This window comes from Mytilus galloprovincialis, chromosome 6 (genome assembly GCF_965363235.1).
Source record: "Mytilus galloprovincialis chromosome 6, xbMytGall1.hap1.1, whole genome shotgun sequence".
Classification (NCBI taxonomy): Eukaryota; Metazoa; Mollusca; class Bivalvia; order Mytilida; family Mytilidae; genus Mytilus; species Mytilus galloprovincialis.
In genome coordinates, this window is record NC_134843.1 from 21,257,639 (window position 1) to 21,401,817 (window position 144,179).

Consider the following 144,179-nt stretch of genomic DNA (forward strand, 5'->3'; position numbering starts at 1 on the left):
ATGACCAATGATAATCTGTTTATTGCTATTTTACCTATGACGACGTTATTAATTTAAATATAATTTTCATATCATTCGACTCCGCTGAAAAAGAAAATTATCAGTCAGCAAGATCAAAGGAAAATTTTGTAAATAGCGACAATTTTATATTTAACACAAGCATGATGCAAAGTGATTAAACTGGGCCTAGGTTTAAATGATAAAAAAGAAATGAATGAAATCAGTAAAAGGTATCCATAAATTATCTGAAAATCTACCATCTTTTAAGTCATCCAATTCAAAAATACATTTTAAAATTGAATACCGTCTTCTCTTTGTTATTTGTCTACAAGTAATTATATAAGTACCATTGAATTGAACTATCAATTCGTCAACCAAGAGAAAATTTCTCATATTACTCTTATAAATATTAATATTTTCGACTCTCAAATGCTAAAATTAAGAATGCAGGCAAAACAAAAATCGTAAGATGCACAGAAATAATCATTTTCGGTGGTCATACAAAAACTGCCTGCGACTCAAAATGTTGATTATTTTACAATTGTTCCGAAAAACATAATATGCATTCGGATTAAAAAAATGTATAGTATAAATAAATACGATGAGAAAGCTATATGTGTGTACAAAACTATATAAGATTTTCTTTAAGGGTAAAATAGCGAACACTAATAAAAATGAAAAGTAGTACTATGGAACATTTATGAAAATTTCCATGTACATTTTTTTAATTTCGTTCCATATTTACATAGACTAAAAACTTTCCATGAAGTAGCAGTTATCACAGAATGCTCCATACATAATCATTCATTATCTGAATGAGGCAACCTAATACTAGATATACCGTTTTAAATGTTAACTAAGTTTATATACAGGCGAAACTCGTATTCGAGATTTAACTGTAATTCACAAACATTCTATTTTTTCAAATAAAGACTTTTGTCAATTTTATCCATCTCCATTTACGATTGTAGGATTTAGACAGTTTTGCACGACACAGTTTGTGTTCTTTTGATCTTTTATATCCCTGCACAGTTGGCACATCATGTCTGTTAAATGAGCAAAAATTACAGGCCAACGGTCTGCAGCTGTTGATTGCTTGGACAAGTATGTCTCTATTTTTCCCTCGCCACCAGGATCTTCATCCTCTTCTTCATGATCGATTTCTTCTTCATTATCTATACTTAATTTTGTGATTGATCTTTTACAAATTTTCTTTTGACATATTTCCTTTTTATTATTTGGGTTTGAACAATCATTACACAGTATATGTTTTATCTCATCAAACACATCAGGTATGTCATTGGGCTGAATGTTGAGTTCCTCTCGGAGTTCATGTTTGTGTAGTGCTGAATTTGCTTCTACAAAACATAATAACATAATATTGCATTATACCTATACAAATTACAAATCGAATTCTAAGTAAAAAGTAAAATAAGAAAAATTCCGAGCTCGAAAGAAAATTTAAATGGAAAAGTCCTTATTCAAATTGCATTAACAAAATCTCAAACCGATCAAAGGAATTGAAAACAACTGTCATATTCTGACCTGCTACAGGCATTTCTTTTTATAGAAAATGGTGGATTAAACGTTGTTTTATAGCTAGGTAAACCTCACACTTGTATCACAAACGCATGCAATTCGATTATATGGAAAACAATGTTTGAACAAAACATACAGACATTATGAATAAAATGTCGAAAAAGGGTACATCAGTCAACATTGTTTATAATCTTAATCACTATAAAAGCAAACAAACACGAACAAATTAAAGACCTGGATACAAGAAATGACCACAGCACAAGAAAACATTGGCGAGATTCCAATAATTCGACAGTTTCTTTTGACAGATGACTACATGGTATGAATATTTTATTTCGGAGAACGTTATTGGTAATGTAACCCAAAAAAAGACAATATTCAAATTTCTGACTAGAGTGGTAAATTGAGAACTTTTTAAAAAAATTTAAAAGTTTTTTTCTAGTAGAATGTCTAGAATACTGTAAACCAACTAGTTTTCACGCATTCTATTTTTTGAGTGCTTACTTCTTCACTTCTCGGCGATCTATTTTCCCGATCTTCTCAGTGTCTTGATTTATCTATATGACGAAAGATCGCAAAGTTTCACATATTCGTGACGATTTAAATTTGCGTTACTTTTCACTTTCAAATGCAGCGAATAAGTTAGTTGAAAATTTTAATTCAATAATCGCTTAAAAACATTGCAGTCATCAGTGTCATGATTAAGTTGTAAAAAATAACTTTCTTATATTACAACATGCGTTGATACTCTAAAGTGATTACAACTTTATGCTGATCAAACTCTTGAAACATTGCCTCATTTGGACGCTATGGACGGACGAACCCGTAGCTTGCCTCTTGCAAAGGAACATGTATGCTCCTATATTACACAAGTTTGATTCATTGACAATTCAAATTTCCCGCCATTCATCCATGTCAAAAGGTTTTGTAAAATAATTATGACATCTGAACCATCCTGAAGCCAATAATTGCATTGGGAAAGCATTGACTGGTATTTGAATATAACTGAAAATATGGCAAACTGAGGTTTTTTTGTGTCAATGCCAGAAATGTGAATCCATAAAGCAAATACAAAGGACACAATTCAACAATTTGAATGCAGACTGCAGATATCTGTAAGATAATGTTTATGAATATATATTAAGGGTGTTACTTTTAAATACTTATAATATCTTTTGATTTTCCACCAAAAAAGTGGCCTTGTCATACTTTAACATTTGTTCTCGAAATAAGATGTGCACGGAATAAATGACACAATTAAGTGACAATTTCTTTAAAATTGAATCTAGTGTTACAGTGATATGTGTTGTATATATAATGAATATTTGTCTCGTTGGCACCAATACCATATCTTTTTATTTCTTTGGAATGAACGGTGAATGATTTATCTACTTGCTTATTTATCTATACCGATATCAAGATAGAAACTTGCCGCCTGGATTGGCAATATCCATGTCAACTGGGTGCACTCTCAGTGAAACCTTAAAAGGCCACTATACGCAAAATCAACCTTGGGCTGATTTAGGAAATGATTACTTGTGTAATCACTACGCATATCTTGAATGATCTTCAATAGAGTAGGAAAGAGAACAAAATACTGAATAGCACAACATTAAAAATTTGAAGAGCTGAAAAGCAAACAGAGCCTATTGAAAACAATCAACACCGTGTAATTTTTGTTTAATATTACAAAAAAACATGTAATTAAAATTTTTATTTTTTAAATCATTAGATAGTACACCTGTGAATACTGGAACTTAAAAATTATTTGATACATACCATTTTCAGTTACAACTAAAGGCAGGACAAACTGGAAATATGAAACTGACAATAAAATCAAAAACATCTTTTCAACGATTTATTCCCTGTGTCTATCTTCACACTATATAATCTTATGTAATATATTGTATGCAAAGTACTTCATTTACATAGTTTAATGTCATCTTTGATGCATCGCTTATCCATCTTGTATGATTTCGTTATACAAAGTATTATCTAGTAATATGTAAAAAGAATCAATCCAATAATATTGAAACGTAAAAGATTAATTTTTCCAAAGGAAGATAGAACCAAGAAAAGTATAATTAACTTTTCTTCCAAACTGAGGATTCATTGAGAAGTTATCTTATTTAGTTGTTGTCCTAAAAAAGACGGATAGGGACAGTCTGCTATTTTGAAGTTTGAACTAAAAAATGTAAAAATTAATATTGACAAGTAACAACATGAAACTTGAAATGTCAACTTGCAGGAATACGTTGAATACATTTGAGAACATCAATACCAACCTTGTGATACACCCGATATTTGCTAAGGAATGTTTGTAAAAACCTATTGTCTTTTTTTTTATTTATACAACCTGTTATTAACATCCAATAGTTTATTGCAAGTCAGCATATAAGATAATGCAATAACAAGAAAAAAAACCAAATTAAACAAATAGTACCTTATAATTCATTTTTTTCAATTGTGATCGTAGTTTCCAGTTTTCATTTAACAAACGATAAAGTTTTAATACCAAAGTTCTTGAAAATTTTTGAACAAGTGATAAAATATTAGGCCAAGAACAACAATGTTTAGGCAAAAATGTTAGACGCAAATTTTTATGGGCTGGAAAAATCATTACAAAATGATATTCATTTTCAATGGTGTTCATATTGCACCATTAACATAGTTAAACTTTCTCTCTATCTATTTTTCTCACTCTCAATTGTTTAGAAAAGGACATTCTTTTTTTTCTTATTTGTACTTGCCACTTGATTTTTGTTTTTGGTTTAAGTCTTACATTTCGCACTTCCAACACTAGAAAATTTCCAATTTAAAACTTGTATTTGTTCAGTTCAAAGTTGATAGTTCTTTGGTGGTTCAATTTATATAAATAAGTGATCAATTTCAAAATTTCGCGCTACTTAAAACGTTTACTTGATAGTTTTTAAACCTGAATTAATATTTTGCGTTCTTTGATATAACACTTGATCTTTTGTAAGGATGTCTGGAAGAAACGTGAAGTTTTGGTTTTGTTTTAATCCTTTTATGTGCCTGAACAAGAGAAAGTGATCTTTTTAAACAAAATTTCGTGATGCACTTCTTCTTTTTCACTGGGTCCTTTATCTTGCTACACAACGAACATAACATATTTGTTAATTCAGCAATAACGCCCTGTGTTTTGTCCACGGGAAGTCCTTTATTACCGAAAATGTCAATGTGAATTTTTCTTTTGATGATGGAGACGTCAATTGAATGTCGCATAGCATGGGTTCCGCTTGACAGACAAAATTTCTTACTGCACTTTTCACGGTCTTTTTTGTCGGAAATTTTGCTGCATGCCTCACATGCGATATCTGTCAGAATTGGAATAATAGTGGCAATATTATTACGTTGCCATTCCACAAGATCTTTCTCGAGTTTTACAGGATTTAGTTGTCTGTTTATTCCTATAAAAGAAAGAAAAATGTTATATGTTGAATGTACATAAGGTTTATTTTAAAAGTTGTTTTTCAAATGAGGTCTTTTGTGAATTTTAGCAAAGGAAAGATCTGATTGAGTATTCATATTTTGTTTTTTTCTTTATTTTTAGGCTAGCTAAAGCCCGCCTCCGGATGCTGAATTTTATCGCTGTGTTGAAGACCCATTTGTGACCTTAGACTGTTGTCTGCCTTTTTGGCACGAACTATTATAACTATGTTTCATATCAAGTGATGTTTTCTTCAAGCACGTGTTAGTGTGTTAACTAGGGTGTTGCATTGTAGTCCTGTCATGTAATGTTGTCATTTTAATGTTATAATTAACATTACCATTAAAGCGGGAGGTTTTGCATGCCACAAAACCAGGTTCAACCCACTATTCTTAAAATGCCCTGTACCAAGTCAGGGACATGGCCATTGTTATATTATAGTTCGTTTCTGTGTGTGTTACATTTTAATGTTGTGTTTCTATTGTGTCGTTGTTCTCTTATATTTGAGGCGTTTTCCTCAGTTTAAGTTTGTAACTCGGATTTGTTTTTTTTTCTGTATCGATTTATGAATTTCGAACAGCGGTATACTACTGTTGCCTTTATTTGAAGTATATTCATTGCATTTAACATTTGAACTACATAGTGAAACAGGAAATTAATACTCTTTTTGATAACCATTGGATCACGCATCTGTTTCGCTGGACTTCGTTCTAATATTAATCTAAACGTTTTTGTTTGGAGATTGATTTAGCTTGTTTCCATTCAAAAACTTAATGTGGTTTCCACTGGCCATACATAGTATCATTTAAAACGTTTTTGGGAATTGTGGGCCCTGATGCTCAATTTTATCTTATATTTTCCATCTGATTGCACTCTATTACTGATTTGTCTTATGTAAACGAAAGGCTGGTCTTGCGTACAAACATTTTACACTGGTATCTTTGATGCGTTTGTTTTATACAAATAATAAGTAATAGTTCTTACCTGTGATTTTGTGTTTATAGCAACAAACTGATGACCAGGATGCTAATATCAGCATACAAGACACTATTTTCATTATGGTTATTCAGGATAAATCCAGCTTTATTATGAAAAAGAGATTTTTGTGTAGAGAATTGCGTAGGTAAATGAGCTTAAAGCAATTTAAATTTCAGTGTCAGAAACAGGTGTGTAAATAAGTTAGAAAATATAAACCTAAATATTTCCGTGTTTCATTTATCATCCTAGCAAACGTTGTCAGGACATGATGTAAACAACGTAAACATACAATAACACACAGGATAATCGCGTAATGTTACCGGTATTCGAGAAGGGTTTAACATTGTGTCATTTGGAAGTACACGTTACCCCTATTTTTTGGTGTGCCTTGATAACATATTTAAAATGCAGTGAATATTTAGATAAATAAATTATTTGTTGAAAGACTTAGCTAAATATGTAAATTTCATGAGTATTGAAGAAGAGAAAAATTATACATTTTATTAATAAATTTTCAGGTTAGGTTTGACAAAAGTAGTTAAATTATAAAAATTCAAAAAAAAAAAAATTATATGAAAAAAACACGGAAATATTAATTTGTAACAACCCACATGAAGCCCTCTGAATAGTTATTGCGTATCCAAATTTTTAGATGAAAAGTATATGACTGAAATACAATAAAATTAGAAGCGATGATGTTTTAGATAACTAATCTCTGATAGTAATAGTTTCTGAACTGTAAGAATGTTCTCAAGCAATTACAATAAACAACATATGTTTTGTTTTAAGCTATATTGTTTTTATATTATATAAAATAACGAGTAACGATTTTGTCCTTACCATTCTTGTAACAAGAGCATTGCCTATGTCTTTATCGTTAATGTTTACATAATTAAATCGCATTAAACTGTGTTATTGACTATATGCCATTAAGACTGAGGCATATTTATCTATGTGCAGAGAAAGATTTTTTCCCCGTATAAAAGTTATTCTTAATGTAAGGCAAAGTATTGAGATATGAAATCATGCGTTTTTCTCTTTTAAAAATATTAAAATTGAAAGACATAGATATATAAAAGCAAGTAATAAATATATAATATAATATAATAACCGATGACTATGATAGTCAAAAATGCACATCGGGTTGCACTCTCTTACCCTAATATTCAAATTTGATGTTATTTTTTTTTCAGAACACGCCAATCTGTAGGAGAAACAACGATTGATCCGCTTGGATTTGAAAAAAAGATGTGTATGGCTCAAGTGAAGGGTGGACAATCTTTCTGTTGAACGTAGCTTTAAACTAATCTAAGGTATACCTTGTCCCACAGAAATATCACATCTTTTAAAATTATCCAATGACTAAAAAATCCAGTATAAAACCTTAATGGTGTGACCACAACATCGGGGAAACTTTTCGATAATCAAACATGCTCTGAATATTGTATATATGCATTCACGTTGTGTCTGAACATTGTTTGAGAAGAAGAGTGAGATGATACCAATGCTTGAAGTCATAAAACTTTGCTCAGTGCTCGGAGCACAAAAAAGCATGCTCGAAATATGAAATCCAACATTTTGATTGGCTGATTTTGTAGTACGAGTACAAAAAACTGACTCGAAAGTTTTGTGACTTCAAGGCCATGTTGAAAACATTATGTAATATAACAAAGGGAAAAGGATGAAAAAACAAACTACGTATACGCAGTAAACTTAAAATTGAACAATACGAACCATATTTATTTTAATTATGAATGTCTATAAGAATTGCTGGGAGGCATTTGTAAGAGTCACAGTTGGATTAAGGATGTACACCTCTGAGGAGTCAAAAATTTCTAGAATTAAACTTTTTTTCTTAACCTGATTTTTGAGTTTATAGGACTGTAACAAAATAATTAGTGAAGAAAAAATCATATGGTGGTGCACTTCTTTTTTTGCTGAGGCCCTTTGAAAATGCACAATTTTGATGATTTTCCCATTTTTCATCGAGTTTTACCTATTTTTGGGCTATTATCGTGAAAAAAATCACAGTTCCACAATTAAACTTTTTTCCATATTTTCTATAAAGATGAAATGGACCAATCTGAATAAATTTTACGTAAAAAAACTATAGGAAGTGTTAATATAAGAAAGTTTTATCATATTTTGAAGCTTTTTTGTGTAAAATTTACCATGCTGTCAATTTTGTATTTTTGTGATTTTTCTCAGGTTTAAGAACAAAATGCATACTATTTCAACTTTTTTGATATAAATGATTAAAAAAAATACATATCTAAGAAATTTGAAAAGACCAAAATGATATGAGATGTACATGATTCTTGTAAAATCATTTTTTGTATCCCTTACCCATTTTCTCAAAATTTTGGCTGAAAATACTGATTTGATTGGTCGTAAAATTTGAAAACTGGATTACTCAAAAACCGTTCATTGTAAATACACAATTTTTCACTGAGTTATGTTTAATTATAATATTTCAAAAATTCATTGATATTTTCTACTTCTATCACATGTTTTGGAAATAATTCAAGAACGAGATTTCAACGAGACTGAACGAGACTGAAAAGTCAGAAGAATACATCCTTAAATCAAAGGCTTTAAATTTGGTAAATGCGGCTTCTCTGTGCAATTCACACGGAACGGACAAATTAGATCATAAGGTTGACATTAGAAAACTGTGTCCTTTTATACATGTAGTTACATATTATTGGACTGCGATACCCTTTCAGCTAATATATACAAAATCTCGGTGTGTTCTGTACAAGCATGATTTAATCATATGACCCAAATTACCTCTAGCCTAAAACATGCTGCGGTTTCAAAGTCTTTTCCTTTTTCTATTTTTCTGTTGACTGCATAATCGATAAATTTCCACGCTTCGTTTATATAATATGTAATGTTTGACGTTCAGGATCAATCAATCATTTAAATTGTACATTTAAAAAAAAAAAAAAAAAAACAAATTACGCAAATTTACTAATTTGTGTTTTAATTTAGAATAATTATTGAAATGGAAATGAATAATGTATGAATTGTTATAACTTCTATATACAAGTTAAAGAAAGTTATCATTGTTCATGTATAAAAATATTAACAAAAATGCCAAACTCCAAGACAATTCGAAAGAGGGAATCTGGCAGATCAAATGCTCGCCTATATCGAATGTTCTATTCCTTACTAGATGCAAAGGTTTACCGAGGATAATTGTTGGTCAACCTGATTTAAAGTTAGCTAAATATCTCACTTGCTTGACAGCTGTTTATTGTCAAATTTAGTGAGCAACTAAAACAGATGTAATTGGTTAACGTGTCTATATACTATAACCCTAAACTTATGATACAATGCAGTGGAGTGACATTTTTACATATTATGTCTGTTTGTTGTGTTTACACATCGCTGTCAATATAATGGACTTTTATGTGAATGACATACAAGCGAGAGGTTTGGCTAGTCATATAACCAGTTTTTATCAACTATTTTAACAATGAAAATGTCTGTACCAAGTCAGGAAAATTAAAGTTGATATTCATTCGTTTGATTAGTTTGAGCTTTTTATTTTGCCATTTGATTAAGGACTTTCCGTTTTGAATTTTGCTCGGAGTTCGGTTTTTTCATTATTTGACTTTAAAGCATAAAGACATGCTAAGTTTCCCTATTATTTAAAAAAAAACGTTCAACACATTCCGACACCAACGTTACAATTCTGTATATTTTTCAAATCAACAGAATTGACATAAAATACACGTACATGTATTGTACTTCTTAAGATATTTGTTTTCTCTCTCTCTCTCATATCTCCTCAAACTATTCAGTCAACTATTGTTAAACAATAAATCAAATATCTTGTCATATATTGATCAATTTGCGCTCGTTATGTCTATGTTTGTGGAAATATGAACTGTCTGACTTGCATTTGTATGACTACATAATATGTTATAGAATAATTATCAGACTTATGTAACAGATAGTCACCAGTTAATTTACATAATTATAAAAGATTAAGGAAACGAATTCGAACTGTAATTAACAATTTCCAACGTGTTTTTTTTTTTGCTGATTACAAAAGAGGACTTGTGTCCAACGTTATAAGCTTTATATGTCTTATATCAAGGGCTTTCTGATTGCTTAAACTCTGTAAAAGTTTTCCACGGAGAGAATCCTAAACTAACAATCAAGCATAAACTGAATAAATTGTAATAGATGTGCCTTGATATGCTTAGGTTAATTCCCCTTAATTTGGACAGATTAATTATTTAGTATTCAAATGTTTATTTTAGGTTTAATTTGATTTAAATATAGTAGGATAAAAGTAAAGAATGTTAATTTAACTGTTTTAGTATTTAACTTTGATATTTCTATAATGTTTTAAGAATATTCATTTATTCAAGTTTTCCTTTATACCTTTTCAGCTAAAGTTACCCTGTTTAATGACCAGATTAGGATTTAATTAGTTATTCAGTCGGAGTCGGCCTTGCACAGGCCTCCAAATACTCGCCGGAACTAAAATTAGTACCACTCGAGTCTAGAGTTAGCCACCACTTCGGTGCAGTTCGCCAGAGTTAGTCACCCCTTTTTGGTGCAATTATACAACTTTAAAACACAACGCGAAGCAAATTTACTTTATTTTACTTATAAGACTAACTCTTGGAACACTTTATTTTTCATTTTACATTTGAAATAACTCTATTTTTGAACTCCTTTTAAGAAAGTTTTCTGACTACTGTTTTCTTTCCGACTTTGATTAATGCAATTATTGTACATTTGTGAATAAAATATAGTTTCATTTTATTAATTGTTTGTTGTTCAGCCATAATCTGATATCAGGTATCCCAATGGTCGAATAGGGGCGAAGTACTGGCCACTACACGTCCCGGGAGGTGTCGTCACCGACCCCCTCCGTTACAAAATCTTATACCTGATGAATCATTCCGTTGTTCTAATGATTTATTTTCCAGTGCACAATTATCATCTGTACATTAATCAAATAAATTCTTACTATTTTATGGAAAGATAGTTGTGAGACATTTTTTATTTTACTTTATAAATCATATTTGCCATAATATGTTCCAATAGTTAGTCCTCATCATTATTCTTTACAGTCATAAACTATTTATAAATGGAATATTGCAATTTTTACATTTGTTATAACAAGTTGTGTGTCATCGTTCTTATTTATTCTTGGCCCATATCCTGCTTCAAATATTTTGTATCTTTATACTGTTTTTGGTGTTCCAATGAAATTGTTGTTGTAAGTTAGGACGAAGTTGAAGGCATTACAAGTACAAGAAACTATAATTAGTGCAAATATAAGTGTTGACAGTGCTTAAATACTTCAAGAACTTGTTTGACAAGCATTCTTCTGAAAATCTGTGTAACGAGCAGGGCTAAGGGAATATGGAATGCATATTAGCTCTTACCACAATGATTTTGTGTATTCACTGCGCTTACCTGTAACGAATCTCACTAAAATCGACAAAGAGGTTTAGCTGTCGTGTAAATGTTCAATGCACACGGAATGCCACAATTTAGCACCGTCTGTCCGTCTGTTACGTTACTAGAGTATTAATATTTAAGGCTTCAATATCATGTATTAACTTTTTAGACAATAAAATAAAAAAAAATCATATCTTAAGACCTGCATGTACGAAATCAAACTTCTATTGCAGGCGATGTTGTAAATTAAAACATCAGCTTACAAATTGAAGCCTGTCAGGTTTGCAGAGATAATTCTTGACTACAAAATTTAACATTCCAAGCAGAAATATATATTTTTAAAATGAATTTGTATTTGTACTATCTATAAACACAGTGCATGAAGTAAGTATGCTCATAAATAAATTCATTGTACGATTTCAATCGATCAGTGTGTAAATTGTAACGTACATTGCTACCTGTTCTAGATAATCAATAAGTATTCATTCATACTATTTAAAAAAAAAGTAAAATTTATTTTTACTTCTCCGACGTCTCATAAAATGTAAGTAAAAGTAAACAAAGATATATCAGGTTTCAAGCAAATTTGTTACATGTAATAGGATCTATTTTTTAAATATTTGAATGACATGCAAAACGAAACAAAAATAGAGATATTATTTTCTGTTTTCATCTAGTTGTTTGATAATATATGTATAAATTTTATCAATCTAATCAAAATATAGTTCACCGATTTCGTTATACATTTTATGTTCAAATAGGATAAATCCACGAAATTCATTAATACACAAACATACGAGGTCAATATCAATGCCCTCTCCCGTTCTTTTGGTTATTTTGTGTCTATGAATTGTTGTCTCATTAACGAATGTCCCCCATTTTACTCCTTTATTGGTTTATCTCGTAATACATTGACAGTTAACCTATAACATATGAGTCCCCGGAGAATGACGGACAGTGTAGATAACAATATCTGCCTTAAGGAATTCGTATTTAATTTATTATGATATTTTATATACTTCACTCTAAGGTAAGGCAGATATTGTTATCTACACTGTCCGTCATTCTCCGGGGACTCATATGTTATAGGTTAACTGTCAATGTATTACGAGATAAACCAATAAAGGAGTAAAATGGGGGACATTCGTTAATGAGACAACAATTCATAGACACAAAATAACCAAAAGAACGGGAGAGGGCATTGATATTGACCTCGTATGTTTGTGTATTAATGAATTTCGTGGATTTATCCTATTTGAACATAAAATGTATAACGAAATCGGTGAACTATATTTTGATTAGATTGATAAAATTTATACATATATTATCAAACAACTAGATGACTGAAAAAAGGTGAAATGAGCGATATATGTAAATCAATTCGTGAATCCATTATAGCTCATAAGCATACTATGTAGATTACTACGACGTGCTTGTCATCACGACGATTGATCGATCTGAATGTCGTCCCTCCTTGTTATCTGTGGAATTCAGAAATAAAATTCCTTTATAAACTTTTCTTTTAAATGGATTAGTTACGAGTTTATCTTAAGGTACTATCTTGTTCCATGTGAAATGAAAAAGTTTTAATTGATTATTATTTTTTCAAATCATTGTTTTATCAGGGAGATAACTCGTCTAGAAAATTTATTTCATAAAGGTTTTTACAATAAAACCTATTGTGTGATGAACCAAAAAGACGAATGCATAACTTTCTATTTTCGGAAAGTACTAAAACCTACTCTATCATATATTTTATTTAGAATTGTATCGGTCAGTATTCTTTCATATCACATATTGTGTTCTGTCCATTTACAATATCGACTCATTCTGATATTTTTTTTTCACAAACTTAAAATAAGTAAAACAAAATATCTGCCACCTATATTTTGTATTAGCAATTTGGGACAGTTAAGCAATTTGACAAAGTATTGTGACCTTTAGAAATTGTCTCTTTTTATCTAAGCCGAATCTCCCTTAACCAATGTTTATTTTTTTAGCAGTCGACCGTGATAGTAAATCATAATAAATTAACCTTTTGTTGTGACAATATCAATATTCCTTTTGACAAAGTAGTCAATAGTTTCAGATCAGGTATGACTCTAATGAATTTTTATACCATGAATATTTTTTATAGAGTGTCCTATAACATTTCATGTGCTTTATAATTACGACCCTGCATACAGAGGTATCCACTTCAAGGACTCTTCCGTCCTACAGAATTACTAGGCCTTGGTTCACTTTCGTTTGTAATTTGTTAATATTTTTGTTTCAACGAATTTAACATATATTATTAATTCGTATATTTTAACAAATTTGATTCGTTTAGGGATAGTCACATCTATAATATTAAAACTAGAACACACCCGCGAAATCGCGGGGAAATAGAGCGTTTGTAAACTGTAAAAAAAATATAACCGGAGAATTTCAGGTGAGGTATCAAAAGCCAAATGTACTTGGGGACTGGGCACTTTTTGTTTGCCCTCCCCTTTTTACCAAATATCGATTTTTATTCCTTCTGTTTCTGTATACTATGAACTTACATGTACACGGCCGACACTCGGCTAACCGAGAGATTGGTCGGTTAATCTATATTGAGTATGCGGCTATATGGGCGATTGGTCTGTTAATTGGGTTGGTTATACGTCTGTTAAGAGTAAAACGCTTAATATAATGTTAAATTCTATTAAATATACAGATTTTTTGAATGTTATAAGCACCAAATCAAAAAAAGAAAAGTGTCTGACAAAATGATATCTATCATAGAACATTTTGCACTTGTAAAAACATTTCTTAGTTTGCGCAGTTTTCAGTAAAACTAAAAGGCGTCGCGCAAGTATGTAGTATTTATGCTTATACGCATAGCAATTTTTTTAATAAAAGGCGAAACAAACACATTTAGATATCATTTATAGGACAAAAAATAGTAAAGTGGTTCTAAAAAATAAATCGACATTAGTATATATATCATAATTGTAAAATAACGTGAATAATACCATGTTTTCGTGAAAATTATGGGGAAAAAGTCTGTTAATGGGTTGGACAATTCAAATTGTGTCAGTTAAGAGTTATTTAGCCACGACAATAATTTTGCTACCTTTATATTTTACCCTTGAAAAATTTAAGAATGAAATGTTCCTGAGTAAACAAAAATGACAATACGGTGCAACAGTATCCTAGAAAGAGCATTTATTTTGACTTTCTTTGCATTTTATTGAAGGGTGTGTCACTTCAATATAGCGTGATATGGATTGGCCTCTGGATTATGCATGAAATTTTTTATTGACGTTTTCAATCAGCCTTAATTTTTGTGTCTGTTCGAAGTAGTACGTTCTCAATTCCGACTGAAAATTACTTTCTAATACAACACAGGGTACATATAACGTGTTCTCGTTCACATATGAACATGATATTTGTCACTGGACGTTAAACCCTAATTCGTCAGCATCATCCAATTGGTTCTTTTCTTCTATTACTTAATCATATGTTGTTTACAAATCACTCTAAAGAAGTAAAAGGAAAGAAGCGAATGCAGCTACATTTCGTTATTTTAAGTTTCAAATCATTTTATTCCGTTTAGTTTCTTTCTACATAAATGCAGAGGAGAACTACAGTTGTCTATGGTGGCCGGTGAAGTCCATTTCGCGTTTTATAGGGCGAAAACACGAAATCGCGAAGTCGAAAACGAGAAATCGGTTTCGCGTTTTCGCCATATAGAATATGTAAGGCGCAAACGCTAAAGCGCTAAAACGCAATATGGCATTAACCTGCCACCATAGTTGTCCGCATGTAAACTTCTAGAATTTGTCACCAATACAAGTACATCGCAATCCGTTACTGTTTCAACATCCATCGGTGTTTCATGTGTGTATTCTTAAACAAGTATTATTTTTCTCTCGTTTTTAGCAATGTATTACTCTCTACTGTCCTTATAGATTATTCTATATTCTGCGTTTCCATCCAGATTCTCGTGTATACCATGAGGGTCCGGATTGGGGGTATTGTTTATTTCTGTATTCTTTAAATTGTTATGTCATTTTTTCTACATTTCATTTATCTTACTCATTATTCTTTCTTTTTTTTTCCATATTTTGTCATCCCAATATATATTACTTACTGATTTTTAGTTACATTACGACGTTTATCTCTTATTTATATACTGGTTACAAATGTAGATGACAAATTTGTGTCATTCATGACAATTAAACAGAATCAACATGATATATGCGATCATTCTTGGATGAAATTAATATTACTTTAATATTACACTTTTTGAAACCATTTTTATCAATTTTCAATTTCATGTGTTGTTTCCGTATATGTTATGTTTCATTGCTCATGTGTTGTTTTCGTATATTTTAGCCGCTCGTCTTGAGCCTACTCATTTCATCCGATAACACCCCATATAGCAATAAAATTAAAATTGTATTGCCATTCATAACTCTTAACAGACCAATTAACAGACCGGGTTTTATACATCCGACCCATTAACAGACCAGGTTTTAAATAAAGATTGATTTATGTCACCAAAATACAGATTTTCGTGTAGATTTTTCACACAATGATATCAATATGGTTAACACACATAATGCCTTTCTTTTTTCGATGTTCAAAATATTGAATGCAAGTAAATTTAACCAATGTGTCATTTTGTGTACATTTTATGTGTGTAAAATGTGTATAAATTTATTGATGAGTAACCCGCCTTTTCATGTTATAGATCGTACATCGAAGCTAGAAAAATAATAATTACACCACTGAATTCAGTACATTGAATTGTTTTGTTAGACATGGATACTTTTTATGATGAAAATATATTTAGAAAGTTATACAATGAAACATGCTGAACTTTCAATGATTTTCTCGATAACACCTGATTAACAGACTTTAGCCAACCCGATTAACAGACCAACCGCCGATATAGCCGCATACTCAATATAGATTAACAGACCAATCTCTCGGTTAGCCGAGTGTCGGCCGTGATGTATACTATAATTACTATATTAAAACGGTCACTGATATATTGTAAGAAGTGACCGCCGTGAATAGTAAAGAGCCCCCCCCCCCCTCTCCAAGTAAACCATTGGGATTTATGGTAAATTATAGAAAATTCAATTTGTTCATAGTATATATGTATGCAGTATACAGAAATAAAGCAGTGATCGCCAAATTATGTTTATATTTTAAAACAGGCCTAAATTTTTAAGCAAGGATGATAAATGCTAGAACACGCCCGCGAAATCGCGGGCATTCAAAGCCGTGGTTGAAAGTATGTAAAGTGTTGTAGATGAATTTTTGTAAAATATTTAATGACTGGAGAATTCCAGGAAAGGTATCAAAATTCTTAGGTACTTGGGGACAGGACAATTGTTTTCAACACCTCCTTTTTTTCCCACAATTCCCAATTTTTTGTTTACTATTTATTTCAATATACGTTTAGTATATTATGATCATTCATTACTATAAATAAAGTGTGTTTGCTTTTTACAATCAATTCCCAATTTACTAATCAATCCACGGTGGTCATTGATATTTTATATAGACCCTCGATCTCTATTTAATATACTTAGTGACCCGATGAATTTTTGTAAAAGATTTTATGACTGGAGATTTCTAGGAAAAGTATCAAAAGTCAAAGGTACTTTGGGACAATTGTTTTTTCTAGCCCGGCTCCTCATTGTTTTCCACCAAAACTCCCACTTTTTTGTTTTCTATTAATTTCAATAATGTTAGCGTTTATCTTTTAGTATATTATGAACATTCATTACTATAAATAAAGTGTATATTTGCTTTTTACTATCAATTCCAAGTTTACTAATCGATCCACGGCGGCCATTGACATATTACATAGACCCTCTCTATATAATATAATATGTGACCGCCGTGGATTGTAAACTTGAAAATGATAGCAGATAGAATTAAAATACTCTTTATTCGTAGTATATGTATGTTCAAAGTATACAGAAAAACGCAAACCGGAAGTATAATCTGACTTAAAATTTCGTCCAATGACGGGACAATATCCGGATGCCTTTTTTCTAGTTTTTCTCCCAAAATAACGCAATCTGAATAATCATATGAATGGATGACAAATGCGACTTTGCACTGCACCTATAGGACACAGAGGCGTGTTGATTAATTTATTGTGGAAAGAAGAGAAGTGACACACAAAATGAGGTCTTCTCGTTTAATAGTATAGATTACGAGGTCCAATTTGTCAGCCGTCATCACGTAAAAACAACGAATCAAAGAATTCAACTTTATATATAACTAATTTAGTACAAAAGTGTAGATTAAAAATTACACCACTCAAGGCCCTTTTGTTTTCCACGTAATTAATATTCCCAATGATTAAGAAGTTCCGGGTCGAGTCCGATACCGATACTTATCGTCCTTCCCTACGCCTATATCACCCTGCTCTGTCGCTCAGTAATTATCGTATCAAGACTTCAAAACGAGACCAGGCATTATCCACGACGTCACAATGTGAGAGGAGAAGTTATCAGCGACGTCACAATGCGAGAGGAGACGTTATCAAGCTTGCTTTCGTCAAGCGCAAAACTGTCTTAGGGAGAGGAAAAAATACCATTAATAGAACGATAAACAGATAATCGGGTTTTCTACGTATAGATATCGTAAAATATCAGCCGCTCGACACAATGTGAAACTTTTTAGCTCGTTCGCTACGCTCACTCGCCAAAAAGGTTCACATTGTGGCTCGCGGCTGATATTTTACGATATCAATGTGCAGAAAACCCGATAATCTATACCAATAGTATATTCACCTGTTTAAAATACTTATTACCTTATCTGTATGTTCCGCATCTGACAGGCGCACCAACAAACGGTGTATTCATGATTAATATGCTATATACACGGGTCTTAATCACAGGTCAAATTGTTACCAGTCCTATTGTAGTATTTTAATCAGTAAGACTTTCTAAGATAACAATATAGGACAATGCTGTTGATTGAAAAAATACTCCACTCCAGGTTTTCCAAATAATTAATATTACCAATACTTGATAAGTTCCAGTTCGACGGGTTCAAACAGAAAGATTTGAAAGCAGACGGAAAACTGTGCATCTTATAATCGGCATGACTTTATCAGATGACAATACTAATACTAAAATAAGGCTTGCGCATAGTTATATACTTTAAATCAGTCACGGACCCGCGATATCACGGTTGTGTTCTAGTGTTAAACTATATTTTCGAAGGTAGAGAGAAAACGGCGGATAGCAGAAAGCATATTGACCGGCAAAAAGCATATTGCACGGTTATTTTAAGAATATCTAAAAACCGATATACTTTGTGACAATCTAATTAAAAACCGATCTCTCATCGCTCCTGTTTCTGATATGTCGCGTGGGAGATCTAACGAAACCGGCTTTGAGGTCACATGTGAGTGAACTAAAAGTCATGAATTTTTAAAGATATGCAAATGAGTTGACGACCTATTAATAAGCCAATCAAAAAAGTTTGTGAATTATTATGACTGACGATTTCGTCGTAAATAAAATGAGTTACATCCCTTTGCCTTACGTTAAACTTCCAAGATCGTGGAAGACTCAATTTCATTGGTCGAAAAAGACACACCTACGAGGTCACTCACATGTGACCTCAAAGCGGGTTTCGTTAGATCTCCCATGCGACATATCAGAAACAGGAGCGATGAGAGATCGGTTTTTAATTAGATTGACTTTGTGACGTCATGTAATGAATTTCAGGATATTGTTTTACGTTTTGAAACAAATGATATCTGTGATCGAATATTTGACGAAAAAAAATCTTCAAATACATAAGATGTCCAAAAAAAAAAAGTAAATGAAATAAAAACTAATATGTTGTTATTGTCAAAGAGACAATGTAATATCTATAAAGTTCCAACAAATCTAAATGACGATTTTGATACAAACATGGGCGGAAATTAATAATATAACAAATATACTAGCCTTTGTATGAGGTCAATACAGGATATATCGACCCAAAGAAGTATATCGACCTCGGACTTCGTCCTCAGTCAATATACTTCTTTCAGGTCAATATATCCTTGTATCGACCTCATACAAAGGCTATATTTGTATAATAACTGGATATTGGTTAACAATATCATTTATGATTAACATACAGGCTATTTTCGGTTGAGTGGTTTTGATTTTTGATTCAAAAAGTATTAAAAAGCATTTTCTTCATTTTTTGAGAAGATGAAAAGTTTTGATTTTCACGTACTATTCGCACACATGGAACATTTTAACTGAGCATATTGTGTTTTATTAACTGTTAAAAAGAGTAAAACATGATGAAAATATAAACTGATGGACTTTAAAACACATCACATCTAAAACAAATCACCAAAGATACCAGGTTTCATAAACTTAGCTGTTAGTAACTGTGAGTACTCTCAAATCTGTTACGTCTTATTTGTTGTAGAGATGTATAAATACCCTGTCCGGTCTATAATGTATTGTTATTTTTTTATTTTTTTTTTGCTTTGTGTCGATCTGATGGGTTAATCCCTTCTCAACTGATCTTTATTATTTGTTAATATATTGTACTGTTACACCACTGTCCTAGTTGGACGTCCGCTAACATGCTTAACCCTGCCAAATTGTGTGTGTCTATGCCTGTCAGGATCCTGTCATTCAGTTTGCTGTCTTTTGTAAATGTAATGTAATTTGATGCGACTGTCATACACGTGGGATGTTTAGAGCTACAAAACCAGGAACAATCCACCATTTTCTACATTTGAAAATGTCTGTACCAAGTAAAGAATAAGACAATTGTTGTCCATTTTTTGATTTGTTTTATCATTTGATTTTGCCATTATTATGCCATATTTTGATTGGCTAATACGAGGGTGTTAATTTACTCTATCACATGGCTGAGCGGGTGACATTTGTTTGGAATGTCACCCTCTCGTCCAGACCAAACCAATAAAAAAAAGTAATTTAAAGGAGGATGAATTGAATTTACATCAAGTTATTAAAGACAATGTTTAAGTTCTACGTTTCGGTTCAGATTTTATTATAATACTGTTAAAATAAAAAATAAATAAAACATCTTGCTTCACTTCTCTTGATGTTTCTAATACCCGTAACGTTGTTACATACGTGACGTCATAATTTTTAACAATACTGATAGGGCACACAGTATAATAAATTAAACAACATATAGCTTAGAGGGTGATGGAGCAGATTGGTACCCCTAGAAAAAGCATCGTAAACCTTGGCTTCGCCCCGGGTGACAATGTTTTCTCATGGAAGCAATCTGCTTTATCACCTTCTCAGCTATGTGTTATTTATAGATCTATATATTTAAAGTTTTTTTCTTCAGATTTGAGACATAAAAGACACAGAGCAATCCAAGCTATGCTAGTTGATGTTATCAATCTACATTAAAACATACAATTGAGTTAAATGAATGAAACATAAAAGTGATAAAAGAACATAAAATGGATTTTTTCCATGTTTGTTTATTTACTTTTTTCACTTGGAATTCAATATATGGTGAGTTTTTCAATAATTTAAGCAGTCTGGTTAAAGAAGAGGGGCGAAAGATACCAGAGGGACAGTTAAACTCATAGATCGAAAATAGACTGACAACGCCGTGGCTAACAAATAAAACGACAAACAGACAAATAGTAGTACACAACACACACTATAGAAAACTAAAGACTAAACAACATGAACCTTACAAGAAATTGAAGGTGATCTCAGGTGTTCCGGAAAGGTTAACAGATCCTGCTCCACATGTGGCACCCGTCGTGTTGCTGATGTTATTTCATAGCCGGTAAATAGTCTAATTCGGTAGGTCACATTCGTGAAACATTCATAGGTCATACTCGTAAAACCAGCCACCATTATCCACTTGCGCATGTGGATAGTGGGGGCTGGTTTTAATTTACCTGTGATTTTATGAAACACTTTATTTGCTTAATAAATTAACTTTTAGTTGATTGCCTTTCGAGTGGCATATTTTTTAGCATTTCCAGACCAAGAACAAATTACCAGTACCTCCGATACGTAGGTTCTGCAAACTAGGGCATTCGAAAGTAAGGCTTAAAAATTTGATTGCCACTGGAAAAGAAGCTACTAAAGAACCCAAAATAGTTGTTGAATAGATTCGTTAAGGGGGTCAGTGAAAAAACTATGTGAATTAAGTTTTGTTATCCTTCATTGAACTTTTGATGTCGTCCCTAACAAAGAGACGGTTCGATCCCAGACCAAGTCAAAACAAGGACTCGAAACCTACCAATTTATAAAGTAGCTATGCATAATAAATCATTTACTGCATCTCCACTAGGACAATCGAATTTAGAAGTAAGACCAAATACTCGTTGTTTTTTGAATCCAAATGATATTACATCAAAGACTTGCACGTAAAGAATCCGACTCAGTGTGCTGGTCGATTACAAACAAGGGTTGCTATTATACACCAATTGCATGTGTTTGTCCTGACGTGCATGTTTAAACTTGCAAACTTAATAATTAGCATCAGTTCATAATTCATCATCATATGCAACAACATACTTATTTTCGTCACTGCACATCAATGTTTTCGAAAGATTGAAATATGCATCAAATACCTATTAAAATTAAGAATGGTCACGTGGAATGTGTCAAAGATACAACAACCCGGCCAAAGAGCAGCAAATAGCCAAAGGACAACAATGTCAGGTTGTTATCTAATCGACGATTCAACCATATCGTTTTTTCATGCTATACTTTCAAAGCATTCACGAACTAGAAGAAAATCCCCTCCCTGTTGTTACTACTAAGGTTTACTGTGGATACTGGTTATTTAGTACATGTATGATTATAAAGTAATGATGATGACATCAATTCTGTCTTGTCTGAGCGTTTACCTCAAGTCCTTAATGATTGTAACATATCTATCAGTCTCCGGATGGGGAATTTCTCGATGTGTTGAAGACCTGTTTCCTTTTTTTGATGAACAATATTACACAATGCCGTCACAAAAAAGCAGGCAGATATTGAAAACATGCTGAAAGTATTTAAGCTATTGTCTATGAGTGCACCAAATTTATTTAAGCTTTTGTCTATAATGCACAAAACAATAAACGAAAAACAAATATGATACACAACAACATACGACAACCACTGAAATACAGTCTCCTGACTTGGGACAGGCACATGTGCACAAAATTTGGTGGTATCAAACACCTTCAATAAAATTAATTTGACTCGTTTAATGTTTATAAAATTTTAACAAAATATAAACTTTGACCTTTTGACAAAAACATAAACATTTCGAAAACCTTTTTACTTAATTAGAAAGTTTCATAGAGCAGTTTTACAAACACTTATTTGTTCTTCTCCGAATAGGTCAAATGTTTTATGAAGTTGACGCGTCAATGACTTAACTTTACAATTCTTGAAATACCCGCCCACCCAGGCCAATTTAAAAAATATAATAGTATTCAAACTTTTGTCTCCCATGTGTTTAAGCGGTTTTTTTTTAAATATTTTTTTGTAAGTTACATATACTTGTATTGTGACTGTCATCAGTTTTTTGTGTTGTGTGTGTAGTTTATATTGACGTGTAGACCTGTAAGTTTTGTAGATGCTGATCCAAGCCTAATAAAAGTTTTTACATACTTTTCTTTTGTTTGAAATTTGTCAGAGAGAGTCAAAAGATTAAAGAGTAATTAAAACGTTCAGTTGATTTTTGAATAGACAATAATAGTGCATTGACTTGACATATCAACGATATAAGGATGAGTCTTAGAAACGGGGAAATGCGAGGCTCTGCCGAGCTTTTTCCCCGTTTTGGGCCGAATGCTTATATCGTTGATATGTAAAGTCAATGTACTATTATTGTCTTTATACTGCAATCTAAAAAAAAAAAAAACATTTTCAATTGTTGTTTCATGATTGTGTTAATGTTATTATTTGCTTAAATATTGGAAACTTCTCCCTTTTATAAAAAGGCCTCATATCATGCAGGCGGTGAAATATACAACACGATGAAATGTACATGGTTACCGAATTTGTTTGAGAATGAACTAAAATATCAGCAATAACCATAAAACATAATAATTTATAGTTTGCAAACCAAAAATATTAACAAGTGAAATATGTTATTTTTCTAAAAATTGCAAAAGAAATAAGTTTGAGTCGTTGTATACATTGGAAACAAGAACAGGTTGAATAGGTCGTATGAATAATTAATTATAATTTCGGAAATTTCTAATTAAATATTCATGAGGAAAAGTGATATCAGGTCAGTGACTGTATATGACATAGAAATATACGGTCAACGCATTTTGACTGATCAAATAGAACGAGTGCAGTATAAAGAGTGATATTATCCCTGTAGTGTTATGTACCTCCTTAATTAGGATTGCACGCCGTTATCCACTCTAATATCGGCTGCTGCAACACTTCTTAAACATTTCATATTACAATGTTCTAAATGGTATCAACAAAACACGATTAAGACTTTTAATACGGAAACATGACATTTGCAAGTACATTACAGTGTTCTGTTTCTTGTTTAACTTTTATACTAGTCAACATTAGGGTAAGAAAAAGTTTAGACCGATTAAACTGGATTAGCAAAAAAAATGATTTATGCGTTTATGGGGATACACATAATTATGATGTATTTTTGTTTGGGATCCAACGCCAACATTGTCGTAACATGTTTAAATATTTGTTTTAGGTTCTATCTCAATTGTGGGATATGGATCGCTACAATTAAATTCGCCTTTCGTATTGGCATGTTATATACCCTCCTTTAATAACAGCGGTGCAACATGGAGTAATACTAACTTGTCGTCATTGACTTGTACCAGTACTGGTTTTTGTCAAAAACCCACTATAGGCAACTCCAATTTTTCAGCAAATGAGTCTGGTATTTTTGTGGAAATAGACCCACTACTAGAGAAAGATGATCACATAAAATGGACGTGCTTTTATGATTCTAAAAACATTTCGTACACAATTGAAATCGGTGAGTTTTAATTAAACGTATGTATTATTAATTACATGTTTTGTTTCGTCCGTCCGACCGTTTTTTAGTTAGCCCATCAATCTATCCTATCTATTTTGTAAGCATTTTACAGCCTACATATCTTATCCAATTAAAATAAACTTTGTTGTCAAAGATTGTTAAGTGAAACCAATATATTGCACATGTTCGAAAATTACTTCGAATCGCTCCATTGGACATTTATAAAATGTACGTCAAAGCTGAAGTTTATCAAATGTTTCAGCAGCATATCAGACGAATATCTCAGAGGAGGTCTGTAGTTCGAAAAAACTCTTCCGATTTTATTTTCAACGGGAGCCATGTCTTCTCGAAATGTCAACATTATTGACATTTCTAATATTGACGGGAAAAGGGGATGGAATATTCTGATGTCATTTTGCTTAATATAATAAAAACTTTATAGTGAAACGCCAGGAAAAAGATCAAAATTCATATTCTCTTTCGCAACACTTAGTAACGTATCTTGGTTTGGTTAAAATAATTTAAAAGATAACACTCAGTCAGACACGCGTTTCATCTTCAAAAGACCCATCAGTGACGCTAGATTTGAAAAAAAGTTAAAAGGGTCAAATAAAGAACGAAGTTGAAAAGCATTGATGACCAAAATTTCTAAAAGTTTTGCAAAATACAGCTTAAATAAAAAAGAAGATGTGGTATGAATGCCAATGAGACAACTGTCTACAAGAGACCAAAATGACAGACATTAACAACTATAGGTCACCGTACGGCCTTCAACAATGAGCAAAGCCCATACCGCATAGTCAGCTATAAAAGGCCCCGATAAGACAATGTAAAACAATTCAAACGAGAAAACTAACGGCCTTATTTCTATTAAAAAAAAATGAACGAAAAACAAATATGTAACACATAAACAAACGACAACCACAGAATTACAGGCTCCGGACTTAGGACAGGCATATACATAAATAATGTGGCGGGGTTTAACATTTTAGCGGGATCCCAACCCTCCCCCTAACCTGGGGCAGTGGTATAACAATACAAAATAAGGTTATCTAAGGTTTTCTATTCCTATTAAATGGAGAAAAACCTTAGTAATTAAAAAATTCAAAATTTGTGAACAGTTCATTTATGAATATAACCATATCAATAATAATTCATGTCAGCACAGAAGTGCTGACTTGTGCACTGGTGATACCCTCGGGGAATTAAAACTCCACCAGCATTGGCATCTACTCAGTTGTTGTAACATATGGTCATTCAATCCAGCAACAAAGCTGTATGGTCAATGAAAAGTGGCAAGTTTTGAATCAAACCGTATGAAAAAAAAACCAAGGTGTATGTTATTTGCACCCTGTTGTAGCATCATATACAGAAAACCTTCAGCGACATGTTTGGATGCCATCTCTTGAATAAATCTAGTGTAAAATAACCTTCTTCTTGCAAATTTTGTAATTTACACCTCATTCTATTATTAATTACAACCGTTTCCCAATGCAGACAACAATCCTATTATTATGGTCATATTTTTAAACAAAAGGGCAAACTGCTCAATGGCTTTGGTTAATCCGACTGGTTTTTTTTAGCTTCTGTAAATAAAATGCAATAACAAAAACACATGTTATAAACAAACAATGAAATGTATGCCCTTGCAAGCTTCTATAATGCAGATATTGTACTCTATAACGGCATTTCAAAATATTCATGTTGGGTGTATACTTATTTCCATAAAGTCAGGTTGTCTATAATTTATTAATATTGCAGTTACAAACATATTCTAAGAGGGTTTAGATAATCTAGGATTTTAGATTTATGACATATCTTTCACAAAATGATAAGAACTACCACTTCAATTTTGTCTAAAAAAAGACAAAATATTAAAGAAATTCAACAACTATTTTTTTATCTATTAAACATGTGAAAATAACTTTATGTACTTTCCCTCATACAATCAGAGATATGTTCCTTCCAGGAACTGCTCCTTTGTCTGCTATGTATGGTTTGAAATTTACAAATAAAAGGTAAGAGGTTCTGATTGATGTTACAAAAAACGTGAGGATGATTAAAACCATTAATGAGCATTTGGTATCCACGTAATATCCATTTACCTTACCTCCTATATATTTCTAGGAATGTGATTGGTTAAAAGCGCCCTCGTGGAGGCCTTGTATATTTCATTTTAGGTTAGTAGAGAGGCGGGCTTATCTCATACACGGTTAGTAGTGGTGTTACGTCCCTTTATATTCCTTATAAGGTAGTAGGGAGGCGGGGCTTATTTCATACACGGTTACTGTAAACCAACTTATTTTAGCGAGCGATTTATTTTCGAGACTTTCGCGGGTAGAAAAAAAAAACGCGAATTTAAATCGTCGCGAATATGTAAAACTTCCATTATTCCTTATTAAACTTCATCAAGTTAATCAGAAAGTCGCGAAATCAAATACCCGCGAAGTGGTCTAGAAAGGGTAAAACGCGAAATAAAGTATCCGCGAAAATAAGTTGGTTTACAGTAGTAGTGGTGTTATGTCCCTTTATAAATCAAAACGGTACTGAGAAAAAATCGTGAAGGTTTCAACAGACGAAGAATTCAAGTGAGATGATTAATATTGAAATAAATTCATAAAACACATTTAAACCTAACAAGTTGTTACTGTTGGCATTTGTTTTTGTAGGATCAAAGGAAGGAGTTCCTTAATGCTAACAGTATCGAAGACTTTCTTATTTTGATAGGTCACTAGTCTAAATTTCACACGTTAAGATAGTCGGTAAGATAAATTCGTTACATAGTGTGCTAGTGACCTAATACGGTATATATTGGGTCAGAGAGCGCACTAGCACACTATGTAACTAATAATACTAGGGTAGAAAATAACAACTTGCATTTCGATCTTTTGTTTGAAGATTGAGCATTACAACACTTCAATTCCCCATTGTGGTTAATGTTAAAATTTCTATATCATCTGCTTCAGGTTCATCAAATCCAAGTGGTCAGAAAAAGTCAGGTAAGAATAACAAAAAAGTGAACGAAAGTTCCATACTCAATACTACGGGGCGCCGAATGGGACTCTTGTGGTTTTGTACAAAATTCAATTCTGTCATAACAAAATCATTTTTGTCTTACAAAACTATGAGCTACAGACTTGTTTTGTGAGAACTTCAATTTTGTGATGACAAAATTCATTTTTGTCATGACAAAATTCATTTTTGTAGACAAAATTCATATTTGTCATGACAAAAGTCAATTTTGTCTAAAAGGTATGCAAATATAAACATATTTGCATACAAAATTGACTTTTGTTACCTGATGTGGAAATTAAATCACAAAAGTCAATTGTGTGAGGTAAGATTCAATTTTGTGAGACAAAATTGACTTTAGTGAGACAAAATTCAATTTTGTGAGACAAAATTCAATTTTGTCAATTTTATTGAGACAAAAGTCAATTTTGTTAATTTTGTTGAGACAAAAGTCAATTCTGTCAATTTTGTTGAGACAAAAATCAATTTTGTTGAGACAAAAGTCAATTTTGTTAATTTTGTTGAGACAAAAGTCAATTTTGTTAATTTTGTTGAGACAAAAGTCAATTTTGTCAATTTTGTTGAGACAAAAGTTAATTTTGTGACGACAAAATTCATTTTTGTGACGACAAAAGTCAATTTTGTCAATTTTGTTGAGACAAAATTCATTTTTGTCAATTTTGTTGAGACAAAATTCATTTTTGTCAATTTTGTGTAACAAAAGTCGATTTTGTATGCAAATTAGTTCACAGAAACCAAACTAAACTAATTTGAATACAAAATTGACTTTTGTCGCCCAATTTTCAAATTAGGTAACAAAATTCAATTCTGTGTAACAAAAATGAATTTTGTCATGACAAAAGTGACTTTTGTCCGCTGATAGATAATTTTGTATGACAAAATTTTAAATTTGTAGTATGATACAAATTTTGTTAAACTGAACTTATTTTTGTTGAACAAAAGTCACTTTTGTCCGTACAAAATTGAATTTTGAGTACAAAACCACAAGAGTCCCATTCGGCGCCCCGTAAATACTAGTATGTGTGTTTGTCGAACAAATATTTTCAAGTTAAAATAAAATTTGATAAATGTTGTGCATCGAAAAAAAATTCTTGATTGACAAAAAAGGTATTCAATCTCATTAATCTAACTTAAAGTCAAATTGACAACGACACAAAAAAGACCCAAATCTTAGACATATCATAGAAAATTGGGAACTAAGCAACACGAACAAACAAAACTTTTGTGCTGATTCCAGGTGCTCCGGAAGTGAAAACAAATCTCGCTCCACATTTAAAACTCGTACTACAGCTTGGATAATGTTCAAACCTATCTTAAAATCTGTTTTAACAATCGTAAATTTTAAGATTTGTTCTAGAACACCCTGTACATGAGTTCTCTGGACAGTTTTCGAATAGTTTCTAACCGAAGAAGTTTTACCCTGAACAGATTCGGACAATTTGTTACCATAACAGATTCGGACAGTTCTACCCTGGAACGGTTTTAGACATTTCTACAATAGAAAAGGTTTGGACAATTCTATATTAGGACTGACTATGGCAGTCTTATCTTAAATCATATCCTAACAGTTCTATTTTTATAGCAAACGTGGAAAGTAATAACGTTCTGACAATTCTATCATACTCAACGGTTCCTGAATGTAAGTTTTACCATCGTATGGAAGAACTGTCATACGATATTTTTAAAGAGGCTGAACCTGATTTAAACTTTCAAAACCGGTACCACACTAATAATTATACACCAATATTCACATGTAGCTAGTGATTTGTGTCCAAAGAGAACATTTCTTTAATATACTCTTTATCTATTATAATTACAGAAACCTCAAATGGTGGACTAATAGCTGGCATAGTAGTTGTCTGCGTTTTAATTTATTGGTAGTAATAATTAAAGCTGCAGCAATACTATATTATGCGCGAAAAACTAAGACAATTTGTTTTCCATATTAAGTGTTCTGCTTCATTACCTTATACAATTCGAAATACTGTAATTTCATATAAGCAAATATATATTTGTGACAAAGAATTTAAAATGTGTATAACATCGAAATAACACCTAGGAATAAACAATAAATGAACATGGTGGTCGTCTTTTCTTTGTACATTAATAAGGCCGTCAATTATATATATTTTATTTCGTTTGAAATAGGATTTTCCCGTTCGCTATTTGTAGTAATTATTTATAGATGGGAACTAGTATATCTATTTCGGATACTGGTTTTGTAACAGTATGTACTATTATAATTTATAAATTTGATGTTAGGTGCATAAGGCACGAGGAAAGTTTTGGCGGTTTTTACGGGTTGGGTTTATAGTGCGGTGACTGAAGGCAGATTTTTTTTAATTTAATCTCCCCACCGAACACACACCTATATAATATATCATTGGACAGAGGAAATCAGGACTTCATATGGTCACATTTTTTTTAAATTGAGGTCAAAGGTCATATGTAAAAATCTGTGAAAATTTGGGAGGGTTTCAATTTTGACATTTTTTTCTATTTCTAAACTCTACCTAAATACAAATGATACTTTTTGGCTTTAGTAATGTTTGTTATTATACATAAACCTAAAAAAAACTCCTAAAACGACGTTTTATAAACAAAACTTCAAAAATTAAGTTTTAAACCTATAAAATGTTTAGAGCACCTTAACCTTATGAAAAATTTCAATTTCAGGTAAAAATCAAGCAGGACAATACTTTAGAATTATTTTAAACTATCATAATGGGTGAGGTATCAAACCAAAGCAATAGAACTTTACAGTCAAATATGACCTCAAATTGAATTTGCGGATACTTCAGTTTTTTTATCGACTACTCGTTGCTTTTGTTTTTTTTTTCACAATTATTACTGCTTCCATAGTATTATCTGTTGTTTTGTATTTTTCTCTGGTTAATATCTATTACATTATAGGTTTTGTACCTATATCCCCCCTTTTTTCTTTGCAACGTACCACAAACTTCATAAGTATTCCATATAAAAAAAGAAGATGTGATATTATTGCAAATGAGACAACTTTCCAAATGAAACATACATTAACAATTATAGGTCCCGTACGGGCTTCAACAATGAGTAAAATTCATACTGCATAGTCTTCAAATCCCAAAATTAATAATGTATTTAACAAACGAAAAATCTAACGGCCTGATTAATGTACAAAATAAATAAGAAACAAAGAAAGATAGTATTTAGAAACAAACGACAAACACTGCATTACCGTCTCGTGACTTGAAACAGACACATACAGAATGTGGCGGGGTTTAACTTTTTTAAGGGCGCGCCAACACTCCCCTAACCTAGGGGCTGGGACCGTGTGTATCAGTGCAACACGCTTTATACCAAATCAACCGTTATCTCCATCATCTTCATTTTCATCAACCGTCACAAGACATGTTTTAATAATTCTACACATTTCACTAATGGCCACAGGTCTGCACATGAAAGGTTCTGCTCAAAGCAAACACGTTATTTGAGTTTTTCTTTACAAGTACAGACAAGGTATTGTAAGAAGTCCGAAGACGATTGTTCCTAAAAAAAAATACCAGCTTCAAACCATCCCTATCAATTTATCCAAGATTTAACAGGGATTAAATCGTTGTCAATAGCCAAGATAAAATTAGTAAAAGCAGTTTCGTGATCTGAGATAACTGCTTCCACGGGTTTGGATTTTTTTTCGTTTTTAGCAAATAATTTGCAATGCAACCAAAATGACAGAGTGCTTGAAGTTTAAAAGATGGACGGGAAACTATTTCATCCTTAACTTTATATGATATGGATAAAACATTCTTAATACGCTCAACTGATTCCATCTTGAGTAGTTTTAGATCTTTCTAAAATGTATAAAATATACAAGCGCTCGTCTGCATAATATTTAACGACTTTTGTCTTTTCTTTGGACTTAATGGAGCAAGTTGCAACGGACTTGACATATCACGGAATATTAACTGAAACTATCCGTCAATTATTTTGATTTTACAATAAGACTTTCGGACAAAGTATATTTGATGTTTTAACATAGGATATAAACATATGCAAACAAAGTTTGTGGCATTTATACCAGTGCACTTTAATTGAAAATATGTGTATATAATAGCGAAAAAGGTAGTAATTTCAGATATCATTTGAGGGAAAACGGTAGTATTTAATTTTCCCAGCATTAGGTTGGCCTTTTGTGTACCAGGTGAAGGAAGTCAAATTAGGAGCGCTGTGCACGTGATTGGATGTAAGGGTACAATATATTTTTTTTTATTTATCTATGAATAACTGCAGTGTGTATATTTACAATATAAATTTTAAAAACCTATTGAAATATTTTCTAGAGAATTATTCGAAAAGACTTGCAAAATTTCATAAATTTGGTGCAAAATGACGGTGGGCATGGATAACATGAACAAGCTCCGTTGGAAGTTTGTCGTGATACTATTTGGCTTTAATTTTTAAAACAGAGTAATAAAGTACTAACATAACATATAACTGTTTTATCCAGGTTTTTATCTTAAAAAGTGGTAAATTTAGAAAATGTTAACATTGTCGCCAATGGCAGAATAAATAGTACCGTTTTCCCTTGAGGGAAAACGGTAGTATTAAATTTTCCCAGCATTAGGTTGGCCTTTTGTGTACCCAAGGCAGGTGAAGGAAGTCAAATTATGAGCGCTGTGATTGGATGTAAGGGTACAATATATTTTTTATTTATCTATGAATAACTGCAGTGTGTATATTTACTTAACATATAACTGTTTTATCCAGGTTTTTATCTTAAAAAGTGGTAAATTTAGAAAATGTTAATATTGTCGCCTATGGCAGAATAAATAGTACCATTTTCCCTATACTGAAGATAGCAAGGGAAATCAAAGTCACTCAAACTTCAATTCTTTTATACTATTTTGAAGCTTTTGATTAGTACATTTGATTTTTATCACAAAGAATAGAAAGTTTTCACTGAGAACAATACTGTGTTGAGAAAAGTGCTGAGTCATCATGATAGGTCAAATTGATTGGTAATGATATAAAACTTTATTCTAGGATGTCAATATTAACTATATTGTGTAAAATGCACCATATTATAGTTCTTTTGTATTTGATTTCACCTTTCGCAATGATTTTTTCAATTGGAAACACCAGAATTCAAGTCGCGACAAATATTTTTTACTGAAATGTTTGCCTTTTTTGCTGCGTAATTCCCTAAATGTATCACTTGGGTATTTCTGTAAACATAATCTATTAAAATGGGAAATTGTCTGGTTTAGTTTGTACTGTTTATGGAATTGGGCAATATTTGGTCACATTGGAAGCATTTTAGTGTTAAAATTGTTTATCTAAGGAAAAAAGAGGCCCACTTGAGGCTAAATTTACATAGAATTTATACTCTCCTGTGTAAAGAATTGTTCACATTCTTGATAATTCATGCAACAAATATTTCAAAAGTGCTTCATTTTGTAGTTTCTTTCTTTTATGATATCAGACATAAATAATTTTTCATTTCCTACTGTTTGAAAGGACTTTTGTTGGAAATTAATACTCCCAAGGGACATAATTCAGCTTTTTCATTGATTAACACAGGCAACAAAGGCAAGTTTACAGCTGAGTATTTTGCATATTTAATGTTTAAAGTGTCTAATATCTTTGTTTTTATCATCTCAAGACAGAATAACAGATTTTATAACAAGCTCTAAAAATTTTAACCAAATTATCAAGTGGGTGAAATAAAAGGAAGTCAGTAGGTATAATTTGTATTGCCTGATATAAATATTTTTTCAATATATTACAAAATACAACATATCATAAATAATTAAATACACAAATGAAAATACATAAACATAGATATATAACCAAATTTTTTGGCAAACATCCGCCACTATGAATTTATAAAAGGAAAAAAATAAAAAATTAACAAGGGAGGGAGGGTGGGTAATTTCAACGTAATATCAAATTCAAAAATGTAAAGAAAACACTTTGCAATAGTATAAATAAACAATTAACAACAAAGGAAAAGTTTATATCCAATAAAAAGAGCGAAATAATATAGTGAGTAAATTTAATGCAAGAGTTTATACTAATGAAAATCTAGTTTGAACCAGTGTGATTACTGAGGTGTAAAATATAAATTTCACTGTTTTGCTAATTAAATAATTTAAATCTTAAATTAAACCAATTATCAAGTGGGTGAAATAAAAGGAAGTCAATAGGTATAATTTGTATTGCCTGATATAAATATTTTTTCAATATATTACAAAATACAACATATCATAAATAATTAAATACACAAATGAAAATACATAAACATAGATATATAACCAAATTTTTTGGCAAACATCCGCCAAGCCTGCAAGGCCGCCAAAAAAAAATTAAAGATAAAATAATAACTATCAAAACAGTTATAATGATGATAAAAACCAGACATACTATCATCACTCTTTTTTCTCACTTCAAATAAGCTCCATCCTTTCAAAATGTGTATAGATAATGAAAGGACAAAACAGCAAACCAACTCAAAATATATGTAGATCTTGAGTAGTTAGAGGAAAACCAGCATCATATTCAGGATGCAAGTTCTCTGAAAAGAGAAAAAAGAATAATTACAGTAAACAATATACATGTATGAAGTAAATAAAAAACACAATTGTAACACATTACAACTTATATACTCTGATGCTTAATAATATTGATTATCTTTTTTCTGAAAAGTTCTGTACCAGCAAAATTTAAATGAAGCCAATCTCTCGGAGCAAATAAGGAAGCATCTGGAATATTGTCGAGTAAGAAACTCCTATACAAATTACAATATAATAAATTATTTCTTTTACACAATCTTTTTAACTCAGTATTAACTTTATTAACTTTAGCTCCAGTTTTCATGTGATCAACTGGTCTAGGAAGAATAGAAGTAAAGATCAACTTAGCAAATGTCATCTTTTTTAACTTGTGAATTAAATCTCCGAAATATGATATAATAGTATCTACGGATTGAGACGAAGAAATATTATTAGTACCAACATGAACTATAACGAAATCTAATGAAATTAAATCTACTTTCCCAGATGAAATTAACTCAGTAAGACGACCAATAGTGGCACCAGGAAAGGCCTGAGTTGTACACCCATCTATTCCACTAACATATTTAGGTATAGACGCTGACACAATGGTCGCCCTTTTTTCAAAGAAATTCCCTGTAAAAATTTATAATAAAACATCTGAAATATGTGCCGTCATCTTTTCTGCTACTGAAATCTTATCATCTAATGAAAATTTTAAATATCTTTTATAAGCATCGCTTTTCCAATCTCCGTACAATTGAATTAATTCAGTAGGTACTTCCGCTGCAAAAGCCCAGCTAGCCCCCCTCGCCTAAAACTATGTGTAGAATATGAACAAGCATCTAAACCAATCTCAGTAATTAACTGTCTCAATATTGTCTGAAATTGTCTATACGTGACAGGTACAAATGATTTATGTTTTATAAAACAATAAGCTGGACTCTTATCAGAAGTACAAACTAAAGACTTCATATTCAAAAAAGCTTGAACGGGACACAATGGAGAATCTGGTATCGAGACTAAAGGTATCAATAATTCTCTCTCACCAAAACTTATCAATAATAGCTTACGCTTACAATCGAAAATAATACTATCCCTACAAAGCTGCTTATTATGATCAAAAGTAGAAATGGAGTCTGGCACCAAATTAGATTTTCTAAACATTAGAAAAAAGGCATGTAAAAATAAACACCATATAGTAGAATCATATGCACTATTCATATCCAGCTTCTTATAAATTTGAAGTAAAATGTGAGGAGTAATTGGCAAGGCCTGTTTTTGACAATGTGCCTTAATTCTACATAAACCTCTTAATACTAATCTCAAATGAAAAGCTTCAAACTGTGGATATTCTAAATCTAACAATAAATGCAGATATCTTACTGAACTAAGATAATTCTTTATAGAGTCAACAGATTTAAAACTTCTACTTAGAAACTGTGCATATAGTGTCAAAACATGAACTGTAGCAGGAACAGGCATAAGTTCAAAATATATACAAAACATAAAATATGATTCTAACTGAGTTTTTTATTTTTATAAGTACTCTCCGCAAAAGCATGTTTAACAGAATCTTTACATTGAAACCGCAGAACCTCTAACTCTGTAAAATAAATTACCAATTATTTCAATCTAATTAAAAACCGATCTCTCATCGCTCCTGTTTCTGATATGTCGCGTGGGAGATCCCACGCGACATATCTGAAACAGGAGCGATGAGAGATCGGTTTTTAAGGAGATCCCACGCGACATATCAGAAACAGGAGCGATGAGAGATCGGTTTTTAATTAGATTGCAATTATTTAAAAATGAAAAATCTGACATTAGAACTGGTACCTCTTCATATCTATCTACTGAAATAGCTGACTTAAATAACTCTCTGTATTTATGACTACAATGCCATCGAGACAAACAGTCAGCAAGTCTATTTTCTACACCTAAAATGAGTCTGGCTCGAACTTCAAACTGAAAACTTGCTTGAATAAAACAAAGCTCTCTCAAACAAGTTTACTTTTCTACATTGGTTAGAGGTATAGGGGGAGGGTTGAGATCTCACAAACATGTTTAACCCCGCCGCATTTTTGCGCCTGTCCCAAGTCAGGAGCCTCTGTCCTTTGTTAGTCTTGTATTATTTTAATTTTAGTTTCTTGTGTACAATTTGGAAATTAGTATGGCGTTCATTATCACTGAACTAGTATATATTTGTTTAGGGGCCAGCTGAAGGACGCCTCCGGGTGCGGGAATTTCTCGCTACATTGAAGACCTGTTGGTGACCTTCTGCTGTTGTTGTTTATTTGGTCGGGTTGTTGTCTCTTTGACACATTCCCCATTTCCATTCTCAATTTTATTGCATAAAAGCATCCTTAGATGAACCTGAATTGATGACCTGAACAGACGCATCATTATCACAAAAGATCAGAATTTTTTTCCCGCAAAATGTTTTCCCCCAAATTTTAACCGCAACTACAATAGCAAGTAACTCCAAACAATTGATATGTAATTGATCTTTTGTGATATCAGAAGGAAAAACAGCATGAAAATACTGATTTGAAGTAATAGCTCCAAACCCTTCTAAACAAGCATCGCTTGAAAAAATCTCATCTGGAGACGACCAATCTTCAAGAGACATCATCGAGATACCATTATAGCTCGACAGAAACCTATGCCACCACAATAAGTCTTTCTGTACCTCTACCGGAATCTTTCTATATATCTTATGTCCACTGCCCACGACATTTGAAGGGAAAGCACTACGAAGCCAGTTCAACAAACGACTGACAAATAATCTACCGGGTCGTACACAGGTGGACACAAAATGAAGTTTCCCAAGTATTGACTGTAACTCTCTTAAAGAAGCTTTTTTCTTTCTTATAAAGCCTGAACTAACAACGAAATCTCTAGAACACGATCTGAAGTAACTTCCAAAGTCAACTTCACAGTGTCAACTGTGATTCCTAAAAATTCCATCCTCGTAGTAGGAGCTACTCCTTTTTGCTTTGACTCCTCTAGCCCACAACTATCTAGTAATGCACCTAAAGCAATATAAGCTTCATCAGCTTTATCCACCGTATCCGCACCACCAAAATCATCTAGATAATTGATAACCATGTATCCCATCTTATAAAACATAAAACTAACAGCTGTAGTGATTCTTTGACAAATCAAAGCACTAGACCGTAAACCCATAGGAAGAACACGATCCGCAAAGAGCTTATTATCCCACTGAAAACCAACTAAATGCAAATCACCTGGGTCAATTGGAATTTGCCTGTAGGCCCTTTTCAAATCCTTCTTAAAAACCAGACACTTACCACCTTTATCCTTAATTATTCCGACTAAATCATCAACTTTCGGATACGATAATTGAACCCTTTCACCTAAATAAACATCCTTTGAGATAAAATCATTTACGGATCTTCCAGGTGGGAAACTTAAGTCTAAAATGACCGAGTCTTTTTTATACACCGAATTTAACGGTGAAATTTTGAAATGACAAGAAAAAGGATTTTTGTCAAACGGTCCAATTATTGCTCCATATGTAGCTTCCTTTAATAAGTAAGCTAAAATTTCATCATGAAAATCTGTAGCCCCTTTATGATTCTTAACTTTAGATGAACCTTCACTTAACATTTCTCCCTGATATCCAATCGGAGCACCAAACTGTAAAAACTCGCAAATGATTTCATCGTCATAGTCTATCAAATTTTCCCTAAAAAAATCTACATTAATTCCAGATTTAACTGGAATTCTACAACCCAAATAATTTGGGTAACCTGATTGAACAATTTGATTATGTATTTCAATAGTATTTTTAAACTCAGTATCGTTCAGTTTATCCTGAGCAACTAAACCAACCTTATTAATCTTAATATTCAATGTGTCTACATTTACATCACACAATAAATCTTTCTTGTATTTTTTACAAAAATGTGTACACTTATTAATAAATGCATTTCCCTTGTCAATATTATCAACCTTATCATTTTTAAGTTTGTCGTCACTTTCCAACGATTTCATATAACTTGGTAAAAAAACTTCTGCTAGTGGGTTTAACATTGTACATTTACCAAACACATTTTTTACTGCCAGTCATTTAGTTTGATGCGGACAAATTTCTGACGATTCCGGATGATAAGCCTTTCTGTTATCTTCTCTCCAGCAAGTCGCACAAATATGTTGAAGGTACTTATCGACACCTCGAATTTTGCCATAATGTGAATCCTTATGCACACATTTTTTCCTTTGAAAATGCGAACAATAAAACACAGTCTCTTCTTTCTTTACTGGTTTTTTGTTTTCCCCATACTGAATAGATTTTTTAGACTTGACATCTGATTTTACATATTTAATTAAAATGGGAGTTTCAATCTCACTGAAATCTTTGGACCAATCAGCCAAACCATTTTCAATCTGCCTTATTATATGAGCATACATTTTTTTCAGACCCTTCCACTCATACAATTCTGTATAATACGCAATTTTTTTCAACAGCTTTGTTCTACCAATTCTTTCGACATCGCCTATCTTTGAAGAGGACAAAATTTCCAATTCTCCAGCCACAAATAAGTTAAACTCAAGATCATCAAAATTGATTTTAGACCCCGCATATTCAAACTGCAATTTTGATTGCGGCCACAATTGCTTTTTAACTACTTCATCTGACGGATGATCAAATATACCAGACTTTTTCTTGCTTTTATTTTTGTGTCTTTTGGATTTTTTTATAGAATCACTTAATTCATCGGACTCACAGCTAGAAGTGGTATCCCCACTTTCATCAGACGAATCATCTGAATCAATTTCTAAAATTTTCTTAACAGCCGATTCTGCCTTTTTCTTAATTGAAGGACATTTTCTTAAAGAATTAATGTTAAGAGAATCATCTACTTTAGCAGTACCTTTTTGTTTCTCCGTTTTCTTCTTTAACTCTTTTTTCTCCTTCTCTATTTCCTTCCTGATCTTTTCTTTCTTCTCCTGCGACTTTTGTTCCTTCTTTTTCCGCTTTACTTTCGCCAACTCCTTCTTTAACCTCTGCAACTCCTCATCTTCCTCGCTGCTTTCACCACTGTCATTGCTGTCGACCTCCGACTCAATTTCCTCCACTTTCTGTAGTCTTCTTGACTTCACTGGAGTCATCTCCTTCTCCAAACTGAACACATCCTCCGTAACATTAGGGCTAGACATTCCCACACAATGCAATTGTTTATAGTTAACGTTCTTACTTTCCCTTAATTCCCGAGACATACTTTAACGGCGGAAAAGTTCATTACTATCAACTTCAAAAGTCACTTTAACTCAAAAAAGGCAATCAAAAAATTCCAAGTAGCTTTTACGTAATATCTAATTTCAACGTAATATCAAATTCAAAAAAAATCAAAGGAAAAGTTTATATCCAATAAAAAGAGCGAAATAATATAGTGAGTAAATTTAATGCAAGAGTTTATACTAATGAAAATCTAGTTTGAACCAGTGTGATTACTGAGGTGTAAAATATAAATTTCACTGTTTTGCTAATTAAATAATTTAAATCTTAAATTAAACCCAATATGGCATATACTAAAGCATGGAATGGAGATTAGTATGAAAAATCTTGAATTTGTGCATTTGTTGTAAATTTTGCATAAAATGAATACAAATTGAATGGAACTGTCCATTTTATCTGTTTAAATGGAACTATTTGTCATTCTTTTTAAATAAGATAAGATATGATTGGATACAGGTTGTTTATTAAGGCTTTTCTGAAAGAAGTAGAGAATGAGGTAAACCAGCATATCACTAATGGAAAGCTGAATACTAAAATTTATGATAAAAGGGATGATTTTTCATTTCCTATCGTTAATTATCCGTTTTTAGATGGTGACGTTCCCTTGTCACCATCTTACGGTGTTTATATATCTCAACTTGTACGATTCGCTCGTGTATGTAACAATGTTTTAGATTTTAACGAGAGAAATTTATGTATTACTGAAAAATTATTACACCAGGGTTTTCGATATCACAAACTAGTCAAAACATTTACTAAATTTTATCATCGGTATAAAGACATTATTCGTAAATATAGCTCAACATGCAGACTTTTAATACGTTCAGGTATTTCACATCCAATTTTTTATGGTAATATTCTTTATAAAGCACAAAGGTGTCAGTATTCACCTCAGAAACTTACAAAACCTTTGAATAGACTTATTAAGAAGGGATATAATTACGATACTGTTGTCAAGTCATTAAAGATGGCATATTTTGGCGTTAATATTGAGTCATTGATAAGGTCTTTGCATCGGAACTAAACACATTTATTCTAAAAACAGTTGTTGGCATGACACGGGTTATGTTCTTCTCATATATGTTATGATGGTATGATACTAAACCCCTAACGGGAAGGATTGTGCCTGATGTTCATATGATGAAATCATAATCTTTCAGTCAGTTTAGTTGAAGTCTGGAGCTGGCATGTCAGTTAACTGCTAGTAGTCTGTTGTTATTTATGTATTATTGTCATTTTGTTTATTTTCTTTGGTTACATCTTCTGACATCAGACTCGGATTTCTCTTGAACTGAATTTTAATGTGCGTATTGTTATGCGTTTACTTTACTACATTGGTTAGAGGTATAGGGGGAGGGTTGAGATCTCACAAACATGTTTAACCCCGCCGCATTTTTGCGCCTGTCCCAAGTCAGGAGCCTCTGGCCTTTGTTAGTCTTGTATTATTTTAATTTTAGTTTCTTGTGTACAATTTGGAAATTAGTATGGCGTTCATTATCACTGGACTAGTATATATTTGTTTAGGGGCCAGCTGAAGGACGCCTCCGGGTGCGGGAATTTCTCGCTACATTGAAGACCTGTTGGTGACCCTCTGCTGTTGTTTTTTATTTGGGCGGGTTGTTGTCTCTTTGACACATTCCCCATTTCCATTCTCAATTTTATGTAGGGGTGGGGACATAAAATGATTTATGTTTCTTTAAGTAATGGGGGCATACAAGTATTTATTATAGCCAAGGTTTTCACAATAGACCAGTATTGCATTAATAATGTCATAAGAATTCTTTATATCTTTATGTCACAGTATAGGGAAAACGGTAGTATTAAATTTTCCCAGCATTAGGTTGGCCTTTTGTATACCCAAGGCAGGTAAAGGAAGTCAAATTATGAGCGCTGTGATTGGATGTAAGGGTACAATATATTTTTTATTTATCTATGAATAACTGCAGTGTGTATATTTACAATATAAATTTTGAAACCTATTGAAATATTTTCTAAAGAATTATTCGAAAAGACTTGCAAAATTTCATAAATTTGGTGCAAAATGACGGTGGGCATGGATAACATAAATAAGCTCCATTGGAAGTTGGTCATGATACTATTTGGCTTTAATCTTTAAAACAGAATAATAAAGTACTAACACAACATATAACTGTTTTATCCAGGTTTTTATCTTAAAAAGTGGTAAATTTAGAAAATGTTAATATTGTCGCCAATGGCAGAATAAATAGTACCGTTTTCCCTTGAGAGCAAATTATTGACTAATACACAAAATGTGGCGGAAGGAAAGTGATTAAGTTCCGTGTTGAAATTGAATTTTTTTACTCCATTCTTTTTCCATTGATTTCTTAAGGTTTTTTTCGAATTTGTTTCCGAAATTTTTATCACTTATTCGTTTTATGAAATACTATATGCTTAAAATATTATGGGATACTTTTTATTATTACTACGAAGAAAAAAACTAAAGTTTGTGTCTGAATTTGCAATTAAAATTACCTCAAATTTAAACAGTCCAAACTTCGCAAATTTTATAGATAAGAAGAAAATAAAATACTGAATAGAATATTTTGACATATTAAAATAGCTTTAAGAAAAACTATTTCAATTAAATGTAAGCAAACATACCCAATGTTTCATTTTGAAAAAGGGGGGTTGATACTCTCCAATATACTACTAGTCATTAAAACGACTTTTTAGGAAAATGTGACCGTACGAAATTCTGACGACAGGGCAAAATCTAAATATTATAAGACATATTTGTATTTAAGTTAAGACTATTTTAGCCGTGTGTTATTTGAGGAGATTTAACTCGCGATCTAGACGACTTTTTACACTTCTGTCACCGCACTATTAATGGTACTATATAAAGTTTGGCATTTAAATGTATTAAGTATCGAAGGTGCTCGCAGTTACGTCGAATTGAAGTTGGTCACATATATAGGTATATATGCAGTTGCTGCTATGTTTATTGTACGTACAGGCGTTGGAGGTATTAGCCGAGGAAAAAGAAACGATGCGGAAGAGGAACAATGTTATATGTCATGTATTTATATATTGTTTCAATCGAAGAAATATGTACAATAAAGTAAAATAAAATATTGTATCGCAAAAGAAAATAAGATGTTACTGCGAGCAACTAATCCTATATCTGTGTTTGTCTTGTTTGTAGCCTATTCAATTAAGAGATTAAATACTTTAAATTCGGACGAGCAGGGCGAGGGAGAATTTAACTCGTTTGAATTATTTTACATTTGTCATTTCGGGGCCTTTTATAGCTGACTATGCGGTATGCGCTTCGCTCATTGTTGAAGGCTGCATGGTAACAAATAGCTTTTAATTTCTGTGTCTGACAGTCGTATTAAATTCCATTATATTGACAATGATGAGTAAACAAAACAAACATAAAATGAAGAGTTGTCTCATTGGCAATCATACAACATCTTTTTTTTTTTATACATATATGAAAAACTACAATTTTTTCGTCTGAGTACTTATGAGTACATTGAAAAGGAGCCAATAATGTTCACATGTTCTATAATAGATAAAAAAAAGTTCCTGAGTTTCTTTAATATTTTGTCTTTATTGAGACACAATAAAATTATCATTCAATTTAGATTAAACATATAATTTTCCAATTGATTGTCTTTCAAATCTTTGTTGATTTTACATTCATGAAGATAAGTGTAGAAGTGGTTTTCAGATAGCATGTGGTGGAGCCGTAACTATATCTTATAATGACCTCATTCCTCTGAAGTAGCGTCAAATATACCAAGGAATCGGAATTATGCGTAACTGAAGACACTGTAATAAGTTTATCTTCTGGGATGCTTGACGACAAATCAGATGACCGTACGTTGTATTGAATGATTTTACTGCGCATGCGTTACAGAATGATTTTTGATGAAAAGTAATTAATCAGTATAATGATTTGATCAATCAAATCTTCAAAAATTCCACCAACGAAGAGAAATGTCCCGGAAAATGTTGTCTAATCGTAATTTATGGTACACAGGTTTGTGTTATCATGTTCGAATACGGAACGGATCGAAATAAATTACGACGGTGTTAGTTTTTTGTTGTTGCAAAAGTTAACGGACGACGGACGACAAGTGATAAGAAAAGCTCACCTGTTCTTAAAGACCAGTGCTTTTGTCCTATAATTCGTCATGTTCTTCTCTGTTATTATATATCTCTATTAGTGTGTATATATCTGACCATAGTTCAGAAGTCTCCATTTTGTAGAAACTTTGAAGAACTGTTGGGATATCAAAGTTTAAGTACATCCGTCCGCTCAAATCGAAAGGTATCCAGAACATCGATTCAGGTCCACCTATTGGTCTACTGTAATACAAAAGAAACACATAAAACAAAACAGAAAATATTTATAAATTGATTAATTGTTGTATGGTTAACGTGTAATGTAAATATTTCGTAAATATTTAGGAGGATTTAAAATTATCTACAAATCAAACAAGTAGGTTTACAAGTTGGCCGACATGTATTATGGGCAGGTATACTGCTACATGTACTATAAAAAAAATTAGATAAACAAATGACCTTGCAACAGGTCACCCCCGGAATCTGCAAAGAGTAATTGCTAGCTTTCTTTTACTTGCAGAGAGCGCGACATTCTTCCTAAATTAGAGTTAGGATTTAACCGTGACGTTCTCATTCCAACAGTACATGGCTGCATATTAATAATTAAGTGCGGCGCTACAACGATGCCCTTCTATGACATGGGTTTTAATTGTCGGTGGGCGAAGTCCTGGAGAGCCTATATGTCTTTAGACTATAGTCTACATTGAGGGTGTACATAGAAAAGAATTGGCTTAGCATAAACATTTACAAAGTATTCAAGGGTAACTATTGTCCTGTTATACATACACAAACTGACTTTATTAGTCATCAAAATGTCCTATAGAAGACAAAAACAATAAAACAAAAAATGATCTTCATGTATCACTTACCCTGATTTTGCGAAAGAAGTCCAATATTGTATTAAGTTTTTAGAAAACTGTTTCTCATCATCAGAAATTTCATGGTCTCCAACTTTAAACAGCCATATTAGATCGTCTCCATGCCCACAGCCTTCAAACCATTCAGGGGGAGTTCCTCCAAAGGGATCTGGACTAGTCTTAGAAAATAAATACTGGTAAGTTTTTCCATTTTTCAAAGCTGCGTGGAATTCCAACATTTTTATGGAGGGATATGTGAACATGACATCTGCCAGGAGTTCTGTTGCTCTTAGACTCTGTTCTCTGGTAGATGCATCCGCTTTGTAAAAATTGCACATTTGTTCTTTAATACTGCCGTCGCCTCTAAGATACTTCTCAACATAAGGTGCAATTATTGCCTCACACGCTACTTTGTGTGGAACTCCTTCCGTTACGTTAAATCTATAAAATTCTTGCAGTTCAGGAAATGAGATTAAATATAATAATGATCCTTCATTAGAAGTTGTTCCAGAAATAAAGTCAAGAGATCCGAAAAACTGAGAAACAGCAGACGTTTTGTCCTCTAAACTAACGATAGGGTTTTCGGTAAACAACTCGCCATCAACGATAGGATAACTATGCGATTTAAAAAAGATATGCCTTTTTAATTTGTCTTCTGATACCGTCGGATAAAAGTCAGCAATTTCTAAAAGTTCTTGAACTTGTTTTTGTCTTAAGCAATCTACGAATTTGTACTCATTTCCCAGTGGACACATCGATTTTTTTGACAGTTGATTTGCATATTCTTGAACTTCATCCTGTTTGCGCATTAAGATTTTACTATGGACTCCACTTTGAGCAATAGCACGATGGAATAAACCATTATTTGAAGATATAAGAGATTGAAGTGATACACTGTAGCCGCCTGCAGATTCTCCGAAAATAGTCACGGAATTCGGATTCCCGCCAAACATTTCAATATTATCATGAACCCACTGTAAAGCTAATTTCTGATCCCATAATGCATAGTTACCCCGTGCAGCTGGGTGGCCTATGGCTAAAAATCCAAAAATACCGAGTCTATAGTTAAAACTGACCATTATAACGTCCCCTTCTATAGCCATTCGCAAAAGATCTTCCTCATTTCCAAACCCAACTTCAAATCCCCCGCCATGAATCCAGACCATCACTGAAAAGTTATTCAATTTGTCTAATGAATTTGGTACGTACACATTTAAGAACAAACAGTCTTCGGATGTTGAAGGTCTAGATAATTCAGGCATGAAATCCGGGATGTTTTGTGGACATGCCGAGCGAAAGGCAGTACCATCTAATGTTTCGTTCCATAACCCGAACGGCACTGGTTTCTTAAATCTCAGAGATCCAACAGGAGGTTTTCCGAATGGTATTCCACGGAATTCGTACAAAGTGTCCCCTGTCTCTGCAAATACTCCCTTTATGCCTTTAATCGATCCCAATGAAGTTTTTAGTAACGCAGTTTCTATCGTGTTTTCTGTAATTACTGTATTCAGGATCGATAGGTACAACGAACAAAATAAGAATCTCATTTCCAAAATATATAACTGCAAAAGAAACAAAAAGTCAAACTTAATTGAAGTTGATGCTGATATCTGAAATCTTTGGTGAATCATACTTCTTCTAAGGTTGGTGCTAAATTGCATTGAAACCAAAAGCATATCTATATATAAATATATTGATATTTATTTAATTTCAATTACTGAGAAGTTTATTTTCGCAGTTTAACATTGATCATAAATTACATACTTAAAATTGTGTTTTCTAGTGTTTGTCTGAGAAACTAACCCCACTAATGTACCTTCACAACTTTGAAGCCAAATAACCGAATCTTTTGTTGACATGTGTTTTCATAGGAAGGTAGTGAAATATCACGGTTCACGAAAATTGGTTTCCACAATAATACATAGACGTAAATCATCAAGCTAAAAACAGACTGTGAAAGGCGTGTAGAGTCAGTCCGACATGGCCATCCAATATATATTTAAAGCAGCTCTCGTACAAATATGGACTCAAATTCCTATGTATAAATATCACCTTAAAGTTTCTTATTGTAAACTTTTAATTTTACATGTAGCTACATTTGTTAAGGACTTAAAAATCGTATTGAATATTATGATTTTAAAAAGTAAGTTTAATCGTGTATTGTTACACCACTATTGTTAAAATCAATGACTGCACAACTTTTCTACAGTCAGGTTTTATTAAGATTTATAAGATTTAATAAATCCAAATTATAACCAAATACTCTTGAATCATATGTACTCTTACTGAGCGTTGATCTAAACTGTAACAGTTCTTTACTTAGCAAATATGTGTATAATAAGTTAAAAAAAATTTACAACCTTCGGTTCGCATGGTCACTGCTCACTTGCAAGTGCTGTATTCCATTTTTTAATCTATGTGTTATAGAACAACTTTTGTATGAAAAATAAAATATAATAAATATAATTCCATCTGAAAAATATCTGTAATTGGACACTAGTCCTATGCAAGTCGCATGCGTTGCACAGTAATTATCAACTAAGATTAAGATATAATAGTTCTCTATGTGGTCAATTTATTAGTACCGGTTGAATAAAACATCTTATTGACAGAAGTAGAAAGTAAGCAGTCAACTGTACAGCTTTATCTAATGTTTAGATTCTTTTGGGTAAAATTCACAAAAAACATGTTATATGTACTCAACAAAACTAAGGTTAAAACTCCTGAGTGCAAATTATCACTGCATGGGAAAGTCATATGAAATGTATCATGATTCTTTTTTTTTTTTTTTTTTGCATTTCGTAGCTTCCAGTGCTATTACTTAATAGCCTAGTATTTCCAAACCAACCAATGAGCATGCTGTATGGGCTTTGCTTATTGTTGACGGCCTCACGGTGACATATAGTTCTAATTTTTGAGTCATTTGATATCTTGTGAAGAATTGTCTCATTGACAACCACACCACATATTTTTTTTTATAAGTAATTACTCATAGAAAAAAGGTGTACATGAAAAATTCGGTTAACAAACTGTTCTTGGTGCTAAAAACTGAAGATTGATCAACACGAATCCAAACAAAATTCCCTGCCGGAACCATTTTATCAATGATTTAGATTTCCTGTATTTACTAATTTGCGGTATGTTATTTAATGCATCAAATGTACGAATAACGACACGAACCAAATGTTGAGTCGGTCCTTTTAACACAGGGTCAAAGTTAAAGACCACTAGCAATATTCATGATGATCAATAATGTTGTTTCGATGTGTCTTTTATTCATTTTAATTTGTTTTCAAGTTGATGTAAAATATTTCTCAAGAGATATGTTATATTCCCAATTGGTAATAGAATAATAGAACAAGTGCATCATTTAGATTTATCCAAACTGCGTATTTTCCCTCCTTTTTACCATCAAAATACCTGTAAAACTTAACTTACCTTTGTCCTCTGCTGGCTATTTACCTACATGTAGTCATTATTTATAAATCAGCAATATTTAAGGTCTTTCCTTTCTTAAATGGAAAGACCTTACTGTATTTCGTTTGTTTATTATTCTTTTTCTTCCGCCGTTTTTCAAAGTTAATCGGTGATAAAAGTACGCAAGATATCAAAATGATCTTTGGTATCAAGTATCGGGTTAATAAAAGCTATCTTGTATTAAGGGCACCGTAGTGTACTATTTACCTTATAGGAGTTATCTCCCCAATTACAAAAAACACTGTTATCGCTATAACTCATGAACTATAAAACTTAGCGGCAAATGGTTTTTTTTTCAATGTTCCTTGCCAAATGATACAAGTTCAAATAATTTTAACCGAAGCGATCCAGTGACTTATTATAGGAGTTATTTCCCCTTGAATATTTTAATTTTCGATATGCATATAAATCTCATGAACCGTAAGTCGTAAAGACTGCGGGTCTTCAGATTTGAGTTCATTGGACCAAAACTTAAAAATATAGGTCAAGGTCAAAGGTCAAGGTCATATTTTAGATTTTCAAAAGTTTTTCATTTCCCTATAACTATTGAACGGTTATAGATAAAGAAAATTTAAGCAGTGAAAAATGATTGATACTTCCAGGGGCAACTCTTTTACATTATGACTATATTGATTTTACCATCATGTAAGGGACATAACTCCCACTGATGGTTTTTAAAAAGCCATTTTTAGGAAAAACTCTTAAACAAAAGGTCCTTGACCCATAGGGTCTTTTGCAATGACCTTGTGGAGCAATGACCTTGACGAAGGTCACAAGGTCAAAGGTCAAGGTCATCAAATTATGTGGTTTTGGCACTATTTAAACAGTTTTATGTGTGTTTGAATCCAAACCAACCAACCAACCAACCAAGCAACCAACCAACCAACCAATCAATCAATCAATCAATCAATCAATCAATCAATCAATCAATCAATCAATCAATGTTTCCGTTTAATGTGTCATAAGGGATCCAAGGTGGTTTTTTTTGCTTGTTTTAATTGAGCCTATTAAACGTGTTTAACCAACCAACGTGTTTAACCAGCATATTTAACCAACGTGTTTAACCAGCATATTTAACCAACGTGTTTAACCAACCAACCAACCAACCAATCAATCAATCAATCAATCAATCAATCATTCAATACATGTTTCCGTTTCATGTGTTTAATACGGAATCCAAGGTCTCTTTTTTCGCTTGTTTCAAGAGACCCTATATCAAGTGTTTAACTAATAAACCAACCAACCAACCAACCAACCAACCAACTAATCCATAAATTTATCAATCAACATATATATGATATATTTATTTATGACAGTATAATTAAAAGAAAATGGAAGGAAAGACCTATCAATTATTCAAGAAGAATTGAACTTTAATTAAATATATATTTCTATATAAAGTCAACTTGTAAGGGTACTAAATTAAAGGTATAAGATATGGAACTTTAATTCAGACTTAAATTTGAAATAAATTAATGTTTATTAGGTAGACTTATTATGTTAGCTTTTTAATGTCGTTCAAGTGTTAACTTAACTTAGAAATGATTAAACTGATCTTTTCCAAATAGAACGGACGAAAAATAAATCTATAAAATATCAAGTGACAATAATGAATAAAAAAAAATTACCAATGATATTAAGACCAAACAGGTACATGTACAACTCATAAGTGTGATTCAAAATCGTAGAAGAATATAAAAACATGCACTACTGTACAGTAATTAACAGACGAATGTATCTTATAAAAATATCTATCGACGATTTAAAAAAGAATACTCCTGAAGTCTTTCATCGGAATGATATATATTATATACATTACACTTACCTAGTTATATCCTGACATAACACATGTAACTTATACTTTAGTGTGATATCGCGGGATCATATTGAGAATGTGGAACAAGTGTGTGTTCTTTCTCGTGATACAAAGGTTTGAATATATGGAGCCCATATGGTCTAAATCAAAGGAAATTGATTGCTACTAATATACGAAGTACTAGTGAAAAAAAGTCATATCGGTATTTGGGTGCTACATTTCGTTTTTTGTTGTTGTAACATGCCACTGAGACAACACTCCATCCAAGATAATCAAGCTTGAAGTAGCAATCAGTAAAAGTAAACCATTATAGGTCAAAGTACGGCCTTCAACACGGAGCCTTGGCTCACATCGAACAGCCAGCTACAAAGGGCCCCCAAAATTATTAGTGTAAAACCACTCAAACGGGAAAACCAACGGTCTAATCTATATAAAAACGAGAAACAAGAAACAGTTAATATGAACCTTGGTTAAAAGGTAGGTTAATTAATTGACATTTGTATTTTGACGAGTTTCAATTGTTTTGCCTTATTCATTTGATTGATTAAATGATTTATTGCTTTACAGTTTAATAATTATTATTCAAATAAGCTAGTTAAGTTATTAATTGGTGTTTAACACCACTTTAAAAAGTGCCATTGTGCCGTTTCAGTCGTGACGGGAAATCTTTTGATGGAGAAAGCAGTAGAAAAACTACCGACCTTGGTCAGTAGGAATACTGACAATGCTACTCAATTAATATTGGAGTCGAGTGCACCTACTGAGCAAGATTTAAAGTCACAATCTGATAAGACAAATGAATTATGTTGGGTTAATACATTGAATTGGGTATAACCGTGACATCCAGTGACAAAAATTTGACTCAATTTTTATTCATATAGAATGTTAATATATATGCTTGTGGTGTTTTTTCAAGGAGATTGGAAACACTTCACATATTTTCTGGTAAGTGCAACATCTGATACGTATAGATGTCAGTGCTATTCAAAAACAAGCACAGATTTAACATCTGTGTTCGTTGACGATTCCAAAAGAAGGTTTTTATAAATTGCAATACAAACATGCCTTGAGTAGATGTTACATACCATCGAAAAACAATATGCATGCATTTTCCTTTAAGAAATTCCTTTTATCTGGAGAACGTCGAAAATTTTTTTTCATTCGTGGTATATGTGTGTATTTAGAATTCATTTTATGAAACTGAAATTTCGTCGTATGTTTTACCCGTTACGTTAGACCTGTCCCGAGAGAGCGACACCCGCCCAGTCTCTTTTAGAAGTGGAGGAGGAGTAGTCTTTAGCCTATTTTTCAGCGTAAATACATAATGCTCTTTAAATATTTGTCACTGGTCATTTAAAAAAATAATCAATCAATGACTTATTCAGCATGTAATATGCGCTTTTCTTTATGCAAACTGAAAACAAGCAATTATAATGCACCAATGAACTTATCAATTATCAATACACTTCTAGGGAGCTACCATGTGATTTTAATGGGGAAAAGGAGGTGTGTGTGCCAGTATGAAATTTGAAAACAGGGAGGACAGGAGTTTTTAGTAAAAAATAGGCAGAACGAGCAACATTGCAAGCAGGGTGACAACTTAAAAAGATAGATCAAACTGTGCTAAACCATTTATGTTATATTTATTGGTAATAATAATATAAAAGCTATAGATATCTGAGTAAATCGATTTTACACCTACATTTAGAAACGATCCCTTATTTACAAGCCTCAACTCTCAACTTTCGACTTTTAATGGTCTACTAATAAACATGTCTAATAAAAAAGAGATATGCTTAAAATTCATATCTATCTTTTTGAAAGGTCAACGTATTGATGATTTAAGTGGATATTTATCCTAAATTGGATTGAAAAAAATGGATACAGATGTATTTGTGTGCAAGACAGAACTAGCGTATTACATTGTAAGCCTGGTATGTAGTTTAAGCTCATATACCATCATTTGTGAAGAATAAATCGCTTCTAAACATATTTGCGACTCTTGATACCGTTTGACATTATGTTCGTTGCTTAGTGTATTGATTTGTAGAAAACAATATGTCAAAAAATGTTAACAGTTGCCAGCCAGCTGTTTTGTTTTTAGTTTACCTTTATTTGAACACATCAAATATCCATACGACGTTTCCGTCATTACTATTCATTAGACAAAATCCTATTATCACAAACTTACCAATACAAACACATACAAATATATTATATCCCAATCATCGACAAAAATAAACAGGGGTTTCTTCAAAAAATCTCTTTGAATAGAAAAAGATCCAGCAGAAAAAAACTGCCCTGTTGTTGAGTCTGAACAATAATATCAAAGTCAATCTCAAGAGAAAAAAAACACAGATCAGTTAGTAAAAAGTATTTAAAAGTAACAAAAAAGGTTTTACAATATTTGAAATATAATTCACGTTGATACACAATTCTGTTATTTATATAATGACAATATGTTAATACTGTTTTTATGTTGTACTACTATATTAAGCATTGATAGAAACTAATGTTCAGTAATGAAAAGTATAAATGTAACCACGATTAAAAGTTTTGTAAAAATCGTACGCCACTACTTTTAAATGCTGATAAAAATGTCCCCAACCTTGTATAATGATGCTAAACTTGTCTCCATAGTTACCGTCACATAATTAGATAACCGTGTCTGCTAAGTTAAAAAATCATAACTATGTTGTGCAGGGTATATCATGCCGATTTAAGCGTCCACTATGTTAGGCAACTTTTTTTTATGATGGTCGTTCAAATAACAGCTAAAATATATTAAATGTTCAAATCTATATAAACAGGAGGATTTTCGTCCTGACAATCAGCAGCTGAAATATAAAATATTATAATTTATATGAGGCAAAGAACTATGATGTTCATATCTTTTGAGTATGTATTTATTTTAAAGCTTACAATTAATCAGGAATTATTGGAAAAACAAAAGGGTTGAATGTCAGGTATGAGGGGACGAGGAGAGATGTTTTGTTATGAAACAAAAGATACTTTGCAATAAGATATGTTCTATATTCTGCAACATCTTAATAATTCATAATTCACATAATTTTTCTAGTTTTCGAAAGAATCAGAAAGAAAGGTGATATGCGTTGATGTAATTAGCATTGGTAAACAAATTTTAAGTTAATACTTTTAGATTGATATACTGAACCTTTTATAGCAGACTATACAGTATGTGCTTTTCATTAGTGAAAGACGCACGGAGATCTGTAATTGCTTACTTCCACACCATTTGAATCCTGCTGGATAGTTGTCTCATTTGCGACCATACCACCAATACTTTTTTATAACTACATAGACGGATCCGGGGGTGGTGGTGTGGTGGGTGGAGGTCTCAGGCCTACCCCCTATTGTTTGTAAAAATTTGGTTGTTTTTATAGGGAATCACTGACGCATGACTGGAGCAGCCCCTCCTTTTAGGTCAGTCATTGCCCCCCTTTATTTAAAGTTTTGAATCCGCCACTGAACTATAAGCTACTACACACTATAAGTCAAGCACTGACAGGCACAATGCTAGAGGTTTGATTACCTAAGTTTTTGCCTTTTTATTTCAACCCTACGGTTATTATTTCGTTCGACTGGTTAATCAAAGACCCATGCATTCAAAGATACATATGTACTTACTTTTAACTTCTTATGTCGTTTAATATACCTACCTTCGTTATGTCTGTTGATATTTTGATAATGTTCTGTATCTATGTTTGTCATTGTACCACATTCATTATAATAGGTGCTGAAAATTCATGATGCAGAAAATGTAATTGTGAGGTAAAGTATTTTAATTATATACAATACTTATATGCAACTACAAAATACTATTCCAGTTATTTTAACATAATGTAAACTAGTCGTAATTTTTTTTATGTTTAACTTATGAAAATACCCTCAAACAGAGATACGTAACGTTACGTCCAATGCATTGTAAACAACGACGACATATCGAAAGCAGCCTTACGGAAATAGATTTTAAACACAAACCTAAATATACAAGCAAGACAGGGAAAACTAAATAGCATAAAATGCTATTCTCCAACAAATGTAGCAAATAGAAGAGAAAACAGATTTCTATCTTGCTATACAATCTGAGATAGAACAAGTACTAAACCATGATGTTACAATGGTAATGGGTGATTTGAACGCCAAAGTTGGAAATGATAAAACAGGGAATGAGCGAGTGATGGGAAAATACAAGTGCGTCAAAATCAACGAAAATGGAGGATGTTTATTAGATTTATCTAGTGCCAATAACTTAGTAATAGGGGATACTCTCTTCCCTCATAAAGATATATAAACTGACAGAAATTTCGCCAATTGGTATCGAAAAAATACCCAAAAGACCATATTTCAATAGAAAGTGGAAAAGTTCATTACAAGATGTATGTGTTATTAGGGCGCTAGGTGTTGCTAGTGACAACCATCTAGTTATTGCAAACATTAAACAAATATTTAAAAAGTTGTCTTATTTCGTAAACGTAAAAAGAAAAAAAAATGATGTTGGTAAATTGCAAGACCGTAAATTCCAGCAAGATTTTACACGGGAAATAAAGAAAGGTTTCAGCTATTAGACAACCTCACAAAATATAAAATCACAAAAATACTGAACGACGAGGAAAATCCAAAACGGAAAGTCAATAATCTAATGGCAAAATCAAATGATTAAACACATCAAACGAATGGACAACAGCTATCAGATTCCTGACTTGGTACAGGCATTTTCAAATGTAGAAAATAGTGGATTGAACCTGGTTTTATAGCGCTAAACCTCTCATTTGTATGACAGTCGCATCATATTCCATCCTATTTACAAGGATGCGTGAACAAAAGACACAGTTGACGATACAAAAACAATATCAGTCGATGACAAAAAAACATTAACCGATTGATTGAAAACAAATCCCGATTACAAACTAAAAATGAGGGAAACACATCAACTATAAGAGGAAAACAACGGAACAACAAACACACTAAAGTGCAAAAAACAAACAAATGGCAACATACATAGAAACGGACTTTTTGATAACAACTGCCATATTACATTGCTTATGTATTACTGATCTAACTTTTTCCATCACTTTTACTTTCAATGAGTTTCTCCAAGTATCACTCGCCAAATGAAATCTAAATCTTTCAATTAGAATAAAGTTACTTCCCTAATTCTTATAAAAAAAAAGGTTCAAAGCTAAAAACTTTATCAGTTTATTTTTTTGTGACTATCATTCACTGAACACTGTTAACAAACAAACAAATAAGAACAGAGTTTATTTCAGCAAAGTACTACTGTTGAACTGATATAAGTGTTTGAAGACATTTGTTCAAGTTCTTACTGCAAACATTTGTTTACTCTGATACAGAAATAAACATAGCTGGACAAAGTAAGCATACACGGGAATTGTAAATGTTTTCTTCTATTATCATTGCTGCATGTGTTGTAAATGCATCATACCAGAATTTTATTAATTGATTTGAAACTTTGGTTTTACTTTATATCGCAAACAATTATTGTAAAATAGTATTCTTACTGTGTCTCATCTGATATATGGTCCATCACAGATGAATCTGTTAAAACAATAGAGATTATCGTATAATTTATCCATTAATAATGTTTTTTTCTTTCACAATTTTACTTCTGCAAACAACTTTGCATATTTCCAACTTAAACAATATTATTGAACACCTACGGGTCCAAACTGAACTAAAGTACCTTCGCCATATATGTAGACTAGATATTTAAAAATTATTCGTATAATCCTGTGAAAGTAAGGTGCACATTGTTCCCTACTTTCAAAATCTACAAGCTTAACCTTAAAAGAATATAATGTTTGAATCCGTCCAGCTTTTCTTACTGCAACCGGAATCTACATGTGACATATAATATTTTTTGTGTAAATGATTGAATTTATCTGGTGGAAATCCCTGCATAACGACTAATTTCATGTATGATTATGACCCTTGTATATAGCAAATCTCAAATACACCGTTTCATGGTGTGGCTGACAGAGGCGGAACGTACAGATAATATAACAGGTAACTGTTGGTAACGGTATCGGATTTGACCTTGAACTTGTGGAAAACAAAAGATTGGAATGGTGTAATATTTAAGCAACAGCATTGTCCTGTATTAGTTGTGAATAAAGTTGACTTCTTCAATTCGTCGTTTTTACGTCATCCCGGCTATCAAATTGGATCTAGTTATTTTAAAAGAAAGGATTATCAAATTATTATGAAGCTTTGGACAAGCACTTAGTCTATCTGGCGTGTTCCTTTTTTTATAATATATGTAAAATTACATTTTTTGTTTTGTATCTCATGTTTCGAGTGTATGTATTATGAGTTCAAGAGTAGACATATTATAGACAAATAAAATCGTGTAAGAACGCTTTCAGTTATTGCTTTCGTGATGAAGTAATTTTATTTTTCAGAAATGAGTTTTAGACAGCAACGGTATACATTTGAGCTCCTTTTATCACGAACATTGTCCCTTTTTGATTCGACCTCAAGTCTGAACTTGATAAAATGTTTTCTAGGTTTGCCAACATGTTTGTGCTTAGTTTTGCATCGCAAGTAACAATTCAAATGAATCAAATTTATGAGAAAAGGTGCGATTATATTGTCACACCAAAGAGGTTATATGATACGTAATATTGCAGTTCATAACAAACATTTGATTTTGATCAATACCTGCATGCCATGCATCGTGAGACCATAATACAATGCTATCGTACTAACCATTTCCTACATGTTGCAACTCATTGTATATATGTTTTTCAGCGTTCACCACATCTTCACTGAGAAATATAAAAATACAAAAAGAAAAAATCACACAGGACACCAATATGAGAAACTTCACAATTAAAGCACTTAACTCTTAACAAATAATAGAAAATGGTTCAGGTTCTGAAATAGAATTTTCAGTCATCTGAAATCATTTGATCAGAATCATCTTCATGATGTTACGACGCTTTCTTTGGGATAAACGAATAAAATAAGCTAGACATTTTTTATGTAATGCTTGCATTTAAACATGATTTTTTAGGCATAAGTGGCATAACCATAATACTGTCTTCTTTTGTTTGAACCGAACATTAAACTATTACATATCCACTTTTCCTCGTAGGCAGTTTTCATATCTCAATTGCATGTGCATGTTAACACTTTACGAAATTCATTTAGCAGGATTATGCTTCTTACAGAATCACTTGTACAACATATGTATGAGAAAGAACAACTGAATTCGACACTACTTAAGTTTACATTCGCTATCAAAAACTTGTTTATGCCCACGTCACACTGTCCAAATTTTTACGCCGATAGATAGATAGATAGTTTACTTTCATAAAACCATGGAAGTACAAAGGTTAAAATGGCAACACGATTATGGAAATTTTCAAAAACGAGACTGATCGTATCCAGATCAGGCTATTCGTAGTGTCATCTTTAACCATCGTAGAAACATCGGCCACTTGTTCTAGCATTCGGGGGCAACTTCGGGAAGGGTTCTAAATTTTTTAACATGTTAAAAAATCCCCGAAGGTGCGTCCGATGTTGAGGGTTCGTATTGAGTTCGTACCACCATCCTCACCATCGTAATGTCACCGGGAATGCATCTTTGAACATCGTATTGCATTCGTGTTTCCATCGTTTCCATCGGGCAGTTTTGACATTACGATGTCTACACGAATGAATCACGAAGCTACCCGAAGGTCTTACGATGGCAACACGACTTCGTGAAGACCTCGTAATCCTGTCGTGTTGCCATCGAATAAAAGTATGAAGGCGACAAGATGGAACTACGACGGCAATAAATCCAGCTAAATGTAAGTTAATTTTCGCGCTAAAATACATTTAAAGTGCCATGCGCGATATGCACTGGTCAGTCTAATACGACAGTTAAGAAAGACGTTCACAAAACATAGAGCTCATATCAAATAATTCTATGAGAACAAGAAAGGCGACAGCGTTGTTCCTATTAATTCAAATGGAACAAGAAGAGCAGCTATTACAGGCTCAGGATTTACTTTTACAAGTAAAATATTATTTTTTGTCAATTTTTCATATCAAGTAACATAATGAAAATCATAAACGCGCCTCGTACACCAACACTGCAGGTACACGTATATAGGGAAACCAACGTTTTCTTCATTATTCTGATTTTTTATGTATCGTCTGAGTTGTTGTCACACGAATGTTTACTCCATAACCATTTTGTTTTCTATATGTCATATTTTGCCGCATTTGTTTTTTCCCCACATCCTTGCTTTTGTCTATATTATTATAATATTCTCCTGGAAAGAGCTCTTTTTGAATAAAAGGGATCAACGAACCCATTACCTTACCTTTAAGATAGATCAGTAAACATGGGCATAATTATGGGTGATTATTCAGATTAGTGCACACATTTTACAGTTCACTTCTATATCTATTTTTCTTTTGGTCTTGTACTTTCCTGCTAGACTCATATCCCTCCCTTTTCCTCTTCCTCTCCCTCTCCCTGATTTTGGTGGCATTATATGCAGAGACTCAGAGTCAAGTTTTACCCTTCAAGCCCACGGTCTTCCGTCTTATGATTAAACCAGAAATGAAATGACAATATAATATATATTCAATATAGATCAAACAATTTAAAACGCGTGATGACTTCGGCATATAATTTAAATGCATCGTAAGCTGTACAAGACGTCTTTAAGACATCGTATGGCCATCGCGCCATCATCGTAATCCATCGTGTAGCCTTCGTAATCCATCGTGTAGCCTTCGTGATCCATCGTGTAGGCTTCGACTGAGATATGAAGCTTAAATACCCGTCTTCGGTTAACCTTCGTATGTCCATCTTTTGCTATCGTACATAATTTCGGCACCATCGTATAGACTTCGTTATTCATCGTACTTGCTTCGGTCACTTTTTGGTATTTAAACGAGATCGGGACCAACTTCGTACGAACTTACAATTTTCGCATTCGGGTGTCCATCGTATATAAAAATCGGGACGGTGTGACGCGGGCACTGCCGATGCGATATTAGCTGTCCAGCTACATATTTTCAATCTTGAATCATAAGATACCAGTATAGTCTTATGATCTTCAATTTTACCTTTTGTGTTCCAATCTCATTTGTAACATTTTCAACGATCGCGGATTCGCATGTAAAAAACATAAAACATTGAAGTTTGAATTTGTTATTTCTATTTTTCATTTCAATCGATTGATGCGATTTAAAGGTTGTTGCACGAATTGGATTAGCTGCTTAACCTGGTTAAGTTTGAATTTGTTATTTCTTTTTCTCATTTTAGTCGATTGATGAGATTTAAAAAGTGGTAATGAGTTTTTATATAATATAGCTTACCATCGGATATGTAAAGGTCATGTCAGAGCAAATGAACGCATACATTTGAAAAAAAAAAAACTACGAGGAAAATTCAAAACGGAAAGTCCTTAATCAAATGGCTAAATGATAAAACATAAAACGAATGAACAACTGGTTTATTTCTGACTTGGTACAGGCATTTTCAAACGTAGAAAATGTTGGATTGGATCTGCTTTAATAGACCTAAACCTCCCACTTGTATGATAGCTGCATCAAGTTCCATTATATTTACAACTGTCATGCCAGATAAAAAAAAACCGCATACATTTGAAGATACTGTAAGGCATTTACATATCTTAGGAAATATATTAGGACCTGTTGAAAGCCTTTAAAGAATAAAACGTCATGCTTACCTTGAATTTTCAGTTGCTTGGTACATTGAATTTGGTTCTGAATAAAGAAAATGCCATACACATTTTCAATTTGTATTTAAAATGTTATAAATTTGCCTTATTGACTAAAAAATCTACAAAAACTAATACAGAAGAAGGTTTTATCAGCAAATTTCAAGATTTCATTTTCGAGTGAAAGATACTTTGATACTACGTCAATCAATCTTTAAAGACCCAAATGTTGCAAATCACCTATCCTACCTCCATGACAAATATGTTGTTGTCCCCGCAGATAAAGCCCCAAACAACATCGTTTTTGTGTGTAAAACTCATTACATTAACTGCTTGATAAACGAATTAGGTATTGACAATTCACTTGGAAACTCAACATATACCCTCACGACACTTACCAAAGAGGAAATCCTGGATAATCATAGGTCTATCTGTTCTATGTTCCTTTGGAATTCTAACTAAAGATGAAGAACTGGATCTTCCATCACTGTATTGGATACCTAAACTACATAAGTGTCCTTACAAACAACGGTATATTGCTGGGTCTTTCAAGTGCTCCACGAAACTTCTTTCTAAATTATTAACATCTATTGTATCAGCAATCAAAGACAGGCTTCAAAGTTATTGTGAAACTGCCTATTCTAGAGGTGGCGTGAATCAGATGTGGATACTTAAAAATTCCAAAAATCTTTTAGAGTACATACAATCTAACTCTCTTTCATCTTGTAACAGTATTAAAACATTTGATTTTTCTACTCTTTACACAAGTATTCCACATTCCAAACTAAAAGACAAATTGAAAGAGTTGGTCTTGGTTTGCTTCATAAAAAAGAATGGCCAACGTAGATACAAGTATCTTGTCTTAGGGAAGGATAAATACTACTTTTAAAGGATCACTCTGATTCAAACCAAAAATTTTCTGAAACTGATATTATCAAGATGCTTGATTTCTTGATTGACAACATATTTGTTACGTTCGGAGGACGTGTTTTTCAACAGACAGTCGACATTCCAATGGGAACAAACTGTGCCCCTCTACTTGCCAACTTGTTTCTTTATTATTATGAGGCTGACTTCATGCAGGAACTTCTTAGGAAGAAAGATAAGAAGTTAGCAATATCCTTTAACTCTACTTTCCGCCATATAGATGATGTTCTTTCACTAAATAATTATGTGGAACGCATCTATCCCATCGAACTAGAGATAAAGGATACTACAGATACAGTTAAGTCGGCCTCATATCTTGACTTACATCTAGAAATTGACAATGAGGGTCGGTTGAAAACAAAACTTTACGACAAAAGAGATGATTTCAGCTTTCCAATTGTGAACTTTCCATTTCTAAGTAGCAACATTCCAGCAGCACCTGCATATCTCCCAATTGATACGATATTCCCGTGCTTGCATTTCCTATCATGATTTTCTTGTTAGAGGGTTACTGATCACAAGGAAGCTATTAAACCAAGAGTTCCAAATGGTGAAATTGAAATCATCCCTTCGTAAATTTTACGGACGCCATCACGAGTTGGTTGAACGTTTCACAAATGATATCGGATATGTTCCTTACGTCGTAACTACAATCCCATTCCCTTTCATGACTGTGACCTACCGAATTAGACTATTTACCGGATTTGTTATCACATAAGCAACACAACGGGTACCACATGTAGAGCAGGATCTTCTTACCCTTCCGGAGCACCTGAGATCACCCCTAGTTTTTGGTGGGGTTCGTGTTGTTTATTCTTTAGTTTTCTATGTTGTGTCATGTGTACTATTGTTTGTCTGTTTGTCTTTTTCATTTTTAGCCATGGCATTGTCAGGTTATTTTAGATTTATGAGTTTGACTGTCCCTTTGGTATCTTTCTTCCCTCTTTTGCATATAAATAAACTCATCGTAAATACCAGGATTGCATTGTATCGTTCACTATACTAGTATTACATTTAAAACATTAAATGCGGCTACAGCCGATTTCATTGTTATCAAGGCATTTGAATATCATTTGTAATATAAGTTTAGAAAAAAAGCCAAAAAGAAATAACAGTACACAAAATACCATGTAGAAAATTAAAATACTGAGCAACACGACCCCCTCTAAGAAATAGGGACGATTTCAGGTGTTACAGACGGGTAAGCAAAAGTATATAATAACTCCACTTCATGCGTTTTTCATGTTGATAAGTCTTTTTAGAAGTATCAAGTTTAATATAAAATGATTCAATGACTATTTTTATTTTGAGCTACAGATTGACTGATGTAATTAATTCATATATATATATTGCATTTTGAAAAATGACGAAATCAGAGGAAATTTAATACGAGAAGGGAATAAAATTCCCTAGTAGAATTAGATATTTTTATAATGTCAGAACATTTAACATATTCAATTACAGACATTAAAAATTTATTATACTAACCTTTATTTTCATTTATTCTTTTCTTGTAAAAAAATACCACAAGACTTTTTAATACCAATATTATTACAGCTGATCCGATGCCTGCTCCGATCCCTGCAGCCGAAATCATATCTGATTGGCCAGAGTTTGGAGCTTAAATTGAAAAATACTTGAGGAGATTTTACTTTATTAAGGTATACGATACATACATGTACACAATGATGAAACATATTTAAAAAACATTCTTAAGTTAAAATTGGAAAGTGAGGTGCAGATTAAACTACTATGCGTTACACATAAACTTCATAAAGATGGAATATACTTCGAAGAATACAATTATTTTTAGATAGTTTGAGTCGGATTAGCCAATTGTATTAAGGAATTTTGGAGAATGATGACGGTATTAAGGAATTTTGGAGAATGATGACGAGGCTTGTTTAGACAATATGTCCGTCTTGCTAACACATTGATATCCTAGAATCTTTGACTTTTTAAAAAAAAAATGTCGTGTCGTACCTGATATTGTCGTGCAGTGTACGTCTCCTACGTATTCCACTGTTCCAAGTTTATTGATGGCTTGCATATAAACAATATATAATGTTTTGGAACTAAGTGAATCAAAAACAACCTTCATTATTTCTGTTTCTCCTTGATCAGATATAAAGGAAGAAGAAGTGGTTTGGTTTGTCTGGTTATTCAGTATCTTTACTTTAAATAATTGAGTATAACCTCCAATAAACCCTGGTCTCCAAAACACGGTCATAGATGTTTCCTTGCAAACAGCGGATACATTTGTTGGAGGGTCTGGTTTCTGTATACTTGGCGTATTGGAGGTAGGTGGATACACTTGATAGATACAAAAATTATAATCGGATTAAATTATACAAATATTCTTAATTGGTTACCAAACAAGATATATTAACAATTGAAACTTACAGTTTTGTTGGTTGTCTTAAAAAGGTAAATTTAATAAAACGTAACGACGACATGACGCAACTTATTATTTTTAAGATAAATAAGTGTTGTTTATGAAGGTTTTTAAAACACTTCACGAATTAGAGAAAACTCAACATTTTTTTTTCATTCCTATTGAACAAATGTCATTTCGACTTTTTAATGCAGAAAGATTGTGATGGATGTCTTCATTTCATTGTCATGCTTTATTTTGATATTGTTATTGAATCAAACTGTTTCATTTTTTGTAACTCTTTATAACGAACTGATATTGCCATCATTCGCAGTTCAGTTGTATAATGAAAGGTTCGTTGTTCCTGATGATTTTTTTAAAGATAATACACAAAAGATCGAACTCTAATTGTGATTTTGTTTTTACTTTTATAGGAGTTCAAAATTTGTAAGTTAATAATTAAAGTTAGGTTATAAGTTTACTTAAGTTTGCAAAGGAACCAATGGTTTAGTCTCCAGCGACATGTTCCATAGAATGCTGTCAAAAATGGGTTAATTAACGATACATCTAAAAACTTTTCTCAGTATGTGCGATATGAGACTGATTAAAATATTACCCCTTTTGCTAAACATTTTCTTGTACAACAAACGCAAAACGTCCTTTTAACACCTGATTTGACGTAGTGATAAAAAATTAAAACGATTGGAAATCTAGCATACTTGTCATCCTACATCATGGATTTTTTTTCCAAACCTAAAAGCACTTACATGATCTTTCAACAGTCAATTCCCTGTATGTGATGTTACTTTTATCAGTACCGAAATCCATGCCACATTTAAATGTCATTCGCTGGTTGATAATAGTCCCGCTATAAGTCCACGTGAATATTCTAGCGTCTTCTGAACAACTACATGTGTCATTGCATATGAATACTGGTGTGCTATCTTGTGGTATCCCATAACACGTTGATGTTGATGGTAGATAACGTATGTTAATGGCACTAATATCGTCTTTGTAGAAATATGCTGCTTCTCCTCTCGGTGCAATATGAGATGAACAGTTTAGTGTAAACGGCTGATTACTGATGATGAAATTGTCGGACCCAGTTAATGTAAAGTCACCTTCATTTAAACAAAACAAAATGTCAATTTTGAAAGAATAACATCAAAATGACGTCATCCATCTAACACGAAAAGAGAGACGTCAGTGCATGTGTTTCGTTAAAAAATTAACAATGTGTTGCGCGTTTTCATTTTTGTTCATTGAAGATTTGGTGGGACAAAATTATTTCAATTTGCGTAAAATTTTCATTATGCTGTTGATGTTAATGTGAATCTTTAAACCATCCATTGAAACTTACATGTATTTGGTGTTAGTGTTGAAGATGGAAACGAAAAGTTTATTAGACTAACAGAATTATAGGTCGAGCTTCTTTGTTTTTGTTTTTTATTGTTTTTAATCGAAACAACGAACCTGATACACTCCATTAAAGTAACAGAGGACAATTGTAAGATAATTCATGAATAATGTAACAATGTAGAATAATTACATTAAATTGAGCAAAACTGTTTTGGTAGTTGGTGATGTTTTATGATAAGATATACTCCAAAAACAACTAATTGCATTAGTACTTACTATGTATATAAATAAGTATCTTTGTTGATGTTACTAACTGTGCTTCCTTAAAGTTAATAGGTTCGCAGTACATTGATTTGTTATGATCAGCAGACATCCAAGTATATGTCAATGTACTGGAAGATATAAATGTATTGCCAGCTTGTTCGGAAATATGTATCGCTGATTGTGTTGTTAAATTTTGGGTGCCAATGTACCATTGTATCCAGGCAGCGGGACGATAAGGGCTTGTTGTGCATGTAAATGTTTGTGTCTGTCCTTCTTCACCGTTTAATTGGTCGTTGGTACCAGCTGGTGTAATAGTTATAGTTTTCACGGATACTGTAATGTAACGATAAGGCTTCGTATAAAAAAAATAATGATAATTATCGAAGATAATTTCGTACACCAAATGCACAGCTTACTAATAGAATGACATTTATTGTGAGAGGAACTACAAATCAAATTAAATTCTATTAATGAAATACTGAAGAGCAAGAAACTGTGTTATTAGAATAGTAATGATGCAAACGCAAGCACAGGAACACATGTTTGCACATCGGAAAGATACTAACATAAAAAGAATGTTAAAAATTGAAAACTATGTGACTGTTACTACAAAGACTTCAGTGAAGCTCTATTCGTCCTCTATAATACCGATATTATTTAGAAAAGTGTTAATGTAAACTGATACTTATAATATATATTGTCTGTGTGGCAGGTATTTGTTTTTACACACAGGCAGAGAATAAGAGGAACAAAACAAAGACATAAGAGAATGATTGTAAAACCGTTTCATTGCTACCCCTCCCCTCTCAGAACACATTTATGAAAACCAATGAGCCCGTCTGTAAATTCTGCTCATTTTGAGTTGATCCATTGTTTAATGTTTTTTTATTACATGAGTCCCATAAAAATTGAACTTGAAATGAAATATCTTAAATGAAACCATCCGAGCACCAGGGATCATCCCCACTTATTGGTGAGGTTCGTGTTGCTTAGGCTTCTGTTTTTATATTGCGTTGTGTGAACTATGGTTTGTCTGTTTGTCTGTTTCGTTATTTAGCTATGTCGTTGTCATTGTTTTTTTCAATTGATGATGTTGATTATCCCTCTTGTATCTTTCACCTCTCTTTTATAAGTTAAGTTACAAATTGTCTCTAGTTCATGCGATTCAGAGCTTGACGTACATTTTACAACGTTGACAATTGTATAAGATCGTATCTGGACTTTAAATGAATAGTTTATGTTTTATTGCTGTATTAGTGACAACATGTAAAAACAAAATATTCCTGTTTTGTTATATAATAGAACCATTCTTCATGTTATTTTAGTTTGAAAATCAATTTGTTTTATGAACCTGAATGCCAATTATTCGATATGAATGAATACAGATGCAACGTATATATGTTAGGAGATGCAACCCAACGATCCACTTAAACACCCATTGAAGTATCAAAAGTATAACATATGCATTAATGTCTAAGCCTCATTACCTATTGTCTTTACATATCACTTACTTCTAACATACATTTCGAAATTATTTGAAGGGTTTCCTATTCCAAATGGACTTTGACAGTTCCATTTAGAATTATGTAAACTGTCTGTAACAAATGCCCCAGGAATGGTGAATGTGTAAGTTCCGGTAGTAATGTTACAACTGTACATGTTGTTTGAAGAACAACTCGAATCCAGCTTACATGTACCATCCTGGACTCCGTTTACTACACAATAAGGTCCATCATCTTTATTAAAAGCTACAAAGGTTTGATCAGTTGAATACGTAAAAGAAAAATTGACACCAGTTGTAGCTCTTCTTGATGACGTTGTAAGCTGAAAGTCTATAAGTATATATCATGAATGTTACAAAAGACACATTGACAAGACAGTGATGGGTATATGACTTCTTAGGTAGGTACTTTCGAAGAAACTTGCAGCTACAAACATTCTTAGTATATGTTATACCGGTATATAAATTCTATTATATGCTAAACTAATGAAAAAGAAAACAGACATAAAAACCCCAGCTTTCTGTCTATATAATGTAAATTTGAGAACATCAAACTTTTAACCTAAGTTAAGTTTTTTTGTCATGCATGCTGGTTGAGTCTGAATAACCATTCATCAGCATTTAACCCTAATATAAATATGCATTGAAATGTTTTCTCACTTGTCAAGGATTTCCTTAACACACATGTAGAAAATTATGAAAAGGACAAGACACGATATGATTGTCAAGGGAACAACTCTCCATCAATAACCAATATGATGTTTAAGACATTAATTATATTTTTTCACCTGTTACCTTTTGATGGCTATTATTCGTTTGTTTCTCTGTGCCATATTTTCTCCCATTTATCTGTTTATTTATTGTAACCCTGTCGTGTTATGTTGTCATTTTAATGTTATAATTAACACTGCTATTTAAGCGGAAGGTTTGGCATGCCACAAAACCAGGTTCAACCCACCATTTGTTCATAAAATGACCTGTACCAAGTCAGGAAAATGGCCATTGTTACATTATAGTTCGTTTCTGTGTGTGTTACATTTCGGTGTTGTGTCTCTGATGTGTCGTAGTTCTCTTATATCAGATACCTTTCCCCCAGTTTTAGTTTGTTATCCGGATTTGTTTTTTTCCCTATCGATTTATGAATTTGAACAGCGGTATACTACTGTTGCCTTTATTCATCATACGGCCTTCGTGAATGTGACAATCTAATACCGTTCAGTAAAATGTAAAATGGTCAGAAATGACGAAGTTAATGTAAAACAATTAAAGCGAGTTTTGGGTCTAATTTTACACTCTACCTGATATTGTGGGATTAACTTGTTACTTTTTAAAAGTGTTTGAAAGATGGCAGTATTTGCTCTTGTTCATCTTAATAATGTATTGGTCTTTGATTTTTGAAAATACAAAAAGAGGTAACGAAAATTGGACCCTAAATTAATGCTTTTAGATTTTCGAATGTTTCATATGAAATTATGACATCTATAGAAGTTTTTGGAACATGTCTTTTTTCGTTTGAAAAAATGTAAATAGAAATTTAAATTTTTTATTTTTAAACTCTGTTAATTATCATATATACAAGCACACTTTTATGGTCAGGTAATTGTAGTGCTCATAGCGAGTGGAATATAAAGATTCAATTATTTGGGTTAAAAACTTGGAGTATGATTATTTTCTAGCCATATACCTTACCTTTTACTAATATTGTTGTTACAGCAGAGGCAATATCAATACTTGTGCTGCTTCCATACTGTACAGTACATGTGATGTTACTATTATGGTATTTAGTTGTAACTGATTTAATTGTAAAATTGTATGGACCGATCACTGTATCACAATTTACAACATAGTCTGAGTCCAAGGACAGTGTTGAACATACACCCTTTAAATTTCCAAGCGTCACCGCAGTAGTTCCGGCTGGCTTTGTGCTATCTCTTATGAAAAGAAATCTCATGGAATAAGTTGTTGTACAAGAGAATGTTACTGGACTGTTTACAAGAACGGTCACTGTCGGGCCCGGCGATAATGTAACCGTTTGTGCGATTGTAAGCTTTACTGAAAAAATTCAAACACAATTACAGTAAATGCATAAAAATTATTTCTGTAATCTTTGAGAGAGAAACATATCATGAAATAGATTTAAAATCATTTGAGCAAGTTGTTATTATAACGTTACCATAACTTATAATCCGTCATACATATGATTATTCACAGAAGGAGTACGTTTATTTCACTGAGGAAACTTAACATATATTATGTTTATAATTAAAATTCATAAAAAAACATCATTGATGACGGTCTGGAAAGTTAAGATTGTTTATATCAAGTCTTCCAATGGTAACGAACAAACTGTACTCCTATTCTTTTTTATTTGTCCTATTGTTTTTATAAAGCGTCTTAGGAAGAAAGAAAATAAGTGAACAGTATCTGTACACTTCATTTTCAGGTAAATAGATGATGTTCTCTCACTAAATAATTCACAATTTGGTGACTGTTAAACGCATCTATACTACGATCTGGAGATAAAGGATACACCGGATAAGCAAAGTATGCCTCATATCTTGACCCACATCTAGAAACTAACGATAAGGGTCAATTGAAAACAAAAATTTCCGACAAAAGCGATGAATTCAGCTTTCAAATTGTGAAGTTTCAATTTAGATGTAGCAAAATTCAAGCAGCATCCGCATACGGAGTATATATCACACCGTGAGTTGATACGATATTCCGCGGCCTTATTTTCCTATAATGAGTTCCTAAATAAAGGATACCTGCTCACACAGAATTAATTAAACCAAGAGATCAAAGTGGTGAAGTTGAAATCATCCCTTCGTTAATTTTACGGACGCTATCACGAGTTGGTCGGCCGTTATGCAATATCTGTTACACACATGACGACGTATGTGATAGAATTGTCGTAAGTACAATCCCGTCCCCTTTTTCTTGAATGTAACCTACCGAATAAGACTTATCATTGAGTGTATACTTATATGAGCAACACCGTGGGTATAACACATGGAACATGATCTGTTTACCATTCCAGAGCATCTGATATCACCCCAAACTTTAATGGGGTTCATTTTGAGCAGTCTCTAATTTCTAAGTTAATTTTTACGTATCGATGTTTGTCTGTTTTCCTTTTTTATTTTTACCCATGTTGTCAGTTTATTTTTGACTTAGAAGGTTGAAAGTTCCTTTAGTAAATATGACCCTCTTTATGGATCAGTGATATCTGTTCTCCTGAATGATTCACGCAGCTTAACCTATTTGTAAATCAAAAATATCATTTGTTTTATCTGTTATCCTCTTATCTCCAATTGCTCTTTATAATGTTGAATAAATGTGATTGTTAACATGTAATACTAGTTCCATTCTTTTTTTTTAATTCCGACTTGTTATATTATGACTCTTTAGAGTCAGTCGTTGAATCCGATGCTGTTCTATATAGTTTAACAAATGAAATAGCTAGGTAATGTCTTGAAAAAATATATTAATAAAAATCCATTTATATTAATTTACTAAAAAGCCATTGATGATGACAGCGGGATTCGAATCCGCATTCATGGGAAATAGAGACAGAATTCTATCTGACTGAGCAAATAAAAATAGCAAATATACTTTCATTTTCAGTCCAAATTTCCTCGACCTTTAAACAGCACGACTTCTATTATAGTTCCTACATATTGTTTTTATCTATGTCATATGTGAAATATTTGCCATTGGACTTTGAGTAACAAAAAATCAATTAATCATCCGACTGTTATACATTGACGTGTGCACCAAAATAATTTCAGATAGAACATCACTGTTGACCCTGATTTACTGCATTGTTTTGTAACAAAGCATGCAGGTAGGTAAATGCTGTTTGAGAGTAAATTGCATATTTAATCATTAAAAAAAACATTAGAATTTGAAATGATTTTGAATAAGTGTAGAAACTTTCATACCCAGAACTAACCTTGATCATTCCTTATATCATCCAAATGTTTAGAGAAGAATCTTCATATACAAAAAGAGATGCAAATTGAACAACCAAGCATCGTTGATATGATCGTGTGAGGTCAATTGTGCCTAATAAAGTTGCAACCTTTAAATCATTTTAATGCACTTTGGATATTTTTATCCGACTTCATGAATAATGAGGACAGAACGAATGATACCGAAAGCGCTTTAGATCTATAAAAAGCTATTAAGTAGAAATAAAAGAAAAACTCACCAACGGTTGTTATCAAAATATGTAATAGCAAAAGGGAAGCCATTGCCAAATAAACAAGGAAGTTAGTCAATTGTTCATTTTTTTTTCGTTTACAATCTTTCATTTAAATTTAGACGATTTCTTTATGTATTAGCTTTTCAAAATTGCAGTCCTGATTTAACATGATTTGATTTACATAAATACTATTTCTATGTTGACAATGAGCGACAAAGTAGTAATATTTTACTATGGAAAGCCTCAGCTGTCATATATTAGAGATTTACATAACGTTATGCTGAAACTTCCATTGTAAAGTTAATGCAGCGTGATGATGTATTAAATCATCAAAATGAAAACTTTAAATAATAAAATGCAAAGTTGAATCTGCGTTGTGTTGACTTGCAACTTCAAGTGTTGATGTTGTGAAAGCATCGTGGTAAGCCACGGCGTTATGATGATATGCTTATAACAGGTAACTTTGAGTCGAAACTACATATTGTTGAGTTGACATTGCACGATGTAAACTTGATACTCGTTAAAGCTTAGACGTACTCTTTCTTTATAAAGCACAAAGATGTCAGTATTCACCTCAGAAACTTACAAAACCTTTGAATAGACTTATTAAGAAGGGATATAATTACGATACTGTTGTCAAGTCATTAAAGATTGCATATTTTGGCGTTAATATTGAGTCACTAATAAGGTCTTTGCATCGGAACTAAACACATTTATTCTAAAAACAGTTGTTGGCATGACACGGGTTATGTTCTTCTCATATATGTTATGATGGTATGATACTAAACCCCTAACGGGAAGGATTGTGCCTGATGTTCATATGATGAAATCATAATCTTTCATGCAGTTTAATTGAAGTCTGGAGCTGGCATGTCAGTTAACTGCTAGTAGTCTGTTGTTATTTATGTATTATTGTCATTTTGTTTATTTTCTTTGGTTACATCTTCTGACATCAGACTCGGACTTCTCTTGAACTGAATTTTAATGTGCGTATTGTTATGCGTTTACTTTTCTACATTGGTTAGAGGTATAGGGGGAGGATTGAGATCTCACAAACATGTTTAACCCCGCCGCATTTTTGCGCCTGTCCCAAGTCAGGAGCCTCTGGTCTTTGTTAGTCTTGTATTATTTTAATTTTAGTTTCTTGTGTACAATTTGGAAATTAGTATGGCGTTCATTATCAGTGGACTAGTATATATTTGTTTAGGGGCCAGCTGAAGGACGCCTCCGGGTGCGGGAATTTCTCGCTACATTGAAGACCTGTTGGTGACCCTCTGCTGTTGTTTTTATTTGGTCGAGTTGTTGTCTCTTTGACACATTCCCCATTTCCATTCTCAATTTTATCTTAGATTGCTAGGATAACAAATAAAACGAAAAGTTGAACTTTATGATGTTGACTTATTATTGATGAATATAAAGTTTAGATATCACAACGTTATATCATTATAATGTCACGATAGGCTTATCATGATGTATGTAGACTTTAAACTACACGATGTAAAGCTAAACTAGCATACTGTTATATTACTTTGATGTCACGCTAAGCTAACCATACAATATGCTCACTAGAAGGTGTAACACCACTAATTCAGGCCCGGCCAGAAAGCACATACCAGAAAGTAGTACATATTTAACACAAAACCTTTCCTACGCATGGACATAACTTTCAAAATATTTATAGTATTTTATTAATTTTTGTATCAAATGAAAGCTGCATGACTGGTGATCATTGTAGAACAATTTTTGACTGATAAATTTGAATAATAAAAAAATTGTATGAAATTTAAAAAGGAGGGTACATTTTGCCTTTTTGTCAGATCGGAAGTACCTGTTTTGGTACATCCGAAGTTCCGGGAACCATTTCTTTCTTATATGCCATGTAAGGTATGTTGATTTTTTCGGTACAGGACACCAGAAGGTGTTGCTTTGACATGCAATGATTGTCACTTTGTTTGAACTTAAGATAAAAGAGCTGTGACCACTCGAATTGAGGAATTTAACATAGAAAGCAACGGGGCCATTAATTAGTGGTGTACTTCCTATTACAGAGAATGATCAGAAATCCAATTTTTAGAAGTTGTACCTATTCCAATGAAAATAAGTCAAATTTGATGTTAGTAATCATGTTTAATCATCTTTTTTTGGTGAAACATCCTGTTTATGAGAAATTTAAGCTCTTAAATTGGCATACACAAGTATTTTAGCCTTTTATGGTCATATAACATGCATGCAGTTAAGACTTGGCTCCAAGTTCTTATTTTTGCATTTTTTGTGATTGAAATCAATAAAACATGTATTTTTTTACTTGTATATGGTACAAAATAGGTTTTAGTCAAAATAATCTTATGATTTTTCAAGTTTTAGTGTGTTTCATATGGTAGCCTTTTACAATCTAGGCAAATGGTATACACTAATATAAGAATTCTAAAATATCACTGTACATGCAGTTTTGAACCAGGTTAGCAAGTTATCTAGCCGAGGGATATATAAATTGCTCTTAATAATCTATGTTTTACCACAGAATTATGGTTTATAAAAAAAAAAAGCCCTTTTCCAATTTAAAGAAAAAAGGGGGGACAATTTTCTCATTTAGGTCTTAAGTTTGGACTAATATATTTTTGTTTGATGAAGAACCTCTGATTAAAATATGACTATTGGTAAGCTCATAGCTTTCCTAATAGAAATTAATAAATAAAACAATGATATTGAGAATAAAAAACGTATATTGGCCATTGGTAATACCCATATGCAGTTTTCTTTGAATAACCCATATGTTACTACCAGTCCACTTTGAGCTTAAAATTAGTAAAAAAATATATGAGCTCAAGCTTTATATGTTTTTTATAGCTTGAAATAGTTCATAGAATGAAATAAAGTAATGCTCGAGTCAATATAGCAAGTTTGGTTCTGTTATAGGTGTAACACCACTAATCCAGGCCCGGCCAGAAAGCACATACCAGAAAGTAGTACATATTTAACACAAAATAGTTCCTACGCATGGACATAACTTTCAAAATATTTATAGTATTTTATTAATTTTGGTATCAAATGAAAGCTGTATGACTGGTGATTATTGTAGAACAATTTTTGACTGATAAATTTGAATAATAAAAAAATGGCATGAAATTTAAAAAGGAGGGTACATTTTGCCTTTTTGTCAGATCGGAAGCACCTGTTTTGGTACATCCGAAGTTCCGGGAACCAGTTCTTTCTTATATGCCATGTAAGGTATGTTGATTTTTTCAGTACAGGACACCAGAAGGTGTTGCTTTGATATGCAATGATTGTCACTTTATTTGAACTTAAGATAAATTAGCTGTGACCACTCGAAATTGAGGAATTTAACATAGAAAGCAATGGGGCCATTAATTAGTGGTGTACTTCCAGAAATTACACGACGTAAAGTTGAAAGTACGTGTTGTTGAGCTAGGATTGCACAATGTTAAATCAGTATTATGTCATGATAAGCTACCAATGCAATATGCTCACTAGAAATTACACGACGTACAGTTGAAAGTACGTGTTGTTGAGCTAGGATTGCACAATGTTTAATCAGTATTATGTCATGATAAGCTACCAATGCAATATGCTCACTAGAAATTACACGACGTACAGTTGAAAGTACGTGTTGTTGAGCTAGGATTGCACAATGTTAAATCAGTATTATGTCATGATAAGCTACCAATACAATATGCTCACTAGAAATTACACTACGCACACTTGAAAGTACGTGTTGTTGAGCTAGGATTGCACAATGTTAAATCAATATTATGTCACGATAAGCTAACCATACAATATGCTCACTAGAAATTACACGACGTACAGTTGAAAGTACGTGTTGTTGAGCTAGGATTGCACAATGTTAAATCAGTATTATGTCATGATAAGCTACCAATACAATATGCTCACTAGAAATTACACTACGTACACTTGAAAGTACGTGTTGTTGAGCTAGGATTGCACAATGTTAAATCAATATTATGTCACGATAAGCTAACCATACAATATGCTCACTAGAAATTACACTACGTACACTTGAAAGTACGTGTTGTTGAGCTAGGATTGCACAATGTTAAATCAATATTATGTCACGATAAGCTAACCATACAATATGCTCACTAGAAATTACACTACGTACACTTGAAAGTACGTGTTGTTGAGCTAGGATTGCACAATGTTAAATCAATATTATGTCACGATAAGCTAACCATACAATATGCTCACTAGAAATTACACGACGTACAGTTGAAAGTACGTGTTGTTGAGCTTGGATTGCACAATGTTATATCATTATTATGTCACGATAGGCTTATCAAACATTATTTTGACATGAAACGACACGCAGGTGGAAAAACGGTCCACTAATGTTGGATCTGAGGTATCTTGCAAATAGTGCCGCATATGCGTAGTAGGTATATGATATAAAAAGAGAATATATTCAAAATACATTATTTTACTTTCTTTTTAACACGGTCCATGTAATATTATCATTTCAAAATTTGAAAAGAAAAATTCTTTTAAAAAAAAATCTCTTATATAAGCTGAGCGTTTACAATAATAGTTCAGAACTATTTTGTTTTCTACAGCGCCCAACATTTAGGAGTAACAGTGAAAACTCGCTGTAGGTTAAACAGATTTATACAAGGTTGATTATGTTTATATTTTCTTCTGCACTTTTGACTTTTCAATAAAATTCCCTCACATTTGATTTTTTTTTGGCTCTATCACTTCTTCAACTGTGGTCGCTTTACCGGATAGCACAAACAGGCGACTAACGGATGGAAAAAGTTTTACGTTAACAAAACTGTTATCCGTTGGGAGTCCGTTCCGATGATGTACAGTACTGACAAAATAAAACGGACGCGTAACGAAGGCACAACGGACACACACAGAATATGCAACGTACGCGAAACGGAAACGTACAAGACAGAACGGATGTCAAACATACATCGAACGGACTATTATCGCATACAACGTACACCAAACGGAAGCATATCGGATAAAATGGAAGAACACATGTAATATGCGAAAAAAATGAAAGGCGGCAATAATAATACTTGTAAATCGCATAAATATTCAAAAAGTTTCCGTTTAGCTGGTTTTGGTTTGTTTTTCAAAATGCCGCCAAAGGGTAGTGTCTTGCCTGAATAAGAGTACGTCTAAACATAATCCAGTATCAAGTTAACATCGTGTAATGTCAACTTAACAACATGTAGTTTCAACTCAACGTTACGTGTTATAAGCATATCATCATAACGCCGTGGCTCACCACGATGCTTTCACAACATCAACACTTGAAGTTGCAAGTCAACACAACGCAGATTCAACTTTGCATTTTATTATTTAAAGTTTTCATTTTGATGATTTAATTCATCATCACGCTGTATTAACCTTACATTGTAAGCTTCAGCATAACGTTATGCAAATCTCTAATATATGACAGCTGAGGCTTTCCATATTTTACAATGACGACATCAGTTTAGCCGGAATATAAAAATTAATTGAAATGCTTGTTCCGCTTTCAAGCATGTTCTAAAGAGATTAATGCGATACTTAAAGTTCTTATACAATTTAATATTAGTTTTACTGGTTATCAATTTTTCTGAAAGCATTAAAATCATTATAATTTTAATATGTTGCATCCCATAAATATATGTAAGTGATTCATCTTCACTTATAATAAGTACACCCGTTTTCGCCACCTTATTTCAAAACAAAAATGTTCAATAATTTGGTGAACTTCTAATAAATATATAGTTTTTTGTTGTTGTTTAAAATTTTATAATATAATAACATTAGCTCCACCAGTTACTTTAGGAACCCAGATCTTGTCACTTCTAAGACTGAATATATGTGTCCTATCAGTGGAACCAAGAACAAGTAATAATAACTCAAAGGAGTCCTGTCTTATCTGCAATCATACATGTACCACCACTGACCATTTCTGTCATGTTGTAGATATAGGAAGATGTGGTGTGAGTGCCAATGAGACAACTCTCCATACAAATAACAATTTAAAAAGTAAACCATTATAGGTTAAAGTACGGCCTTCAACACGGAGCCTTGGCTCACACCGAACAACAAGCTATAAAGGGCCCCAAAATTACTAGTGTAAAACCATTCAAACGGGAAAACCAACGGTCTAATCTATATAAAAATGTTGACCTATTTGTAGATCTTACTTTGCTGAACATTATTGCTGTTTACAGTTTATCTCTATCTATAATAATATTCAAGATAATAATTAACTAGAGGCTCTAAAGAGCCTGTGTCGCTCAACTTGGTCTATGTGAATATTAAACAAAGGACACAGATGGATTCATGACAAAATTGTGTTTTGGTGATGGTGATGTGTTTGTACATCTTACTTTACTGAACAGTCTTGCTGATAACAATTATTTCTATCTATATTGAACTTGGCCCAGTAGTTTTAATGGAAAATGAAGTAAAAATTAAAAACATTTATGAAAATTGTTAAAAATTGACTATAAAGGGCAATAACTCCTAAAGGGGTCGCCTGACAATTTCGGTCATTTTGACTTATTTGTAAATCTTACTATGCTGAACATTATTGCAGTTTACAGTTTATCTCTATCTATAAAAATATTCAAGGTAATAACCAAAAACAGCAAAATTTTCCTAAAGTTACCAATTCAGGGGCAGCAATCCAACAACGGAATGTCCGATCCATATGCAAATTTCAAGATAGATAGATCTTGACCTCATAAAAATTGTACCCCTTGTCAGATTTGCTCTAAATGCTTTTGTTTTTGAGTTATAAGCCAAAAACTACATTTTACCCCTATGTTCTATTTTTAGCCATGGTGGCCATCATGGTTGGTTGGCGGGGTCAAGTCACACATTTTGTAAACAAGATACCCCAAAGATGATTGTGGCTAAGTTTGGATTAATTTGGCCCAGTAGTTTCAGAGAAGAAGATTTTTGTAAAAGATTACTAAGATTTACGAAAAATGGTTAAAAATTTACTATAAAGGGCAATAACTCCTAAAATGGTCAACTGACCATTTCGGTCATGTGACTTATTTGTAAATCTTACTTTGCTGAACATTATTGCAGTGTACAGTTTATCTCTATCTTTAATAATATTCAAGATAATAACCAAAAAACAGCGAAATTTCCTTGAAATTACTAATTCAGGGGCAGCAACCCAACAACGGGTTGTCCAATTCATCTGCAAATTTCAGGGCAGATAGATCTGGACCTCATAAACAATTGTACCAAATGTTAGATTTGCTCTAAATGCTTTGGATTTTGAGTTATAAGCCAAACACTGCATTTTACCCTTATGATCTATTTTTAGCCATGGCGGCCATCTTGGTTGGTTGGCCGGGTCAAGCCACACATTTTTTTTAACTAGATACCCCAATAATGATTGTGGCCAAGTTTGGTTTAATTTGGCCCAGTAGTTTCAGAAGAGAAGATTCTTGTAAAAGTTAAAAGACGACACCGGACGACGACGACGACGACCACGACGACGGACGTCGGACGCAAAGTGATGAGAAAAGCTCACCAGGCCCTTTGGCCCAGTTGAGCTAAAAACAGCAAAATTTCCCATGTCAGATTTACTCTAAATGCTTTGGTTTTTGAGTTATAAGCCAAAAACTGTATTTTACCCCTATGTTCTATTTTTAGCCATTGCGGCCATCTTGGTTGGTTGGCCGGGTCACTGGACACATTTTTTATACAAGATACCCCAATAATGATTGTGGCCAAGTTTGGTTTAATTTGGCTCAGTAGTTTCAGAGGAGAAGATTTTTGTAAAAGTTAACGACGACGGACGACAGACGACGGACGACGGACGCAAAGTGATGCGAAAAGCTCACTGGCCCTTCGGGACAGGTGAGCTAATAAAAAGGAAGGTTTCTAGTTGGGCTCAAATCGTGGTTGATAACATATTTGTTCAAATGCGACATCAAATTAATCGGCAAGTCAAAATACAAGCGGAACAATAATTTTAACTGTATCAAATAATGGAAGCAATTACTGAAACCTTGCCCCCTTACACTCTGTTTTTCAAATTTCTTTCTGCTCTGAATTGATCTGACGAGTTTAACCTTTTACAACTGATCTTTATAGTTCGTTTTCATTTTGTACTGTAACACCAATGTTCCAGGTGAGAAAAAGATTGATCTCGCCTCATCCATTATGTGACTGTCTTATGTCCGACACCTGTATTTTTAAAAGTAGTTGTAGTTGTTTCATGAATGTTACATCTGTTTCTCGTCAAATGTTATATTATAAATTATGCCATTAATTTTTTGATTTAATTATTTCATGTTTGACCGTATAGTACGATATGGTGTGGGTTTATCTTTTTGTTGAATGCATTTGGGTTGCCTATAATTTATAAAATATGCCCAATTTGAATTGTGTGTATAGAAATGTTGTCTTTCGTTAATCATACCACATTTTCTTATTTATTTTTATATTTGTTCCAAACAGTGAATTTCTTAAAAAGAGGGACGAAACAATACACTTTGGGTCCTTACAAAATTGTTGTAGCATTTCCAATTTGTCTACGGGTAATTGGCATTGCATTGTCCGCCTATGTTTTTCTCGGCAAACTATACATGAATCTACGACTTTGCTTTTCTGAATTATCAGAAAAACAGATGCACAGAGAAGAACCATGAGACTTAGTTTAAAACAAGTAAAATTGTTTGAGGTAAACTAAAAACAATACGAATAATAAAAAGTTAATTCTTCTGGTAATGAATGTGTTGAGATAAAACAAATTGGTTTTAGGCGACTCTTTCAAACCTGATTAACGATTAATTCATACAGAATGAACAAGTTGCAGCTTATAAACCATAAACATTCCTTTTCATCTCGTATAAAATTCTTATTATGTTCACACGATACGCTCAAGTCAAAGCACCTCAATACAAACAAATGCTGATTTGGCAATTTCATTGATAACAAAAAAAAAATAATAAATAAATTTGAAGATAAAAGCAAGAATCCATAAATAGATATTTTTTTTAATTAAAAATATATGCCCATATTATTGAATAAAAAATTATATATACATATACTATTTTATTACAAAATTAATAAGCAAAACATGTACATGTATAATAATTTTTATTATATGTTTACTTTTATAATGTTTAGCTAATTGTATCATTAGTCGTGTAATGAAGGATTTAGAAATGATCGCAATTGGAAGAAAGAAACGAGTGTGTCTAATAAAGGCAACAATAGTATACTGCTGTTCAATAGTCATATATTGATAAAGCGAAAACAAATATGTACTACAAATTATAACAGACGGGAACACATCAACTATAAGAAAGCAACGGAACTATAGAAACACTGATTGGAACAAAAACAAACAAAAACATACATAGAAACAGACGATTTGATAACAACTGACATATTCCTGGCTTGATACAGAGCATTTTAAGAAAACAATTGGTCGGTTGACCACGGTTGTATAGCTAATTATCCTCCCACTTAATACCGTTCATAAGACAACTTTAAGTGGCAGTGCGAAAAAACACCACTTGCACTATAATTGTTATCACAGAGAGAAATTTTGTATGCAGATATTAATCATAATTATTATAAAAAAACTAATTGGTTTTGTAAATGTTTATTTTAAACCGTAAAGACATACAGACAATTGTGTGAAATAACGAGAATTGTTATAATTTAGACTTATTGCTTTTGTCTCTTCGCACATAAAGGGACGTCCATTAAATTTCAAGGAGAAGGGGGATTGTGGATTATTCATTAAAAAACTATTCAGATTCCTAAATTGATGAAAAAAATATACGCTGTTTAAGCAGAGAACAAACATGATATATTTTGAAATCCGGATTTTCCCCATACCATATAGTGTTAAATTTTGAACAAAATAATATGATTGATAGCGTTGAAAAATGCTGAGTTCACACGTAATTCGAATTCGATTCGCATTAACTAATTCGAATTAGTTTAATTCGCATTCAAACACGTTTTACGTCCTAACGTCATTTCTAATTCGAATTGCAATGCGCGTCAAATTCGCTTAACTGTCCTAACGACGTTAACTTTTAATTCATATTAACAAAGACATATTTCTTATGCGAATTAGACAATTCGAATTAATTCGAATAAAAACAGAAGAGTGTGTGGACGCGATCAGCAAATTCGATTCGAATTAAATGTACGTGTGAACGAGGCATAAAATGGTTTTAAAGTCTGCTGGGATTTGTTTGTTTTCTGAAAGAAAATGGAGAAGATACACGTGTGTAATCAAGTACAATTATATTTACTAAGATGCGAACAAAAATCGCAACATTCAGAAATGAATTGTCCATACTAATTGAGGTTATATAAAAAGAATAACAAAATGACAAGACAAAAAAGGAAAGAAAATGCAACAACCAAACAAACAGGAATTTCCCCATAAACAAATGAATATACAAAAATCATAAATATAAAAGCACAACCAAAAACAAAACAAACAACAGTTTACACAAACCTATACTTTTAAAGAAGATGTTATCATTGCTTTGTCTGTTAACATTTTATTAAGTCACAAAATGTATACAATTATATGATAGTATGCATGTAAACAAATTGTGAACCGACAAAGCAAGCACTTTCTTAAACATTGAAACAATTAACTATTAACAATAAATCAAATAAATAATAGCATGCAAATACATTATATAAAGCGTAGCAAAATATAGATGAGCTCAATACATGTTCTTATAGTTTCATTTGATCCAAATGATGCAAATTAATCATGAATCAAAAAGTTAGATTATGCAGTTTATTAAATTTCAAGCATTGTAAAGTTTAGCTCGATATTTATATTCCACATCAAACATTTTATGTGAGTATTTCCGCGCGTGTATAATAAATACGTAAAATGTTTTGGATTTATAAATTTTATAATAATTTTGAAAATTTAAGTCTATGAACTTTTTTCGTTTGTTTCAGTATTCGCATAGAGCGTCAAATAATGCTAATACAATATGTACTACATTCATTGTTTTAAAACAATTGATATGGTAGTTGTTCAACTGGTGCATACTACATAATCATGTTAATACAAATCATTGTTATTTGATGAAAAAGGCAACATTTTTGATTTGATTTGTTTAAATTTTTATACTGTAAAAGATATTAAACTCTTTCATTGTTTGTTATAAAAAAGAAGGTAAAACAAAGATGTATGAACAAAATAACTAATAGAAAGCGTCAACGGTATAATACTGTTCCGGGTACATATGTAAATCCAAATAAGCAATATTAATAGCATATGCAGTTTTTAATTAAAAAAACGATTAAAGAATGCATATGTATAACTAACTTGCATGATTTGGCAATTATTTTATGCACTCGGAAATAGTTCCTTAGAATTTATTTGTCGTTGACAATTGATGGACTGCAATGAACGGCCATAACACACATGTATCTTGCATATATATCGGAATTCATATACCTATATTTACAAATAAAATAAAGCTGTACATTGACAAGAACTATTACGTCTCATGGTAAGTATAGCAGATGTCTAAATCTTCATGTTATCGTAAATGCCTAGGTTCTTCTCTTCCTTTTTGTGCCCTGAAATGTTGTCATTGCATGTCTAATACTGAATCTAAATAATCAAGCGTTTCAAACTTATTACTTAATCATGCGAATGTTTCCATAGTCCTTGTATCTTTACATACAAACAGAAATCAAACTTATGTTCATAGAATTTTTCTACGGAATGTTAATTATTTATGTTTTGGATAAGTATCGTTTTTATACATAATGTATGGCGACTGGTTTAGGCTCGTGTCCCATCTCAAAAGTGACATGTTTTCGAAATCTTATAGTTTTAGATACATGAGTGTATAATAAATCGTCTTAATTGTATTGTCTGAATTCGTTAGGTCCACGGCTGATGCATAACGCAAGAGATACTAGAATGTATACTTTGAAATCGTCTGAATTGTGTTGCTAATAGTCCATTTGCCAATTACCGATTTGATTCTGGTATAACACACTTTTTAAAAGAATTACTTCCCTTTGTGAATCGTAGACTGGTTCCATACCGGACAGAATTGACTTTTGTCAATGCAAAGCATAGCAAACTGAAAGTGGTGTATCGGCGGTTCAATTTGTTTTTCACGAAAAACAATTTCTGATGTCAAAAGTATTTTGCTTAACAACGAATTAATGTAATTAATATATTTTAAAACCTTAAAGATTACTCACATTACGCAAGGGTAAATATGCCCTTTCTGCTAGCTCCCAATTGTAAATAAAAATTAATGTCCCTCATAAGGGAGAAAACTTAAAAGGGATCTCTAATAACAGGGTCAATTGCCGGGAATTGGCATATAACCTATTCTTAAGGTCTTTTTCCGATGTATTCCTGGTTTGATTTTGATACCTTGAAATGTTGCATCCCCCTAGATCTACGACATTTGAACATTGGTAAACTTCTGTCGATTCATATATACAAAATAGCCTCGTTATAAATTTGTGTTATATACACCGTTTTGATTTAAACTTTACAATAAATTCATTTAAAACTCCAAGACGAGATGAAGACCTGTTACAGAGAGCATTTATTTGATATTCACCTTCGTTTCCTTTTAAAAGTCCAATGTAAGTTTCCATGAATACGGTTTCAAATTAGTTGAAATATTAAGTTGCAGGTCAATATTACATTATTTGAATTTGATAGGTTTGTCCAAAATATACATCCTTCAGGAGTAATTTACTAATTGTTGTATATGTTTCTTTTTGTCTTTTTCTTAGAATTTTAAGATATTTGAGCTTTTTAAAATCTTTTCGGATTTTTTAATTTTCAGATGTTATTTTCAAATGAATCTATTCGACTGCATGATAAGATAACACTATTAAATATTTGTTGGTGACTTATTGACGTTTACAAGACATTTTGTTATATAACTCATATGTTTGTTAAACTTTGATTGGAAAAAAGTATACACAAACCATAAAACTGCAAGCAAGTAACTGAATTTGCAAACATCAGATTCAAATCACTAGCCTAAATAGGTAACGTTGTCCAATCACAATGAATGTTACAAACCAAATGCTGTTGCATTATAATGATATTTAATTATATGGTCTTATGCATCACTAAGAAACATTTAATTGATTACCAGATTTCTTGTTTTCTATGTTTTGGTAGGCAGCTGCATCAGAAGCATTTCCACATTCTTCATATGTATTAGCACTAAAAATTATTTGGAAATTAAAAATCTAAAAAACAACCCCACAACATATTGTCCATACTATGGATACCTGTTCATTGGTTAGCTGATTTCATGCAGTAAAAGTCCATAGGGCATTGATTGAGTAATATATACATGTATATATACATGTATATATTATGTATATATGTCTATCACCAATTAGCTGTTGTCAAAATTACTTATAACATTAACATATGCATGCATAGAAGTTAATGCATTATATTTCATTAAGTAAATACAAATATTGGACCGCACAATGAAGCTCAAAGGTACTTGTACCATACTTTTGCTGTTCCAATATTATTTTGCATATGCTTCTTATGGGAAGTATTAGACCCGATAAAATAAACCTATCAACCAGAGCTGTAAAAAATGTGTGAAGTTTAACCATCGAATATCAAGCTTTTTTTTATCCTGATTGTAAAATTGAGGAAAATTCGAGTTTACATGGTTAATGGCAAGGCTCGTGCTGTCCAATACTTATTTGTTAGTGGACTGTTCCGTTAAATTGTTTGTTGGTTTGTTGAATTTTCATTTTGGTCATGCAATGTCTTGGATTTTTATTTTGTTCGACTCGAGGATTTAAATTACATGATTAGTATCTTGTCCTTCATTTTTTCACAAAATTCGTTTTTTTTTTATTGTTGAATATTTATACTAAACATGCGAAGTAAGTATATATTGACCAAACACTTTTTCTTATATTTATACATACCTAGATTCCTGATGATGTCTTGATTCTGAAAAAAAAAAATATTTTCTAAATTTTACGGGAAAACGTGGTGTTAAACTTTAAATCAAATCTAGAAGAATTGTAAAAAATGCTGAGCAACTGTCTATTACATCACGGAAAGAGAGTCAGAAGCTAACAAAAAGATATTCAAACTCAGGAAATCAAGAAGCCAATTCAAAATATTTGCAGGATGTATAGTTAATCTTTGTTATACCGATATAAAAAATCTAGGAATATCGATCAAAACACAGTCGGATACATTGACGTCTTAGTCCATGCATACATAAATCATAAACTAGAGGATGTACGCGCTAGAGCCAGTGCCGCTTATCTGGATATATGTGCATTTTGTCCTATTAATCATTTGTGTTGTTTACAGTTTATTTGTAATTTGAATTTTCTGTCTATGTATTTAAGTTTTCTACATTAATACATAAAACGTAATGAAAAATTCCCTCCAAAATACATCATTACTTAGATTCTATAACTGTTAAAAGGGGCCGAGGAACAGTTTGGTACTAATTAGCAGATCTCATCCTTGCGTTTGATATTTAAAGTTCATTTCATCTAATGAAGATTCGATTCAAGATAATAAATCATAATAGGCAAATATTCCAATTTGTCCAGTTGTTTTATATAAGAAGATATTTTAATACTGTAAATTTAGAAATTATAATGCGATGTTTTTATTTTTTTCGAAAAATGCGACAGGGTTATAAACGCAATAATTTAAACTCGCATTTTATTTTTTTCTATTAATTAAGCATGATTTTTCTAATTATCGCGTTTTAGTCTAAAAGAGGGACAAAAGATACCAGAGGGAGAGTCAAACTAATAGATATAAAATAATCTGACAACGCCATGGTTAAAAATAAAAAAGACAAACAGACAAATAATAGTACAGAAGACACAACATAAAATGAGAAAACTGCAATGATTAATGCACGCAATAATTTCTGCGTTTAAAGTAGATTATAAGAATGCATACCGATGGGATCATGTATCGAAGTGTAAGGATCTTGAAATGCAGGATTGCTTGCTTGAAGGTCGGAATATTCATCGGATCTAAAACAATAAATCGAAAACATTTTTGCATTATCAAACGTGTATTTCATAGGATATGAACAAACATAATTTATCGTATTATAATGTCTGTTGACTGTTAAGGAAAATGTATGATAATTCCTAAACAACTTTTCTTACTCATTGTGTTGATAAGCTGCTGTAACGTGTCTCATATATGGTCTGATATATTTAATCGTTTATAGTATGTTATTTATATATGGTCCAGAATAATGTAAAAAAAATTTCTATTTTATATATTTCTGAAAGAGATGATTGGCAATCAAAGGGGCACTAGCTACGAGATATATAAAAAATCTAAAGTATGATTTTTTTTTGTTCAATCATTAATGAAAGTGAAATAGTGAAATAATATTTCACTTTTAGCAGCTAGAATGGGTCAATTTGTCAAATTAATCTAATAAAAACTGATAATGAATTATTCACTTGCAAGTAAATAACTCGACCTCATTAAACCTGTATTTATGTGAACTCCAATTTAACCCCGTAGAAAGTGACAGAATAACGCATCCATTGTCCGTGTACGGTTATTTAAAGGAAAAGAATGTCGACATTGAAAGTGAAACAAAGGTAAATAATTTGTTTGACTGATTCGATCCACAAAAACATATTCTTATTTATGAAAAACGACGATAAACATAAATGTTTAATCTATAATACAAAATTTAGTAGACCTATAAAATTTCAACTGCACGATTTGCTTAATCTATTTATAATTATGTTTATGTTTACAACGCTTATATGGTCATAGAAGGTCAACTCGAAATTTAATTAGATGGAGTCATTGTTAAAATTCACACGAAACAAAGCTAAATCTTATTGAGAACATGGCCTGTTAATTGTTTATTTTATACGTATGATAGTTTGGAAAATTGTTTTCATTGTAATACATAAAATATGAGAATTTGAGTCAAATTGGTGAACATCAATTTGACAGCTAGTGCCCCTTTAAATTATTAAAATATCAAAGACGTAAATAATCACACATTTTTCAGGTACAGACCCAGGAATTTGAAAAGGTGGAGGCCTAGTTAGTCAACGTGCGGACTGATGCTTGTAAAAAGTATACGCATCACTACTGATCATTTATTTAGAGAAACAAAGTGTGTCTAAAGACTGAATTATTTTTTCGACTTAAAGAATCATGTTTATCATTTTTCATCCTGTAGATCAAGCAAATAAGACTCTTCGTCTATATTGTATGTTTCAGAAAATATTGTATTCGTTTTGATTTGGTTTTGTAAAAACTCATTTCGTTTCGTTCTCCTTACGTTTCACAATTGTAACAGTTATCCAGGTTTTAGTCCTTTCCCCTTTCCTATATTTTATCTAAAAATCAAAACATTTAAACTTTCAAAAATCGAACAGATCAAAACTGCACTCAACATTACCTTGTAGCCTTTGTCCTAAAATTTATTTTTGACAATTTGTAGCTTTAAAGTGACAAACACAAAGACCTCTGAAGATATCGAAGATGACAATTTTAATACATCATTTATATATACAGAGTCTATGATTTAATTGCATTTAAGGACATTGATAGACCAGGGGGTCTCATCCTCATTCAGGCAGACTCAGGTATTCACTATATATTTGTTTTTTTGGGCTTTGCATAAATATTTTTATTTATATTTCTAGATGTTTCTAGAGTTATCGGTTTTAAGGAATATCTTGTATAAAGATCTTTGAATTCGTTTTATTGATAAAAATGTATAATTCATAAAGGCAAATATGCAACTTAGAAAATGACAGCTTGAAAATGTCATTACACGATTTCCTACGTATCTTACCAGTCCTTTTAACTATGAAAATCATGCTTTGAATGTTATCAAGTATCTTTTTTTTTTGATTTTCAACAAATTTTGAATAGCAGCCGTTTGGATATTGAATATGGAATATCGAATAACGCACCAGCTGCTAACTTCACATACATTTACAATTTTTAGTGAAATTTTAAAAAATTTAAAAAAAAAACAAATAAATTTGAAAACTTTTTAAAATTTGGAATTGATAAGTGTTACACAGACCAAATTGTTTTAATGTGTACATACACAATGCCTTATTTGAATGCTAATAAACAAATATTAATATATCTTTCATAGTCATAGATTACGGGGTATTTTCAATAATACATACCTAGGCGATTTGGTATAGGTTTTCCTGAAACCTGAAATATAATAACATTGAAAATATTTCAATGCGTCAACATGAAATCAATTTTTCCCAAAGGAAAATAATTCCATCCAAAGCCCTTTTCTGGATCTACTTTTATAAGGAGTGCTACAACGCAACATTAAAGTGGTAAAAGACAATAATTGGACAGCCAACATCATTAGCCCTCAATATACTGACAACGTCATGGCTAAAAAAAACTTGAAAATATATAAACCAGGAATGATACATTTTAATACTAAACAACACAAATAATGCACCAACTCTCTCAATATGAAGTATATAGTTATGTAACTTTGATTAAGCCTTCAATATAAATTAAACACAATCTCGAAATAAATGCATGAATGCAGGTGTTAGTGGGACATACACAATTTTATTCTTAAAGTTAAAACCAAAAAATCTATAGTATGGGATTTGCAATTACACGTTGGTCGTAAGAAAGATATTCGTTTAAAACATTGAATATTAAGATCATATTAATTGCACATGTATGAATGTAAAAGGGAAAACAAAACTTAGAAGCAGGAATAACGGACACTACTATGAACCCATTTTTTTAATTTCTTTTCTAAACCTGCATTTTAATATGTTTGATACGTGTAATTTCATTGTGAATTTTTAAACACTTAAGAGGTAACTATATTGTATTTGCATGCGGTAGTTTGACTGTCATACATTTAGTTTACCTGGGCGACGCGTAGCGAAGACATATAATCGTCTTCTTTAGTTACAGACCAGGAGGTAGCGAATTTTACGCGTACTGTCATCCAATCAGAACCATTTCTACATAAATATTGAAAAAAAATATCATATACACCGCTTTGGAATTACTTACGTTTGCGGAAGATAAAAATTGCAGATGCGACAAAGAATAATAACCCAATGACTAAAGATGCGATTCCTGCATTGAACATACCACTGTTGTCTTCTTTGAATTGGTGCATATCTTGTCCAAAAGATGCTAATAATAAAATTTCGAAGAAATACTCATAGTTGAAAGTAAATAAAATATGCTATTATTGCTTTAATATATTGAATCTGTACAACGGAATGTCGTGTGCATAAAAGATTTGTGTCGTATAAGTAAATGTCATTAAGGTATACATGTTTGATGTGCAATTTTTGAGACTTCAAAAATTAAACCATGATCGAGCGTTTTCTGTCTTTATTGAGAAATTTACAAACAGAATAACTGATTTACATGTTAGTATCTTTTCAGTTTAAAACTTTAATAGCTCATGTAATTTATATTACAGCATTTACAAGTTTTAATTTGTAAATAACTAAATGAATAATGTTGAAATTGGAAGCCATTTATCTTAAAGTTTTTTAAGAAATTTTAAATTGCCGTAGCAATGCCCATTTGCTATTTGTTTATTCACTGTACAAAACAAAACTAAAAACAATGATGTGCTTTTATAACGAATTGTAGTTTTTCCATTATTGTATCAATGTTACAGAACGAATTTGTTCTTTACTTTAATTGCTTTAAGAAATTCATAGTAACATAATAACGAAACTATAACCTCTTCATTACATTCAATTTTTAAATAAACTCATCATAGATACCAGGATTAAATTTTGTGTTTACGTCAGACGCGCCTTTCGTCTACAAAAGACTGATCAGTGACGCTCGAATCCTGAAGGCCAGATAAAGTACGAAGTTGAAGAGCATTGAGTACTAGAATTCCTAAAAGTTTTGCCAATTACAGCTAAGGTTATCTATTCCATAGGTAGAAAAGCCTTAGCGTTTAAAAAATTCAAAAGTTTTGTAAACAGTAAATTTATAAATATGACCATATCAATGATAATACATGGCAGTACGTAGTAGTCAGCACATTTTCAAAAATAGATAACGGCAACAGCAGTGTATCGCTGTTCAAAAGTCATAAATTGATAGAGAAAAAACACACCCGGGTTCTGAACAAAATCAAAGGAAACACATCACCTATAATATGTATAAGAGAAACACTGAGGTGAAAGAAAAACAAAGACGAACTATTTGATAACAAATGCCATATTCCTACCTTGACACAGGAGATTTTATGAAAGAAATGGTAAGTTGAATCTGATCTTATGACTAGCCAAACCTCAGAATTATATGGCAATTTAAAAAAATGTATTAATAAAATGTGTGTATTTAATACCAAATGTAAACAATAAAAAAGAGCAGAAACGTTCCAGTAACTACACCTGAAAACGTTATATAATTTCTTGTATTTATTTATATTGGTTATTTGTGTCGTAATGTGCGTGTACGTAATCAGGCACTATTTTTGAAATTTAAAAATCTAAAATCTTATTAAAATATTTTTAAACACATTTACTAACTCATAAACACAACAAACTTACACGTGTCAGTTTCACATTCCACTAGACTCGATCGTGTCACTCCGAACGGGTTAGAAACAAGGATAGAAAAGTTATAATGTTTTCCCGGATACAATCCAGTTACTGTATATTCAATATGATGCATTGTGTCAATAATGTGTAATTTTATTGATGTCATATTTTGTCCTCCTACCGTATACTGTATGTACAAGTCATCGGCCCCCATTCCATTTTCAATAAGCTTTAATATTACTATTGCGGTCGTGCTTTTGCACATAACGTAAATATATGATGGTGGTATAGGCTTTCCTTAAAAAGAGTATGTGCAATAAATAGATAACTGTTTATACATGTTATACAATTTGTAACATAAAATTTTAAAATTGTTTTCACTTACATGACTGTGTCTTGATGTTCTTGTCCAGTTTAAAATTATTTGTAATACGTTATTGGCAATGATCATTATAATATAATGTAATCTCTACAGATTTCACCAATAAAAACTCACAATATTACAAAGTTAAACGTGATTTTGAAACTTGTCGATTAAGGGTTAACACGCACTTTACCTTTGATAACTAATTAATTTAAAACAGAAATTCAAATCTAGTATGCGACAAGAGAGAAAGTTAAAGTTTGTCCTAGCGGAAGCTTGCCAAAAAAATCGTTTATTTACATATTGTTTTTAATTACTTAAATGATTTGTTTGTCTTTTCCGCTTTCTAATTAAGATTTGCGTCAATACCCGTTATTTTTCACTATTCTTAACGTAACAATGTAGCAATGCCTTTTTAATATTCGAACTACAATATTAAGCAAAATAACATTAGGTGTTCCAGACATTTTAATCTAGTGAATCGCCGTTAATATCTAAAAGCTTTTTAATTGTCCAATTGACAACAGTAAAAAAAGGTATCAAACATTCCTTGATAATAAGCAATATGTTGTACAGTTACAACATTGTACCAGGTTAATGGTAGGGTTTGGAGTTTGTAATTCAGTGGCTGTTGTTTGTTATATATTTTTCCGTTCAATATTTTGTACTTTAATTAGGGAGATATTTTTCTCATTTGTCAGTTCGGGCTTTTAATAGCTGACTATGCGGTATTGACAGTAATCGACAGTGAAGGTTGTACGGTGACCTACATTATAGTTGTTAAATCGTATCCGTGAGGAAAAAAAAAAGTAATGAGGATTAAAGGAAACATTATAAAGTATTTAGATAGGATATTTTTATTTTGATCTTTGTTCAAAAGTTCAAAGTTTTTTTCAGGTGCAGATTTACATCGACTGTCGGCCATTTTGTTTTCATGAGAAAACGATGTAGACATTAGAAGATTTTGTAAACACAAATAAATAGCACGTTATATGTTATCGAAACTTAATCCATATCAATGAGGTTACGAGTAAACGTTGTTTTTACAATGATATAAAGATATATTTTGATAAACTATATATGAACACTTTGCTATATATGTATTAAAAAATAATATTTGTAGTTCTTCCAAATCATCAGCACTTACTGAATATATAGATAAATTGTGTTCTTGATTTAACTTTATATTTGCCTTCAACGGTTACAGCTTCACAGTAGATGGTTTTGTTGTGATCAGCATCTTTCCCTTGATGCACTAGTCTACTAGACGATACAAATTTGTCACCGTCAAGTTGTTGTGTTTGTTGTTGTGCATGAATGGTCACATTCAGTGTTCCAATATACCAATGTATCCTTGCAGCTGGACGACATGAGTTTGTGGTACAATTTAATGTTACTGTATCTCCTTTCATTATACTAATTATATTGTTGTCGGCTAGAGGTGTGATTGTCAGGGCGGTTGGTGGTACTGCAATATAAATATTAAGGCTGTCAGATTATCTGACAACTGCAATAGCAAAACAATGGTCTACTAGATCTAAAGCAAACTATCATGATATCTAATAAAATTAACGGTACCAATTTTCTTGCACCAGATGCGCATTTCGACAATACATGTCTAAATGTCATGTTATCACTGTTCACTTGGATTTTTAACATACACTTTTGTTTTAGACTTACCAAACTTGAGTATAATAGATTTAAAAAAAAAAATTCTTTTATTAAATTAACAGATACGTGTTCTTCAAGTCGACAAATCGAGTTACCCTTTTCTATTATTGTTATGCTAATTTGAGCATGTGAGAGTTGAGCCGTAAACATCAAAAAGGACGTTGATGAAATTTTAAGACAAATAGTATGTATACAAGATAAGTACAATTTAGAATTAGTTTATTTAGAAAAAAATATTTTAAATTAAATTCGTATTTGAAGATTTCATTGTTGTTTCGTTATTTTCACTTCTCATTTCGTCGATTTATATATGCAGCCACGTGGTATTGGAAATCATTTTTTAATGAATAAATTCTACAGTTTGATACATGAATTGTCTTAATATGTTTGAGTACACATTTCATTTTATTGTTGATATAGAATGTTAAATAAAATTGAGAATGGAAATGGGGAATGTGTCAAAGAGACAACAACCCTACCAAATAAAAAACAACAGCAGAGGGTCACCAACAGGTCTTCAATGTAGCGAGAAATTCCCGCACCCGGAGGCGTCAAAGTATATCAGTCCTGCTAATGCGTAAAGACAGGTAGATGTGACAGGTTCAAGTATTGATAAATTATTTCTACAATATTTTATGTGTCACAATTATGATATACGGGTGATAATTAATTTTTATAGAAGAGACAATTTTAGGAACTCGATCGTTAGTATCGAATTATTGATCTGATTTAAATTGATTTAATTTATTGATAGTAATAAAAAAAGAAAACTAAAGTCGTTGCATTGAAATGCCTAGGAATGAAAATTGGCATGAAAGAGCGTCCGTAGTTAAAAAGCAACCTCTTGAGAGACGACACGGAAAGAGATGTGATGTCGCTGCACTGGGAATTCAAGAATTTTAGGCAGTTGTTGGTGAGGCACAAGCACCTGTTCCTCTTCAAGTCCAGGCTCCTATGTCAATTCAAAGACAAACCTGTCATGCAAGGACCCGTAACATCAGCACTTAACGTGCAAGAGTCATTTGAGCAAGTGGAAAAACAAGCTCCGGTGCCAATGACTTACTTTCAAAATGGTGAGCTAAGTAATGATCATATGCTTATACTTCATCCGCTAGAATGTGATGTAATATCACAAAATTTGAAGGAAACACTATGGATTAGAGAATTTCTAGATGTGTTATTATTACTTCTTTATCAAAATTGTATTAGTCAAATTGACAGATATCAAAATATTATATGCTAATCACTTGTAATTTTTCATATTGCTTATGTGATTGTCCTGATTGTTTCTGAACTGTTTCAAGTGGTTGAAATTATATAATTTTTTATTGTGATTATGCTTATCTAAATGTTGGTATGCCAAATTTTAAAATTCTGTAGGTCTTCGGAACCGGTTTTCTTGATTTCTTCTGTAATAAAAAAAATTTTTCTTTAAACTTTTCCTTATTTCTTAAAAAATGTAGTTTACTCCATTGTAAAATTGAGAATCCAAATATAGATTTGTAGTCTATAATAATTCTACAAATCTGTGTTTAAATCTACATTGTAATGAATTAACAATAAACATTTACTTTTCAACAGATACTGTAAAATAGCAATACAGATCATAATCATAATCATAATGCTGACTACATGGAACACGAACTTCATCTTCAATAAGGTTATCGGATATATATTTTCCACAGGAACTTGGGGCAGGACATTTTTAAGCCCTCCACCTTTTATTAACAATCCGTTTTTTTTTCGTTCTTCATTTATTTCAATTATATCAACATTATACAATTACTGTCTTTTGATGAGGTAAATGTGTGGTTTTATTGACTTTTGAAAAACTGATATTCACTAAGGCCAACGGCCGAAGTGAATATCAGTTTTTCAAAAGTCAATTAAACCACATATTTACCGAAACAAAAGACAGTAAATGTTTTATTCCATATTCCGAGAGAAATGAATGTAATGTAATATATTTAGCAAAACCAATTGTACATCAAACGTTTTTTACCAAAATTATACACGTAAAAGCACGCGACGTTTTGCGCGGTGAATATCCTTTTCCGCAGGTGAATATGCTTATTTATTCAAAATCCCATTCATATAGAAAAACCTACAAACATTTTATCAATATGGAATAATAATATATATACACCAGTGACCGCTGTAGATAGTTAACTTGGAGTTGATAGTAAATAGCGAAATCATTTTTTTAGAATGTGTATGTTCATTTTATACAGTTACTTCTGATTTGAAAAAAAGTTATTTTCGTATTATCTGATTGATTACTTAACACTGATCCAATCCGGTTTTTATACACTCGAGACTATAATAAACTACTTCTGATGTATTGAAGGTCACTTCCGGTCTCAAATAATGCTGAAAAAGAAGCTACTCCCATTTCGTTGCCGTTAAATGCTTCAACACTTCGTCCAGCTTCATCCCGGCACATTGCAGATAGCACCTACATGATTTATAATTTTTAGTTTTCCAAAACTTTGAAATTGTATATGCGTTAATATCTCTGAATGTATGATAGTTTGGATTGTAGGTGATAAAAGCTTCTTTTTTATATATAAAATTTGTAATGATATTGTTACCGTGTGTATGCGTATATACTTCAAATTGTAATTTCAAGAGACAACTAGATCGCGTAAAAATTACGATAAACACGTAGCATTAAGAAAATGTTATACTGATCATTTGAACGTGCTGTCCTGTAAATAATGTCAATATAGTAGCATTATATATACCATATTTTATAACGTGACAAATATGACTCAACTCTATGTTAAATATCCATCAATCCATCGTAATATCTGCTCAAAATAGTATATAAAGATGTCAACTGCCAACTCCGTTCTAAAAATTGATATAAAACGTATTTTAAGGCGGTGGAGTGCAAAAAAAAACCCAACATAATAATATTGAGAAATGAAATGGGGAATGTGTCAAAGCGACAACAACTCGACCATAGAGCAGACAACAGCCGAAGGCCACCAATGGGTCTTCAATGTAGCGATAATAAAAACAACAATAATATACTTACATTCGAGATAAAGTGCTATTTCTATAGATTTGACTTTATCTCGTTTTTCAATATTAACAGCTTCGCAGTATATATTGTTGTTGTGATCCTCATCTTTCCCTGTATACACCATTGTACTAGAAGATATAAACTTGTCACCGTCTGGATTTGGTGTCTGTGGTTGTGCCTGGTTGGTCACATTATCTTCTCCAATATACCATTGTATCCGGGCAGCTGGACGACTTAAACCTGCAGAACAGCGGAAAGTTCGTGTGTCTCCAACTACAACGTCTGCTGAATTATTGATTCCAGCTGGTGTGATGGTTACTCTTGTCAGTGGTACTGTAAACGAGATAAACTAAGAATAAGGTCATAACAAATGACCTGTAATTATTTTTCAGAAGTGTATGATGCCATCATTTTGTGCTAAGAAGTTAAAACCAAATCTGTTTAAAAACTTTAGAATGAAGCATCATAATTCTAATCAAGTTTTTTTTTGTCAGTGGTGACAAAGAAATAGAGGGCAACACAAACAAAACTTTGTCCAAACGATCAAGGAAAGTCTTTATTTATTGTTGAATTATAATGCGGATACATTTTGTGGTTTTTAGTAAGATTGGGTGCTTAAAACTAAAATAAAATAAACTAGATCAAATTTTCCATCAAACATACAATATACTCAACTTATGTCTACCTTTTCACCAAAACGGTTTTCTAACTTTTATACGAACACACCTTAAAAAAAAACCCAACAAACATAACTCTGCAACGGTATAATCCTCTCTTTTTTATGTTCTTTTTTTAATTGAACTTTCTGGAAGTTGGAATTTTGTTATTTATCGTTAAGTTTCTACAGAATATCGCTAGTTATGTTAACCACAAATTATGCAAGATTCTCTGTATAAACGAATGTTTAAAGCATATTTCTAAAAATAAATAATTAGGGCGAATGCGTGTAGGCATGGTAGATGTGCAGGAGGCAGAATACAAAGTCGCGTTTTGACTTTTTCGTAGCTTTATATAAATAAACGGGGCCTTTTTTACATTGTATCCTTTGTCTGACTGTGTTATCAGCTCTTTTACATTCAAAATTGGGATATTGATAAATAATGGTTGTTCATAAAGACCACTGAACAGATAAATGTTTGTTCAAAACCATCTGTTAATGTTATCGGTTCCTTTATATTAGTATAAATATGATCGTCTTATTGAGGGACACAGAAAACTTAACTTACCAGCAAATATCAGCTAGGCACTACGGACAAATTATATTGTTTGTAACGTTTTACTTCATGGGATACATATTGTTACGGAATGGGGTTTTCATGATTTGAACGTATCTGAAGAAGTATGAATGATTGCTGATAAATGAATGTGTAACTTGTATGATAGACTAGCGAGAATTATGTAACTGAATGTAACTTATTTGTGTGAAAGTGAACCCCCATTTGTTTTGTTAAAACTACGTTGTCAAATTTACTTTGTTTGATATGATATGTCAGTCGAGAAAACATTTAACGTGATTCTCTGGTATCCTATTGTAGTTACTAAATATGACCAAATGTACAAACTTTACATTAGTAGCACGATTTTAGTCTGAAACGGTCATTTTGGTCTGATCATATCTTAATTGACAGATTTACTGCTAGAGGAAAACATCAAGACTTGTAAGATCGTTAAGTCTCCGTTCCGATCGATAGTCTCATTAGGTAAATCAGTCCGTTAAGGCATGTCAAGATAAATTAAACTGAATCTTCTAGCGAGCTGTTTAGATCCGTTACGACCGTGTCAGACGTTACCGTACCCTCTTTGTTGTCGCATGTCGGCAGTGTCAGCGCTTCAAATGGCAAACTTATTTTACACAAAATCGTTGACATGGTAGATGGACACTACAGTACAATATAAGCTGAGCTGGAAATTACAATTGGTGAGTAGAAATGAATAATCATGATCCGGCCAAGAGTTTGAAGTAAAAATGTTTACACAGAGACATATATATATATATATATATTATATAAATATATATATATATATATATATATATATATATACAACTCGTCTAAACATCAACCCAACAATGTTAGATCTGTAAATTTGCTTTCGCAAATTTTTGGTTCTTCCCTCGCCGGGATTCGAACCCATGCTACTGTGATATCGTGACACCAAATCGCCTGCACTGCAGCCGTCCCGCTAGACCACACGACCACCTGGGCTCTCAAAAAAAGAGCTTTCGGTGGGCATGTGTTACCTTTCCACGTCAGTTTTAATCTAGCGGCGTACTACAGTACATGATATATAAGGCATGAAGATGTTATTGTTACAGATCAGCTAAATTATCTATAGTAATGGATCCTACAAATTAATGTAAGATACAGTCACAGAAAATAATTATATTCATAAGTACGTCTGAGTCAGTGACAACCCTACAACAGATGTATCCATCGGATCGCCATCAATGATGGTGATACATGGCTGTGTACATAATGTATATATACAACTCGTCTAAACATCAACCCAACAATGTTAGATCTGTAAATTTGCTTTCGCAAATTTTTGGTTCTTCCCTCGCCGGGATTCGAACCCATGCTACTGTGATATCGTGACACCAAATCGCCTGCACTGCAGCCGTCCCGCTAGACCACACGACCACCTGGGCTCTCAAAAAAAGAGCTTTCGGTGGGCATGTGTTACCTTTCCACGTCAGTTTTAATCTAGCGGCGTACTACAGTACATGATATATAAGGCATGAAGATGTTATTGTTACAGATCAGCTAAATTATCTATAGTAATGGATCCTACAAATTAATGTAAGATACAGTCACAGAAAATAATTATATTCATAAGTACGTCTGAGTCAGTGACAACCCTACAACAGATGTATCCATCGGATCGCCATCAATGATGGTGATACATGGCTGTGTACATAATGTATATATACAACTCGTCTAAACATCAACCCAACAATGTTAGATCTGTAAATTTGCTTTCGCAAATTTTTGGTTCTTCCCTCGCCGGGATTCAAACCCATGCTACTGTGATATCGTGACACCAAATCGCCTGCACTGCAGCCGTCCCGCTAGACCACACGACCACCTGGGCTCTCAAAAAAAGATATATATATGTCTCTGGTTTACATTTGTAACATTTGTGCATACCTGTATGAATCGACGTTCTAATACACCACATTCTTGCACAGTAACTTGTTCAAAGGCAAAGTAAGAATTTGGGCTTGTTAAAAAATTGTTCCTGTGATTGGAACCCCCCCCCCCTTCCTTTTTGTGGAAGATCAATGCATGATTTTAAAAGGTACATATAAACTATGGTTTAAATCCTCCTTCTTAAAAAGGGCTGGATCCACACTTGTTTATTGCCTAACATGGTGGGTATTCACAATTGTTTGGTTGTGGGTGATGGCCTTATACAAGACCTAACACCCTGATCGAGTAACCCTACATATTCATATGTATTGTATGTTTAAAAAGTAAAATCACAAAAATACTGAACTTAGAGAAAGATCAATTGGGAAAGTCCATAATCACATGGCAAAATCAAACAAAACGCATCAAAAACGAATGGACAAGAACTGTGATATTCCTGACTTGGTACAGGCATTTTCAAATGTAGAAAATGGTGGATTAAACCTGGTTCTATAGCGCTAACCCTCTCACTTTAATGCCAGTTTCGTCAATTTCCGATATTTTTACATTGATGTGTTAAATAAACAGACACAATAAATAAAATAGTCAAAATATAATAATGTATTGGTAACTGTCACGTCCTAAAATTTGCATGAAATATTTGTCACTGGATTTTTTATAACCCATAACCAACCAATCTTCACATATTACGATGATGATATACCTATTCATGCGCGCAGCTACGTTTACGTCAAAACGCCGAGGCGTACACTTGAATTTGGTAAAAAAAATTATTTTCATCTAAATAAAAATAAAAGAATTGGTTAACAGTACATCAAACTTCTAAGTCTTTCTTTAATGGCTTATAATTCCAAATAACAGTGACGTAAATTAGTATTTAATATTTGTTCATTTTCTGTCAAAGTCTAAATCTGCCGTAAATTCTATAGTACTCACTTTCCTTTTTTTATTCTTTTTTTTTAGAAATTCATTATAAGCTAAGATTCGATACATATATGTATGTGGTTTGAAATTTTTGTCGCGAAAGCGAGACATTTCGATCCTAAATTTCATCGGCGGTGCCAATATAATTTATAAATATATACTCTACATTTAGGTTCATTAATGTGGTCAAAGTTTTTAAGATATCAATTACTTTGTCAAACATTCGTACAATTTTACGGTAGCTGGACAAAAACTGTTAATGATCAAACGAGTATCCAGAGCATAGTGACGAAATTATATATGATGAGTTTTCCCGTATTTAATGGATTTTTCAGTTTTATACCGACAAGAACTTAAATATATGTTATAATCTATACATACTATTTGCTTTGTCATGTTTGTAGTATTATTCAACAAATTATATTTTAAAATAAAAAAAGTATTATTAAAAGAATTTGTTGAATTATTATTACTACAAATGTGACAAATCAAATACATGTAGTTAAAATATATAAAATAGTATTAATGCTATTGACTTATTTAATTTTATAATACATGTAATAAATACTTAATTCTTAATGTATATTTTTTTTGTAGATAAGATATCACATTGGTGAGCATGATTCCCAGCCATATTATGAAGGGGCATATAGCATGTATACATAGAAAATATATAGTGTCACTAAATTACTCTCATACGGTACCTCATTTGTACCCGTAGCTGTAAATTGTGAAACGGTGGATTCATTCATAATTTTGAGCTACTTATTGCGTTTGGAAATAACGTTGATAAAGCTAACAGCATTATGCCCTGATGTTGATGGGATGTTCTGATTGGACAAAAAGGAAATTGTGAATTGAACAAATAGCAAACTTACAATTCATAGGAAAAAATGTAGGAAATTGGAATAATGGAAATTCATAGTTTCAGTGATTATCTTGCAATCATTGTCAATACTAAAAGTGCATCATCATGTTCATATATATCTGAATTCACCTTGGATAATTATTCATTTAAAATAAGAATTTGGATATAATAAGAATTTCTATGCTGGCATTGCTACTGTTGGCTACATGTACCACCAGGGAGTGTTAAATTTTCTTGACCTTCCATGAGAGTCTGTCACGGTCCATCACTATTGGTTAGTGTCATATGCATGATGATGGAAGTTTCACCAACCTAGACAAGCTTTACAGCCCTGGCACGGTTGTTGGTTAGAGTCAAATGACAGCTTGCTGTATACATTTGTAGTTACAATAGTCTGAATGTATCTACATGTATTTTGATAATCTTCTAAATTACTGTTCATTCTGAAACTGGCATTTTATACTAGTACATGTAGTAGTCAAACATATTTAACAATACATGTACTTCAAAGTATCATTTTATTTTGTCTTGCCTTACACGAAAGTCATGAAAGTTGGTTGTATGCAAGAAATATGTATTACAGTCTTGGGGTGATGATGTAAGCTATTTTTATAGACCTTAACATTTTAAAAACTAAAAGAGCTGGATGTTTCTTGTCTTGTATTCAAATACTAGTAGCTAATATGTTATGATGTTTCAGTCTGTCGTTATATCATCATGTCCATTGCATCTGACCTCATTTTCATGGTTCAGTGACTGCATGTAAAATATACTGTTATTTAATCAGTGAAGTGATCTCTTATACGGTACATTTTATAATAATAATGTACTTAGATACTTTTTATTGTATATGAGTATCTTGCAAGGTCTACTTGTCTAGCAGGTTAGGTTGACCTGACCTTGACTTTATTTCATGGATAATTTAAGTGAGTAAGGTTATTTTAGTTTAATACAATGGATCCTCAATGCTCTTCAACTTTGTAATTGTTTGGCTTTATAAATATTTTGATATGAGCGTCACTGATGAGTCTTATGTAGACAAAACGCGCGTCTGGCGTACTTAATTATAATCCTGGTACCTTTGATAACTATTAACATGGTTAGGTTTGTTTCTCAGATACTTCATAATAAAATTAGAGACTGGAAATGGGGAATGTGCCAACAAGACAACAACCAAACTACAGAGCAGACAACAGCAGAAGGTCATCAATGTTTGAATTGTTTCTCAGAAGCAAGGACGTATATTAGAAGGATAGGAAACTCCCGATACCGTCTTGATAAAATCCGAGAAGTGCCGCGAATCGCGAGAAAACACGAGACCTGCAGAAAGCTTCAGCGGGAACCGCCGCTTCGAGATTTCTTCATCAATTTGTAAGTATAAAAACATTATATGAATAAACAAAAACATATTAAGTAGATGTAAATGTATGGTATTAAATGATATTTCACTACAAAAACATCATGAGACGCTTATAAACATCATAATAAGTGATTGAAAGTAAGGATGCCAGATGCTGCCCATGATGCTGAGACCGAGGTGGTATGACCCGTCATGTTGCATTGAAGTTATTCATTTTTATTGCATTTATTTGTACAAAATTATTTAATTTCTAGTTTAAGATAATATTTACGTTTGCAGATGAAATTAGAGCGTCTTTTGTTGTGTATTTCACGTGTAATATAACATATAAACCAGCCCTTTTTCAGTAAACAAAATGGCGACTTCCATGGAGAATGGCCTTGTATTTTTTTCAGCTAAAGTTGCATTTTTGGTGTTAAAAAACGATCTAGGTTGAATGAGTTCCTTGCCTGTTTTATATTTACGTTTAAATAGCAAGTTTCAACTCTATTTGTTAAGTGGTTAGTCAAATATTGAAGTTATTTCACCCCCTCCATCTTTTTTGTCAATTATTAACCAATCAGAGCAGGTATGCTATTTTGCAGCTATATTGTTGAATATAGGCTACACAATCACATATTGCATTATTTTTTCCCATTTCTTAGACCTTTTTACACTTGCATAGCAAATTTCAGCTTCTTATGTTGAGTATTTTATTAAATATTGAGCTACAAAATGAACAATTGTTTAACAGCTCTGTTTTGTTTCATAATATCTACCTATCAAAGCAGAGCTGCTAGTTTGTAGGTATAAGGTCAATGCACATTGCATAAAAATGCATTAAAGTTATTTTGTTCCTTACATTAAATATATTTAGACTTGCAGAGAAAAAATTAGATTCCTATTTTGGAAAATGAAATAGATATTGAGCCTTTCTTTGCTAATATTAATTTTCATTTTTTTCGTTCTCAAAATATCTGAACCGGGGCAATGCAGTTTATTAGCAGCTCCAGAGTCAATATAGAAATAGTAAACAAAATGTACTTTAATGGTCTTTTGTTCCTTACATGCTTTTGAGCTTACTGGGTAAAATTAAGCCTCCTATCTGGCATAAAACATAGATAGACCGTTGGTTTTCCCATTTGAATGGTTTTACACTGGTAAATTTGGGGCCCTTTATAGCTTGTTGTTCAGTGTGAGCCAAGACTCCATGTTGAAGGTTTACCTTTATAAATTGTTAATTGGATTTCACACTACATCTTCCTATATCTATATTTTTTATTTGTCTTATACTTCTGTCTCAGTTATCAGGGTCCCTCATCATGCTCATGCAATATCAAAAATGATAAAAAAGAATAATTGTGTTAAGAAACGATAATTAGTGCGGTCGGGGTTTGCATAATAGGTTTTAGCACGCAGCTTCTCTGGATTGTCAAGGTCAACATCCAGTGTTATAAAGTGATACAGTCCTGAACTGGAATTATCAATGTTTAAAACAACATCTACAGACTCAACATTCATATGCAATACTCACACACTTCAGAAACAGGTGATCACAGTATCAGTACCTTAATTCCCAAGTATCAATGTACATTTTTTCCCCACAGCACTTGCTAAAAGCAATTTGAAACAAGCATTTGGTTTACTTATTAAAGTTAACACACTTTGACACACTGAATTTGTTATAAAATATGACTTGGTATGAAATATATATTATTCCAGGTTGACATATACATGTTTTGGTCATTGTTGGTGTTTGTATGCTTTAATCGAATGATTTTAGTGAAATAATCAATAAATCTTAACTCCAGGTCACAATGTACAACTTGCAAAAATTACAATTTAAATAATATAAATAGTTTTTTTATACGCCCATATTAATTTTTGGTATAACGTTGTCTGTTGTCAGCATGTCGGACACTAGCTCAAAAACAGTGTAATCAATATTTAGATTATACTTTGGTGAATTGTTTATATCTATTGACTAGAGCTCCATTTTGGGTTTTTTAACATCTGAAACAGAAGAGCTTACATGCACCAGTGTGGATTCAGTCTCTTTGGATCATTCATATTTGTCTGATAACCAAACAGTGGCAGAACTTTGTTTAGATGAAGAAATTGATGTTAATCAATATATTAAACTTGAATGCCAAAAAGAATGTGTAATATCTTCAGATCTAGAAGACCCTTACAAGGCATTGAAAAAGACAATTTGTACTAGTCCAACTTTCCCATATATATATAATTCTGCTTCCAGTGAGCACTTGCAAATTATAGAACATCATCCATCAACTAAAAGTGTATATGTTAAATTAACTATCCTAATCAACAAAGATTTTTCAGCAAAGTTATATGTTCACGGCTTCGACCTTAGTAGAGAACATGATATATGGTTATGATTGCCAAGTGTGTATGACAACATAACAAGTATTGAGGGACTAGTGTCTAAATTAAAGAGTTACACTGTTTGTGTATACATGTATATATGTAATATATGTTGTGTTTGAGATAAATAGATTTAAATCTAAATTGCTTTTGTTTGAGTTTCACCCTCTGCCTTTTATGTGACAACATTGATGACAAGTTTCTAGTACACATGCAAAACTATGGATGATAAATATGAACAATATTAATCATATTATTCACAAAATAGTCTAAAGATGATACAAGTAAAAACAGGAGATGACATGTAATTGCCATAATGTAAAAGTACATAACTGGATTTGAAGGTTACTGTATGGCTGTCAACAATGAGCAAAATCAATACATGTACTGTATATACCTTACTGTCAAAGACCAAACTTGCGAAAGTTTACATAATGAAAAGATGAAAATCCAGCCTAATCATGTGGCTAAAAAAATGAACAAAATCCAATTTGACCAAATGTTCTCAACAACAACAACAACTAAAGCATTATCTATAATAATTCTATACACAATGAACAAAAGTGCATTGTTTACCAATGATGAAACACCTTATAGCTCAATTCAACAATTGATAGTCATGGTCTTAGCTGACTTAGTTTTATAAAAATAACACATGAATGTTTTACTTCTTTTAATACAAATAATCAGGTAGATATGAGCACAAAATCAACATTTCAGTGAAACCCAGTATTTAGCAGCAATAAGTTGTTCTTTAAAAGATTCTTAAAATTACATGAACATCAACACTAAAATATGATGATCAGGGAAGACACATTTAAACAAAAAACAAGATAAATCCATGAAAAAGCACTACAATCTACAGTTTATTGTTAACCACTTCTTATTAGTTTTTGGTTATGTCTTTCAATGCCCGTCTCAAACTTAAGGATGACATTTGGGTAGAATTACTGGTCTTATTATACGCTGAAGTCGGGTAACAGCAACACCACGTATTCTTAGAAATAAATTGATAATGTCTTCTGTTACGGCTCAAACAATTGAACTCTCTTCATTTTCCATTAGAATGTTTCAAGTATTTGATCATGAAACTTCATAATATTTTCCATCAAGGGTTCAGTTAAGAGAGAATTTGCACTTAGGACTGTGCTGGTAGTTTTGCGAACAATCAGTTCCATTTCACGTACTAGCAGAAACAAAGTGTCACATGGCTTTTGGAGACCACCACGGTCTTGAATATTGTACCATTTGGTAACAAAATTCTGACTATCTGATTTGATTGTAAAGTTTGAAATTACACCAAGTTTATTCACACTGTACATAGAAAATCTTTTACAAAAAGAACTTATACACAATATATCCAGCTACATGTATGTAGAACAGAATAGATTGGTCATTGCCACTAAGTTGTGATTGCTCTTTTTCTGAGTTGTGTTTTTGCACCTTGGTCATCTGTGACATAATTTCTCCAATAATGTCATCTAAAATCAATTGTAAAAATATTGAAAGTACTTTTTGACATAAATCTTTAATCTCGTGAGGAGTAACAACAAATGGGTCATTTGCTATATTGCATAGTGATGTTGACAGTGCTGTATAAAAAGTTTTACTGAAAGATCATTGTCCCAAGATAAAAAATCTGACATGTTAATAGAGTTCAAATCAAATAGTCAATAGCATATTTTGCAATTCGTTCTTTTTATGACATATTCGTGTATATTTCTCAAGATTAATTTTCTCAAATCAGCTTTGGTCATTTTGAAAGTAGACAATGACTCTTTTAGTGTAGTTTGGGTCATAGCTTTTCTTAATTGAATAGTAGAAAGGAAACCACAGAAGCTCATTAAATAAACAATTTACATCTGTAAAAATAGTAGAAAGGAAACAGCACAAGCTCATATTAAACGAATAACATACAATCAGGACTAATCATTTGTTTTATTATAATTAATTATGAATCATCACAAGAATTAGGAATGTAAAATCTCAAACTAAATAAGGTTTTAATCAAATTAATCAGTGTTTCTAGAAAACATTTACCTTAATAAAAATGTAAAAACTTTGTAATTTATACGATTTTAACGGCCATGTAAGACATATTTAGTGAAAATATTTTTTTTTTATTTTTGAACTTCAAAAACACTGATCTCAATCAAGGACGTATATTAGTTATACGTCCTTGTCTCAATACAATCATCTAAAATACGACAAGCTTTCTAGAAAAACTATTACTTGTATACAAAACAAGTCTTACGATATGCGATATTTTAACGAGATACCGCGAGAGACGAATCATTGTTAGTTATACGTCCTTGTCAGAAGCTATAAGTTACATTCATGACATTGTACATGTAACATATGATCACTATTTTTGGCATATGGAACGAATGTAAGGTGTACATGTTTGACAATTTTGATTGGCTGATTTCATCTGACAATGGCACCATTTTCATGGTTTTTATGTTTAGTCTTTTTCTCTGTTACCATTGTTACTATAAACGGTTATAAAAATTTGGGTTATGGAAGAACTGTAAATTGTACATTATCTGTCATATCTGTCTGGCATGGTTATTTTGACTGGACTTCATTTTAATGGATTATTGATAATGTAAAGTATATGTGATACTTATAGACTAATAAAATCTTCTTATTACAGAATTTCAATAAAAAAATCATGAATAAGGCCACATTTAAAAGAATGTCTGTTTCCGATCCCAAAGGTCTACCCTTGTAAACAGACCAGGAAGGCAGGTTAATTTTTTTTAACTGGCTGTAATAGCATGGTTACATGAATGGATTGACTTGTCCAGTCAGCGAATCTTTTGAGTTGTTTGTGCTCAATTTGAGTGCATTTTTTTTAGATTATCAATCCTTTTGCCTTCAACACTTTTCAAAAATAGAAAAGATTATTTTCATGATTTTTGGGAATGAAATATAATTTCGATTTTTTTATGGAACAAAATTTTTAGACCCGGGTGGGGGGGGGGGGGGGGGGGGAAACAAACATAATTTTTATTTTTGCCTAAGGAGATATGGTATCAGGGGTGGATCCAGCCATTTTAAAAAGAGGAGTTCCCAGCCGAGGACAAAGGGTGAGTTCCAACTATATGTCCCCATTCAAATGCATTGATCGACAAAAATGGGGGGTTCCAACTCCCCGGAACGCTGGCCCTCCCCCTGGATCCGCCACTGGGTATGAATTTTGATGAGGCGACTATCATAACTATAAACCATAAACCATGTAGACCAAGTGATTTTCTAGTTAGTCACTTTGCAATAGATCACTGCACACCCTTCAGCAATGACCAAAAACTTAAATTTCATAATGAGCACCCTATAAAAGGCTCGGCTTGGAAAGAGGCATCTAACAGAGTTAATGTAAAAAATTCAGACGAGAAACCCAACAATGATGACAACTTGATTTATACTAGTATACACGAGCTACAAACAAACAAATATATGATAAACAGCAATCAACAAAAACACTACAGACAAAATTAAGGGGAAATTATTCAAACATTATTTATTTACTTATATGTAAAGTAAATAAAATTAACTTGTACAAGTATTACCCCTGACGTTCCATGAAAATTGTTTTCAAAAATCTAATTTGCTCATAATTCTTTTATGTAATAAACTTATTTAAATAAATTCAGACCTTCCCTTGTCTGATCACCAACATGGCTAAAGGTATTACTCCCAAATGTATTGTGAGGTGACACGTCCAGGTATTCAAGCGATTTCCTGTCGGACTTGCAAGTTCATGCATCATTTCACTTCTGAGCGTATCCATCAGTGTACAGGACCTAAAACTTGAAACTTTCCATTTTAAACTATCAGGTGTATAATCATTTGATAATATACATATCTGTCTTGCGTGTCCGATAGTGATATATACTAGTCATTACTGTTTATAAATAACATTTCTGGTGTAAAGAATATTATTTATAAAAATCTAAATAATTCCAAAAAAAAAAGAGATTTGATAAAATAAAAATCTGCTTACCCATTTTTTCCAATGGGGAAATTTAAGTACTCTTTGTCAAAAGTGAAGGACAGTTTGAAACATACAAGAAATATTGATTTAACAAAAATATACGCACTTAATGACCATTCTTTTATACGGCTTGATAGAAAGTTACGGGACTATAGATAGTTGCAATTTAAAATTATATACATTTTTACATTGAACAAATAAGAAAGAAACATGCATTTTGTTTAATTTGGGTTAACAGTTTTGTAAAGAGACTAGTCCTCGTATGACAACAGTATGTTATCATGGGATGTCGATGGACTATTGTATACCAACAGAAGAAGAAGAGAACCAATTTGAATTAAATACAAGTCGATATTTAACTTGCTCTGGTTCGTCGAAGTAATGGACAAAGTAAAATCACAGATTTATATTTAAATAAAATTGTTCTCGAACAAAGGAAGGAATTCGTCATCACAATTGTTGGGTATAATGTATTATAATGTGAACATCCGACATGCATGTTATATATATGCCACTGGACGTCCCAAGGGATGTGAATATTTTGCTGGAAAAGTATTGAGTATCAAAGTTTCAAATTAATTTCGGGATTTATTTTCTTTCTTGGTATATTTAGTAACAGCAAAAAGAATAACTTGACTGCTTGTCCGCTAAATAGGGGTGTTCTTGCCAGATAAAAGACTTATAGTTATATTTAAAAAAAGGAAATATGACATTAAATTGGTTCTGTCTTCTTTTCTTACACATCGCTAAAAAGATGTGTGTCCACAAAGGTGAACGACACGAGAACCCTGTTACACTAGTACGAGAGTATAGCATGTAAACAATCCTTCTTATTATTGACTTTGATTGTATTGAAAATCTTTTCATACAGATTGAAAACTCATGCTCCGATATGCATGTAATATTTGCCACATGATGCCCATAGTTCTTTCTACCATCATCATCTTATTCTTTGATATTGCTGTAAACATCGATGGTTCACACCCCCAAAAAATGGAAGTAATGTACCCTCAGAGCTTCTCCGTGTTATACACATGTGAAATATATAGACGAAATTTCGGTATTGAAGGGAATCTACATGTCACAAACAGGATTTAAAAATAAATATTTTGAGTGATAACCTACCAACCAATTTAAACGTATGGCAAGATATAACCATGCAGGAATTAAGTTTTCATCAGAAGCAAAAACTCATCACAATCATAAACGTATATGCATGCAGTTTCAAATATCATGAACAAGCGGTCGATGACGATAGTTCGTGTTTACTAACTGTTCAGAGTCAGACATGTCTGTTGTCCATTCTTTGAAGCCTTCATATTCCCCGTCCGACGATGGAACTCTTTCTGATTGTGTTGACTATAAATAGACCTATAGTTGTTAATGTCTATGTCATTTTGGTCTCTTGTTGACAGTTGTATCATTGGCAATCATACCACATCTTCTTTTTTATATTGTATGGTAATTCTGTCGTTTATCTGTACAAGTGGTTGCATATCCTTTCCTTTCCTTACAAACAAACCAACGAAACGCTACTTGTCTGCTTTCTCTGGAGCTCATTCTCAATGGCGCTTATACGTCAGGAAACTTACATGTATACTAATAAAGAGCACTGTGTGGGACAAATTTGCCATTCCAGAATTGGCAAATCTGACTTTGTCGGTTTACTAAAAAATCCCTATATGTCCTATCATGTCACCGTTGTCACTGTTGTCACCACAGCTGATTGAAAGGACATTTCCCATGGGAAATTTAATAATTCCCAAGGGAACTATTTTTTCTTCCCATGGTAGTCCGAGATTACTCTGACGTCCAACGGCTGTTTTGCCAGACAAGCTGGGGCCGTGGGACGTCAGAGCTCGTCCCATATCAAAAAGTGGATATTTGCCCACCCCAAAAAGATGCGCTGCTTCGTCGCTTCTGCTGCCGACTGACGGCCTTGGAATTATATAAATCGGGCATCAATCTGTTCATTTTTTTATTTATCTCTTCATTTATGTAAGTTTCACTTACCTGCCAACCTTTATTTTCTCATTATTAGACAGTTTTCACAGTGACCAATCGATTTCGGCATTTTGACTTTCACTTTCAAATGGACGTCAAGTAACGAGAGAGTTCGTGGTCTCGAGACTCAAAATATGCAAATACATGTATTTATATTTTTTCACCTCCTTTATAGGAGATCGATGATTAACATTTAGTAGCCAACCATGATTTTTCACCTCCTTTACAGGAGATAGGTATGAAGCATTTAGTTCTGACCACGTTACAATCGGAAGCTCTCGGACATTTAGATAACTTGCATCGTAAATGAACGAAGTGTTACATTATGGTCATTTGCATAAATTATCACTGTTTTCTCATGGTCACGTGATAATCTTTGAAAAAGAAAGGCAAAATGCCGAAATCGATGGGTCACTGTGAAAACTGTCTAATGATGAGAAAATAAAGGTTGGCACGTAAGTGAAACTTACATAAATGAAGAGATAAATGAAAAATGAACAGATTGATGCCCGATTAATATAATTCCAAGGCCGTCAGTCGGCAGCAGAAGCGACGAAGCAGCGCATCTATTTAGCTCTGACGTCCCACGGCCCCAGCTTGTCTGGCAAAAAAACCAATGGACGTCAGAGTAATCTCGGACCATTCCCATGGGAACACCTTTTTCCCTTAGGAACATTTATTCCTCCCATGGGAACTAAAATTATTCTCATTGGAACATTATTATTTTTTTTTTTTTTTCAGAATTTGTAAAGAGCTATGAAAGGTGTCTTCAACCTATGCCAACATTTGAAATAAAAAAGATTGTGATTGTTTAATCAGTTGTTATGTCATATGGCACATGTCAAACGGTTCATTGATTTTCGGCATATCAAAGAAAAACGGGCACGTGCCTAAATAATGTTGAATATCTTGTTTATTTATGATTATTTTTCTATCAAATTTGAAATGTATGCATTAAATATCAATCGCAGTCCTTAGCAGTGTTTAGGCGTACCGAGGTTGAATGAACCCTATGAAATATCGCAATGGATTGACAGTTACTAGTTTTTGTAACCATGACTGGAACAATTTAACAAGCATTCCATTTGATAAAAAAAAAACAATAAAGTAAAAGTATTTTTGTCATACTTGTACACTCATAAGTCTTCTATTATCGTTGAATAATTGCATTGATGATAAAACAAATCTACCGTCCAGCAGTTGATTTTACAATTTGAATCTCTCACCTTTGTTTTCGACCAAATAGCATCGTGTAATAGTGTTCGCTGAACTGTCAAGTATCAGAGCCATGCTTTTGTATTTTAAAATTTAATTTAAAAATAAAAATCATAAATCTGTTTTAATCTCTATACATGGGAAAACATGAATCGTGGTTAAGATTCTTTCTAACTTGAACCCTATAACTTTATAAAATTGACTTCGTAATTATTATTATTAATATACTTTTTTTTTCGGCGACGTAACCTGGATATGCGTGGTTTTCGCCACTAGAAATATGTGCACTTTCTCTGTTAAAAGTTTTTTTTTCATTCGATCATTTGGTCAAATTTACTTTTCATGCTAATTATATAATGCAATGTTGCTACTCGTCTGCACAAAAATATTTTATTTCAAATAATTTTTGGCAAACACCTTTGAGAGTCTTGTTAGATTTGTATTTTATGATCTATCATATTTTGGATTGCTGGTGAATTTTTTTTGAAGGAATAGACTACTTAGACTACAAGCTTATACATAGAGAAAAATTCGAAAAACTTTTAATTTGTATTTTTTTTTAATTTGTATTTTTTCATCACTAGATAGCTGAAATTTATTCGGAAACTTGCATTTCGGGCATATTCTTTGCTTCTTAGCTCGAACTAAGAGTTGATAAACTTTTTCAAATGTTGAATACGCAACCAAATCTCCATGTATTATCTATGTTTCTGGTAAAGGCGTTTGATTGGGTATTAGTTTGAGGTAGGCGTGTTTTCGGTAACATTCCTCCAATCAATTGACATACATGTGTGCGCTGATGCGTGTACACTGGCTATTGTAACGGCACGTGTGACTGTCTCACATCGGAATCTGTCGTGCGTGACCAATGTTTATTGTAGAATTTCTTGTCATGTGGTCAAATTATCTGACATACAAGTTTTAAAGGCTAAAACTTAAATTTGCATTTTGAAAGAATACTTTCGGAAGCAGTCCCGATATACTATTCTAAAGTGTTAGAGAAAAACAAGACTTTTAAAGACGTTAAAAGAAAGATGCATATCAACGGAGAATATAACCTGAGAAAATTATACTAGTACTAGCATAATAGTCAAAGATATAAAACGTGTATTATATGGCTCTGATATTAACTTTAACGTTTTCTGGAAAAAAATATAAGGGTCCGATTATTTGAATTACCTGATAAGTGCATCTCGATCACTTTTTACAAAATATTATTGCATGCATTTTTAATCGATCGCTGAATTTTAATTTAAGAAGTGACTTGTGACTGTTATAAAAATGCAGAGACATTTCTACGCATTCTGGTTTAATTTTACAATGATCACACTATAGTTATACATTTTCCTTTGAAATATCAAATTGACAATCACTTTTCGGACAGACTTGCTTTTTCTTTCTATTCGTAAAAATTATCATTCGTTCATTTAGAGACATAAATTACAAGCTATATTTGTCTCTGGTTTATTATATTTTAACACTTCAAAAAAGCTTCAAAATACTATAAGCCTGGGGCCGGTTTCACGAAGCTATCCGTAGACATGTCATAAGACATATCTTAGGACATGTATTATGATCCTCTTATGACTATCCTAGGACATATCATTCAGACCTCGTCTCGAAGTTGTCTTGGGATCATCTTAGCTAAAACATCCTAAACCTGTCGCAAATTCTTTAAATTTTTAAATATAAATATGATCTACGGAAAAAAATCATGTAAATGTGGTATGTCTTACCATAAATTATTCTAAACGTATTGATTAATATAATGACATAATTTGCAAAATAAATATAAAAAAATACAAGTAATTTATATATAAATTATCTTTAAACAATACATCAATATAAATATGAACTTTTCAATGCAAAATTAAGAAAAAAGAATATAAAATTATGACATTGTTTTGGTACAAGTGAGTTGAATTCAATTTCGACTTTATTGGTTATAAAAGGTTAAGAGATAAAATCGTGCAATTTTTATATCAATACATCGAATTTTCATTGTTGACAAATCCTGATAATCCGTCAATGTATATATGTTTTAAGCAGGAACAGGAGAATAGATAATTAGATAATAATAAGATATTTTTTTTCAAAATTAATATAAAAAATGAGAGTAATTTATATAAATAAACGTATAACTATCGTAAGACCATCATAAGACACCTCTCGCGTTGTCCTAACTTTATGACCAACTTTAAGAGATGTCCTAATTTAGGACCGCTTTGTGAAACCCACTTAGGATTAAGATATGTCGTAAGACCATCCTAAGACATGTCTTAGTCCTAAGACAGCTTCGTGAAACTGGGCCCTGTATTGTTGTTACCAAGGATTTGTATAGTAAGTCTTACTATACAAATCCTTGTTGTTACTAGTATTTATTTAAGGTTCATTTTTATTATTTTAAAACAAAATATCAATTAAGGTCAGTCAAACCCAAATTCAACAAAAATGAGTGTCATTCCCCGGTTTTATTTTCTTTCAGCGGATTTGATCTGAATTTTGATTCATTCAATAAATAATAGTAAAATTTACTTTCATTATGCATATTTGAATTCTAAATAACACTTGGAAAATAATTTTGAACAACGAATTTGTCCCAATTATGCATTATAAAGAAATAAACTTGATCGTTTAAATCTAACCTGGATTATACTACATGTAATTATTGAATATGCATACGTATATGTCAGTCGTTAAGCTACATGCATATTTCGAAATAGTCCGGAAATTGCTAGAAGACAGAAGAAAGTTCAGAAAGCTCAATGTGGTATATTCTTTACATAAAGAGACTGTCCTTAATTATTTCTGCGACTTAATGCTCCCAATTATTAACACAGGACACTTTAAATTTGCAAAACACTCATTTGCAAATCCGCCGCCGCCTCAAATAAGAGCTACAGTGTCATGTGTATAACCAAAATGTGCGGAATTACATGGGATTCAATAATTTCATTACTTTTCTACTGTTACTATTATATTTAATTTGCTATTTGATTTATAAAAACATGGGATTTTCAATATCCCATGGGACAGGGCAAAATCCCATGGGATATTTGTTGTCCCATGGGAAAAAAAATCCCATGGGATTTTTAATATCCCATGGGACAAAATAAAATCCTATGGGATTCAAATTATAAATGTATAGATATAAATATACAGTAATGTGTATGTTACAATGAATGCTGTGTGGTAGTAAAAAGTTTATATTTTTTATATATATATATTTTTTTTTTCATTTTGTCAAAAACATGTTTTTTATTTGTTTATATGACAATAAAGATTATTCTTATTTTGGAATGTATAATAATATTTACAGTCAAAGTCCTTTCACTGAAACAAAATGATTACATGTCTAAATAAATGAAAAAATATTGTTTTGAAATCTTTGTCTTGTTTATTTTATCATGAAAAATAGAACTGAAAAAAATATTTCATATTTTGACTGAATAGTTTACTGTTTTCATGTGGTAAGGTTTTCTTTGTTATAGTTTCATTGCAATACATGAATGTATGCAAACAATTTGAATTATATACCTTTGTGGTGTACATAATATTATGCTTATATTTGCAAATTTATAATATAAACACTTTTTTCTGTTAAAGTTTTAGTTTTTTTCACTGCTTGCTATATGTACAATTATTCAGTCCACTATATAAGAGTCAAGTCAATAAATTATTTCATCCACTAGAATATTCCTGCAATTCGTGGACAAAACATTTTTTCAATCTGTTCTTCAAAGATCTTCCTCCATACATCTTTATTGGATGGAGCGATTCAAATCAGAAGTCAAAGCAAGTTTATTTGGACAACAACATACCAATATTTTTTTCATTTGTTCCTTTTTTCAATTGATTATTACATTGGTGGATTTACATGATGAAGTTCTTGTGCATCTTTGATCTTGGTGATATGACTCCTTTTTGTTTATAGTCATTATGTTGAAATTTCCTCTTTCTAATAAATGTAGAAAAAACACGTTCCATTTTAAATTAATAAAAAAAGTTGCACTATGGAGAAACATATCAACTTCAAAATTTCTGTTCAGTATTGATCTGTTGAATGATGACCATGAAAACTGAGATGTCTGACCTACAAATACACAAAACTTAAAAATTATCAGTGAAGAGAAATACAGCAATAAAATGGCTATTTGATCATATTTATGAACATTTTAATAAACTTTCATTTAAATATTTATTGTTAGTACTCTTATTTCAGTGCTTTGTTTCTATGATTTACATATTACCGGTTGTTGTTTGGTTCCTTGTTGCAGTCTTTTGAGTTAAGCCCATTGCAACAAATGTTTACAATTTGTTCAAATGTTGTGCTGATGTTAAAACCACTGTCAGGTATAGGGTTTGTTCATTGTCAAAGGCTGTACAGTGAACTATTTTTGTTAATTTAAGGGGGCTCACGAGTCTAAATCAATTTTTTTTTCTTAATATAGGATTTCACTATATTTTTCTATAAATGAACTTTATCTAATACTTAAAAAAAAAAAGAAAATAATAAAAAAAAAAATGGGGTCACCGTTCATTTACGCTCATAATTCGCCTTTGAAAAAACATACATTTTTGTAAAGGTACCTTTTTTCTGTTAAACTAATAGGAGAAATAGAGGTAATATCAAAATGAAAAAATAATTAATTACAGAAATGGCTTAAATTTTATAATAGTTAAGTTTAAGTACAGCTTAATAAAAAATATAGGTCACCGACATGACCAATAAGTTAAAAAAGATAATACAATTCTAATGCAGAAAAATGGCATTTTTGCACCAAAGGGAGATAATTTGGAGCTTTTACAATGATACAAATGAATATATTTTATAAGTCATCTGGGGACAAAATAAATTGATTGTTTTGAATAATGTTTATACCATATGATAAAGTAACAACTTACAAAGTTATAAATAAGATTAGTTATGAAAACAAATGTATACCCTCGAGCCTCCTTAAATGTCATTTGATCCCTATTGCAGAAAAGTCTTATTGGATATTAGACTGCTTCCTATTTTTAGTTTATAGTGGATTGGGAAACAAGTCTTGCAACTTATATTAATCCCTTTCCACTTTTCCACTTTGCGGGTGCGAGTGCTGCCTTGTAGCGGTATTAGCCTACTCTTTTTCGAAATCTACAAGGGTGTCTTTAACATGCAAGAGATATGGCTCTCTTTTAACACGGGTTAGCCATCTTCCGATTTTTATATCAACCCAATACCAGGAGCTTGTGCATAGTTCACTGGTTGGTGTTGGTTCATAAATGTCATTTTTGTTTTTCATAATTTTTTTATTTTATAAATTAGTCTGGTATATATATTTGAAGTTTGAATTGTTGCTTGTGGTCATGGTTATATGAACCTGCTAGACAGACATGCACATCTTACAATTGTTACATATCCACCAAATATAATCTACCTGTAACTTTAAGCATATGATAAACTGACAAAACAATGCAGTGTTTCATTTACCAATGAACATGATGAACCATGAAAATGAGGTCAAGGTCATATAAAATATGGCAGACAGACATGTGCATCCTACAATCATTCCATTCACTAAATAAAGGGGCATTATTGCTTACAGTATCCGGAAAATAGACCAAACCACAAAAACTAAACATTTTCATAGTTCCTTATACCCTGCCACATTCGTTATGTATGTGCCTTTTCCAAATCAGGAGCCTATAATTCAGTGATTGTCGTTTGATTATGTGTAACATATCTGTTTTTCCATCTTTAGTTTTGTACATAAATAAGATCGTTAGTTTTCTTGTTTGAATTATTTTACATTGTCATTTCTGGACCTTTTGTAGCTGACTATGCAGTATGGGCTTTGTTCATTGGTGAAGGCTGTACGGTGACCTTGAGTTGTTAATTTCTGTTTCATTTGGTCTCTTGTGGAGAGTTGTAATATCCCATCTTCTTTTTTCGTAATGTCCAGTCAAGGATTTGTATAGTAAGATAATTGTTTGCATTACAAACAGAGGTAACCTAATTCTTAGTTTGTTAGTTGTTAGGGACTAGCAAAAAAGATTAATTTATAAAGTTGGTAATACATTTGTACATAAAACAATACATAAAACATAAAGCTCATCACTGAGATATTATAGTAGTCTAAGATAGAGGAGACGGGGTCAACCAAACCCCTATCCAATCTGAATGTAGGACAGAAAGTCACAGGACAAAAAGTCACGGTCAAAAATTCACAGACAAAAAGTCACAGGACAACAAGTCACAATTAAGTTTTGAGATTTTTTTTCTTTGAACAAGAAAACAATTATTTTGTATTTTTCTTAAAGTTTTATACATGAAGCAACTTTGTAATTATAATGTATTCAATAAATATCAATAATGATCAAATGATTGTATGAAAACACAATTTCACAGTGGCTTAAATGGCTTCAATTTGCCAATTATAGTGAATAAATATATATCCTTTGCAGGTTTAAAATCTATTACAATGTACATTTTCATTTATCAAGGTTTATGAGCAATTTCCTTAAATTAAAAATGAATATATGTAATAAAAAGAAAATATTTCAAGATCTAATTCATATATATTCAAACAATTGTCAACAAATTGTTTGTGACTTTTTGTCCTATTGATAGGTATGGCAAACCAATGGGAGATAACTCCAAATTACCCTAAATAATTGTTCCCAGATGTGTGTAAAACTAAAATCTTTGGGTGACCTCCGATTACGGCCTTCTATTAACTTGTTAAGTCTCAGAAGGTTCTGATTGCTTTTGATAGATATTATATGAATATTCATGATTCTGTATATTATAATTTGCGGGAATACGATGAAATATTTGAGGTACAAACAAGGGTTTGAAAGTTACATTCGTTTCAAAAAAATATAAGGGAATGTTATACAGCCATAAAATGTACTTTTTTATTAAGTTTAATATATTAATTAAATAATTAGGTCCAATAAATAAATCTAGATAGCTGTGTTCATATCAAAATTATTTTTTATAAATAACCTTTTGGTGTATACAGAGTTATTTCCCTTGCATGGACAACTTTTGGTTTAGTTTTGATTGGAAATCAGCCGTGATAGTTTTTTTCTGCATTATACAGCCAGTTTACTGCGATTTAAAGATAGTTCAACCACTTGTCATTGCACACGAGATAGTAAGGATACTGAATAATGTGGTTTTAACAACAATCAATAAATGTATTTTCAACATGTTCAACTAAAAATATACATAGGAACCCCTGCAGTAGCGGCAGTTCACTTCGAATACTGATCACATTCTTTGCATTTTGAACTTCAGTCCTGAATGAGATTGGTTTACAGATTTCACTGTATAAATATTGTAACTGATATACAGATATGAATTTACTTTACTTTTATACTACAAGTATTTACAGTGATCTGACATATTAATATTGATTCACTTATAGGGTCTTTGCATCGGAACTAAACACATTTATTAAAAAACCAGTTGTTGGCATGACACGGGTTATGTTCTTCTCATATATGTTATGATGGTATGATACTAAACCCCTAACGGGAAGGATTGTGCCTGATATTCATAAGATGAAATCATAATCTTTCAATCAGTTTAATCGAAGTCTGGAGCTGGCATGTCAGTTAACTGCTAGTAGTCTGTTGTTATTTATGTATTATTGTCATTTTGTTTATTTTCTTTGGTTACATCTTCTGACATCAGACTCGGACTTCTCTTGAATTGAATTATAAATGTGCGTATTGTTATGCATTTACTTTTCTACATTGGCTAGAGGTATAGGGGGAGGGTTGAGATCTCATAAACATGTTTAACCCCGCCGCATGTTTGCGCCTGTCTCAAGTCAGGAGCCTCTGGCCTTTGTTAGTCTTGTATTTTTTTAATTTTAGTTTATTGTGTACAATTCGGAAATTAGTATGGCGTTCATTATCACTGAACTAGTATATATTTGTTTAGGGGCCAGCTGAAGGACGCCTCCGGGTGCGGGAATGTCTCGCTACATTGAAGACCTGTTGGTGACCTTCTGTTGTTGTCTGCTTTATGGTCGGGTTGTTGTCTCTTTGACACATTCCCCATTTCCATTCTCAATTTTATAATTATTTTGTTTGAAATTTCTCGAATAAAAATAATGTTACATTATTTTCATTGTTTTTTCAGTGCAACAGGTACTTTAGTCCTGTAGAATAATTGTTAGAATGTTGTTGTTTATTTTTATTTATCAGCATTCACTTACATGCTATATAAGAATAAGAATATTTCGTTAAATAGAATGTTAATGAAAAGGGAACATTCTAAAACTATCATGACTATACAAAGACAGATGACATATTTCAAAACTTTTCTTGTCTCTCATGGTACTACTGATTTTTATAGTTCGCTCTTATGTTGTACTGTCACAGGTCAGGGGAGGATTGGGCGCCCACTAACATGTTTAACCCCACCACATTCTGTATGTATGTGCCTGTCCAAAGTCAGGAGCCTGTAATTCAGTGGTTTTCATTTGTTGATGTGTTAAATATTTGTTTTTCATTCATTTTTTGTACATAAATTAGGCCGTTAGTTTTCTCGTTTGAATTGTTTTACATTTGTCATTTGGGGAACCTTTTATAGCAGACTATGCGGTATGGGCTTTGTTCATTGTTGAAGGCCTTACAGTGACCTATAGTTGTTAATTTCTGTGTCATTTGGTCTCTTGTGGAGATCATACACATCTTCTTTTTTATACACACACACAAACATATACATTTCATAGGCGGATCCAGTGGGGGGGGGGGGGGGCCTGGGGGGCCCGGGCCCCCCCTTTCGTGGGAAAAATTTGGTTGAATAGGGAATCACATTGAAGCATGACTGGAGCGGGCCCCCCCTTAGGTCAGTCAGCGCCCCCCCCCCCCCCACCTTAGGAAAGGTTCTGGATCCGCCACTGCATTTGTATGTTAAAGAGTAATATTCATATTTATATTTTGTTGCTTTACATTCAAATGTTTATAAAGTTGTACTTTACATTTTCAATATACCAAACAATTTGGTATTTTTGAACTTGGTAATAAGTTATTTGATAGAACTGTAATGTTTTGGGATATCAATGTTATAATTTCCACTATGTCCAAATGATTCAAGGTATTTTATATTTTTGTTGAAAATCATATTCTTTCAACATGTTTGCAAACAATTTTGCATTAATAGTATACTTCAGATTTTATTGGTTCTTTTTCAGAAGGATTGAAATTCATCACCTAAAATAAATGGAGAAAACATAGAAACAAGACCAGAATAACTTCAAAGACAAAAGTTGGATCAGCTATTATTTTCATCACTCAGTCAATGATTTGAAGTTCTTTAAAAATACCAAAAGATATTGAAACCACAATAATGTCAATGTTCTGTGCTGAATGACCAATAAGTGGACTATAAGATCACACAATGCTGGATGATAAGAAACTATTAATATTTTGTGTGGAGGGATATTGTGAAAAAAATTGAGTTACCTAAATAGCTACTGTAAATTCAGAAATTATTGTGAGGTCTTTATATTTGCAAAATTGCGACACAGTTGTAAACGCAATAATTTAAACTCCCATTTTGAAATATTTTATATGAATTAAACTGATTTCAAAATCGTAAAAAATTAAAATCGCATTTTAGTCTTAAATGACAAAAATCCAAATATAAATGCACGCAATAATTTCTGAATTTACAGTATAGTATGTTCAGCCTTTAAGTTATATTAGACACACAATGTTAGAATTTTTCATTGATTTCAAATGGTAAATAACAGTGTTTCAAGAAAGTATTCTATAATTCATAAATAAACATATATTGATACTTACATTATCTGCTTTGTTGTTTAAAAGTTTAGTTTTGAACAGTTATAGAACAATATGTTGAATTAACATTTCAAAAGAAAAAAGATATTCAATTAAAAAGATTCATCTTATAACAATTTTCTTCCAAATAGAATACATTGTAACATACACATTACTGTATATTTATATCTATATATATATAATTTGAATCCCATAATCCAAATATACCATGGGACTACAATTATCCCATGGGACAAAAAAAATCCCATGGGATTTAACCAAAATCACATGGGATAATGGTAAATCCCATGGGATATTGAAAATTCCATGCTTTTATAAATCAAATAACAAAATAAATATAATAGTAACTGTAGAAAACCAATGAAATTATTGAATCCCATGTAATTCCGCACATTTTGGTTATATACATGACATTGTAGCTCTTATTTGAGGCGGCGGCGGATTTACAAATGAGTGTTTTGCAAATTTAAAGTGTCCTGTGTTTATTGGTCAAATTTAAATTATGATTTACGAATTATTAACAACTATGTAGCAGTTCCCCGCGTCATGATAGACTAAATATAACCAAACACCTTTCCCCCCATCTACTTCTATTGAATGGATTTTAAACCACGACATATGGAAATATATAAACAGCCACTCTTCTGCTGTTGTTGTGGTGTTAGAAAACTTTATATCATTCATTGTTATTTCGGGGCCTTTTATAGCTTACTATGAGGTATTGCTCATTGTTGACGGCCGTACGGTGACCTATAATTGGTAATTTCTGTGGCATTTTGGTCTCTTGTGGAGAGTTGTCTCTTTAGCAATCATACCAAATCTTCTTTTTTTTTATATCTATTGTACACATTTTGTTTTTGTCTCTGGTATAGTCACCTTAAAAGGGTTCCTTAATAGAATCTTAATTGTCAAAATGACTTGTTTTGTGGTTATTTTCATTTCAAATACCATAGATGAATGTAATAGGACAGACAAGGAACAACCAATGCAATGTATTTAATAAATTTGGCCAAGCAATGCTACAGGAAAGCTCCAAGTGATTGTACAGGAAGGCTACGAGTCATTTTACAGGAAGGCTCCGAGTAATTGTACAGGAAGGCTCCGAGTAATTGTACAGTTAACTTGCAAGCGATTGTACAGTCAATAAAAATATCCGACATGGAGAAAATGAATATATTTTAATTTCTACTGGGACAATGGCTTTGAAACTGTCAGACAGGTAAGAATTTATATATCAGAAAAGGTACATGTGAAAATTCAGGTAGCAAACATTTATTTTTCGACGTTAATTCGACATTTTTGATCGCTGTTGTGCTACTATTTTTATCGTTTTACACGGAGCACCACCTTTCTAAGGAAAACGTTTTGACGCATATCTCTTTCTTATTATGTTATTGGTTCATATTAACATAAAGAATGTTTTAGCTACCAAACCTTGAAGCAGAAATGTTTTATAGTAACATAAGAGTTCATCAAAGTTTCCATCAAGCAACTTGTTATCTTTCCAATGTAGGAGCCATGCTTGACAGTCTCCCGAATGACCAATTATTTGACAATCATACAGTTCCGTTCCATCATTGTGTTTATATAACCAAGGAGGTATATTTCCATGATATAACCAAGGATACAACTGACAAAATTTAAAGGCTCTCTTAACTAAACAATGTTATGCCATGCAGCGCCCAAATATTTAGCATTATCTTTTGGTATCGGGTTTAGAAATATTGATATTGTATAAAGATCTTTAATTACACATACTAAGTTATAATAGATGCAGATTCATTATTTTATTGAATATAAAACACATATATATAGCATATATTAAAGTTGACGATCAAACATCAACAGCTTAAGAGCCATTCTCTGTAAGGACCAAAATTAGTGTTCACACCTATGTCACAGATTTTTACCATTCTTTGTACACATACTACATAACTAATATACTTAACAAATAACACTTTAAAAATTGATTTTGGGCTTTGTTACTATGGAAATGGCGGCCATTTTGATTTTGGGCTTTTTTTTCAATGAAAATTCTAAAAAATTTCCTAAATATCAATGCTTATTTTCCCGTAATCCTGACAGTAAATGATGCAGACAATTATCACATATAAAAGCTGTTACCTTTGCCTTTCTAAAGATATATCACATATTTGGCTGACAATTGTGTACATATGCTTATTTTCTATTGGAGAAGGGGGTGATTCTGACATCTAAATAAAAACCAAATTTCACCAAAATTCATTGAAGCTTTGAAAAAATTTCCGAGATAGTTTTTTGAAAATATTGTCAAAATCATAAAGATAAACCCCCCATTTAAAAATTAAAAAAAATTCAGGGATGTGTTTTTTGATTTAAGAAAAAAAATGTGGATTGAAAACTTGAAAAAATCAACTATGTGTCTATGAATTATCTCCCCTTTATGGTTCTTCTTCATTGAAAACATAAAGAAACAAGTGAAACTGCGAGCTACTGCTCACTGATGATACCCCCGCCGCAAGTGGATAATATTAATAGTGTAAAAATATGCAAGTGTTCGGTAAACAGGAAGTTGTCGAGTGATGAATCTGAAAATGCATCACACGGTATAGCTGACTTATAAAAATCCTGAAACCAAATTTCAGAAATCCTTGTATTGTAGTTCCTGAGAAAAATGTGACGAAAATTTTTTACTTGGTTATCATGTGTAAAATCATACAAGTGTTCGGTAAACAGGAAGTTGTCGAGTGATGAATCTGAAAACGCATCACACGGTATAGCTGACTTATATAAATCCTGAAACCAAATTTCAGAAATCCTTGTATTGTAGTTCCTGAGAAAAATGTGACGAAAATTTTCAACTTGGCTATCATGTGTAAAATCATACAAGTGTTCGGTAAACAGGAAGTTGTCGAGTGATGAATCTGAAAACGCATCACACGGTATAGCTGACTTATATAAATCCTGAAACCAAATTTCAGAAATCCTTGTATTGTAGTTCCTGACAAAAATGTGACGAAAATTTTCAACTTGGCTATCATGTGTAAAATCAGACAAGTGTTCGGTAAACAGGAAGTTGTCAAGTGATGAATCTGAAAACGCATCACACGGTATGGCTGACATATATAAATGTTGATACCAAATTACAGAAAGGGTGGATGTGTAGTTCCTGAGAAAAATGTGACGAAAGTTTCATGGGACGGACTGACTGACGGACTGATTACTGACGGACTGATGGACGGACGGACGGACGGACTGACAGACAGAGGTAAAACAGTATACCCCCCCTTTTTTAAAGCGGGGGTATAACAACAGGAAGTACAAGGGTTAATGCTCAAGTGCAGACGAAATGCAGACACTGATAAAACCATTATAATGTTGGTAAAAATAAGATATATCAAGGTAGATAGTACTATGGAGTGCAATTTCTCTCCAAAGTTTGTGGATTGTGATGAACTCATTTGATGAACCTCTTGCCAAACACTGAAACAGTGAAACACAGGCAGTACATACATGTACCAAATGTTTGCTATTTTTTCTGAGAATGGTCTTAAACCATCAGTAGCTCTAGATCATCACATCAATATTATATTTCAATTAAATGAAGAAGAAAAAACAATTCAAATTGTGCACGTCGCATGTTATGCCAACAAAAAGTTTTCATCCAGATATTGACCACATCAAGGATACACCTTATCGCTATTTGTCCGCCATTGCTGGAAATCACACAGGTTCCCGTAAAATTTTGACGTCATAAAACAAAATATCTGACGCCACAATGGAAAAGTGATTGTTGTTGACGTCAAAAGTTCAAGCGGGCGGGTCAGCCGGGATTAGCGATAACGTGTATTCTGGACTCAAGTCGTTACCTTACAGAACTAGCCTTAAACTAGCAAGTAGTGGACCGAAGGAAAAGGATTTTATTCATCTTAACTAGACAAGAAGGTGAGTAATGAAAATAAAATGAAATTGACATGAACCCCCCCCCCCCCTTTTCCCCTTTTATAGTTTGGATTAGTTTATGTAATATTTAGATTTTCATAATTATCATTCATCATTGATTACTTGTTAAAAATTCTCAATTACTTTTAATGAAAAGCAGGAGCACTTTCTATGTATTTATTTAGTTTCAAAACAGATATATAATTTACAATGTACCTCCTTTCATGACTTTCATGAGTGTAAGAATTGGGGTCCTCTAATTTTTATGTATTATTTACTTTTTACACATTTTCTAAAACAAATACTTATTCTGTACAATTCTAAGGAAAATGATTTTATAATTTAAATGTAGATTTCTGTAGTAATTTGATTTCTTTTTAATGTTTGTCCTTCATTCCGAGATTTATAAACTATATTGTCAGTGGCTGATCCAGAAATTTTCATAAGTGGGGCCCACTGACTGACCTAAGAGTGGGGCCCGCTTCAGTCACGCTTCAGTGATTCCCTAGATAAGCAACCAAATTTTTTCCTAAAAAGGGGGGGGGGGGCGGCCCCCTGCCCCCCCCTAAATCCGCCTCTGATTGTATTACCTTATTTTGTTTTCCACAGTTATTCTTCTTCCTTTGGCATCCTATTATTCTCTTTTTTAATTATGATCAATTAATATGTGTGCTTATTTATCTCCAATTATAATGTTCATAATTATTTTTTAATTCAATAATTTGCTTATAATAATTATTCTTTGTTTGGTAAACCCTATTCAGCTTCTTAAATGATGTGTTCATGGTTTAATCTATTATTTTTACAATTTATGAATTATTTGATATTGATTCCAAACAGTACTTTAGCTGTAAAATTGTCAAAACTTTAAAACTCCTAATTACATAACACCATTGTTGTGAATATAAATATTTGATTTGCATTCAATATCTAGCTCCCCACCCCCTGACCCAAGATTAGATGTGAATTCTATATCCCTCCTCCCCATCTCTGAGATTTGATCAGGTTTTTTAATAAAGGCAACAGTAGTATACCGCTGTTCAAAACTCATAAATCCATGGACAAAAAACAAAATCGGGGTAACAAACCAAAACCGAGCGAAACGCATTAAATATAAGAGGAGAACAACGACACAACACCGAAACGCAACACACACAGAAACAGACCAATCATCAGACAAAACACCACGAGAATAACAAATGTAACATGAAAACCAAATACATGAATTTGGGATAGACAAGTACCGTGCCACGTCTTATCTCAATATCTCAAAAATAAGAGAAAACACAAACGACTCAACGTTAAAATGCAACACAAAGAGAAACGAACAATATTATAACAATGACCATCTTCCTGACTTGGTACAGGACACTTTTAAAGGGGAATAAAAGTGGTGGGTTGAACCTGGTTTTAAGGCATGCCAAACCTCGCACTTTAATGGCAAAGTTAAATACAACACCGAAACGACAACACAACACCACAGGACCACAACACAAACAAACAGGAGAACATATTAGACACAGAAAAACATGATTAATAGATAACAAAAAGCATCAGGTCCAAAATTCAATACGCCAAAAACGCGTTTTTTTAAACGTTTTTAAAACATCCTAAATAAGGAGTATCTTTTAACAATGGTTTGAAGCTGTAAATATTAAACCAGCTTCCCCAAAAAAAATATATTGAAAAAAAAATTGTATGATGATAGAAAATAGATGAGTACTCTGTTGCAAATAAAATCTGTGTATGGTTTATTACCTTTCACTTTAACATATGAATAATTGGTATGCAATCTTACAGCTAATTTCTTAATGCATGTAGAATAAAATTTTGGTTAGCCTGCTTGCTTTGTTTTGTATATTGTACACTCATAAGGATAACACCCAATTAAATTCAAATATGATATACAGGTTAAACTATGCCAATATAAATTGTTTAAAGATGTCATTCTTATTTATAAAGCTTGTATAAACAATTATACAAACAAAGCAAGCAAGAAAACCAAAGTTTTACTGTGTAAGCATTAGGAAATTAGCTGTATAGGTTAACACAGAACTTGTTTCAATGTTTAACTGTAGTTTTATAAATAATTGCTATCATTTTTTCCAGCATGTTGTACTTTGTTTCTGAAGAAAATAAGAATAGATGTCAATGATGCAGTACTTGAAGGTGAAATGAGGTAATAAAATTGTTTAAAAGTAATCCTTGTATCTTCACAAAAGGTTCAGCATGTGTTTAGCAATAATACTATGATATACAGGTACATATTTGTCATACAAAGTCTTCACAAACAAGGATAGAGACTTATTGCTACATTCCCTGAGTCAGGTAGGCTAGAAAAATATATATTAGAGAGTCTTGTCCTTTTCACAAATTGCACCTATTTAAATTTATTTAAAAAATTATACTTAACTGTATCATAATAAAATTTTTGGTCTATGAAAAAATAATCATTTTAACAAAAATTATAAACCTTATTTGCTGTTTATATTGCTGATTCTTATTTTTATTCTCCATTTAAATAAGCTGAATCAATTTAATTGTTGTGTAAATAATTATTATTCTTACATAATCAAAATTAAATTTACTTCCACTAAATAGAAAATATTTTGTTAAACTGATAATGCCTTATATATTTAGTAAGATACAATGAAGGGAATTAATTGCTGTTTAAAATTTTGCAATTTAATTTTTATTACGGGCAAATATTTCAGCTTATTATAGATGCTGTTAGTATTATAGATCCTGTTAGTATTAATTAAAATTTATTTTACAGGTTAAATAAACAAGTAGAAAAGGGGATTTGCCAACATATTCAGAAAAGATGGAAACAACAGAAGATGTATGTTATCAGACCACATCAACCCACTTTAGTAAATTTTTTATTATCCCAAAAATGTTTGCCAAATAATTTATCCCTGTATTTCCCCAAAAAACTCCATTTAAGAAGATTCTATTTATACTAAGAACTATAATCAACTTTGTATTTATGCAATTGCTGAGCAATGCTATCTAACATCAAGACAGATTCAGATTCAATATTTTATTATAGTCTCACTACTTGAAATTCATATACAGTACATACAGAGTATATAAACAATATAAGACAGCCAATATACAAATATAAAACACAAGTAACAAGACATCTAACATAAGCGATATTTTCCATATTAACAAAGTTCCATAACTCATCAGTTAAAAGGTAAAAATTTGTCACAATCCGAAGTGCTGACATCCATTATTCCTGAGGTTGTGTAATCATTGTAATAAATCTTCCTTTCTCAATTTTATTCTTTAAAGAAATTTTATCAATGCAGACTGTTTATGAAAAGGTGTACAGAAAGCAAATGTTATATCAAAAATAATCATAAAGTGATTGCATATAATTGAACCCCTAGAAACTATTACTGGCAAAAATAAAAAGATATTTTTGCTGAATTGTTGCCAATGAAAATTATCTCTACTAGAGATCAAAGAACATAGAAGTAAACAGTATAGGTCAGCCATGATCACTCAAACATGTCAGAGTCAATATTTTATGTGCCCATAACTGAGTTATATTGTATAGTAAGTTACAAATGTTCCTCAGTTTTTTTTTTATCTTTTCAAAGCCAGATTTATTTGACATATTCCTTAGAATTAACCAGGGGAAATAGCAATTCAACATGACGTCATCAGAAACCTTATATTTTTCAGAGTGATGTAACACAGGCAAGAATTTAATTGAATGAAACAGCATCACTTCGAAAAGTAGCATGGAATTTTTATCACAGGTATTATTTAGACAAATAGATTAAAAAGTGTTTTGCCTTGTAAATCAACAACAACAGTTTCTCAATCAATATTTTAAAATTGTGTTTAAACGTTTTACTGAACTCTTTCAAACTAGCTATATATAGAATCGCCCTTTTTTTTTTGCAAAGGGGGGGAGGTTTTTTTTTTATCTGATAAACAGTCTGTTGTCCAGTTCCAGTCAAAAAGATTTGGGAATCTTAACTTAATACCAAAATTTTAATGCTTACAAGTGATTATAACATCAATTGGCCAAAATTAGAGCCAAATTTTTCTTTTAATTAGAAATATCTATGCAATAGGGAGAAACATGACTCAGAAACATTACTTTTCTATAACTTTTTATAAATTGCTTATTTCTTGACCCATTTCAATGTGATTTTATTCTTGAATTTCGGGGCTTCTTTCATGTGCTGAATCTAAACATGTATTAAGTTAAGGGATTTTGGGTCTCTTTTTTAAATGGGTCCATTGAGGGTCCAAAATTTAACTTTGTTTGATTTTATCAAAAATTGAATTATTGGGGTTCTTTGATATGTCAAATCTAACTGTCTATTTATATTTTTAATTGTGGGTCCCGTTTTCAAATTGATCTACACTAATAAGATACCAAGGGTCTAAAATTAAACTTAGTTTGATTTTACCAAAAATTGAATTCTTGAGGTTAATTGATAAGCCCAATTTAACTGTATATTTCAATTTTTAATTTTGGGTCCCGTTTTCAAATAGGTCTACATTAAGGTCCAAAGGGTCCAAAATTAAACTTAGTTTGATTTTTACAAAAAAAAAAAATTTAAGGGGTTCTTTTACATGCTGAATTTAATCATGTATTGTGATTTTTGGGCCCTGTTATCAAATTTGTCCATATTGAGGTTTAAAGGTTCCAAAACTGTTTAATTTCATCAAACCATTGAATTCCTGGGGTTCTTTGATATGGTCAATCAAACTGTGTATTTAGATTTTTGATTTTGGGTCCCATTTTCAAATGGGTCTACATTAAGTTCCAAAGGGTCCAAAATTAAACTTAGTTTGATTTTAACAAATATTGAAATCTTGGGGTTCTTTGACATATTGAATCTATTTAGAGTTTGGATATTGAACCATTTTAGCTTAATTGTCAAATGTTTAATCACAATCCAAATTCAGAGCTGTATCAAGCCTGGTTCTGGCTATGCAAATTGGTTAAGAAGAAATTATATGCCCAAGACCTATTATGGTATACAAATGTCCTCCGTCTGTCTGTCCAGTGTAAACATGTCGCACCATAACATTAGAAGGACTTTTCCAAATTTCATGAAACATAATATAGTTGTTACTTATAATGGTCAAAATGATCTGTATACGTTTTGATACAAATAAGATTAAACCTTTTCGAGCTACAGGACTTTGTAACTAAAACAGGGGGGTGGGTTTTTTTCACATGTCGCGCCGTATCTCAAAAATGATTTATGATGATTGCTTAAAACTGTACACACTTCTTAGTTATGTTAATCTAAAGATCTGTTTACTTTTTGGTGATGATTCAAAATGTTTATATTTTAGAGTTATTGAGTTTTCTGGTATAAAAGTGTTTTTTTTTGCACCTGTCGCGCTGTATCTCAGAAAATGTTGATGATTATTGCATAAAACTTATACACTTAAGACAAAGGGCGTATCATACACTCATGGCGCAGCAGTTTATTGAGTTCATGTCTGACATGTTGATGACCGATAGACAAACGGACAACAGTATGCCACAGTAGCATGTAAATGATGTATAAAAAGTGCATAAATAATGCACTCAAAAGTTAACCATGAAAGAAACAAAACTATCTTTTGAATTTTGTGTAAGCATCAATCATTAGGAAAAAATTATTTAAACTAGTAAAAATTGCTTATATCTAATATTTGATTAAGTTTGTAAAATAAAATACTTTCTTTTATTTAGAAATAATCCAGCAGTTTCCAGATTATGAATTTCACCATGTTAATGAGTTTTACAAGCAGTTAGGATGAGGTGTTTTTCAGAAGAAGAAATGAGTTCCTAGAATATGTATTCTAAAAGTTCCAAATCTGTTTATTGTAATAGATTACTTGAAATAATGAAGAAAATTATTACAACTGTTTTTCCACAAAATATAGAAGATGTCCTTCATTCACTGACAATGTAATTGAGTTCTAATAACCAGGAACAGAAACCTCAAGTATTACCAAAAGGTTCATTTGGTTCTTTTGTTGATTCATTGGAAAAGGCTGAATCTTAGCACCACAAAAAAAATGCTGTCATTCTAGACACAGACCATGTTGTATAATCAAGTTTATCAGATGCTTCCAGACACATCTGAGAATAAATATTATGTGACATCTAGCTGCAAAATAAAACTGATTTCAAGTTTTCTGTTAACCACTTTTGTTAATGCCAATTATTTTGTCATAGTCGCATCTCAAGTTGCATGTTTTACCTGTAACCTCTAGAAATGTATCCAACTGTTATACAAGTGAGTGGTTTAACTAGCTATAAAACCAGGTATAATCCACCATTTTCTACATTAAAAAAAGGTCTGTACCAACTCAGGAATATGAGAGCTGTTATTCATTCTTTTGACATGTTTTAGCTTTTGATTTTGCCATTTGATAAGGGATTTTCCATTGTGAATTTTACCTTACTTTCATTTTGACCAAATCACTACTTTCACTTTAAACAATTTGTTTTTTCAAATGTTTTACTTTTTTCAATATATATATGCAACTCATAGGACCAATTAAATAGTAAACATTTCAAAGAAAACAGTAGCCAGAATACTAAGGAAGAAATACCCCATATAATAATTGGGAACTATATTCAAAGGCCATGGAAAAAGGGAATTAATTGTGGTCTGAAGCCAACTGCAATGTTCTTTGTAATGTGTTTCCATAGCAACTGTTATTGATATTTATTTTGAATAATATTAGTTGTGTATCAAAACAATTCCTAATCAGTATGGTTTTACAAAGTTTAATAAGAAAAACTTTGAAATTGACAAATATAACCACTTATTTTCTTTTAATCTTCACAATGCAATTTCAAGTTTTGCCAAATTTCAGAAAATTTTGAACATTTTTTTTTTTTAAACAACAAAAAACACACAGCCAATTTTTTTCTTGGTGAAAGAGTAATATATGAAGATCATTTTGGAGGCATAACAAATAAATCTGACGTTGGGATAAAAAATAAAATCATTTTGAAATTTACTAAAAAATGCCTTTTTCAGCAGTTTGAAAAAATGCAAAATCAGCACTTTTCAGATACAAGTTTTAATGTTTTGAATGGGTTCAAGACAATGTCTGTTTACTTTAATTTGTTATTTCAGACCTTTACTTGTTCAGTATACCTATGATTTAGGCTAAAAATGTATATTTGTTAAAAATAATGAAAGTTGAAAAATGATGCATTTTGAGATTTTGCTACTCTGTTACTGGGCTTATATATATGGGACCTGTAACCATGGCAACCGAAACCCCAAAAACAAAAATGAAAGTTATTTTTGTTATCAGGGCATCATATGGGCTTAATATTGAAAAGATATTGAAAATCTGTGACATTGGTGTGAACAGTCCCTTGAATTTCTTTGGTTTTTACAGAGAATGACTCTTAAATACTAATAGTTTACGTATACACAAATTTATCAATTCTTTAACTTTTAGTCCTACGGCACCTTTTTATTGTATATTGTAAAATAGTCATTTACTTTTTGCGTTATGGATCATTGATTTTGTTTCCTGTTGACCCGGTTGATTACTAGCACGTGCCATTGAACTCAAGTATTTTAACTAAAACAGAAATTTTTAATTTACGCCATATATAATAGGTGCGGATCCAGATTTTTTTTAGATTAATATATATGCAAGTACGAGTGATTTTTTTTCGGAGAGGGGAGCTCAGATCAACATTTCTATATTTCTATATCTTTTATTTTTTTTACCATTTATCTTTATACTGAATCTTTGCCTGCCTTAAATGCATCAAATATTTGCCACTGGATGTTAAATAACCAAACAATCAATATGTTCTTTATATTTCATCATCTATATATTCTTTCTATCTTTATAAATGGTGACCTATTCTTATCCACATACATGTACATGGTAATTGAGACAAGAAAATACACAAATTTTAGAACTGTATGCTTTTAAAGAAATGCATAAGTCCGAGATTCTGCTCCAAAGTAGATCTTGTGAAAAAAAAGCATTTGATTATTGTCAATAAATTTTCCTGGACCGGAGGAAATAAGAGGGGAAGGAAATACAACATTCCGTTTAAAAAAACAAATATTGTTCATGCATGTATAGTATTCAAAAAAAATTTAGCCAGTTTAATATGTTGCTGAATAAATTCACAATAAGACGTTTTCGGAGAAAAATAAGAAAAAACATCCACAAATAATGTTTTTTGTGAGTACTAAATTTTGAAATGAAGAGATATCCAAATATAGATGTAACTACCATTATCGACATTAAACATATATTTGTACCTATTCTTTAAAAACACAGATCAGAAGTTTCACTTGTAAATCAATTTTAATATGTATTGTATTATAAACCAATATAACGTACTATTCAAATCAACATGCATGTAAATGTATTTTACATTAAAACTTTTGCAGAGACATTACACACAGGTGTCAATATTTACACCGCACCAATAAGTTGTCATTAATCACGTATGTCGACGTTTGTATTAATTAACGGCCGTTTTAGAAGTCAAATCAAGCTGTGATTAATTTCCTTTCTAGATAAGAAGTGGGGGGGGGGGGGGGAGGAGGGGGGCTGTGCCGCCGGTCGGTTAATCTGCCACTGTTGCATATGGGTAATTAGAAAATAAGCACAAGGATATATATATATATATACACTAATTGTTTGAATGAAAATCTTTATACGGTAGTACTTTATAGTTTTAACACTGTCTCGACACAGACTGAATGCAGTATCATGATCAGCTTCATGTACGTTGGCGACCTTGGTGGTCTTTAGACGCATCGTTGTGTAAAATGAATAATTGTTTAATGATATGTTGTACAGTACAAAGCTATGGTAATAGAAGCGATTCCGAGTTTAACAGAGTAATTAGGTCGAAAATAATAATAAAAAACCCAGCTCCAACGGTAATAGTAAAGTAGGACATATCAACAGAATACGGATTAAAACAAAAAGACGCATGTGTTAATTTTTGCTTTCGCTTCAATTCTATGGATTGTCTCGTTGGCAATTATACAACATCGCCTTTTGTTAGGTTATGTTTAAGATTTTTACGTTTCTGATTTTCAAATACGAAAAATGTGTTCACAAAGGGTTTACAACATTTTAAGGTTAAATGTATGGCAAACATGTGTGTGTATAATTACCATACGTCCTTTCATTTTATAGTTAATATAAAAAAATAAACTAATATTTATTAAAAAAAAGCAACATATATAGACGAATAATTTATTAGTTCCTCAACAAACTACAACAGTAATAAAGAACCAACAGAGGATTTAATCTTTAATTACTTTTTTTTATTATTATTTATTCGAGAGATATAATACAGTCAAATAAATATATAATTAATCTAAAATGCACTAATCAAGCAGAAGGGGCGTAACTCGTGGTATCATACCGACATACTGATCGGATCTAAACATGGACACTTTTGAATGTTAATTTTGAGATTTGATCTGTTTTGGTCTGACACGGTCTTAACGTGATCTAAACAGCAGTCTGATTTATCTTGACATGCCTTAACGGACTGATTTACCTAATGAGACTATCGATCGGAACGGAGACTTACCGATTTTACAAGTCTTGGCGTTTTCCTCTAGCGGTAAATCCAGTCAATTAAGATATGATCAGACCAAAATGACCGTTTCAGACTTAAATCGTGCTACTAATGTAAAGTTTCTATATAATTAATTTGGAAAGTAATCTTGTTAAAATATCGCTCTGGTCTTTTCCGTGGATGGACGTCGCCATGTTGTTGTTTTTGTTTACATAACGTTGGAATTTCAAATACCCGTATGTTGAACGCTAAGTGCAAAATGTGTCATGACGTCACTCAAACTGTTGTCTAAACGTCAAAACTGTTGTTGTTTTTGTGTCTTTAGCCAAAATTGTGTCGTTTCAAAACTATAAAAGCAAGCACGGCTAGTGTTCCAATTTAGTCTTGTTTAATCTGGGCACGACCTATAGCAGTAAATAAAGTTCCGGAAAGTTAATATTTAGATAGAGAAAGGTTAGAATCACAGTTTATTTTTGCTGAATTTCCTGAAAACATTTCCTGATTAATTTTAAAGAGAAATAGTTAAACAGATTTAAGCTGAAATTCAAGATAATTATTGTTGTTAGTCAGTTTGATGGTTTTTCCTGATTTTTAATATTGCTGTTAGTAAAACTGAGTTGTTTCATCTTTTGGTCAGAAAAGTTTAAATTAATAGTTGTCGTTTTAGTTTCCGCTGAATTCTCGAGTATAATCCTTGGGTATATATTTTCGAGGTTCAAGCTGTCTATATTATTGTATGTATTATAATTGAATGTGTCTTATGTCCATATTTCTTTGTTCCTAACCAGAGCTTTTCCAGTTTTCCCCATTTTTGCTACAGTAGATTCCAGAGAAGTATTTTGTTGAATCACTATTATTTCTTTATAGGTATAGGCAGCTGGAGAAGATAGAGGTTTTAAATAGTAATATAACTGTAAATATAAATTGTTAAAATCTGATTGTTATTGGGAATATTATTTATTGCCAAATTAAAAGAGTTATTAATTTTATATTTGCATTACGTTTTTATGAGTTCGCTTGGGTTATTCCGTAGTCGTTAAGAGATATGATTTACAAAGACCCCTATCTCAAATCTTGCTTGGGTTATTTCGTGCCCAAATCTATATTTGTCAAAGGAATTACGAACACAAACTAAAACAAGATATCATCTGCTGACAGTATCATAGACAGGAGTTCCAGTGTATAACAGCTATCCAGTTATTTCAATTGCATTATCTAGCTGACAAGCAGTTTAGCAGTATCTAAACAGAAAGAAGTAGGTTCAGTAAGACCCCTTTTTGGCCCCAAAATATAGCAGTTTTACAAAATTGTTAAAATGTAAACTTTTAGTTATTCATTAGACAGTAGAATGCTTCTGCTACATAAATATGGGCTGCTTTTGACAATACAATGCAAATTTATCCGGTACTAGCACCATTAAGTCATGCTAAATTACTGAAATCTTCATAATTCTAGCATTTTAGTTAAATTTTAGACGGTTTTCGTGTAAAACGAAAGTGGCCGCATTCGTGTTCATCCTTAATATTAAAACGTAAGTTGTATTTGATGACAATACATAACATATATAAAGGTTGAGGATGAACACGGATGCGGCCACTTTCATTTTTACCCAAAACCAACTGAAAAATGACATTTTTCGGCATATTTGGTAGATTTTTCATATTTGAGCTTGAATCGGATGGTTTTTAATGACTAAATCTGTTAAAATCTTCCACATAAACTAATGAATTCAAATAAAATAGACACTTAAGTGTTTAAAAAGTGGTCAAAGTCTTTCGTCAGATGAACTTGGAATTTGAGGCCAAAATCGGTCCTTACCGGACCTACTCCTTTGTAATATTTACAGACGGAAAATACACACTACACCCCATTTCCTGGCTCGTTACATTTCTGGTGGCAGCGATGGGATAGTTTCAATAGGAAAGAAGCTATCTTAACGGACCGACAGTAAGTATAATACAATTTACGGTACTAATTTTCTTGCACCAGATGCGCATTTCGACAATACATGTCTCTTCAGTGATGCTCGTGGCCAAAATATTTGAAATCCAAAGCTTATATAAAAGATGAAGAGCTATAATCCAAAAGGTCCAAAAAGTAAAGCCAAATCCGTGAAAGGAATCAGAGCTTTGCATGAGGAAGATACATTCCTTAATTTATAATAATTTCTATCATTTTGTAACAGTAAATTTTAATAACACAAAAAATCCGTATTTTCATGCCAGTACCGAAGTACTGGCTACTGGGGTGGTGATACCCTCGGGGACTAATAGTCCACCAGCAGAGGCATCGACCCAGTGGTAGTAATAAAATTTACGGTACTAATTTTCTTGCACCACTGATCATGGCAGAAAAAGACAATACACTGGACTGGACAGGCACAGACAAATCTGACCACGTGCTAACTCCAGAAGCAGAATTAATACCAGAAGGACGTGCCCATGGATCAAGACTCCCCATATCTGTACAGTAAGATTTTATTGACGCTTCCCCATCAGCAGAAGTACAGGTGCGGGTGAAAATGAGAGATGAAAGACAAGTTATGGGCAATATTAGACCAAACAAAAATGCAGATAATTTAATTTTAATGGAGGAACCTAATGGCGGGGCGGCTTCAGGAGATTGAACCGCCGCTGGTTCAGTGACTCGCGAGGAAGGGGAGATAAATTTTCAGGTTATTTTGCTGCCTCATCCGTACAAGAGCGTTTTGGTCATCAGCGTGAAAATTTCTCGAGTCCAGTTTTCACTAAGGGCCAAGTCCCTATGGACGTAGAGGGTGCAAGTGTTTTGCAGGGTATCCCCCAGGGTCCCCAATGGACCAATGCAATGCCATCCGGAGGCAAGCGGGTTAATCCATGGAAGGTCCGCACTGGTACGGAAGATCCCATAGAGTGCAATGGCCATGCACGGGAGTCTTCCAGGATAGTATCAGGGTATGAGGACGTACTTGGTTATCGCGATAATCAAGGGTTTTGCCAGGTTTCTAATGCAACAAATAATAGATATGAAAATAATTTAAGGACAAATCCTTTGATAATTTTGCGCATAACAGTAATAGTGCATATGCACGGGGTAATAAGAAAGCAGTGGCAACTTACGTTGGTTTAGGTAGTTGGGAAGACATATTGTACATTTTGAAATGATCGCTGAAATTATTGGGTGGGACGAAAATACAAAAGCCTTGGCTACATGCCTCAGAGAGTCGGCACAAGATATTTTGAGTGATTTGAGGCCAGATCTAAGACAAAGCTACGCACTTTTAGTTGCAGCACTCACCTCACGGTTTCAACCGAGCAATCAAGCAGAATTGTATAGAGCCCAAATGAAGGGTAAAAGTAGAAATAAAGATCAGTCATTGCCCGAACTTGCCCAAGACATTAAGAGAGTAACTAGGTTAGCTTATCCAACTGCTCCGATAGAAGTAAGAGAACAGTTAGCCAGAGACTGTTTTATAGGTTCTTTGAATGACGCAGATTTAGAATGGGCAATATTTCAGGGTAGGCCAAATTCTATAGAAGACAGTGAAAGAATGGGCCTAGAATTTGAAGCGTTTAACTCGGGACATAGGAGGAAGTTTAATAGCCGAGCTGCATTACGGAGGGATTATGAAGGGAGTCCTAAAATACACATGAATAGCATAATTGACAGATTAGCAAAAATAGAAAATAATCAGTCCCAACAGAAACCAAGTTTTAAATCAGAAGCTACCTGCTATTTTTGTTGAACCAAAGGACATTACAAAAGAGATTGCAGAAAGTTCCAAGAAATGAGAAACAGTGGCAAATACGTGCCAAACAATAGAACGGGAAATAAATGGTCACAAGGAACACAAACCGATACCAGAGGCCAGACTAAATCGGGAAACTTTTAGAGGCTAAAGCTGACGGTCTACCTTTAGCAGCCAATATTGAATTCAACGAAGGACCGCTTAAATCTTTCAAATTAAATGATGATTTAAACGATAGTCTATATTTTAAGTTAAAAATTAATGCGATGTCCTTTAATTGTTTAATTGATACAGGATCAAGAAAATTTTTATCACTCCCAGAATTTCAGAGACCAGATAAAATTTATGAAGGCATTCTTAACAATTAAAACTTGGTAATGGTGAAATTATTAAAACTATGGGCCAAGCCGATTTCGATATTAAAATTAATGGCAAAATATGGAAACAGCGGTTTGTGATCGCCGAAATTGATGCCCCTGCAATAATTGGTTATAATTTTCTATATTCTAAAACTTGTAAGCTTGATAGCTTCAGAACAGAATGTAATACTCCCCCTAACTCAGAAACTATTATAATGAGTAAAGTACTTGGGATTTTTAGTCATTAAATAGACGCAAAGTAAGACAACAGAAGAAATATCAGCCGCCAAGAAACTGCAATTTTCTTGAAAATAAAATTAGAAAGCAACCAAAACCAAAGTGGGAAGACATTTCTCTTGAGGGTAAACAGTTTAAAACATATTGGGCTCAATGGGATAGGTTAAGAGTTATACATGATCTCCTATATAGAGAGTGGATTTTAAACGTTCATGGAAATGTCCAACAATTAATTTTACCCTTGTGCTGGCATGTTCAAGTATTAAAATTGATACACGACGATCCTTAGGCAGGTCATTTTTGTATACATAGAACGCTAGCGAGAGTTTCGAGCAGATTTTACTGGGCAGGTTATTAAGAAACAATAGAAATTTGGTGTAAATGCTGTGAAATCTGTAGTGCAAGAAAGGGCCCAACGCGTCATCCTAGAGGACATATGAAACAATATTTAGTTGGAGCACCACTAGCGCGGGTTGCTATAGACATTCTCGGTCCTTTACCAGAAACAAATATAAATATACTTTAGTTATAAACGATTGTTTCAGTCGATGGGCAGAATCGTATCCTATGCCGATCAAGAAGCAGAAACTGTCACAAGAATTTTTGTCAGTGAATTCATAGCTAGTTTCGGTCTACCAAGACAAGTACACACAGATCGAGGGAGACAGTTCGAGTCTCATCTATTTCGTTCATTATGTCAAACATTTAAAATGGACAAAACAAGAACAACCGCACTCCACCCCTAAAGTGAAGGCATGGTGGAAAGGTTGAATAGAACAATAGAAGACATATTAAGTAAATTTATTGTAAAAGACCAACGAGATTGGGATTTTCAATTACCATTAGCTATGGTGGCTTATAGGAGTTCTGTACATGAAAGTACAGGATATTCCCCAAGCATGTTGATGTTTGGAAGGGAAATAGAGTTACCAGTCGATTTGTTGTATGGACTACCCCCTCAAATTTCGGACAACATTTCTCACCAGTACCTTGTCAAATTAATCCCAAACTTATGGCGAATCCATAATATTGCACGAGAAAAAATGGCTGCTGCAAGTAACCGACAAAAACAGCAGTACGACCACAAACTATATGCCCGTCAATACACAGTTGGCGATCCATCTAAAGCAAAAGGGAACAGTAAAAAACTGCAGTGCAAATGGGCTGTCCCATATTTGAAACACAAACAGACATACAAACAGGGATCCAGTGTGACATTCTAAAAGAGCTTTTCAATTGTTTATAAATTTAATATTTTAATATGTTAACCGGCTGCCTAATTCATTTATTCAATTATTATAATTAAGTAGAATAGGATATTTTTATGAAATACTTTGTATGAAGCACTTTTTTTACTTTTATTTTTTTTATAAGGGAGTAATGTTACGGAATGGGGTTTTCATGATTTGAACGTATCTGAAGAAGTAAGAATGATTGCTGCTAAATGAATTTGTAACTTGTATGATAGACTAGTGAGAATTATGTAACTGAATGTAACTTATTTGTGTGAAAGTGAACCCCGATTTCTTTTGTTAAAACTACGTTTTCAAATTTACTTTGTTTGATATGATAAGTCAGTCGAGAAAACATTTAACGTGATTCTCTGGTATCCTATTGTAGTTACTAAATATGTCCAAATGTACAAACTTTAAATTGGAAAGTAATCTTGTTAAAATATTTCTCTGGTCTTTTCCGTGGATGGACGTCGCCATGTTGTTGTTTTTGTTTACATAACGTTGGAATTTCAAATACCCGTATGTTAAACGCTAAGTGCAAACTGTGTCATGATGTCACTCAAACTGTTGTCTAAACGTCAACACAGTTGTCGTTTTTGTGTCTGAAGACAAAATTGTGTCGTTTCAAAACTATAAAAGCAAGCACGGCTAGTGTTCCAGTTTAGTATTGTTTCATCTGGGCAAGACCTATATCAGTAAATAAAGTTCCGGAAAATTTATATTTAGATAGACAAAGGTTAAAATCAGAGTTTATTTTTTCTGAATTTCCTGAAAACATTTCCTGATTAATTTTGAAGAGAAATAGTTAAACAGAGTTCTCGTTTTGTTTATATAGATTAGACCGTTGGTTTTCCCGTTTGAATGGTTTTACACTAGTAATTTTGGGGCCCTTGATAGCTTGTTGTTCTGTGTGAGCCAAGGCTCCGTGTTGAAGGCCGTACTTTAACCTATAATGGTTTACTTTTTAAATTGTTATTTGTATGGAGAGTTGTCTCATTGGCACTCACACCACATCTTCCTATATACTAATTAAAGCTGAAATTCGAGATAATTATTGTTGTCAGTCAGTTTGACGCTTTTTCCTGATTCTTAATATTGTTGTTAGAAAAGCTGAGTTGTTTCATCTTTTGGTAAAAAAATATAATTTTTTACATCTGATTGTTATTGGCAATATTATTTATTGCTAAATTAAAAGAGTTATTAATTTTATATTTGCATTACGTTTTTATGAGTTCGCTTGGGTTATTCCGTAGTCGTTAAGAGATATGATTTACAAAGACCCCTATCTCAAATCTATAATTGTCAAAGGAATTACGAACACAAACACAAACTAAAACAAGATATCATCTGCTGACAGTATCCCAGACAGTAGTTCCAGTGTATAACAGCTATCCAGTAATATTAAATTACATTATCTAGCTGACAAGCAGTTTAGCAGTATCTAAACAGAAATCTGTAATATTTACAGACGGAAAATAAACACTACACCCCTCCCCTGGCCCGTTACAATATATATCTGCATTAACGAAGAGATATTCGTCATTATTATACCTCTGCATGTTACATTTTCTTTCTTTCACATGATATATATTGACTTTTAGAAAGTTGGTTGTTTCGGAATAATAAAACACCTAATGTCTGTGTTGTTCAGTTTAATAAAACACCTAAAGACTGTTGTCCCTTCGCATAAAAACAATTGCCCTCGGCTTCGCCTCGAGCGATAGTTGGTATCTCAGGGACAACAAACTTGCTATTACCCTTATTATGCAAGATATCATTATTAAATAAAAAAAAACTCATAGAGAATAACTTGCCATCAGTACACCAAGAAAGGGAAGGGTTGGAACTAGAATTAAAAGTAATAAGAGAAAAATTGTTAAAGGGATAATTACAAGAGCAAAGGCAAGATGGCAAGTAGAGGGGAAGAGTGAAGTAACTATTTTTGTAATTTGGAAAAAAAACCTTATACAGAAAAAAATATTCCCAAACTTATTCTGGAGGACGAATCTGAGATAACGGATCCATGTATTATTAGAAATGAACAAAAACAATTTTATAAAAAAATGTCTACTAGTTCTAATCCATTGTTACTTGAAACTCACAGGAGCACATTTCTTCAGCATGACAATCCTTTTATTACAAAACCTATTGAGGAAGAAGTGGAATCATGTGAAGGACCTTTATCAGTACATGAATGTCTGTCTTCTCTTAAACTTATGAAGAACTCCAAATCACCTGGTATAGATGGATTCACTGTTGAGTTTTATTTTTTTTTGGAATGATATTCAATTACCACTAATCAGATGTTTAAATGAGCCTTTAGAGTACGGAAAGTTCTCTATCACTCAAAGACAGGGACATATTACTTGTATACCAAAGGAGGGTAAGTAAAAATTTGATCTTAAGAACTGGCGACCTATCACACTGCTGTGTGTAGACTATTAGATAGCTACAGCCAGTCTAGCAAATAGATTCAAAAAGGTCTTGGTAAACATAATTAGTCAAACACAAAAAGGTTTTCTTAAAGGTAGGTATATTGGCGAATGTACTAGATTTATTTATGATACAAAAAAAATTGCCGTTGTTGTCCTATTATAATCGAAATAATTCATGGGGGCTTAAATATATCTAGATTTTACCACGGGTTGTCCCTTTATGCCGATATTTTACCCCTCGCTATCGCTCAGGGTAATATATTTGTCATACAGGGCCAAGCCCCGATGAATTATTTCTTAAATAACTCCTTAAGGGGTCAATCGACCATTTTGATCATGTTGACTTATTTTCAGGTCTTACTTTTCTGTACATTATTACTGTTTACAGTTTATCTCTATATATAATAATATTCAAGATATTAGTTAAAAGCTGCCAAATTTTCATAAAATTACCAAATCAGGGCCAGCATCCCAACAACAGGTTACCTGAATGGTTTAAAAATTTCAGGTCAGATATATCTTGACCCAATGAACATTTTTGCTTCTAACATATTTGCTCTAAATGCTTTTGTTTCAGAAATAATAGCCCAAAACTGCATTTTACCCTATGTACTTTTCTTTTTAGCCATGTCGGCAATCTTGGTTTGCGGGTTTGGAGGGGGGAGGGTGTCATCGGTCACAGTTTTGAAAATGATTGTTGACAAGTTTGGTTAAATTTGTGTAAATTTTTGTAAAAGATTACAACAAATTACAAAAAAATGTTAAAAATTTACTATGTAGGGCAATTACTCCTTAACTAACCATTTTGGTCATGTTGACTTATTTGTATTTCTCACTTTGCTGTACATTATTGCTGTTTAAAGTGTATCTCTATCTATAATAATATTCAAGATCATAACCAAAAACGGCAAAATTTCCTTAAAAATACCAATTTAGGGGTAGCAACCCAACAATAGATTCTCTGGTTCATCTGAAAATTTCAGGGCAAATTGATATTGATTTGATAAAGGATTTGAATCAGATTTGCTCTAAATACTTTGGTTTCAGAGATATAAGCCAAAATCTACATTTTACCTTTATGTTCTATGTTAAGCTATAGCAGCAGTCGTGGTTAGTTGGCCGGGTCACCAGACACATTTTTTAACTAGCAATGATGATTGTGGCCAAGTTTGGTGAACTTTGGCTCAGTAGTTTCAGAGGAGAAGATTTTTGTAAAAGTTAACGACGATGGACGGCGACGACGGACAACGACGGCGACGGACGACGGCGACAGACGACGGCGACGGACGACGGACACCAAGTGATGAGAAAAGCTCACTTGGCCCTTCAGGCAAGGTGAGCTAAAAAAAAGAATTCCTTTCTGTTCAAATGAATAAAATATTTGGTCACAATGTTTCAAACAATCATCGAGATGACATGGTTTAAGTACCGAAATAATAACGCTTGGACAATAAATCTGGAAATGAAAAAAAAAATAAAAAAATCTTACAATTTTATATAATACCAGAAAAAAATCAATTCATTTCATCAATTGATAAAAGTGCGCCTTCTGCTTTGCTTGCAAAACATTAACTTATTTAAAACAGAAGAGGAAGATGTGAAAATATGTCAAGATCCAAATTACATTTTCTGTTGGCATATACACCTGATGAAATTCTTATTAAAAGTTTTTTTAAGACTTTAGTATGGAGTATATACGTTACCGATTTAAAACGGAAATGACAAAAGATTTGTTAAGACTTTGATAGTAAATATTTCTACTCGAGTAAGAACTTGAAGTATTTTTTTAACAAAAACATGTTATCGTCTTATTGTCTTTAAATATTCTCTTGAAAGTGACTTTTCGAGAATTTGAGATCTCACCTGAAATGAAATCTTTATTAGTTATGTGCACCTTAACAAAAACTTTAACTGACATGGTAAAATCTGTTTGGCTGTGTCGAATAAAACATAAAATAAAACCACGTTTAAAGTATAAACTTCGTCCTTGGTGTTTATCAGTGAAAATAATCACAATAGATATCTTCATGAAGTTGTAGTATGTGTATAATATCATTATTCCATATGAGTCCTTTTTAAGTATACAGCATGCTAGCTGAATAATATACAATTATGAAATTATTTACATCTCATATTTCGTAGGATAAACATGTAGTCAGTAATATACTTAAAAGAGCAAACTATACAATAACAGGGAAGTTAATGAAGCTGCTAACGTTCAATGTTGTTTACGCGATGTCAAACGATGAGCTATCGGAAAGGTATGCACTATTTCAATAATATATTTGATTAATCAACAGTTAACAATGCCGCAATCCGGAAAAATAATAAAATAAATTATTTCAAACAAAACTCGATATACTTACGATCACGCAATTTTAAAATATGTTAAACAAATATCCCCTGGTGATTATCTTTGTCAACAAAAATGTAAGGTATATATATTAAAAAAAAAGGAGATGTGATATGATTGCCAAGAAGACAAGTCTTCACAGGAGACAAAATAACACCAAAATAAGCATATATAGGCCAATGTACGGCTTTCAACAATGAACAAAGCCCACATTACAATGTCA

The 144,179-nt window shown here is 32.3% G+C and overlaps 5 protein-coding genes and 3 long non-coding RNA genes across 11 annotated transcripts; 2 read left to right on the forward strand and 6 right to left on the reverse strand.

The window, feature by feature from the left end:
• Positions 1-664: 664 nt before the first annotated feature.
• LOC143078035 (uncharacterized) lies at positions 665-6,229 on the reverse strand. The gene is made up of 3 exons (XR_012979012.1): positions 5,975-6,229; positions 3,319-4,970; positions 665-1,358 (listed from the first exon to the last, which is right to left on the reverse strand). It is a non-coding gene; the product is annotated as an uncharacterized LOC143078035 (long non-coding RNA).
• A 5,590-nt stretch (positions 6,230-11,819) lies between these two features.
• LOC143079191 (uncharacterized) lies at positions 11,820-29,491 on the forward strand. 2 transcript variants are annotated; one of them, XR_012979348.1, is made up of 5 exons: positions 11,820-11,942; positions 20,735-20,907; positions 24,086-24,376; positions 27,343-27,375; positions 29,229-29,491. It is a non-coding gene; the product is annotated as an uncharacterized LOC143079191 (long non-coding RNA). The 2 variants fall into 2 exon arrangements; XR_012979349.1 differs by lacking the exon at positions 11,820-11,942 and adding an exon at positions 12,377-12,428.
• A 3,817-nt stretch (positions 29,492-33,308) lies between these two features.
• Positions 33,309-39,287, reverse strand: LOC143079192 (uncharacterized). 2 transcript variants are annotated; one of them, XR_012979350.1, is made up of 2 exons: positions 38,841-39,287; positions 33,309-34,575 (listed from the first exon to the last, which is right to left on the reverse strand). XR_012979350.1 is itself a non-coding variant. In XM_076254423.1 (2 exons), exons 1-2 carry the CDS (start codon positions 39,184-39,186, stop codon positions 33,898-33,900), a joined length of 411 nt encoding a protein of 136 aa, XP_076110538.1. In that variant the 5' UTR covers positions 39,187-39,287; the 3' UTR covers positions 33,309-33,897. The 2 variants fall into 2 exon arrangements, 1 of the variants encoding a protein (XP_076110538.1); XM_076254423.1 differs by having other exon boundaries at positions 33,309-33,962.
• Positions 39,288-42,937: 3,650 nt separating this feature from the next.
• LOC143079194 (fatty acyl-CoA hydrolase precursor, medium chain-like) lies at positions 42,938-47,657 on the reverse strand. The gene is made up of 3 exons (XM_076254424.1): positions 47,596-47,657; positions 44,170-45,719; positions 42,938-43,543 (listed from the first exon to the last, which is right to left on the reverse strand). The coding sequence occupies exons 2-3, from the start codon at positions 45,702-45,704 to the stop codon at positions 43,357-43,359; spliced, it is 1,722 nt and encodes a 573-aa protein (XP_076110539.1). The 5' UTR covers positions 45,705-45,719; positions 47,596-47,657; the 3' UTR covers positions 42,938-43,356.
• Positions 47,658-51,811: 4,154 nt separating this feature from the next.
• LOC143079195 (uncharacterized) lies at positions 51,812-63,601 on the reverse strand. Of its 2 annotated transcripts, none has more exons than XM_076254426.1 (8): positions 63,247-63,601; positions 62,089-62,418; positions 61,594-61,725; positions 59,188-59,224; positions 56,201-56,259; positions 54,994-55,030; positions 53,131-53,207; positions 51,812-52,224 (listed from the first exon to the last, which is right to left on the reverse strand). In XM_076254426.1, exons 1-8 carry the CDS (start codon positions 63,323-63,325, stop codon positions 52,214-52,216), a joined length of 762 nt encoding a protein of 253 aa, XP_076110541.1. In that variant the 5' UTR covers positions 63,326-63,601; the 3' UTR covers positions 51,812-52,213. The 2 variants fall into 2 exon arrangements, with proteins under 2 accessions (XP_076110541.1, XP_076110540.1); XM_076254425.1 differs by having other exon boundaries at positions 51,812-52,287.
• A 502-nt stretch (positions 63,602-64,103) lies between these two features.
• LOC143078537 (uncharacterized) lies at positions 64,104-69,865 on the reverse strand. Its single transcript, XM_076253399.1, has 4 exons — positions 69,817-69,865; positions 67,293-67,655; positions 65,614-65,934; positions 64,104-64,435 (listed from the first exon to the last, which is right to left on the reverse strand). The coding sequence occupies exons 1-4, from the start codon at positions 69,857-69,859 to the stop codon at positions 64,104-64,106; spliced, it is 1,059 nt and encodes a 352-aa protein (XP_076109514.1). The 5' UTR covers positions 69,860-69,865.
• An 11,352-nt stretch (positions 69,866-81,217) lies between these two features.
• LOC143078037 (uncharacterized) lies at positions 81,218-94,766 on the reverse strand. Its single transcript, XM_076253046.1, has 9 exons — positions 94,452-94,766; positions 90,888-91,208; positions 89,386-89,673; positions 87,869-87,994; positions 86,995-87,025; positions 84,764-84,840; positions 83,758-83,782; positions 82,950-83,023; positions 81,218-81,393 (listed from the first exon to the last, which is right to left on the reverse strand). Exons 1-9 carry the CDS (start codon positions 94,561-94,563, stop codon positions 81,341-81,343), a joined length of 1,107 nt encoding a protein of 368 aa, XP_076109161.1. The 5' UTR covers positions 94,564-94,766; the 3' UTR covers positions 81,218-81,340.
• Positions 94,767-126,106: 31,340 nt separating this feature from the next.
• On the forward strand, positions 126,107-131,404 carry LOC143078038 (uncharacterized). The gene is made up of 4 exons (XR_012979013.1): positions 126,107-126,224; positions 126,822-126,887; positions 127,742-127,818; positions 129,765-131,404. It is a non-coding gene; the product is annotated as an uncharacterized LOC143078038 (long non-coding RNA).
• Positions 131,405-144,179: the final 12,775 nt, after the last annotated feature.

Coding starts and splice junctions, on each gene's coding strand:
- LOC143079192 (XM_076254423.1), bottom strand. CDS start 39,186: ATGTCTCGGGAATTAAGGGAAAGTAAGAACGTTAACTATAAACAATTG. Junction 33,963..38,840: donor GAAAACGGAGAAACAAAAAG/GTACTGCTAAAG, acceptor TTCTCTTTTCAG/AGAACTTGCATCCTGAATAT.
- LOC143079194 (XM_076254424.1), bottom strand. CDS start 45,704: ATGAGATTCTTATTTTGTTCGTTGTACCTATCGATCCTGAATACAGTA. Junction 43,544..44,169: donor ACTTCTTTCGCAAAATCAGG/GTAAGTGATACA, acceptor TTTGTATTACAG/TAGACCAATAGGTGGACCTG.
- LOC143079195 (XM_076254425.1), bottom strand. CDS start 63,325: ATGACATTTAAATGTGGCATGGATTTCGGTACTGATAAAAGTAACATC. Junction 56,260..59,187: donor CAAGCAACTGAAAATTCAAG/GTAAGCATGACG, acceptor TATATTTCTCAG/TGAAGATGTGGTGAACGCTG. Junction 55,031..56,200: donor GTTGCAACATGTAGGAAATG/GTTAGTACGATA, acceptor TTGTTTTAACAG/ATTCATCTGTGATGGACCAT.
- LOC143078537 (XM_076253399.1), bottom strand. CDS start 69,859: ATGGCTTCCCTTTTGCTATTACATATTTTGATAACAACCGTTG. Junction 65,935..67,292: donor AACAACAATATTAGTAAAAG/GTAAGGTATATG, acceptor ATATACTTATAG/ACTTTCAGCTTACAACGTCA. Junction 64,436..65,613: donor TTTCGAAATGTATGTTAGAA/GTAAGTGATATG, acceptor GTTACATTACAG/TATCCGTGAAAACTATAACT.
- LOC143078037 (XM_076253046.1), bottom strand. CDS start 94,563: ATGGTGTATACAGGGAAAGATGAGGATCACAACAACAATATATACTGC. Junction 87,995..89,385: donor GGAATGTGAAACTGACACGT/GTAAGTTTGTTG, acceptor TTTTATTATTAG/CATCTTTTGGACAAGATATG. Junction 84,841..86,994: donor ACCTATACCAAATCGCCTAG/GTATGTATTATT, acceptor TTATTGTTTTAG/ATCCGATGAATATTCCGACC.